Here is a 144,179-nt window from a genome sequence, read left to right on the forward strand (position 1 = left end):
CAGAGTAACTAAATAACAAGAGTTATTGGCCATTGAAGTATGGGTGGGTTTGTAATTTTGGGGTGCAAGACTAAAAGACTATTCCCTAAAAAGTGAGGTGTGTTGTTAATACCTGTGCTTCTACTGAAACAGAAAAAACAAAGACCTTGGTCATTTCAGTGTAATTCTCTCTGTAAGCAAATCAAACCATCTACTGATGATTTTTAACTTTTCCTCATCTCTTGTCAGACACTTGCTTGACCATGAAAATCCCCTCAAATGGGCAATGTGTGAACAGGGTAGGTGAGCTCCATTTCAAGAAAACCCTGATACCACCTTGTGAACTTAACCATTTAATAAGAGAATGCTTATCTATGCTACAAAAGAAAACACATTTGTTTAAAACATGATTTGAGTGTTGAAAAAGATCGGTTTTCATCTTATGACATTTCCAGAAATATTTCTGGTATTTAAAGGAAGGCATGTTGGCATTTCCAGTGAGTTTAGTTTCCTAACCCCAAATCTGGAGAACATCTTCTCATGACCCAAGAACAAATCTCAGAATATAAACATTTTCCTGCCTTGTCTCCAGGTAAGTCCTCCATCTATTATTTACTGTAATTATTTGATAGTCATGCTCATTTTGTCAGTTTATGGGAGAGAGAGAAGAATCAACACTTCTGTGGTAGGAGGGACTGTAGAGTCCCTCCCTGTCATGAAACTAATAAGAAGTCGAGGCTGAGAGCAGGGATGTGCTCACCCAACATGGCAGGAGCTCATTAGAGGCAGAGCTGGGACAGAACCACCCCATCGCCTTCCAGGTTGATACATGTTCCCTGGCACTGTGCATGGCTCCATGAAATGACTGAGTTGGAAGTGGATGCCACCAATCACTGTCTCCTTGATGAGTTCTCTTTAGTGACATGGCTTATTTTGCAGAAGAGGGAAAATCCCCTCCAAGGGAGCTCTTCTGGAGTGAGCTATGGGTATGGAGTCTAAACTATTGTATCCTTGCTAAGCGTTGTGCATCTTGGACCTGAGAGGTTCCTAAATGGTGACTATACATGCATGTCCCTATGCAGGGGAATAACTAGGGTGTAGGCTTGCTTGAAGGGAAAATCACAAAACAGACAGAAAGGGAAGTTGAATGGCCTTCAGCCTGGGGACCGGGACAACCTGCTGAAGGCTGAGTGTTTTGGAAAAGGCAGCCTAGGAGACATCATAGGCCTGGTACTTTGTTATGGTTGATGCTCTTCTGTTTTTCTCCTGGGATAGGTAGTAGATGCGGTTGGCCTCTGGGTAGGTGACTTTGCTGAGTGGAAGCTTGTAGATGGCGGGGTTGTTGGTCGTCAGGAGCAGGAAGGTGAGTGCTGAGAGGCAGAAGGGCCAGGTGCACGGTGGTAGTCCAAACTGGGTGGGGGGCAGGGGAGACACACAAGAGAAGCCTTGGTTATATCAGATGCTTGTGCCTGTTTTGTCAGCCCTTATCAAGCCCCTCCATCCCTGGGTAGACGACAGATCTTTGTGAGCATTGATAGGAATAATACTTAATTCTTGACCAGTATAAATAAAATCATGTCAGTGCTCTCTGTCCACATTGTAGCAGGTGGACACACATTCTTCAAAATGCAGCCATTGGAACCGTATTATAATATGGAATGTGGGTTTATGTAGAAACCATGTTTTGTCTTGGGCTGTCTGGCCAGGCTCTACCTCCAACTCTAGGAACCATGACCATTGCCTGTCTTTTCCCATAGCCCCTGTTGAAGGAGTGGCTTTGGCAGCCATTTTGTAGCTCATGACCTTTTTCTCTTTGGTCACAGCTGATTGAACTAGAACAAGGGACTTGACTCAAATGCAATTTCCACAGGCAGATGGCCTGGGAACTGAATTTTCTTTTGAGGATTTGAACTAAGAGAGGTTGAGGTCTTGGTCTGAAATGACTGGAGAGCCAACCATTGCTGGGTGGCCACTGGGGCACTGTGTGCAGCAGAAGAAACCCACTGCGGAGAGACACGGAGATAGAACAGACATTTGGAGAGAGGCAGAGACGTGATCTCCTAGTCCCAGGGGCTGGTGGTGGAGGGCAGGAACCTCTCTTCTCAAAGGGATCACCCATTCCCAGCTTCCCTTCTCATGGGATTTACCTGTTTTTTTTTATTCCTTAAGATGCCTTGAGCCTTTCTGATGTGCCTCCCCACTTTTCCTTGAGATCATTTGAGTGGAGAGCTTGTTGACAGGGAGCCTGCAGACTCAACTGTGAGGCAGACCAAATCACGTTCCGTCAACCCCCCGCCCCATTTCATTTTAAGCAGTAAAGACCTTGGGTAAATACCATGGATATAACAATGCCAGTAACGTGTGTGCTCAAAGATGGCACTGCTGGATAGGGCCTGAAGAAGAACTATGGCAGCCAGAACTGTGGCTGTAAGAATATCAAGAGTAATGAATTCCATCCCGTGAGTCTGCCTAAAGCCCTGCTCACACAGCACAGTGTGTTTAGGGAAGCACCCCCTGGAGCCCTACAGTGGGAGACTATGTAGGTCTAGAGTCCCACAGGCCCAGATCCACATCTCAGCTCCAATCACCTTGTTAAAGGCATTTCATCTGCCCGAGACTTATTTCCTCAAGAGTAAAGTAGGGATAAGAGTGTCTACTTAGAGAGTTGGTGCCTAGTACATACTGAGGACTCTGTAAATAGCCCTTAGCACGTGGCCATGAGTGTCAAGTAGAGGGTGGCATTGTGGAAGGCACGGAGCAGTGCATACAAGTGCCAGCGAGAAAGCAGAAGGACACAGCTCTTAAGTCCTCTCGTGTGTGGAGGGCTTGGATGGGCTCATAAACATCACTCGACATGTTTATCCCCTGTTCCTCGAGAAGATTGGAAATACCTTTGGAGTGAGTCAATAGCCTGCACTTTTTTGTATCCCTGAGAGTGATCAACACAGCATCTTAAACATCATAGGAACACAGAAAGTACACTTGATTTAAAAAAAAAAGCCTAAATTGGGTGGTATCACCTCTGACGCATCTGCACACAGAAGAAAGGACCAGCCATCCCTGAACAGAAGCCTCTGGTTTGGCTTCTCTTTCAGTACCCTGCCCGAGGAAGGCGCATGACACCTAGTCACGGGCTGGACAATCAGAGGTAAGGGTGGGTACCACCAGCAGGAGGGGAGGGCCTGGAGCACACAGGAGCCACAGAGCCCAGACTCCATGCTCTCCTTACCCGTCCGTGTTTCAAGGGCTGACCATTCAGCCCCAGCTCTTATGTTCCCACGGTGGCAGCTTGTGCCTTTAGACTTTCCCTCACTCCTTCAGCATTTCTTGTGCACCTGTCAGGTACTGCAAAAGGTACTAGAGCTAAAGACTTGACTATGACTGGGCCCCTGTTCTGAAGGAGCACACGGGCTGGAGTTGGAAGAGGTATACTAGGCTCGTCACAATACTGTATACACAATACTGAAGGCCGCGTGTGGGAGCAGAGGTACATGCAAAAGCCACTGGGGCCCAGAGGGGAATCCAGTCCACTGGGGTCAGGGATGGGGTCAGGGAAGGCCAATTCTCTTGCTAAGAAAATTTCTTCCTGAGCTAAGTTCAATCTGCCCAATTTCACTGAGGATGAAGAAGGGATTCACACAGGTGTGCATGGAATGCCTGCCTCCGTTCCCACCTTCAGGACCACTGGGGCTTTTCCTGGAGGCTTTTATAAAATGTGCCCTTGAACCCTTATCCAAAAGAGGGAGGCACTGACTGTGGGCTGAGCCCTAATAGCTCTGCTCTGGGTCGGGGACCCTAACCCAGGGTTTGTGGGGCTGGAACTGGCCATGTGGCTCCTCCTGACTTCAACACCACCTCACACCAGGGCACAACCAGGAGGTTCTTGGCCTGCTGCACATGCCCACAGCCAGCAGCTCTGGCTTCTCTCAGGTATGGCTGGGGCTTGGTTCCCTGTCTTCCCTGAGCTTTCCCTCATGACCGCCTCAACTCCTAGTTGTCAAGGGATGGACAAAGATGTACACTGGCCCATAAGCTTGTTGGGCAGTTGATCTATAAAGATTTTTTTTAAAAAATTAAACTATGAAGATTTAAGGGAAGTTCTAGGGGATGATGCAAGAATTCAATTTACAAGATAATGCTCAAGTTAGCCCTCTGTAAGAAGCTCCATTGGCCCAATGGCAATGGGGTCTGATCTGACTGATGGTTGACGTTTACGCTTTTTAAACCCAGCTCCTCCTGTGTAGCAGGTGCTAAGGTGGACAGTGTGATTGGAGACGAGAGGGATGAACTGGGGAGGGGTTCCCAGAGGAGAGGCTCGCACTGGCTTTGGGGAGCCCCAAAAACAGCTGGAAGGGCACGGTGGCGTGTTCTTAGCGTACACTGACTCACCACGGACAGCACATTAGCCAGAGCAGCACCCAGGTAGGCCGTGAACAGCGCTGCAAAAAGAACCAAGAGACAGTCCAGTGACTAATGGACCCTCAAGCTTAGCCTGCACGTTATCTCCCCAGACATTCTCTGCCACAAATGCTATTTCTCAGATTAAAATTAAAACTTGAGTTATGTTTCTATTACTTGACAGCTTTGAAACATGTTAAATTCCAGGCAGGTGCTGGCACAGCTAAGACAGCAGGTGAACTTTGTTAGAAAGGGCCAGAATGGAGCGGTTACGGTTCTCTTGGGTTCCACCACCTTGCATTCTAGCAAAGGAACATTTAGCAGCATAAACCATACATGAAAATTTTTACTATCACGGCCAAGGTGAGTGGATCCCAGAAGCCCCTGCTGGAATAGTTCATCATGAGTATTGACAGAATATGGGTTTCCAGGGAGGAGCAGCATTCTGTAAGCTTGAGGAAGACCACATGGGCCCACCGCCTTGTCTTCTAGGCTCCCCTTGTAGAGGGCATGGCCGGGCTGGCCACTGGCCAGAGCTGAATGCTGGTATGAGGGGGGCTCTGTGAAAATGAGCCAGTATAATTGGGCTTTGCTTCTGAACCCCCAGTTTCTCAACTGAAGGCTGCCCAGTTGTCCCTAGCATATTAACAAGAGCAAATCTTTATAAGAGAGGCACTGGGTGCCCACAGCCCTTGGCATTCCTGTCACATAAGCATTACTTGAAGGTCCTGTGATCAGTGTTTGGTTGCTTCCATCTATCTGATGTAAATCACCCAATTCTATATATGAAGATGAATTTTGGGGAAGAAGAGTTGTTCTATCAGCTTCTGTCACCAGCCAGGAGAGTAACAATCACAGAGACAGCCCCCCCCTAACAACCCCCGAACAACCATCATCTAGAAATTCTGTCCTCGTGTGGCTGAGCTCTTTGTTCCGTGAAAATAACTTCTACCATGTGAATCATTGAGCAACCGACCATTCCGAACAGTTTTAGATAGAAACCCTTTTAGGACGCAAACAATCCTCCCATTTATTGCTGAACGGCCCGCCAAATTTTCAGGGTGGCTTTCCGCACAGGGACAGCCACACGGGAGGTGTGTGAGGTGCAGAGGGAGCTGGAGGTGGTCCCTACCGCAGGCAACGGCCAGGAGGTGGGTCTGCCAGGTGAGGACGTAGAACATGCCTCCTATCGCGATGCAGGCCAGTGTGCTGTTGAAGCCACACAGGCCGAAGTAGATGGACTCCAAGGGTGTTGCTATAGTGAGGGCTGCGGGAGAAGACAGGCATAGGTGCTGAGTTTAGGGGGATCTCACGGGGGCTCACCTGCTGGCCCTGGAAACCACCACCGTGCTCAAAGCCCAGACTGGCCACTCCCTTAGGCTTTTATAGAAAAAGAACTTTTGATCTTATTCAGTGAAAAAATAACTAAAATAAACTGATATGGCCATAGAACCACATGAGTACTAGCAGTGAAGTGTCAGGGGAAGAAGAGAGCTTTCTAAGTAAGGACTCTACAGCCTTTTTAAACAGTCCAGTCCAGAGAAGTTCCTTCCTCCAGCCAAGAAAGAAGACCTTTCCTTCTTCATTGCTATCTTAACGTTCTCTACTGGAGTATCATCCCTCGGGATAGGATGTAAACTACAAACATGCCTGGAATTAACCTCTCCCCGAATTTAAATTTATACTAAGATGTAAATGGTTAACACTTCAAACGTTCCAGAGGCATGAGGACACTGGCACCTAAAGTGGGGAAAACAGGGTATAATGGAAGGAAAGTTTACAGGAGTCAGTGGGAGGAGGAGGAGAGGGTTATTAAAGACACATGTCACCATTTTCTTTGGAGTCGACTCCAGACACTAACATCCTTATGGCCCATCGGAGAGGAAGAAGTGATGACACTAACCTGCTAACATCCCCATGGTGGAGCCAATCGCAGCGTGCAAGCAAATAAGAGGTGATGATATGAACAGAGCTATGAGGAAGATGCCTCCAGTCCAGGGGTTGTCGCAGCCGTACACCTGGCCGATTCCAACAGGGATGGCTCTCAGAAGCTGTGGGTGCAAAGAGTCGCATGTGGTTATAGAGGGAGACAACACAACTTGAGCCCTGGCTGGAAACAATTTGTGCCAAACCCTCTACGCCCATGTTTTGCAGCAGGTTTCCAAGATGTTTGTATTCAAATAGATTAACTCTAAAAGGAACACAGCTTTTTTGCTTTAATCTTGAGTTCTTAGACCAATACGCATTCAGGATGTTAAGCTTCCTTTATTTAGAGACGTTAGTGTAAGGCACTAAACCCCCAGTGAAGAGAAACTAAAAACTTAAAATGAGGGAATTATCCATTACAAAAGCAAGAGATGTGTGACCAAAGGGTTTGAAAACCCTCTTGTAACATTTAAAAAAACACCCTAGAATTATGACTAGAATTATGAATATTATATGAAAAAATGGTCCTTTGTGTTTCCAAGAATAAGGTGTCTGGGTGATGGTCACGTTAGTCTATGTGAGCAGTTGGACTCATGTCCACAGAAGGGTCCCTGAGGAGGTAGGATCACGGTCTCTGCTCTCTTGTTTGGTACACCAATCAGATGGTGACTGGTGGGTGAACACCCTGCTTGCATCAGGCCTCCAGGGAGCTTGGGGATGGGGGACCCGTCTGCCAAAGTGAAGGGTTTGACAAGGCAGGATCCACTGCCTTATGGGCACTTGCAAAGGTGCTCCGGAGTTCAGGAAAAGGATCCTGAGCATGCAGCCTTCCCCAGTAATGGGGGTTAGCCCCTATGCTTTGGAAGTTGGCCAAAGGTTCTTGAGTTAGTAGAGTGTATAAAGGAGGGGCCTTTGGGCCATGCAGGGTACACTGGGGTTTTCTCACCCCTCGGGTGGTGAGCTGAGAAGGAGCAGATTCCCGGGGCCAGGGTGGCCATGTATTTTGAGGAGCCAGCTCTTGTCTCAGCCCATTGCTTTCTGAGAGGACTTGGCCCCTGGAGGTGTGCAGGGACAGGAAGACACGGCAGGAGCCTGTGGGTTGGCCTGGTGGGCCAGACTCAATCTCCTGGGACCCCCAACAGAGAGAAGAGGGTGGGGGCTCTGGTATTACCATGTGGGCAAAGGCAGGCAGGTGGGGGAGTCTGATGCAGAGGCAGTGGTGCTGGGCAGTGTGGTCCTAGCTGGTGGCCCTGTCCAGGGGGCCGTCCAGTGACCAAAGAGCTGAGGAACTCATGGGGCTTCGACATTGTTGGGAGTGTTAGACTCTCTCTCTGACACTGACTTGGCCCCCCAATGCTGCAGGCTGTCATGAATGGTCAGAAGGACAAAACATAGGGGTCATTGTCGTAATCCATTTGATTGGCAGGAAAGTTACTTCTTAAAAGGCGACCAGCACAAACTGCATTTCTCTTTCCTAGAACTTTGGAGCTCCGAAGTGTCTGTATGAGATTCCCTAATTGTTGTTCCCTTCTACAAAATTCCTAGATATCTTTGCCATTGGAAATGTGGCATAGAGAATGCAAACTTTCTTAATCTTGCCTTTTTTAACACCATCCCCCATAGGCAACAAGTTAGAGCAATTGTGCCTTCGAAACTCATTGAGGGGGGTAAATACCAGGAAAGGGAAGTGTAATGAGTGAATTGCTAACCTTTTCTCACCTCTGGTTCATGAGGGTCCTCACATACACAGACGCAAATCAACATGGATGAAGCTAACACGAGTATTTCTCTTCCTAAATCATATTTCTTACTGCAAACACAGGGCCCTTTCTACCAGGCCATGCTGTTGTATACTATGAAATGCTAAAAGAACGTAGGCCTCATTGTTTCTGAAAGTTCTTCCAACAAAGCCCAAGCGGCTTTGTGGTTAGATGATGGCCTGCCAATAACAAGGTTCCAGAGGGAGCCCTCGACCATGGAGTGTAGTCTAGTGTAATGGAAAACAGGAGAACCTCAGCGAAAACATGTCTTATTAATTATCTGGGCAGACTTCCAGAGGCAGGCGTTCTATGCAAAATCCTCGTAAAACACCATTCAAAGCTCTGATATGTAGACATTTCTTAATGAGACACCTGTGCTTCACCGTGGGACCGTGCCTGAGAGAGCGGATGGAATCAAGTCTGGGGGTCAGAACAGAGACTTCTGTAGCCCACAGGTGGCCTTGTGCTGTGTGTGCCTTTATCAGTGACACGGATAGAAGGGAATACACAGAATAAACTGGAGCAACATTGGAGGAAAGCCTCAGAAAGATTTTTTTCAAAGCAGTCAGGAGGCCGGAGGGCTAATGTTGACTCTGCTCTTCACCGATTAGCTGCATGACCTCAGGCCTCAGTTTCTTTCTCTGTGCTATGTCAGTGTCAGACCACAAATGGTCCTGTTAGTTCTCAGAAGGAGGAAGGAAAAGGATGGTGGCTAACGAGGGGCTGCATGTGGAGCGCCTCACACCGAGTCGTGGTTCAGCCATTACCCGGGGAGGCTTTTGGCATGTGGAATCCGCAAATGCCACTTTGACATGGCTTTTGGACAGATGTTGCCCCCCGCCTTCCACGGTACCTACCAAGGGCACTTGGACCTCTGACCAGGTGATGTTGGGCACGGAGGAGGCGGGCTGCAGCAGCGTCGTGGGGAAGAAGAGGTTGTAGTGGCCAGTGGCCGCCAGGTACAGGGTCACAGCTATGTTGAAGGGCAGTGTGAAGACGGGGAGGTCCCACTTGCTGAAGATGGTGCCCAGGGCACTGGAGAGGATGGGGCTGTGGCAGAAACATAAGAGACTCCATTCAGGAGGCTCCCGCCCTGACACTAGGCTGGGCAGGAGTTGGGGAGGGCTGGTCCCTGTACTTTCCTGAGGATGGGGAGCCTGCTGGGTACGTTCTCTGAGCCTGACTGGCCCTGAGCCTGTGTTCCCTTGGCCTCCTCCCCGGGCCTGGCGTGGTGACAGGGCAAACACCTGGGCTCAACTGCTGAGAGAGGGCTTTCTCGGGGCAAGACCCAAGGCAAGGGGTCACAGAAACTCCTTGAAAAGTCATATAGCTCCACGCTCAGGCTTGAGGAGAGAGGACAAGCTGGGAGAGTGACAGGGAGGGGAGTCAGTCATTCTATGAATAAATTCCTTCATTTATTCATTCAACAAACGTTCGTGGAGCAGCCGAGAGCGCCGAGCCTCCTGGCCAGAGTGCCCTGTGCTGATCTCTGGAGGTGAAGGGGAGCTGAGGCTGGCCCTCGGAGGGCTCTGCCTGGTGGCTGGTCCTTCAGGCTACACTAGGATGTTGTCCCAGGCTGGTCAGGGGTTCCTGAGGATGGGGAAAAGCTGGGGGGGGGGCGGCGGTGGTAGGGGAGTGTGAGAAAGTTTCTAGAAACTGACAGCACGCTGTGGTATGGCTCTTCACCTATATGTGCCCCAGTTCCTTCCTCTGTGCTCTGGCGGAAACCCCTTGACATGTTAAAAAGAGAAAAGTGAGGGATGGCAGGTGATACCATCCCCAGATTCCCGGGCACAGGGCTGTCGCTGTGTGACACGAGGAATTACTGCTGGTGGATGTTTCCCATGTGCCAGCTAAGCCAATGCCCCCTTAAAGTGGAGTGGAGACACGCAGAGAGCTGGGATGAAAGGCTGGGGGGGGGGGGCCCTTGACTGTATGCACAGCATCAGGAGCAAACTTACCAAGACATGGACATAATGATGACAGGGAGCAGGAGCCACCAGTAATAGTTGCCTCTGTCTGAGAACACGGCCATCAGTAGCCCCACCAGCACCCCGTTGTAGCCGTGAAGTCCCGCCGCGATGGCAGACCTGGGGGGATGTAGGAGGCCGGGTGAGGTGGGGTCTTCCCGGGGCCTCGGGAGGGGCACTGGGGGCACTGCCTTCTTGACTCCCCTTGTGACCCAGGTTTTTGTCAGTGGGGGCCTGACTGCACACACCTTCCAGAGGATGGCCCCACTGGGCACAGGAAGGAAAGCCATCAACCCTTCCTGGTCCCCCTGGACAACGTGAAGCTGTTCCCAAATAATGAATGAGTGGCTGTGGTTAGTACTTAATGGAGGGGTTTCTGAGCTTGGAGGCCAGCGGGGAGGCGAGGGGAAGGTGGCCCATGGTCCCCGCAGGAAGCCACCTCTGGCCTTGTGCTTGAGTCTCAGGGCTCCTGGAACTTACCTGTCCTGGCTCAGGATGAGGGCTGTCAAGGTGGACACTACAGTGCCCAAGCATCCCGACACGGCCCACCAGGGGTTCTGGACAAAGAGGCCCAGGACAATGAGGATGCCGCTGAGGGGGTTGTTCACAAACATCACCTGCGACGTGCCCCGGAGAACCCAGTCGAGGAACTGGAACACGGGAGATTTGTCTGAAATGGAAGCAGGGCAGGGAGTCAAAGTTAAGGTGTGCCAGGCCCGCGGGAGACTCCGGTGGGCGTGGGGGGTGGGTGTGGGGAGCTCCACACTGAAGGGGGTTCTCAGGGCACCAGCCCCCACTGCCACCTGCCACAGGGGAAGCTGCATCAAAAACCCATGAGAAAACTCTTTAGACCCCTCATCAGCTCTATGATCTTTACTTTGGTTTTTAGGTTGTGGGGACAAGGTCCCCTGAGCCATCTGTGCCCTTGTGAGGGTGGCAAGAGTTTTCAAGAAGACGTATCCAAGAGGAAAGTTCTCTAGCTGCATAGAAGGTGTCAAAGCCACAGGCTCTGGGAAGATTGCTAGAGAGAACTTACTGGAACACTGAACATAGTTCTCCCAAGTGTCATCTGTAGGGCAGGCATTTTTTTTTTTTTTTTAGAATGCTGATTCTAGGGACGCCTGGGTGGCTCAGCAGTTGAACATCTGTCTTCAGCTCAGGTTGTGACCCCGGGTCCCAGGATTGAGTTCCACATTGGACTCCCCACATGGAGCCTGATTCTCCCTTTGCCTGTGTCTCTGCCTCTCTGTGTGTGTCTCTCATGAATAAATAAATAAAATCTTAAGAAAAAATGCAGATTCTAGAATCTCATGCATAAATGTCCCAGGGGATGTGTGTCAGCTCGGCTGCTATGTTCCAAAATGAGGGCTTGCACACTGACGCCTAGTGCATTCACGTCCCAAGTGTCTGCATGTCTGTTGTAACAGCAAAAGACTTTTATCCCTTCTAGAAGACCCTAGACAGGGCCCTCAGTCTAATCTGTCAAGGCCAGTGGCATTGCACCTGCTGGGACGGGTAGCAGCGACACATTAGGGGCAGGGTGGACTTACCTTTCAGCCCCTCGCCACACTCCTTCATCTCCCCTGTGATGTAACTGAGGGCCCTGCCAACCCTCTTCCCGCTGGCTGCCACGTGGCTCTGAATCCAGGAGGCCTTGGATGTGCTCGCCTCTACCTTTATCTCCGCGCTGTCCTCCATGGTGTCCAGATCCTGTCCAGGGACAAGACAAGGGGCTCCCATATCCTGTGCTTTACATGCTGAGCAGCCACCTTTGTGCTGGCTCGGGGACCATGCTAACGTTTTCATTGGGTATCTAGTGATACTGCTGCTTGGTGGTCTCCATGTTTCTGTGGACAGGAAGACCTTGTCTTGTTTGACGCGTTACTTCATTTAATATGGGCCAGAGCCTTGCAGTACGACGGGCACTGTGTTTGTCCTCATCCTGGGGGTGAGGGCTCAGGCATGGGTGGAGGGTTCTCATTGGCAAAGATCAAGGTCCAACAGTAGAGCTGATATCTAACCACATATCTTTAGGCTCTTTATTTAAACCATTACCACCACAACACCATGCTCTTCCCAGAAGAATTTATTCCCCACCCCCCAGCAGGTCGCGTCTATAAAATTTAACTATCCATTAAAATTAAACATGTGAAGATTCTGTTTCTAAAAAAATTGGTACTGGCTTGTTTCCAAAATGCTTGAATGCCCGATTTAGAGGTAGACACATAGTAACTACGTCAAATAAAAGGAACATGAAGTTTTATAAAGTAGACTACAAAAAACAGACATTTTTTTTTTTTATCTCAGGTAATTTAGTTTCTAGAAATAACGAATTCAAGAAAAGTTGGCCTAAATCAGAGGACATCTTTCCCCAGTGTCTGCTCCCTGATCTGTGGCAGGCTCTGTGGCCCGGGACCCTGCCGCATTTCGGCCACTTGTGACTCACCAGCAGCTCAACCGTGGGCTTCCGGTACTGATAGGGAGAAGGGTCTTTGGTCTGTCTCTCCTGGTGTTCGCTTTTTCCAAACACTGGAGTTAAGGAAAGCACAACATTAATTAGGACACCTCTACCCACCCAAGCAGAGCTCTCCAGGTGGGGCTGAAATACTCAGTATTTCCTATTCCACTTGTGTGAGTACAGAACCATGGCGTCTTGCAGCTGGAAGGCCTCTTTTAATTTTCGGTCAAGAACCCATTTGGACTCTCACATTAGGTGGAAAATATACTTCCCCATGTAAACAGGACACTTTAGGGAGTTCTGAATTTAGGGAGTTCAGAGGCTGGCCTCCAGGGAAGAGGCTCTGAGTTTGTTCAACGTTTCTATTTCTCAGATAAGGACACAGTGCCTTGGCCATGATCTCCAAACTAGGGTTCCTTCTCCTACACTGCATGAACTTTTAAGCGTAGAAGGAAGGAAAACTTGGATGTTATTTCTCCCAGAGGATTAAACTGCCTGAGCCATGCAAAGTGTGGGTTTGAGTTTGACCATGACTCTCTCCATCTGGATGACCTTGGGCTGTCCTGGTCTTGTGTTTTTGGATTTATTTCTGATTTTAGCAGCAACTGCCAGTTGGATTAAGACAAGTGATGTCTACATCAATCCTTGAAACAGATTTGGTCATGTTCTTGTAATTCTAGGAAACCCTTGTGAAGTTGCTGCAAACCTATTTTTTCATGATTACCAGATGGGTTATTTTTTAGGATGACCAAGTGTAGCAGGGTTTTATGCATCCGAAAAGAAGGCCTTGGCAAGCTTCGGCCTCGGTGCTCTGGTTCCCTCTCGTGGTCAAGTGCGAGGATGGCAGGCTGGGGTCTGAGTGCCCTCCCTGTAGGTTCAGACTGAACTGGCCGTTCTGCTGCTTTCAGGAGCCTTTAGGGCACCTGTGTGCTGGAAGGACGCATTGCTGAGCTCCCAGTTCTGAAGGGGCAGGGGCTGCAATTACCTGTGTGGTTGGGAAGTTACACTATGCAGGGCAAACTAATTAATGTTGGAAGCTTTGAGATAAAGAGTAGGAGCAAAGAGTCCTCTAGGAGTTGAGGCCTGTGTGTCTGTGTCTCCTGGTGGACCCACTGCTTGTGTGTGGAACACCCCCATCATCACCTGCCCCGACCCGTGGCTGCTGTTGAGCAATTTCCACTAGCCCACGTCCCAGGCTCCTTGGCACTCTCCCCACTCCCAGTCCCCAGGCCCCGTGAGGGAGGATGTTTGGAGGGGGGTTGTTAACCTTCTGAGGAAGGCCGTACCTCTTCCTTGCCATGCCAGTGGCCCCCACCCCCCGCCCCTGTCAGATACAAACTCCTGGGCTAGAGGGTCCCTGAGAAGTCTCAGTACCCTTTCTACCATGTAGGACATGTTCTCCCTCTGCCCCCGGCCCTGTTTTCTGTGTTGGCCACTCTAGATGGTGAGAAACTAGGAGGCTTAGGTGAAGCAGAGCAAGAATGTCACAAACACGTCTTCTAGAAAGCATGTGAGGCTGTATGAAGGACACTGACTGGTCCTCTCCCGCCTTGTCCTTCACCAGCTGCATGACTGTGGGGGAGTCGGTTCCCCTCCCTGAGGTTTCAGGGGCAGAATTAGATTGCCCCTCTGCCCAGACCCATCACATGGCTACTTTTGCATCTGACTAGCAAGGACTCCGGGCGAGCCCTTCCCTGGCCCCGAGCTCCTCCCTGGCTCATTTTGGCTGCCTCTCTTGGTCTGTGGGAGCCCCCTCCTATCCACGACTCTCCACCTGTTTCCTTGGCCTTGACATCTCGGTGGCCACTGTGGGTGAGAACTTTTTACCTCAAGCCCTGTCGGTATACCTGTGGTTTGTGGCTCAGAAAGAAATTAAACTCTCCTGGGGAGCTTTGGAAGATCTTACGTTGGCTAGGGCTGCTCCCCAGATGAATTAGATTAGTCTCCTGGGATGGGAGGCAGGGGATTCCAATATGCAGTCAAGTTTGAGACCTCCCGAGTCAGCTGCTTATCCCAGCATCAGCATCCCCCCGGCCCCTGACAGGTCTAGACAATGGGGCAGTGCTGTGGTCACAGGCTGGGTGTGAGAAAAACAAGCCTGGCCCTCATGGCTCTGCCTACCGCCCAGTGAAGTAGGCACTGCCATTGTCCCCATTCTAGAGATGAGCAAATCGACCCGAGAGTGAAGGGGCAGCAGCACACACCTTTGCTCCTCCTCCGAATGGATGACCACTCGATGTGGAACACGCTCCTGGGCTTGGGGGGCACGGCCTCCAAGCCCTCATCGGCCTTCGTGCTTGCTGCCGCTGGCTGCTCCTTCCCGCCACCTGGCCAGGGGCAAAACAAGACAGATCAGTGTCTGCCCTGGCCTGTGCCCAGGGAGAGCCAAGCAGGCGGTGTGGGGACAAGTCACATGCAGAAGCTGGAAGGGCAGGAGCGGTCGCTGTGAGGCTGCAGGTAGTAACCACATCTGTGTCTGTGTCAAGCATCCAGTGTCTCTGCTCCCCCTGTAAACACTTCCAATCCCTTTCCCCACAGGGACCGTGTCACAGACACCTACACCTGCCAAGACAGAGATGAGCTGGTCTGCCCTATTTCCCCAGCAGGGAACAGCTCAAGGACCTTCTCAGCTGGGCCTTGCCAGCCTGGCTGGCGTTCAAGTGCCGCAGCTAGTGACCTGGCCTCCCTCTGGAGAGGGGGCTGGGGCGGGCGGTCCTCGATGCTGACCGTGCTTTGGAACCACCGGGCTCTTTACCCGACGCCTGGAGAACCGAGGCTGGGAATGGGTCCTGGAGCTTCCTACCAACGAAAGTTTTTCAATGCTTGTCATATTTAAAAGGTGGCTCTGAGGAGCTTGAGCTGAGAACCACTGACCTGGGTTCTTCCCACCTGAGATGTGGTCCTGGGACCAGCAGCATCAGACTCATCTGGGAGTAGGTTGAAAATACAGACTGTGGGGGGAGCAGAGCGTGCTCATCTCTTGGGACAGAGTTTCCCAAAGCTGGGCCTGGGATTACAGCATCCTGCTGGCTTGCTGAGGTCCATGCACCCATGTCCACCCCACGTGGATCAGTTGGAGTATTTGGTGGTCCCAGAGGTACACAGTTTTAACACTTTCTGCTTGGGATTCCAGGGCACTCCGGCCGCTGTGATCTAGTGGCCACCTGCGGTTTTGGTTGGGAATAATGCCTGGGCATTGTTGTCTGCACAAGCTGGATAACCGAGGTGGGAATGGGTCCTGGAGTTTCCTACCAATGGCCATGTGACTCTCAGCCCCCAGTCCTTTTCTCAGCATTCTTGCTGCTTAGAGTCTGGTTCATGGGCCAGCTCCATGGACATCAAATGCAGACTCTCAGGTCCCATCTCAGACTGGCTGAACTGTAGTCTATTTTTACCAAGCTCCACAGCTGACCTGAGTGCACTCTTACATTGAGAGAACCCATCTGGATCACACCGTTTGCACAAAAATGATTTTAGCAAAGCTCAGAACATAGCAAGACCCACACCCAGAGCATGTATGGGATATGCATGAGCAAGGAAAAGGGTTTTGTCTATACTCCCAGACTGAAAGGGCAAACAGGCAACCATGTCCCTTCCCTCTAGGCAGCAGGACGGGGAAGAAAGTCCCCATTCCAGCGTCCTGTCTGTGTGCCAGCGCCAGGCCCTCACTTCCTCCATAACTCCAGGGAGAAGCCCCCCACCCCGATCCCATGTCAGACACACCTGGAACATCAGCCTGCCCCAGGGCCCCTCTGCAACCTCTGCTGGACGCTTGCTTCCTGTTTCTTGTAGCGCAGTGTCAGCGGCCCTGGCCCCCCCTCACACACCACCCCCCCAACCCCTGGCCTCTGGGCAGAGCGATATTTTGTCCTTAGTACCCTTGCCTGGGCATTGCATGGAGCTACAAGATCACTGTCTACCTCCCACGTCCAGAAAACTGAACTCACCTAAGCCACACAGCTCATTAATTATGGCACAGCCAGGAGTTGTTCCCAGGTCTCCTGACTCCCAATTTGAAGCTCTGTAAATGGCTGCACAAGGTCTGACTCAGCTCTCATGCCCTGGCCCTTCACTTGTAGCCCCTCAGGATTCTGCAAGTGGCTCAGGGCCCAGGAAAGTGGGGCAGGGCCCATATTGCCAGGTGCTCCTTGGGTTGATGTCCCCACCACCAAAAGCCAAAGCAAAAAAGTATCTTTCTTTTCCTTTAGCACCTTTTTTTGGTCTTTATTTGGGGAGGTGACACCAAATACGGTCTGATCCAGGGGTGGTCGTGGGTCTCCCATGGGTTATGATGGAAGGGCTGGGCCTGGAGGCAGCAGCCCTGCTGGATATGCCAGCCAGCACTTGAGAATGAAAAGTGGGAACAGATGCCACCAAGAACACTGGAGGTAAAAATCATGAATTTCCCAAGGCTGTGAATTTACCGCTATCTTTGGGACAGATTCTCAGGACTTTCCTAATGGGAAAAGGTGATTTCAAGAATATCATGGGCACGTCTATCAGATGTTTTAGAGATAAATGCTTATCGATGTGGCGGGGAACAAAGAAAACAACAGTAACTCTGGCAGAGGACCCAAGTCACTCATCTCTGCATGCTGTTTCCAGTGACGTTTCACCCACTTGCAGCCATGGCTCTCAGAAAGAAGTAGGCAGACCCTCTTAGACAGGCCTTGCAAGCTCCATCTATAGAATGATGGCAGATATTTTGGAGGGATACCCTCCGTTTCTTTCTCTTATTGTTTTGAAGAGGAGACGATGCTTGCAAAAGGCTCTGGAAAATAATTTTGCAGTGCTCTTGTGTCAGATACCTTTCCAGAGAGGCCACTTTCCTTGGATGGCACATGTTCCTCCACTTGGGCAGGAGGGCTCCCTGTCCTGGTGCACGCCTGGCACCTTACACCTGCCTGCACTGACTCTTACCTTTGCCAAGTGTCAACTATGTGTTCTCGTCTGTCACCTTCACAGGATGATGAGGTCCTTGGCAGCCCGGATTATACCCATTTATCTAGGCTTTCCCAGCACCCAGCACGAGCCTGGGTTTGGGTAGGCACTCAAGTATTTGCTGAATAAATTAATGAAGGATAATTATACCATGCACTTTAGTTTCTGAATGGTATAATGAATAATCATTGGATATTTTAGGGTATGAACTATTTTTAAGAAGGCCCCTCATTGTAATTGTTAAATGCTTGATAAATATTGAAATAAAGGTGAGCATCTTTCATTGGTTGACAAAAGTAATAGCTGAGTCGTGTAGGGTTTTGCAGGTTATAGGAGAAGAGCTGATTATTTTCAGTGGTACTTGGATAAAAGAAACGAAGTTTACAGATGGTGATACAATGCTCAGCCATCTGTGACCAACCAACCAGGAACCCAGGAATCCTGCAAGGGTGGTTGGACAGAAGACAGACCATCGAAGACAGAGATCTTGCTCAACAGAATATAGGAACTACATATTACACAGGTCTGTTCTGTGTGATCACAAAATGCTAAGCGTTTTGTTCTATAGCCCAAGAGTAATTTTTTGATCATAATAACTTACTTTTTTGAAGTACTTTCAACTTTTCTTCCCCTAATGTCACGGCACACATAGAAAATAGGTGGTACAGTGAATAGATAATGTTTATGGCCAGAGGGCCTACACCCATGGACTCGGGGCCCCCCAGGCCCACCTGGTTCCTTAGAGGCTGGTGGGTGCTCTGCCGGCCCAGCTCTGTGGGCGCTGTGGCACATGATTGGAAAGCTCTGCCCTCGATAGCCCGCGGGTAAACCTTAGTGGCTGAGTAACTCCATGGCCTGCCCACCCGGTGTAGGAGCCAGGCTCTCCTTCTCTGGCAAGCCTTATTAAGAGTCCTAGTGCATGTAGGGGCATGGTCCTTGCCTTCGAGGACTGCCACCATCCTCTTTTTTTATAGGCAGGAGTCCAGCAGCGCTTTCCTCCTGTTGACTCACAAAACAAAAGAACGAAAGAACAGTTATGAGGCACAGTATTTGTTCAGAGGTGCTTTTCCTGGACAGCGGCGCCCTAGAGTACTTCTGCCTCTACTGACATTGAACATACAGAAAATGTCAACTGTTCAAACACCAGAGTTAAAAATTTTTTTGTAGAGGACCCCATCTGTCACATACAATTTTGAAGCTTCCTGCCATTTCTCTGAGAGGAACTAAACAAACCCAGACCACGTATGACATTGTTCAGAAGAGAGAAACTGATCTCGTCCATCTCACTGAAAATCAGTCTTTACCCAGACAGGCCCAGGCCTGAATTCTTTCTGCAAGTTGTCTTTCTCAGATTTTGAACAGATGTTCCTGTCTCCTGCAGGTGGATCGATGCCATCCATGCATCACTTGCAATGTTCAACATATGGAGCATCTGGAACCCACCATTAAGACCATTTGTCACCCCTCCCTAAAATTTGCCCCCTCAAAACCGCACTCCTAACTTGCCTGTGTATCATTACATTTGTGACACTCAATAAAAGGCCAAGGAAAGTTCCAGACCATTGCACACTAGCTTCTCTAGTAGCAATGTTTCCATATTCCATTTCCCCATATCCTCTTTCTCACCCCCTTCCTCTCCATTATCTGTGGCAAGCATAGCGAATTAGTGATAGCATTTTCTCCTGATAAATTTGAAAACAGTCTCAGACTCCTTCTTCACAGAATACTCAGACAACCAATACCAATTAGCTCGAGTTGGCACTTAAGAGTAAATTTATTTTCCCCCCTCTAGCCTTAAATGAAGGTGTAGACACTGTACAAGTTTGAGAAAAGGGTTATATCAAGGCCAGTGTGTTGCTCTCAAGCAGAGGCCTGGCTACAGGCCCTTTCAAGCCTCACAGGATAGCCTTTCCTCAGTAAGTTGACCAGAGCTCACATCCTTTGGTGCCAGTCTTAGAGGAGATCACATACCATGCAAGGTTGTCCATTCTCTGATCATATAACTTCAATATCCTTGAACGTTCCAGAAACATCCACTCTCTGTGGCTACACAGAATATGTCTACAGTAATCTAAGATGGCTGTGTAAGAGAGGAGTGCCAAAGAGATAGGTTATTAAGCTGGGATGTTAAGATGTTTGTGGATCCTGAGATGGTCTAGTTCTATTGGCATGTCTGAGGAGGGGTAGAGGACCTGAGGGGAGAGACCAATATGCCTGGACCAGGTACCCCAGCCCTGGAAGAAGCAGGTAATGACTTGGGAAGAAAGTTTTCAAATTCACTGCATGAGCTTCCCACAGTTCAACTCCACATGATGCTGCCCTGAGAACCATCGTGATGTGACAGCTGTGGGTCACAAGGTTGTAGAAAGGATGACAAACAGTGTGAAGGCGCATGCAGTGGGCAGCTGGGGAGGTAAGGGGGTTTAAGGGCTGACGGATTAACTTGGTTTCATCACCAGGTGAGCAAGAAGAGCTCAGAGCTGTGAGTTACAACCCCTGGACTTCTGCCCAGGCCCTTCTATCACAGGAACAGCTCTTTGGACAAACCTTGGTTTCCTTATCTACAAAGTAAGGCCTTTGAAGTCTATCTGTTTAAAAGCTCTTCCAGCTAGAAGCTTTCAGAATCTAAATTCTCTTTAGAGTTTTTAGTAATCTTCCCGGTTTCAAGACTAGCTTCCCCTGATGCCCTAGCTCAACAGAAGAAAGGAACAGAAAAGCACCAGCCTTTTTTTTCCTCTTCCTTTGAAAAGTTAGATGGTCCTGTTGGCTGGGGTGTGCGTGTGTGTGTGGGTGGTTTATGGTTCAGTTCTCTCCCGCAAGACCTCTTACCTGGGCTCCTGATTTCCCGCACAGGGCTGGAGGAATCTAGACCATTGAGATGTGGGAGGAAGCTTCTTTCCAATTGGGTGGTGTTTCTGGTCCTCAATTCCGGATGCTGGACTTCGCCCTAAACCCAAAGCCCTTCAGTTCCTGGAGACCTCCTGCCCATCCTCTTGCTGACCCTCTGGAAGTTCACTTTGCCTTCCCTGACCCTATGCCTGGCACACGTCTTCCGGTTGAGAAAGGGTATCATGGAGGAGGAGGAGAGAGGAAAGATAAATGTTCTGCAGCTTGGTCTCACTCTGCCCTTCCTGACAACAGATGACTTTCTACACTCCCTGAGGAAAACTGGCCCTGGCTACCATGGTTCCCCCACCTGGTTTAATCAGGCAGGTTTCCTTTAAAGGGACAGAGCCAGGGACTGTGTAGTAGGAGATTCCCTGTCCTCCTTCAGTTACTCCTCTCATTAGAAATTCGCTCCAGTACTTGCCTTTAAAGCAATCATCTAAGTGTTGTCTCCTCAGGGGGCCAATTTGCCTTCCAACCTCAATAAACTCCCTTAATTCCCTGTATAGGCAGGGCACAGTCTAGGGGACAGTACTGCCATCTCGATAGAAATTTCTGCACAGCCCAATACTAGATGCTGTCTTTCTGGTTCTGTGAAAATTTTCAGACCTTTCTTCCTTCTGACTTATGCTGATGGGTGTCCTGGGGACTCACCATGGGACTCTCTCAGAGCAAGAAGGGCTGACCTAACCACTGCCTCCAGAAATGACTTGAGGTCCATATATTAGGAAAGGGGACACTCCCACATCTCATGGGGCTATGGGGCCTGGTGGGCTGGAGTTTGAGGAGGGAGGCCCAATCTAAACATGTTTTGTTTGGCTTCAGGGTATGATAGGTCAAGCATCACTCTCCTTCCCATGCCCCCAGCCTGTCCTAGGTTTGTGAACCCCCACTCCACACACACACTCTCATTGATCCGGTGTGAGGCAGCCTATCCAGGTTTAGAAACAAAACCTCACATTGAGGAAATTAGCTACACCCGAGTAGACAACCTCCCCACTGACGTCAAAGGCCCCCTTCCCAACATGCCAGGTGTTTTAGAACTGCCAAAGAGGGGACCTGATCACGGAGGTCCTTCTGAGGAAGGAAAGCAAACAAAAGCTGGCGGGCCCCACATTCCAGGGGCAGGTGTGGAGCGGACTAGAGATCAGTCCCCTGCACAGGGTCTTTACTTTGGTATTGCTAGTTCAGGGCCCATGGACATCTGCCAATGACACCTTTCCTTGTCCCCCACCTGACGGCTCTTGGCTCAGTTCTGCATGCCCTATCCCTTACCCTCTTGCTCTGGTCTTTCCTGAGGGTTCCTGAACTTCTTGTGGTATGCTCCCTTCAGCCCCCTAATCTGCCCTAAAGGTGGCAGGAAAGATGCCATCTGAGCACAACATGTAACTGGTTTGAAAAGCCTGGAAATAATTCTCCCTGAGGAGCCATTCACAAGTTCATATGCAGCCCATGAGCCACATGAGACATGCAGAGTATCTGTCATATATGCTAAGGGTGGGCAATTAAGGCCCGTTCTGTAAAAGAGAAGATCAAGATTTACTCTTGTTCCGGATGAGTCTTACTGAAGGCTGCAATGCATGTACCAGTGGCTCCCTAAGACATCTGTCTATGCCTACACATGATTTCCTTGAAGGCTCAATCAGAATTCACTTCAGAACTGTTTTCTTCACAGTACTCATGGCTCCCTTCAACTCCACATATCCAATCTTGTAGAAGGAGGAGGGCTGCACTGATCACTAGGGGCTAAACTTGGAAAGGTCAGACTTCTCTAGAGTTCAGGTGGCATAAATGCATGCTGGGCTAGACATTCTCCAAAGAGCTACTTCATTTACTTCATTCTGTTCCCATAGCTTGTTCTGTATGAAGGGGCTGGGGACTCATAGTCATCAATTTACAAAGGGCAACACTTTTCTAGCAATCCTCATTTCCCTCCTTGGGGCCTTGCAATTCTAATTTCACTAGGGACAGAATTGTTCCCTATGGATTCTTCTATCTTCTCTGAATGGCAAGAGGTGGGAAAAGTCAGGCAAGTAAAAAAATCTCACATAAAAACTGAATGCCTTTCAAGTTGCCAAATGAGACCGTGGTTTATTGAGTAGAAATCACACCCACACTTTAACTGCCAACTCTTAACTAATTTAGATTATAGTTGTCCCCAGACCCTTGCAACCTTTATGACCCAAGGAAACAAAGCTCAGACTCATACAAGAAACACAAACAAATTGGGGCACATGGGTTTGATGTAGCCACAAACATAGGCCATGAAGATTTGAATTTCCAAATGGGCAGATCTTAGAAGACAGACCCAAAAGAAGAACTTCCTGAGAGGAGAGAGTGACAGGAGGGCAATTAAAAGACTAGGCACAGTTGAGTGATGTTGGCACCTCAGCTTGCATTCACATAAGCATGTCGAGCATTTTGGTAAACTGACCAAGTGGCTAAAGGTCAAGCTATAGGAAAATCTGTAAGGGCAACAGTGGTATGCTCTTGGTTTATTTGATCTCCATATTATTAACTTTTTGCCACCTCAGTGATGCCTCCTTCTCATTCCTATGTAGGGATTCAGGGCCAGAATATCAAAGAAACTAATGTTAGAGGACAGAGGCTACATGGTCAACTGGTCTACCCCCACCCAAAACAAGCATCCCCAACAGGTGTCTAGCCCTTGTCCCTGCCAGAGCAGGGAACTCAGTGTCTCACGGGATTATTTCTAAGTCAACTTCCATTGTGAAAAAGTGCTCTTCTCCACTGATTCAAAGTCTGATTGCTTTTTAATCCCAGTTAGTTATCCTTTGAAGTAATATTGAGTAAATTGACTTTTTCCACATTCATTACTCCACACTGCAGACAGCCATGACCCTAGCCATTTTTTTTCTCCTCCAAGCTAAATATAACAGTGCCATGATCATTTATGATAAAATAAGAGGGCTTTAGACCTCATTTACCCACCTTAGACTCACCTAGCATGTCCTCAATTGCCAAAGACTCTTTCAAAGTACTCTACCCATTTTTTTTCTTTGTATTCTCTCCTCCTTTTCTATCTCAACTATTCTCAGAAATGACTCCTACAACCTAAGATGCAAATGACTGATCATGCTTACTGTGTTACCTTCCCAGGATTGTTTATATTTTAACAGGTTCAAAGCGTTGAACTGAGAGGATGGGTGGGAATGTTTGGGCATCAGGTAATGGTAAGGTAAAGGACAAGTGACAAGGCACAGAAATCTTTCTGGGACCCCTAACATCAAAAGCTTGATACTTTTCCTGAACAGAAGACCAATCCAACCAGATAATTCATTCAAGATAAGGAAACTGGTGCTGTAAACTAACACAGCCTAGGCAATCTGTTGTGTTACCCTCATCTTCACCTCAGGTGAGACTACTCACCTGGCCAGGCAAATTCCCATAAAATGAATTCCTTGAAGGCAGGAACTGGGCTGATTCTTTCCCGGTTTGTTGTCAAGCACAGTCCTGAGTAACATATTAACAGTTTCTCATACATGTCTTCTGGATGAATAAGTGAATGAGGTCAGACCATAAGGCAGAGTTTCTAGGGGCTTCACTCACGAGAGTTGGCAAGTGGCCTTGGGCACAACAGAAGAATAATATAAACATACATGGAGATTCAAGATTCAAAATCCCAAAGATTTTCTGAAATGAAACACATGGCTTTTGAACTAAAGAATTCAACTTATTTCTTGAATTGAAGAAAAGAAAGGTTACTGTTGGGATCTGAATTGGTGGCCTAGAAGATCAAATGGAAGAAATATCTCAAAGCAAAGCAAAAATACAAATGGTGAAAATTGTGAAGGACATAAGCAACTTGGTGCAGAGCTCAAGGAGACTGAACATGTGAATAATAGGCATTCCAGAGATAGAAGGAAAAGATGGAGAAAGAGCAATAATCAGACAAATGTTAGAAGAAAAGCTGCTGAGCTAAAGAAGGACTTGACATTGTGGATTGAAAGGCAGGACTGATGAGACAAGACACACTCTTAGGCTTGACTTAATAAAATTCCTGAAATCTACTGATAAGGAGAGAATCTTATGATTTTTTAGAAAGAATAGGTTACTTACAGAGGAAAAAGAATGAGATTGACATCAGATTTTTAAATTTGTAACATCTGGAAGCCAGAAAATGGAAGGACAATGGCTATAGACAGCTGAAGAAAAGGCTGTGGCCCAAGGAAGGATCACCAGCCAAAATGCCATTCTTTTGCAAGGGAAAGAAACTTTGTGGATGTGCAGCGTCAAAGAACATGTCATGTTCTAGTATTTGAACAAAATACTCAACTCTCAAGTAAGAGCTCTAAACAAGTAATAAATGAATCAGAGCAGAGATCACAAACCAGGGAAAGGTGAAGAATAGAGGAAACAGTGATAGAAAGTAACATGTTCACTATATATCATAAACTCCAAATGGACAATGATAGAATTACTGGGAATGTGGTACATAGGGGCAAAGTAAGGATTCTTGCACAAATAAGAGGCAAGGGAAATAAATGATCTCAGCAAGATCCAGAGTTGGGTGATACTAGAGAAGTAAAAGTGTTATAAGAATGGGGGCTTCAGGGAGCAGAATAGTGAAAGTGGTATAAGGGTTTTAGTTACTTAGGGTTGGGGAAGGACCATCAGAGAATGGCAACTCTTGTCAGGGTAAACTATCTCGCATCTTGTTTTTATATAATAGAGAAATATACTTTTGATCATGAGTGTTGGGAAAAAAGTAGGAACATCTAGGGAAATGGAAAAGTAGACCTTCCAAATGAACAAAGAAAAAGATAGCAACAGGATCAAACTTGCAAAATGAGGAAAGTAAAAGCAAAGCAGTCATAACCAATAAATAGTAAAAAAAAAAAAAAGTACGGTGGAAGAGGTAAAACATACATATTGATGGTTATACTAAATAGGAAAAGGTTAAACTATCTTATGAAATTACAGATACACTAAGATTAGGTTAAATATAAAACATTGCTAAATGCTAATCTTAAGAAGTTAAAATAAAATGATCAATGTTGAAACAAAGGGATAAGAAAACACTAGGAAGAAAGTAGGTATGGCAACACTAATGCTAGATAAGTTGGAATGAGGTTAAAAGCATGAATGAGGATAAAAATTGGCAGCGTATAAATAGTGAAAGAGAACATTTATGAAAAATTAATGACTCATTTACCATAGGCACCAAACAACGCAGCTGATAAATATATGAGACAAATGTTATAGAAATGCAAAGAGAGTTTCATGAAACTATATAATGTTAATTGAAAATTTTTTCTTTTTCTTTTTTTCTTTTGGTAGGCTTCATACCAGTGTGGAGCCCAATGTGGCACTTGAACTCATGACCCTGAGATCAAGACCTGAACTGAGATTAAGAGACACTTAACCAATTGGGTCACCCAGGTGCCCCACAGTTGAGTTTTAATAAACCCTTTTCAGAATTAAGATCCCATAGACAAAAAATAAATAAGCACATAGAAAAATTAAATGATGCAATTAATAAATCAATTTAATATGTATTTCCTTCAAATAAAAAATTTGCATTTTGCATCTCCAAAATCAACCAAGTACTTGGCTACAAATAAGAATTCATATAATTTTAAAATAGAGGTTTTACAGGCCATCCCCTCTACTCATAATCTAGTAAAACTAGGTATAGAAAGTTAAAAAATATAAAAAGTCCCAAGTGCTAGGAATTAAGAAATCATTCTTAAATAATTTTCAGATCAAAGAGAAATCAAAACTAAAATTACAAACTATTCAAAACTGATCAAAGTAGAATACTTTATTCCCAAAACTACAGTACACAGCTATAGCTATACTCAGAGGAAAATTAATAGCCTAAAAAGTGCCTTTGTTGTAAAGGAGAAAGATCTAAAACGAAGAAATTTCACATTAATTTTAAAACATTAGGAAAAAGGAACATTTACATTTGAAAAAATAGGAAAAAACAGGAAAAAAATCAACAAAATAGAAAACAAACCAGAACTGGAGATAGGGCAAATAAATCTCAGACTGCTTCTTTGAAAAAGTCAATAAAAACCTATCACAATGATGAGGTGAGCACTGGGTGTTATACTTTATGTTGGCAAACTGAATTCAAATAAAATTATTATTATTTTTTTAAACATTTTACTTATTTATTCATGAGAGACACACAGAGAGAGAGGCAGAGACACAACATAGGCAGAGGGAGAAGCAGGCTCCATGCAGGGAGCCTGATGTGGGACTCCATCCCAGGATTCCAGGATTACGCCTTGGGCCGAAGGGAGGCACTAAACACCAGGGATCCCCTGAATTCAAATAAAAAATTTAAAAACCATGAACTTGATTAAGTAAAAGAAAGAGCAAGATTCCGTAAGATTGGAAAGATATAGCCATACATACAGGAGAGATTGAAATCATCGTAAGACAGACTAATGAGTAACAGCATGGCAACAGTGTTGTAAATCTAAAGAAAACAGATTATTCCCTTGCAAACAAACTCTGAAGTTTGACCAAGAGAAAGTAGAAAACTCAACTATGTCGGTTATCAGAGAAATTAAAAGACGAGTCAAGATGGAAGATTTAAAAGGACAAGAATTTCATGGGAGACAGCAGCCCTCGTCTGCTAGGGAAGAAGGCAGATGGAAATGGCAGCAGAGGAGGGGCGAGATGATGAGGTCAGAAGGAGGAGATGAGAAGATCTGGGGAAGGGACAGTGGAGAGAGGGAGAGGGGCGTGTGTTAGGGACAGTTTTGGGCAGCACCTCCTCCACTGCCCCTGCTGCCCAACATACGTTCCTATTCTCTGTAATGACTTTATGTTCAGCCATATTTGTGTTCACTACTATGTGTCTACCTAAAAGCTGCTGTCTGGAGTTTGGGGCGATTGCCCCATTGGGGGCAATCCAATGGATTGGATGTGGCCCCCAAAGCTCTCCTCCCTTCTATCCTGGCGACTCACTCCTGTGCAATCTCTCGTCGGTGGTGTCTCTGTGGTTAAGGCCTCTGCCCCCCCTACTGATCCATCCTACTCATCAGTGGGATGGGAAGGTGCTGGTCAAGGCAGGACAAGGTCACTCCAGAGAGCTCTCCAAACCTCCTATCACTATTTGGGCAACTTCAGAGGACCTCTGGGCATCTCTCCACGGCCATTGGTCAGGGTGACCTGCGAGGGGCAGACTTTTCTTAGAGGAGTGGGGATTTGCATTTCTGCCCCACCCTTCTCCATGCCCAGAAGAGAGATGCAGCATCTGCCTGCCAGACTGGCTTAATAAGATTTGTTCTGCTCCAGGAGGAGCTTATTTGACCACATTTGGGAAATACCATCAATTTTCTGCCTCTTAGCCACAAAAGATTTTTTTTAAAACATTTCATTATTCCTAGACGACATCTCTTGGCAAGTGAATTCAGTGATTAGTAATACTTCATCCAGGCAGTTCTTTCTTATTTCAAATGAGTAGATGTTTTCCTATCTCTACATAAATATCTGGTCATCTGGATCATAGTGTATTACAGAATTTCTAAGGCCCAGTGGTATTTCCAGACTTGCTGGACGTGCTTTTTCCTTCTTCTGAATCACTTAGCTCTTACCCATTTTTCCTCACATGAATTTGGCAGTTGGCAAAGCAGTTTAACATTTAATTTCTATGGGGGTGGAAGCAGGGATGTGGGAGAAAAAAAAGCAACCAAGATAGCTGTGACCTTGTCAGCGACAGAGACGTGGGGCAGAAAAGGAAAGGAGAAGAGAGAATCTGGTCTAAGTGAACTGAATGGATTTTTTTATATCCAAATAGTTTTCCTGTCCTGGAAATCCAATATAAAGCAGGGTTAAAACCCAGCTCCCATCAGATCCCATTCTTGGGGTGGAGCGTCTCATGCGCTTGAAGGAAAGGAAAGCAGATTTCTGGGCACAGTTTGTCCGTAACGAATGAATGAATGGGGTTATCTGGTTCTGTTATCTCTCTTTAGAATATTTGGGGGTCCCCCTCCCTTTTGGGTAATTGAGCCCTGTCTGGAAGCCCAGCAGGGAACTGAAGCCTCTGTCCTCTGTAGAGAGGGATTCATGAATCCCAGAAGGGCAGGACCATCTGGCCTTCAAAGCTCCCCTTCAAGCCTGGGATTCTAGGAGCCTCCCTGCTCTTCCTGCTGGAAACTCCTGCACCAAAGGTTAGTTTTCTCTTCCTCTCATGGTGTGCATCTGCTGGCAGAAGTGAAAACAGAGTGAGGGGACAGAGGAGGGGGCGTTCCCAGACATTACTGTGGAAGGAGGGCCTGGTGTAGCCCATTGTATGCTGGGTCTGTCAAAGAGCCTCAGAGCAGACTTTTCTGATCCTGTCATACTAATCTCACTTTCCTAAAAATCTTCCACTATAACCCAGCAAATAAAGGCTATGTTGGTGTCTGTGGTAAAGAACTTGGTGGCGTCTTTTTGGGCCTGCCCTCTGCTCACGAGCTCCTGATCATTCTCATGGGGAGCATCCACGTCAGGCACTGGCAAACTCAGGCTTGTGGGCCAAATATAGGTTTTGCTTGTTTAATAAAGTCTTCTGGGAACACAACCACGCTCATGTCTAAGGCTGTGTCATGCTCCAATGATGCAGGTGAGTCTTTGCTAAAGACACAGTAAGGCCTCCAGAACTAAAACTATTTACTATTTGACCCTTTCCAGAAAAAGTTTGCTGAGCCCTGATAATACATATAAATAAAGACAATGTAGGCTAATGATGTAATTGGGAAGTCAAATTATGAACTTCATGGATCACAGTTTGTCCTTCTACTCAGGCTAACCATTTGTTTTAAGTATCACAGCCCTCATAAAACTTCCAACACCCACAAGCAAACAGGAAAATGAGATAAATGGCCCCAGCTTTTCACCCTCTGAGCTCAGATACTTTTTTCAACCAGGATCTCTGCTCAAAGTTGCTGGTTTGACTTATGCTGAGAAATGCTTATCCTTCACCACTTTATCCTTTATAGTAAAAATCAGATACAGAATCTAACTTTTATTAATTGCTTCCTGCTAGAAGATATCAGCTTGCCCTTCCTCTGACCACTGAATGTGTGAGACTTCCTATTTAGACACCCCAGTGCCCTGATTGTCCCTGTTTGGACTTTAAAACTCTATCCATGTGAAATTCCTCTCTTTTATGTAAAGCTGGGTGTGCTCATCAGCCATTAGCTCAGTGCACTGATGCACCTTCAATTCTTTGCGTGTGTCTCCTGAATTTCCACCTACTCTGTGTCCACCTGGGAACCACTTAGCAAGTTCAGTTTTACAGCATCTATTATTCAGTTAAACATGCTCAAAGATCATCTTGTAATCATCTTTCCAAAAGACTAAATAGAAATGTTTTTAAGACAATGACATTTAAAGCACATGCCTTACTTCTGAAAACTCTGGCAAGCTCATACCAACTTCCTCTAATGTCATGTATGGATAGTTGTGGCTATTTGGGCAGAGAGAGAAACCGGCATTGGGGAAGGGAGGTACAGGTGTGTCTGGTTCTACACAGGTGCAAGGAGAGGCACAAGAGGTGAGTGCTGCGGCAGATTGACCCAGAGCTGAGACCACAGGGAGCAGACACCAGGTCCAGGCAAAGAGCATTTCTGGCTAGTCACCGCTGGGGGACTTCTCTTCTTCACTGCTCTTCATTTTCAGGTAGTAGATGCGGTTGGCCTCTGGGTAGGTGACTTTGCTGAGTGGGAGCTTGTAGATGGCGGGGTTGTTGGTTGTCAGCAGCAGGAAGATGAGGGTAGAGAGGCAGAAGGCCCAGGTGCCTGGTGGCACACCAACCTGGAAGAAGTAGCACTGGGGTCTGAAAGTGGTCCTAGGCTTTAGGGACCCTGGGGGAGAAGGATGGGGTAGGAGTTGAGGATGGGGATCCTTCCCTAGTGATGACATTGATTTTTGGGTTCATAACATCAGAGTAGCTGATCTAGGCATTTGAGATGTTGGTACCTTTGGACACAATCAGAATCTTTTAATGATGGAGCTGAACTTCAGCCTTGGGATGATTTCCCACCTAGCCACACACAAACACCTCCATCTGCCCATCTAGGTTCTCCACTGCTGGTTGTATCACTCTTTTGCACACACACACACAGAGCCAGGGGAACACAAATACAACTGCCAGTCCTTCTCTGGGCAAACCCTCGATAAACCTTGACAAAGACATTGACTAGCTACCGTAACGCACTCAGGATTCTTCCACAAACTGCAGATGTCCTCAAGCCCTGGCTGGGGAGTGGCATGTTCAGGAGAGTCCAAACTTACCACTGACATTATGTTGGAGAGGGCTGCTCCCATGTATGCACAGAACAGGGCTGTAGAAAAACAAGCACCATGGAGTCAGCTTCCCAGGGTCTGCCTCCACCTCTCCCCAAGGGCAGAGGTCCCATCCTGTCTCTAGCAGCTTCCATGTCTGCACCATACCCTGACATCTGGCATATTTGCTGGACATAACCGCCATGGTGGTTATCTTTGCAGGTAGGTGTAGCCACTCTCCCACCAGATGGTGTTCCCAGGGCAGAGGTTAAAGCCTTCTCTCCCTTCCCCACTTTCATGCACAGAGTCAGGGCTCAGTAAGCATCTTCTGTTTGTCCATACTGACCTTGGGGAGAGTCTGTCTGGGGGGTGAGGGGTCAGACTACATGAGCCCCCAACAAGTCTCCTCCTGTCCAAGGTTCTAAGCAGCCACGGTAGACCCCGCTGGACCTTACTGGTCCATGAGCTTGTCTTTACGAGCCAGGCATCTGAGTTCACCCTCGGATGTGGCCCCCAGGACAGTTAGGGGGGCTCATCCACACCCCTGTGCCTCTGAACAAGCTCCTTCTGCCCCTTTTTCTTTGCTCTTTCTGTTCTGTGTCCAGAAAACCTTCTCCGGCCCCCTCCCAGCCATCCCCACCCTGGAGGTGTTGAGATAAACCCCATGCTCCGCCCGAAGCCTTCCCAGATGGTTCTAGCCGTAAGAATCTGCCACTTCTCTGAAGGCCGAAGGCAGTTACAATCTTAGCCTCAAAATATCTGGCACTTTTGACTCGAAGAATATTTACCAAGTCTACTGTCTCCCTGCTGGCCACTGAGGGGAATGCAAGGGACATGGAAGTCATTTACAGTCTCCGCACATGAGTGGGGAAGAAAAACAACAAAAAAGCTCTTCTGGATGATACTCTGTCCATTACATGTCTCTAATTTTGCTTATTAAAGTCCTGCTGTTTCCAGAGAATGTAAGCAACTCCAGAGCAGGAAGACTGGTGGAAAAGATGGGGATGGGGTTTGAATCTTGCCTCTGCCCTTAATAACTGTGTTCTACACCAAATTCATGAACCCTTCTGGGCTTCATTCCCTCACCTGTAAAATGGGCCGACAATCGATGCCTGCTAGTGGGCTTGGGAGGATTGAGTTCACAGGTGGTGCTGGGCTGCCACTGTAATAAGGCCTGTAGCCCATTTCCCTTGGGATGGCATGCTATCTGCTCCATGGGAATCAAGCTCCCATGGAATGATTTTCTGAGACCTCAGTGCTCCCAGGTACATCATCTCACTGGGTCTTTCCAACAATCTTTTCAGATATCACGGTCTTAACCATCATATGATTATACATTTCCTAATGTGCCAGATGTGGCTTCATGAGGATGTGGTCACCACTGCCTTGCCCATGTGTAGCGTAGGGCCTGGCACTCAGCGGTGCTCTATAAGGTTGTGGGATGAAAAGTTATTACATCAGAACACTGCCACTAGCACATTAGGAAGTGCATATGTGATCTTGTACACCTATAGCACTGCTGTAATAGCAGTAAGTGTGGTTGTGACTCTATTTGACAGAAGAGGCACCTCAAGTACCCCAGTGCTGGGACCCAAGCCACAGGTCCTTGTATCGCTGCTGCTCAGTTCCGATCAGTGGTCCCCCATGGGTTTCACATCAAGTAGGGAGGGAAGGAAAGAATAGCAGAACGACTTGGCTGCCAGCTTTCCCCCAAATACCCACCACAGACGAGGGCCAGCAGGTGGGTCTGCCAGGTGAGGGCGTAGAACATGCCCCCGATTGCGATGCAGGAGAGGACACAGTTGTAGCTCCAGAGGCCCATGTAGATCGTCTCAAAGGGCGTGGCCGCTGTCAGGGCTGTGGGACAAGGGGTGATGTTTCTGGGCAGTTCCAGGTCCCAGCACAAAAGCCGCCCCGTGGCTGGTGCCAGGTCTCAGGGTGGCTTCGCTCCTTCCATCTCCCTCTAGTCCCTCCCCCTCTCCCATCAAAGGAGCCTCTACAAATGGCATATGGTCTTCAGGAGCTGGAAACAGGAAGAGAGCAGTGGTTTCCAAATGGTGTTCTGAAGATTTCACACAGGGGTATGACTACTTCCAGGGTGAGGGGAGGTCAAGGCTTTGGGATTCTTGGCCTTCCCTACTCCTTTGGCCAAAGCAACTGCATTTTTAGCAAGAACGTTTTCACTTAAGAAAGGTCTGCTTCCAATGGTGGAGGAAAAGTATGTATGTGCACATGTAGAAACATGGGGATAGAGAAATAATATAGCAGGAGGGTGGGATGTGAACAGTGGGTGAATCAGGTGAAGAATGTATGGGTGCTTTGTGTCCCATTTTTATTTTTGTAATTTTTTGGTAAGTTCGAAGTTATTTTCAAGTAATCTTTTAAGTTCTGCTTCCAAGATGTTTTTGAAAAATATTGAAATGAGCCAACAGGATCCTAGTCCCACATGCCTAACTCCAATTTCTGGCTCTACTGTCCACATGTACAGACATAAATGCATATACACACATATGCATACATGGAGAAATATTAAGGCATGTTTGTCAAATAGCGACACAAGTTTTGAGATTTTTTTTTTTTTTTAGTTTACTTGAGATTTTGAAGTGCTCGATCGTTTATACCCCGTAGTTTGCTGTTGTCCTTCTCTGAATTACCCTCCCCTTCTTCCCATTGCTCAGCTCCCAGGGGCTCAGTTAGCAGGCCAATCAGGTCTTCAGTCCCTTGTGTCTCTCCATATATCCTGCTGCTGCAGTCTGCTCCCTTCGGAGACTCAAGAAAGGGAAAAATAAGTCCCTATCCTTGACAGTGTTCAAAAACATCAGTGAAGAAAATAGGTCTAGAGTATTTGCCATGTGCAGTGGTGAAATGACCTCAGGAAAATTATCCCAAAGTCCTCCCTGCAGAGAGGGGGACTCTCTCCTACCTGCTAGCATCCCCACGATTGAGCCAATGGCTGCATGCAGGCAGATGAGTGGCGAGGAGATGAACAGAGCCACCAGGAACACACCGCCTGTCCAGGGATTGTCACAGCCGTACACCTGGCCGACCCCGATGGGAATGGCTTGTAGCAGCTGCAAAGTCAACAGAATCCAGGTTACTGGAGCGTGGGCACATAATGCAAAGCCCAGGCCTTGGGGTCAGGACTGAGCCATTCCTGGTGGGGGTAATGGGCTGGAACAGGGGATGCCGGGACCCTCCAGCATGTAAGAGAACTTGGGAGGAAGGACACCAGCTGGAACAAATCACTCCTCACTCCACCACCTAGCAGGCATCTGGCATCCCCCATGCAAAGCAGGGCAAGGCCCCCAACACAAGTGCTTCTGAGGGACACAAGGCTTCTGCTGAGAGAGGAGAAGCTTTGAGGGGACCAGAGGATAACCTCTTCTCTAGACTGCCTCTGGGGCTTTTGGGGCCCTAAGGTATTTCCATTAGACCTTCTAAAATCCTACAAGTATTCCAGGAATATTGGAAATATTTTAGGCCATTCTGATGATTGATTTAATCCAAGGTCACCCAGCTCATTGGTGGCAAAAGCCAGGCTAAAGCCTCAGAATTTGACCCTTCGTCTATAAGTGGTTGCTGTATATTCAGTGTTCCCTAGGGTATTTTGGGGGTCTGGGAAGGAGGAGGCACTTCCCTTGCTCAGGGAGCATTCAGCAGAAAGGTTAATGTGTGCAACAGTGGAACACAGAACAAAGCCAACATCCCTGAGCCTGAGAGCCATTTGGTGGTGGTATAATTGGAGATGGTTGCTTTTGTGGCCAGATGGCCCTTTTCTGCTCAAGCTGAGCCATGCAGCTCTGATAGAGGAGGGGAAGAGGGAAAGGAGGGAGATTGGCGGGCCAGGGAGAGCACTGGCCTGGGAGCTGAGGGCTCCAGATTTCAGGGGGCTCTGCATGAGCTCATGGCTTCATGACGGGTATGTCACTTCCTCATGCTGGGCTCTGGTGTCTGCCTCTGTAACATAAGGAGGCTGCCCTAGCAGATGATCTAGCTTTAAAATCCTGCAGTCTTTACTTCATTCCTAGGTCATGTGACCTCTTTGAGGGCAAGGCTCCTTTTTGTCTGGGTACATATTAGATGCTTAATAAGTATGTCTTGCTTAGCTCAGCGGTTTCCAAACTTTGCTGTTCATTGAAATCACCTGGAGATCCTTAAAAAAATAAAATTGATGCCTGGTTTCTCCTCAGACAATGTGATTTAACTGGTATGCACCTGACCAGGGCCTCAGGAGATTCTAACATGCCATTGACTCTAGGGACCACTTGGTTAGTTATATGTGACCTACTGCAGATGTTGGGGGTTCATTGCACATCTTCCCTTGGGAGAAATTTTGTAATTTTTTAACAAACTGATTTAATTCCGGAGTCAGTGTGATTTCTTTAGAGAATAGTGTTTTGAGGAATTCCACAGAGCTTTTAAGCTTTGCCCATCCTTGTCTCTGGATGAGTGGCCTTTTGATCACCAGGCACTATTTGGGCCTGAGCCTATGGCCTTCTGCCAGGAGTGACAGGGTGGGGTGCCTCTGATTTAAAGGAGCCCTGAGAAGGCTCGGTGTCAGTTCAGGGAACCCAGCTTCCATGTGGGGAACTGGCTAGACAACTACTCAGTAAATACTCCATGACTTCTCCAAGTCTCAGGAATGCAGGATGCTGAGGGGGTTCTTACTTCCCCTTTCCCCTCTGGGAACACAGGTTTGAAGTGCAAGCAGTTAAGAACTAGAGGAATGAGGGGCAAGCAGCCACGGAATGGAGTCTGTGTTCAGAAAGCAGCTTCTTCTGCTGGGATCCATATTTTAGCTTGGTGAACTGTGGCCCTGTGGCCACCTCCCTCCCCGCTACCTCCTTCCCGACACCCTGTGGGGAAGGTGTGAAGGGCAGTAGGGTGTGCATGGAAATTTACTGAGCCCTAGGCCCCTTCCTGCTCTCTATTCCAGACAGTTCTCCAGTAACAGTGACAGGCCTGACAAATAAAAAGGAAGTCACTCCCATGGTTGGCTTAAAGAGGAGATCAGAGGTGTGGGGATCTGCATGGTGAGGACGAGAAGGAGCCGAGTGTCGGAGTAGTGGCATGTCGGGGAGCTCAGACGGTGGGCTTGGGCTCCTGTGGATTTGCGTCCTGCCACTTTCTGTTTGTTTATTTATTTATTTTTAAGATTTTATTTATTTATTAATGAGAGACACACACACACACACAGAGAGAGAGAGAGAGAGAGAGAGAGAGAGAGAGAGAGAGAGAGAGGCAGAGACACAGGCAGAGGGAGAAGCAGTCTCCATGCAGGGAGCCTTATGTGGGAATCCATCCCGGGTCTCCAGGATCAGGCCCTGGGCTGAAGGTGGCGCTAAACTGCTGAGCCACCTGGGCTACCCTGTTTATTTTGAAGATGAACAAGAAGCATCTCTTGCCTGTGGCTATCTCCCTTCTGTATTCCCCTTGGTGCTGGACTGCACAGCCTCATAGTGGGGGTGGGTAGGGTCTCCGTGGGCCCTTCCCTCTGGCAGGGCCACATGCCCCTGCGGCTGTCACTTGGACCCTGCCGTGAGGGGACAGCAGGTCTGGGCCCCTAAGACAATATGCCTAACTGCCAGATGAGGAACCCCCTGGGTCCTAGCAGAGTTAGGGTTTTACCCCTGCTCCCACTGCTGTTTTCCACTTGAGAGGGTGGGCTTTCCCTTCAATGGAGGGCACTGTCTTTTCCATCCTCTTGGATTTAGGCCCTAACCCTGACTCTCTAATCCTACTCCTGCCTGGGGCCCCAGACAAACTTTAAAATGACAAAATCTTCAAAATTTTTGCAGCAGCATCTGCAGTAGGGGCAGGGAAGCCTTTCCTTTTCTGATGGCTTCAGAGCCGAGTGTGGCCAGCCCTGGAGGACCTGTGCTGCCTGCCTCGCCCTGGGAGCGGTGGCCCTGGAGCTCAGCACATGGCAGCAGGGTCATGCTGGGTATTTAAGTATATGTAGACAATGGGCTTCGCTGGGTAGTAAGGGCTCAGGAATCAGACTGCATAAACAGGATTAAGGACATAGGTTATGTCTGCAAGCATTCAAAAGGCAATCCTGGAAACAATATTCTGAATTACTCTAAAAAGGTGAGCTAGAACCAATGGGTGAAAGATGGAGGGGATGGATTTCTGAGGAAGGTAGAGAATACTCCAGCACTTAATAAAGAGACCCAGTGAGGAGGGGTGGACTGCACCGAGAAGCAGAGGGTTTTGCCTCACTGTGGTTGCTCCTGGGAGGTGCCTGTCCTGCCTGGGATGAAGTGGGTAGCATTCACAGCCTGGGCTCTGCATCAGGCTGCTTGGGTTTTATGCTCAGGCACACAAGCTGCAGTTGGACCCTGGTCAGCTAACCCTATCTGTGCCTTAGTTTTGTCATTTGTGAACAGGGATAATGGTAAAAGTTAACAGCATTGGGCTATTATGAGGGTTGGTTAAACGATTTCAGAAGCCAAGGGCTTGGAACAGTGTCTGGTATGTAACAAGCTTGCCTTAGCGTGAGCTCTTGGCGATCTATGTTGCCATTAACAAGGCCAAATGTTGCAATTCTATATATGTAATCTTATGTTAGATTTTTATTATATCGCCTCATCTCTGGTGTCTAGACATCAGTAGAATAAATGAATATGTATGCTTATGATAGTTGGATATAAAGCAGAGTTTCTCAACTCCAGTATTATTGTCATTTGGGGCTGGATAATTCTTGTGACAGGGAGGGCTGTCTTGTGCATAGTAGGATATTTATCGGCATCCCTGGCTTCTACCTACTTGATCCCAGTAGCACCCCTCCCCTCAGTTAAGATGACTAAAAATGTATCTGCAGACATTTGCCCTCTCAGGAGGACAAAATCACCCCTGCCTGAGAGCCACTGATAAGGAAAGTACACGAAAACTCATCCCCATTTTCTACTGATGATATCTTTAAAATTCTAATTTTCTTTCCTTTCCTTTTTTTTTTTTAAGATTTTTTAAAATTTATTCATTGGAGACACAGAGAGAGAGGCAGAGACACAGGCAGAGGGAGAGGCAGGCTCCTCTCTGGAAGCTCGATATGGGACTCAATTCTGGGACTCCAGGATCACGACCTGAGCCAAAGGTAGATGCTCAACCACTGAACCACCCAGGTGCCCCAAAATCCTAATTTTCAACTCTTATTTTAGTGTCTTGCCTCTTCCCCCAACCATCCATCTTATTCAGTATTTCTCCCTGAACCCCACCATTGTGTATTATCAATTTAGCACTTGTCTGTGAGCTTGTTTACTGTATTTCCCTGTGTGCAGTGGACACTTCAAAAGGGCAGACAGCTTGTTGTCCTCTTACTCCCTTATTCCTAGTGTCTGATAAAGTGCCCGGCACATAACAGGTCTTCAATAAGGGTTTAGTAAAAGAACCTATGGAGGCGGCAGCAGCCCTTCCCTGTCCTATCTTCTCCCATGACGAACATCTGGTGGAGATGCACCTAGAGAAACAGGGAACCTAGGTAATCAACAGACTGGTTATCAAGAAGGCATGTGGTGGAAGCAAGGTCACCTGTCATTGGGGCACTTACCAAGGACATCTCCATCTCTGACCAGGTGATGTTGGGCACTGAAGAAATGGGCTGCACGAGCGTCGTGGGGAAGAAGAGGTTGTAGTGGCCTGTGGCTGCCAGGTACAGGGTCACGGCTATGTTGAAGGGAAGTGTGAAGACTGGGAGGTCCCACCTACTGAAGATGGAATTCAAGGCACTGGAAAGAAGTGGGCTGAAGATAAGAGAGACAAACGGTGAATCCATGCTCATCCTTAGGTCTACATTGTCTCTTTAGCTCTGGCCACAGTGCCACCTCCATCTCCTTGGCATGGCCATTCCTGGCTCCTTGGAGACTCTAGTGGCCCATTTATCTAAGGCTGGGAATAAGGTGTTCAATTTAGGGGTGAATCTTTGAGAAACAAGTTTTTTAAAGTATTATAATTTGTTTCAAATAGTAAACTTTATAATTTAGATCTTTCCTTATTTCTTAAACCGAGAAAACGAAACAAAATGTCATCCTTAGAAAATATCATGCATTGCCTTTGAGATGTACGACATCATCAATATCATTGAGATGTACGTATCCTGGGCTATGATAACGTTTTGAAGTCTGGCCTTGTAGGAGGTGGCTGTTATGGCACAAATAGGTAATGCGTGGTCCTGGATTCAGCTGAAGTGCCTTGAGCAACTCTGGAAGTCATCATGTGAAGATGGAGCCTTCAGTTGTTTGTGCCCTCTTTCTTCTTGGCCTCTTCCTTAGGAAGAGCATGCATTTTGGAGACAGATGGAGCTGGGTGCAAATCCTAATGCTCATACTAACAAGCTGAGTGAGCTACATCAGGTAATGACTCTCCTTGAACTTTAGTTTTCTTGAAGGTATCAGCCACCGCAGACACCTGACACCCTGCGTCTTCCACACCCGGTAAACTGCTAGACAAAACATGAAGTCACATGATCTGGCTGACTGGTCTACCTTGTTGACCAGGGATGTCCAATGGGCATTTAAGACTACCTGAAAAACTTACCACACAGCCCTGGCAGACTAACTCTCCAAATTGCTGAGACAACTATTTCACATTTTCACTTTCTCCTCAAACCTTCACTAGCTGCTTCCCTTTAGTTGAGCACCTTGCTCGACTTCATTAAAAAGGATAGAAATGATGAGATGCAAGATGCCTCATTTTTCCCAACCATAAGCTCCACACACTCTAATGGCCCAGCTCCCACAAACTTTCTCTCTGCCTTTGTCACATAATGAAAATGTCCCTCCTTCTTTATTGGGCCAATTCTTTTTCTTGTACTTCAGGATCCAATCTGTCTCTAAGGCTTCACTCCTGCAGCCTCAGTCTCCCCTTTTCCCCTACATCATTCTTGTAAGTCTACAACAAGAACTCTAACTCGATGTTCCCTTCAGCTAGTTTGCTCCATTTTTCTGCTCCCCTTCATAGCAATTACTCCTCAGGAGATGGCTATGCCCAATCTTTCCTACCCCTTTCTTTCCTGAACCTACTCCCATCTGGTGTGTGTTCTCCCCATAGCACGAAGTGGCTCCTGTCCACTTCACCAATGACATTGATCTTGCCAAATCTATGGCCGTTCCCTGCTCCCTTCATTTGACAGCTGGATGCTCCAATGGGACTGACGTACTTTCTGTCTGGGTTATCAGCACACTGCCCTTTCTTAGCTTTTCTTCCCGCTTCTCCAGCCACTCCTTGTCATCTGTTCTTTGTGGTTCTTTCCTTCTTCGGCTAGGCATCTAACTATTGGAAGATCCTATGGCTCTGCCTTGGGTCTTCTCTTTTTTAATCTTCTTTTTCTGAGTTATATCCTTTAGTTAAATGGACAAAATATCTTCCATATGCTTCTACCCTCCAAGTCTTGAATGTATCACAAAGTTTTGGATGTTACTTTGTCAACATATCTCTTTGGAAATTTAAAGCCTAATAATTATGTCTGACAGAACTCTTGATTTGTGCCCTGTCTCCCACCACTAGCCTCTTTTTCTCTTAGTCTTGTGCATCAAACCAGGTGCTCAGGCAAACTACAGGAGTCTACTGGATTTTCTTTTCTCCCCACCCGCCCTGCACACCACAGCCTCCCAGCGAGTCTTGTTGCCTACACCTTCTTTAAAATATATTCCAAGCCCAACCACTTCTCACCACCTTCCTGTGTGTCACCATTGCCCAGACCATTCTCATTTCTCTGTGGGTTCCAGACGATGCTTCCAGCATCCACTCTTGCTCCAGCTAAAATCCATTCTCCACACGGCAAGACAAGTGGTTTGTTTAAATTTAAACCCTATCCTATCACATCTTTGCTTAAAACCCTTTTGCTGCTTCTCATCACAGTTGTAATAAAACCAAAAAGCTTACTGGATCCTCAAAGCAAATGGAATATAGGTCTCACTTACTTTTGCCCTCCTTTCCTGCCAATTCTCTTTGTTCACAGGGGGCAAGCCCCTCTATGGTCTTATTTCCTGAACACAGACACTCCTTTGTTGGGGTCTGCACATGCCACTGCTTCTGCCTGCAGCATCCTGTACCAGATGTCCAGACAGCAGCTGCCCTTTATCATTTAGGTGAAAGCATTAATGTGCCCTCTATGAAGTGGCCTTCCCTGACCACTCATGTCTGGAATCACCCTCTGTCCCCTCACCCTGTTTGCCTTTCCTCACAGTGCTTTTATCAAATCTTGACATGTTCTTTTTATTCAACTAGTTGGGGGGCATTATTTCTATCTTTGTCAAGAATTACATAAACTCCAAGAGGATGGAGGCAATTTCTTGTTCACAAGAATAGTCCTGCACATAGCAGGCACTCAGCTAATATTTGTTTGTTGGATAAACCTGGAAAATGGCATTCCTAATACCTACCTTACGGGTTTTAGGTTCTACATGAATAGATTAGCGAACACACTGAAACAGCAGCACAGAGTTGGGTGCTGGATGGTTTTCTGTCTTTTAACCTGGGGAGTTGGGGTAGGGATGGGGACACTAGAGACACACTGCCACCCATTGCAGCCTGGCCATGCAGCTTCTGGGAGGCTTCATCTGTGTTGTTGTAACCACAGGGATGCAAATGAAGATAAGGTCTGCTACTCCTTACAAGGGGGCAGGTGGGGGGCACTGAGAAAAATCCCCACAGAAATGACTGCTATAGCTTCTGGTCCCAGTGGTTTCATAAAGACAGAAACCCTAAGAAGAAACTTGAATTGCTCAGAATGCTCAACGTAGTAATTCATTTACAAGTACTCCTAAAAAGTAATACAATAATACTTAAACTAAATTAAATTAACGGGTTTTAGAAACTCTAGAAACTGAAGAAAGATATGTTCTAAGGAGAGATGTTAAAAATGAGTCAGCATGTCTCGGAGCTGCAGGGCACGGTCTGGAGGACATGGGACACCTCAGGCTCCTGTCCTTTGGTACTGGGGCACAGGAGTGATAAAAGCCTCAGGCACCACAGACAGGCCACAGATGCAGGGTGAGCTAAGGCCTAGCATGCCCCTGGTCTCCGCCAATATTTGTTTCCAAGACCCTTCCTCCTGACTTTTTTATTCCTTTGCAAAATGAGGTGACTGCACAGCAAGATCTTAACTGATGCTTCTTGTTCAAAGATTCTATGCTTTCACTACCGATAGTCCACTCCAAGAGAGCTCCGATTCTGTCACAAACGAGTTTATAGCTTTATCACCTTGCTGAGGCCACGGTGTAGATGATTCCCACGTAGCCTGGAGTTTTACAGTTGCAGATTCTGGGTTCATCATCAAAAACTTTGTAAAAATACGATCTGGGGTTAAGTTACTTAAGCTCTTCATGACTTGGTCTTCCCTTCTGTAAACTGGGGACAATTATAACCTGACCTGGCTTAGCATTGTGCCAGGCTTGTAGGAAATACTCAATAAATGTTAGCCTTTATTATTAAAACTATCATTCAAGGAAGATTATTAGTACAATAAAAAAACCTGTGCTCATTGCTGCTCTAAAGGGTCTCTCTTATTCCGAAATAAAAAAAGTGATCTGATCTGCTTTGTTGCAACCAAATTCATGGATTTTCACTGTGTCTTGTGGGACAAGCCAGCCTATGAAGCACTGGGCTCCAGGAGGGTTCACGTCCCTGTCAGGTGTAAGACACAACAACTTGGGGCCCTGTGGGTCTGTGAGCAGAAAGAACGAGGTGTCTTACCAGGTCATAGCTGTGAAGGTCACAGGAATCAGAAGCCACCAATAATAGTCCAATTTCTCAGAGAACACAGCCACCAGCAGTCCCACCAGCATCCCGTTGTACCCATGGAGGCCAGAGGCGATGGCGGACCTGGGGGTGGGGGCAGTTACTTTGCATTTGAATTTGGTGGTGCTTATAGGGATTCTCCACCCTCCCCCCCACCCAGTACTCCCAGAAAAAAGTCAGCTTACTCCTGAATGAATGTTGGGCAGTCACATAGCTCCCAGCACCTTCCTAGATACACACCCTCCCCACAGACCTGATTACCCTGCCATTCTAGGATTAAGTCTCTTCACTGCTTCTGAGCTCTCCCCTTGGCTTCTCAGGGTGGGGGGGGGGGTTTCAGATGGCTAAATATAGTGGGAGATCTAATAAAAACCTGAGCTTTGACACTGGGGAAGGTGTGTGTGTGTGTGTGTGTGTGTGTAGGAGACTGGGAGGAGAGAGGAAGAGAAGAGGGAGGAGATCCCGCACTGCATGAGGCTGTAATTGTCACCTGGCCTCTCCTGGAGGACAATGCATCCCTGAGTGGATATGCAGGTGCCTCTCCCCATGGCAGGGCAGGCAGGGCCCTGGAGGTTAGAGAATCCAAGCCTGAGTCTATCCTTTCTTTTCATCTCATCAGGGAAGTCTACATGCACCTAAACTTCCCTCCCTGATGCTGATAAACACTGCCCTTGCCCATAGCTCTGCTGGCTGGGGGAATGGGGAGTGGGGCGAGGGATGGACTGGGCCAGGCCCTGAAGACCCCTGCCTGAGCTTGAGCTCTGTGTGCGGCACTCTGTCCCCCTGTCCCTGACTCGAAGTTGCCTAGGCTGCAGCTCGTCTGTCTGACATCAGTGTGACCACAGGCAACGTCTGTTGTGGAATGCATATGTGCCAATGTTAGAGCTCCTCCCCCACTCACTGTCTGCATCCAGTGGAGGCCATGGCTGAGGTCTGGAACGAGGGGAGCTCTCAGCTCTGGAGGGGCCAGGAGATGGGCTCAGCTAGACTGAGGGGAATGGGGAGTCTCTGGACAGTCACTGAAAAAGCTGAACATGAGACACTTGTGGGAGACACTTGTATGGGCCACTGGACAGTGTGTGGGGGGTGCTGCTCCTGAGGCCAGGATCATATGGGGCAGCTGGAGATAGGCAGGGGGATGGTGGGCAAGACCCTTGGGGTCCAGAACGTCCTCAGGACTAGAAAATCTCTCTGTAAATAAGAAACCCATGTTTGGGAAAACAATTAAGTGTGTTTGCAGTTTAGCTATATTTTCCCATTTCTGGTCAGCATTAGTAGCATTTAGTACTTTTTTGGTTTTAAGACTGGTTGCTTCAGGCAAACTGAGAAAAGCCCACTAGGGGCTGTCCTGTAGCCCTAGGGGCAAGGTGTAGTGGGAACAGTAGGAATTAAACAAGGGAGCACAGGGGAGACAAAATTAGGGCGACATCCATAGCTGCCCCTCCCTGGGGAAGTTCACTCCCAGAACACTTCTCTACTCACCCTTTGGAGGCCTATTGGCTTGGCTGTCAAAATGAAACCCATGACCTTACGTCCCCCTCTGACTAACAAGGATATAAAATTAGGTTTAACCCTGGTGCCAAGAAGGTGTTTGTGAGGACTACATCCCATCAGGACGGTGCAGCAGTAGTGTCGCTGACCTGAAGATCCTCTCTGGGAAGTGGCTTCTGGGCCAGTGGGGGCAAGGTAGCAGGGATAAAGGGAGACATAGGGCTGGTGGAGGAGGCAACGGGGAATAAGACTGGTGGACAGGAAGGAGGGGTGGTCAGGGGGATGGGGGTTGGAGAGTAGGGGTGGTGGGGAGGGATGGTAGAGGTTGTGATGAGAACATGTGGCCGTGTCCATGCTTTGTTGGGGACAGTGGTGACATCAGGATTCCCTGGAAAGATGTGTGCGTGGATGCTGTAGGGCTTTGAAGGTATGGTGTCAGACACGGTCTTGGCCTATCAGCAATGAAGCTGGAATCTTTTCGAATCACTGTAGTAGCATGTGGAGCATTCAGAATGGACTTCCCGTCCCGAACATGCTTAGAACATTGCCCGGGAGAGAAGACTCAGAAAACTATTGGAGAACTGTCCCATAGAGTTATTGAGATATGTTCTGCAGTTGTCCAGTGAGAAAGGAGGGTTCAGAGAGCACTGGGGTAAATCAGGGGTGGCTCCCTGGAGGAGGAGAGATTTGAAACAATGGATTAGATAGAGGCAAAAGTGCTCGATCGGGAAGAGTGCGATGCTGAGTGGGAGATATGTTGGGGCCCATCAGAGAGAGCTTTGGAAGCCAAACAGGCCCATTCTTGTCTTAGCAAAGATGTTTGGGAGGACTTGACAGGCATGGTTTGTGTCTCTGCTGTAATTTTGATGTCCATGAAGCAGCTCTCTGAATGGCCTGGCAAATTTTCCAGTTGATCATAATTGGGAGGAAAGTCAGAGATTCAGACGGTCAGTGCAGGAAGGGACTCTGGCTCCTCAAAGGTGAGCCAGTAAGTCACAAATCTCACAGATGAGGACGATGGGGCTAAGAGGGGCTGCCCATGAGAAGTAGGAATAGGGAAGCTAGTGGTTGAAAGAGAGACACAAAATCCTGGCTGGAGCCTGTTTTTTATGTCACTGCACTCCAAAGAATTCGGTCTCTCAGTCATCCAATTTGGACTGGCCTCCCGGGTTGCTAGACTTGGAGTGGTCCCCCAAGGCCACCTGAGAGATGCATGAAAGGCTTCTCAGGGGAGACAAGCCGACTCACAAATTTGCCTTGGTGGCATCTGGAATGTCAGGTGGGCCTGGAGGAGGTGTGATGTTGGTTACAACACCATTAATTCTGATTACTCCCCATTCCCTGGGTTCACCAGGGTGCCTCTGGCCTTGCTGTTCATGCTGTCTATGTGACACGGAGAGTGTGCCCTAGGAGATGCAGGCCAAGTGTCCCAGCCCGAGCCCTGCTTCCCACTGACTGTGGCACCTTAGGTGAACACCTTGCCCTTCACAGTCTCTTTTCTCTCACTTGGGAAGTGTGGATCCTCCTACCTTCACTGTCTGCCTTGGGAAGTGGCGGTGAGAATCACATGTAACAAGGCATGACAGTGCTTTTCAATCTTTTTCACAGTGACCCATAGAGGGAATATATTTGATAGCATGACCCAGTTCTCTCTTTCTCTCTACATATACACCTCCCCCACATACACAACACATCCCAACATTAATGAAACAAAAATTTCACAGAATATCTACTACATACGGATTACTATTACTCTAATCTGTTTTATTTTATCCTAGTATTTTGATTTAAAAAAATACTGCTGACAATTAATTTGTGATCCACAAATGGATCAGAATCCCCCCCCCCCAAAGAATATAAAAAATAGTGAAAGGGAATAAAGGGGAGAGGAGAAAAAATGAGTGGGATATATTAGAAAGGGAGACAGAACACGAGAGACTCCTAACTCTGGGAAACGAACAAGGGGTGTGGAAAGGGAGGTGGGCAGGGAGTGGGGGTGACTGGGTGATGGGCACTGAGGGGGGCACTTGATGGGATGAGCACTGGGTGTTATGCTATATGTTGGCAAATTGAACTCCAATAAAAAAATAAAAAATAAAAAAATGTGTAAAAAAAAAAGAATCCCCCCAAATTGAAAAACACTAAAAATATGGGCATTCCCAAACTTCTCTGATGATCAGAAGCATCCAGAAGGATCTTGTTAAAAACACCCCCTCCCTGGCCCACTGAATGGGACTGTCGCAGGGAATAGAAGGGGTTGGCCTGAAGAAGACATGTTTCTTAATAGTCAGCCCAGATGATTCTAGCCATCAGGAAAGTTTGAGAACTGTTGGAACAGTGTCGGGCAAAGTCTGTGGAAACGGTCAAGTTACATAAAATACTACTTGTTGTTGTTCCTGGACTCTGCAGCCCCTCCTCTAGCTGCCTCCTGCCTCTGCACCATCCTTCCTCTTGTCCTTTCCTCCTCTCTCCCACATCCCATGTTTCCAGCTTAAAGGCTGCCCCTTCTCATCCCCTTCCACCCTCAGAGATGTCTGTCTTTTCTGAACTTTCTGGTACATACTGTCTCATGTTATTCTGAGATATTTCTTGCCAGTTCCTCATCTTCCCTCAACTAGATGGTAGGCTCCATGAGGGAAGAGCCGCTTAAGTGTTCCTCTGCACCTGCCTCCCAGGGAGGGTTTCTAGAAGGATCTACAGTTCAAAGGAGCCCAGTGCTGTCACTTGCTGTGAGCAAAGGAGTAGTTTAATTCTGTTTGATTCTGTAGAGGCCTCCAGTGACCTATTGAAAGTTGATCTTCGGGAGACTTTGGGCAGGCTGGTAGGATAAGGTTGGCTGACTACTCAAGTAAACACTTCTCTACCTGTCTACCTTAAGACCCCACGACCACCAATGACAGGGACCCACCTGTCCTGGTTCAGGGCGAGGGCAGTTAAGGTTGAGACCACTGCCCCTAGGCCCCCAGCAATTGTCCACCAGGGATTCTGGATCAGGAGGCCTATGAAGATGATGAGTCCACTGAGAGGGTTGTTGACAAACATCACCTGAGCAGTTCCCCTCAGGACCCAGTCTGTGAACTGCATGGCCAGGGGCTTATCTGAAAGAGATAGGCAGAAGTATCAGCAGGGGGGCAGCTGGTACTTCCCAGCTGGACCACTGGTTGGCATGGCAACCAAGGCCAACAGGGATGCAGAAGCCAGGACATTTGTCTCATTTGGCCTGCCCCCCCCCCCGCCCCCAGCCTGAGTTTCTGAGTGGCTAGGCAATCAGTCCACAGTGGGTGTGTTTTTGCCATACAGACTGAGGCACCGTGCTGAGACCAATTTAACACGGTTCCAGCCATCAGCTTGGTTGGCAAGGAAGCCTCAGGAGCATTCCAAAGGAAATTTATTGGTCCAAGGGAAAGGATGAGGAGGGAAGGAAACTCTCTTTTCGTGTTGCACTGTATGACTCAGTTGAAAGTTGGTATCTGAGCAGCAAAGAAAGTAGTCTAGAGAAAAGACGTTGGAAAAGAAATGATATTAGTCCAGCTGTGGAATCAGTATTGAATTAGGACGTGGAGGAAGCCAGGTCTAGAAGAGAGGACATACATTCTGCCTCAGTCTCTGGCTTGGTTTCTAGGACAGCCTACAGGTGTGGGTAGGGAGGGTAGGGGTGTTTGTTGCAGTATTTAATTGAGGGAAACTAGGAGAAGAAGGACATTGAAAGGAGAGAATGAACCCCAGAGCATGAGGGAGGGTGAGGTCGATATTTTCTTGGCACATAATAAGTGGCTGTGGAACCAGGGAAGGAACAGATTGGGAAATGGTTCATACGTTGCTAAAGTGGTCATACTGTACCTACTCCATGTAGGGGCAAAGAGTTAGTTCAAAGAACTAAAATCAGTGAAGTGAATTTAATTCTGAAACCATGGGAATTCCAAGTCATTAGGGTACATTCGATCCACCCACAGCCAACTCAGGGTGAGAGCACTCCAGCTGAGAGTCTTCTCCATGAGTGAGCAAAGGAGCAGCATCTTCCACCCAGGCCCAAGGGGGGTGCTGTCTCCCAGGCCAGCCTGGCTGCTTCTTCCTGGGGCATCTGTTTACCTTTCAGCCAGTTCCTACACTCCTTCATCTCCCCTGTGAGGTAGCCCACTGCTTGGAAGAGGCTGATGCCCCCCATGCCTGCAGAGCCCCGATGGGCTGCCCCGCTCTCTCTCCTTTTACTCCTTTCACTGGGCTTTTCCATTTTCACAATATGGCTGTCTTCATTGGATGACCGGAGATCCTTTTAAGAGAAACCATGACAAACTATCAGATAATACAGCTTTTTGAGGACAGGGGTATTTGGGGATATGGAAGCTTGTCAGGTGTTCTGATAAAGATAAATGATCCTAAGACACCTGTCCACTCTCTATTGCTGTCCAGAGTGCTGCACGCAGGCCAGCTCTTCCAGGACTGTGTACGTTATTTTTTCCAGAATAATGTTGGGAAATGAATAAAATAAATAGAATTGCAAAGAAAACAGTTACTTTATATAGTATATATACTTTCTATACTTTTTAAAAAGTGTGTGTATATATATATATATGATACTGATAAGTATCAGGTAATACTGATAGAGCTGTTGTTTATTTGCTATGTTTATAATTCAAATAAGTGCTTAAGTTCACTGGAAGTTAGTGAAATACAGATAAATTATTCTCCCCATCCAAGCTCAAACCCCCTCAATTCTATTTGCGGACCCCTTGGTCAAGAGTACTTGTTCTAAAACTACACTATCCTATAGCATAGCCAATAGGACATATCACTATTGAGCTCTTAAAATGTGGCTAATCTGAATCAAGATGGTCTCTAAGTGGATTTTGAAGACTTAGTATGAAAAGAGAATGTGTAAAATATCTCAATGATACTTTATACTGATTATATGATAAAATAACAATGTTATATATATCCATATATATTAGGCTAAATAAAATATAGTATTAAATTAATTTTACCTTCTTTTTACTTTAAAAAATGTGGTTAATAGACATTTAAACATACATATGTGGCTCACATTATATTTCTATTATACACTGATGGTCTATAGTCCTCCTTATATTAAGATTTCAGTGTCTGGAGGATACTAGTGGAAGTGATAGAGTAAGGATCTCCACAAGTTCTCCTTCATGAAGGCAATATAAATTCTTTTCTAGTGCACATGGAACCTTCTCCAATACACAGCATATGTTAGGCCATAAGATAAGTAAAATATTTTTACTGGTAAAAAAGTATCAGTAAAGTTAACGGCATTGAAATAATACAAAGTATGTTCTCTCTTGTTTTAAAGATTTTATTTTTAAGTAATCTCTGTGCCCAATGTGAGGCTTGAACCCACAACCTCAAGATCAAGGGTTGTACACTCTACCAACTGAGCCAGCCAGGTGCCTCCAAAGTATGTTCTCTGACCATGATGGTGTGAATTTAGAAATCAAAAGCAAAAGGAAATTTGGGAAATAATGTGGCAATTAAACAACATGCTCCTAAATAATCAATGGATCACAGAGGCATACAGAAGAGAAATTAGAAAAATACTTTGAGATGAATGAAAAAAAAAACCCACAACATACTAAAACTTATGGGATACAGCTAAATCAGTGTTTGAAGGAAATTGTAGGTATGAAGACCTTTGTGAAAAAAAAGAAATATCCTGTGTCAACAAACTAACATTTCACATTAAGAAACTAGAAAAATAACAATGGACTAAACCCAAAGCAAGTAGAAGGAAGGAAATAATAAATATTATCATGAAAATAAATGAAATAGAGAAGAAAAAATATAGAAAATCCATGAAACTAAAAGACCGTTAATTGCAGTTATCAAAATTGACCAACCTTTTGCTAGACTGACCAAGGAAGAAAGAGAAGATGGAAATTACCAGAATCAGAAATGAAAGAGGAGACATTAATATCAACCTTCAAGAAATAAAAAGAGTTATAAGGAAATGGATTCTAAAGAAATGAATAATTGTATGTTAACAGATCAGTTAACCTAGATGAACTGGATACATTCTTAGATAGGCACCGACAATCAAGCCGACTCAAGAAGAAACAGAAAATCTGAACTGACTTATAATCAAGTAAATGACTGAATTAGTAGAACAAAAACAAAAACAACAAATAAAACATTTCCTACAAAGAAAATCCCAAGTTCAGTTGGCTTCACTTGCACATTCTGCCAAATCTTTAAAGAATTAATAGCATTTTTCAAAGCCTAGAAGAGAAGGCAACACTTCCTGACACATTCTATGAGACTAGTATTACCCTAACACCACAGCCAGACAAAGACATCACAAGAAAGAAAATCACAGATCAATCTGCTTTGTAAATATAGGTGCAAAATTTCTTGACAAAATACTACCAAGCCAGATTCAGTAACATATAAAAAGAATTATATGGCCAAGTGGGATTTATTCTCAGAATTCAAGACTGTTTCAACACACAAAAAAATCTATAATTATTAATATTAACCTAATGAAAGAAAAAACCCCACAAGATTATCTCAATAGACACAGAAAAAATCCCTTGAAAAATTCAACAATCTTTCCTGATAAAAACAAACTAGGGACAGACAGGAAATTCCTCAACTTAATAAAGGGTATCTACTAAAAACCCCAGCTACTATGATAGGTAATGGTGAAAGATGGGATGTTTTCCCTTTAAGATCAGGAACTAGACAAGGATGTTGGCTCTCTTGTCACTTCTATTCAACATTGTACTGCAAGTTCTAGCCTGAGCAACTAGGTAAGAAAAACAAACAAACAAAAGGAACCCAGATTGGAAAGAAAGAATTTAAACTATCTCCACTTGCAGATGACACATTCTGTTATATGGAAACTTCTTAAAAAATCTATTTAAAAATTCAAAAAAACCCATTAAAGTTAGTGAAGAAATTCAGCAAGTTTCCTGGGTAGAAGATCAATGTACAAAAATCAATTTTATTTTTATGCCTGGGCAATGAACAATCCAAAAATATAAAGAAGAAAACGATTCTATGACAGTATGAAAAATAATAAAATATTTTGGAATGAATTTAACATAAAAGGCTTTGCGTACTAAAGGTTTTGTACAAGTGTTTTTATACTAGCAACTACAAAACAGCAAAAGGAATTAAAGACCTAAATAAATGGAAATAGATCCTATGTCCATGGATTGGAAGACTTGTTAAAATGGCAATACTCAAGTTCATCTACAGATTTACTACAATCCTTATCAAGATCCCAATTACCTTTTTTTTTTCCTTGCAGAAATTGAAAGTTGGATCCTAAAATTAATATAGAAATTCAAGGGTCTCAGAATAGATAAAACGATCTTAAAAAGGAAGAACAAAGTTGGAAGACTCATACTCTTCATTTCAAAACTTACTACAAAGCTACAGTAATCAAGATGGCATGCTACTAGCATAAGGATAGACATATAAATCAGTTAAATAAATTTGAGAGTCCAGAAATAAACCCATGCACTGTGGTCAATTAATTTTTGATGGGAGTGTCAAAACAGTTCAGTGGAGAAAGAATAGCCTTTTCAATAATAGTGCTGGGACAACTGGATACCTACTTGTAAAAGGTTAAAGTTAGACCCCTACTTGACACCATATATAAAAATTAATTCGAAATGGATGAAAGACTTAAATGTAAGTACTAAAGTTATAAAACTGTTACATAAAAAACATAGAACTAAATCTCTATGACCTTGGATAAGAAAATGGTTTCTTATAGATATGACACTAAATGTGGAAGCAATCTGATAGATAAATCAGACTTAGAATCACAAATTTTTTTTACAAATTTTGTGCTTCTATCTTTGTGACACTTTCAAGACTGTGAAAAGATCTACAGAGTAGGAGACATTGTTTGTGAATCACATAATTGGCAAGGGTCTAATATCCAGAATATAGAAAGAACTGTTACAACCTCACAATAAAAAGGTAAATAATTCAGTTGAAAAATGGGCAAAGAACTTGAGAAGACATTTTTCCAAGGAAGATATACAACTGGCCAGTAGGCATATGAAAAGATGCTCAACATCAATCGGACATTAGGGAAATACTAATCAAAATCACAGTGAGATGTCAGTTCACCTTCACTTGGGCTATAATAAAAAAACAATGACAAGTTTTGACAAGGAGGTGGAGTGGCAGGACATGTACACTGCTGGTGAGAATGTTCACTGATGCAGCTACTTTGGCAGTGCCTGAAAATGTTAAACATTAGGTTTATCATATGGTCCAGGAATTCCACTGCTGGATATATACCCAAGAAAAATAAAAACACATGTCTGCACAACACCTTCTGCACAAATGCTCATAGTAGCATTTTTGTGACAGGCAAAAAGGGGAAACACCCAAGTGTCCATCAACTGATGAATGAGTAAATAAACTGTGGTATACTCATCCCATGAAATATTGTCTGGCCCTAAAAGGTAACAATGTCCCCGTTCATGCTACAATAAGGATGCCCCGAAAACATTATGGAAAATGACAGGAGCACTTCACAAAAGCCCATATATTATATGATTCCATTTCCATGAAACATACAGAACAGGTAAATCCAGAGGGATAATAAATAGATTGGCAGTGGCCAGGTGTGGGGGACGGGGGACCGCGGGGTGACTGCTAATGGGTATTCTGTGTTTCTTTTCGAGGTGATGAAAACATTCTGGAATTCACTGGCGGTGATTTTGGTGAACTCTGTAATTATGCTAAGAACCAGTGAAGTGTATACTTTAAAGGGGTGAATTTTATGATATCTAAGTTATATCTCATTAAAAAAAAAAAAAAACCTTTAGTGGTCCTGGGTTGCTCTCCATTGTATCAGTTCATGGAGTGTTAAAAGCTAGCATTTGAACACAGGTTTTACTTTAGGGAGACAATAAGGGAAGTCGAGGGGGCAGGTCTAAGGGGAAGGATTTGGGGGGACTGGTTGGAAGACTGGTGTGTGAGTGCGTGCGTTCTCTACCTGTCTTTAAAATCGTCTTGCACACAGAACCCCATTTTCCATCTTAAGGCTAAACAGGACCAACCAGGGGTGTGACCTTGTGTTGCCTGGGGGCAGAACCTCCTAGGGCAGTGGCCCTTCCAGGCCATCATGCAACGCATGCCCTGGGAAGCTGGGTCTCCAGTGTCTTTCATCACCCTTCCTCCCCTTCTCTGTACCTGGGAGACCTGCTGGGAGGGAGACTTCTCACCTTTTCTTCAGGCATCTCCAGGAGGGGCAGGGCCGGGTGTGTGTCCTGGGGGCTTGAGGGCCAGCTAGGGTTGGTAAACTCTGACTCATAGAGTTTGTATCTGCTGGAAAGAGGCTCCGGGAGGAGAGGGCTGCGGTGAGTGTGGGACATTTCCCTCAGGGCGTGGTCGCTCATAGGTCCTGCAACCAGAGAGACAAGGGGGACAGGAGTGAGTCAGGACGGGGCCCTGAGGGATGAGGCTGAGGCTGGATGGAGGCCACAGGAGGCACACGGGACCTCCTGTTGCAGTAGCCACACTGCCAGCGAGGCCTGGGGCCATTCCTTCACCCCTGTGGCCTTACCTTTCAAAATCCCCGCATTCTTTCCCCATCCATGGGACAGTCTGTTTTTGCTGTGAAGAGTTCCCTGACCCCTCAGTTACAACAGGTGCCTTTTTTTTTTTTTTCTGATCGTGGAAATATTTTTTCTCTACCTTTCATAATATCCGTTGTGCTGTCTTCCTGTAGTAGTTGTAAGTATGCTTTCTCTTTGGTATGCACGGGTGGATCTGGGTCTTCGAACCCAGTAGGGATCTAAGAGAAACTCATTTTCTTACTTGCTCTGGGGCTTATATTGGTTATGGGCCACCTCAGTGCCTCCCTCTCTTCCCTCTGCCCTCAGTGCCCTTTCCAGCACCTTCCTCTTTTTCCTTCCCCTTGGAGGAACAGCACTGAAACAGCAGCTCTCTATAATCTGCTAGAAGCTGTGTGCACCAGGCTGGCGGTCCCTCCATGCCGGGCTACCAGGACTAGCAGTTACACCATGACTAGCTTCTGGAGCATCCCCTGCCTGCAGGCCTCAGTGTCCTGCTCCACTATGGTGGCCACCCAGTAGTGCTCACTTCTTCCTCTCTGGCCACCTTAGCCCTTCTTCCCTTCTGTGGCCTCCTCGGGCTTAGTTAGATCTTCATTTACTTCACTGTTTCTTTGAAACAGCTCCTACCCAGCTGACCTGCACGGTCCCCTCTCAGTATGATCTAGAGTGTTCTCTATTGTTCCATGCTGCCTCCCTTGAATTGCAAGACAGCATATTTTAGGACGGTGCTTGCAGACCCCTGGCATGGGTGCTAGCCTTCCTCACACTCACCTCTGCAGACACTGCCCAGGGATTGCCGGGCTCTCTTCCAAAGCGGAGGAAGTCCATTAGTGACCTTTCCCTGGCCTATTTCCTACTCCCGATGAAAGGAGTTCTTGTTCTTGACTGTTGCTTTCAGACCCCTGCTCCCCTTGCTGGTGCAGAAAGCCCTCTTCTTTGAGGCTTACACTACTGTCTCACTGCTCACTGCCATGGTACTACTCTCTGGTCACCCACTCATTCAGTGAAGACTTCAGCAGCTCCTACTGGTCACCTTCATCTCCACTCCAATAATTTTCAGCAACTTCAATGCCTGGACATTGACAATGACCTCACTGACATTAACTCATCATTTCCTTCTCTTACCTCGTAGACCCTTGTCTTTCTCATCTCCAGGGACCCTCTCCACCTTTTCTTCTAAGCCACTGATTTCCATGGTCACCACATGGACTTGAGATTACACAAACTATGAAGTCTCAAAAGTCTGGCTTTCTTCTGGTCTTGCAGCTCACCTGCTCAAGTGCACCCACTGACCCAGCACTTTCACATGATGGAGACCTTCAGTCCCTTAGCTCCACTGACCCCGTGTTCTCTCCTGACCTCCTTAACCAACCTAGACTTCACAGACCACCATCTCACCTCTCTCAATGTGCTTGCTCTGCCCTACCCACTCCCTCTCTCATGCTTGTGTGGTGAAATCCTGGCCAGGCTAAACCCAACCATCCATCTCTTCCAGGTTTTCATCAAGCAGCTGAACATTGCCTGAGAAAAACTGCCTAACTGGGTAGGCTGCCATCATTCTAGGATTATGCTTGCCATCCTCTTGGGTGGACTCTTGGCATTGCATTTCTGCCTTTGGCCAGCCCAGGCTAGTTTCTGCTGCTGCTGGCCTTGCTATAAGACCTCCATGTTGGCAAATCCAAAACATGCTTTGGTTTTCATCTCATTAGACTGTTCAGAGCATCCACACAGTTGACCATCCCTCCTTTACATACTCTCCTCTTTTTGGCAATTTACATTGATCCTGTCTCTGGAAGCTCCTTCACACTGTCCTTGGCTGACTCCTCCTGGAAATACAAGCATTCTGCTGAGCTCTGTTCTGGACCATTTTCTCTTCATTGATGCTCTTACCCAGCTGACATCAGCTTTATCCATGGCTTTATCCCCCATCTGTATACCTATGACTCCCAAATCAGGTATTTTCAGCCTAGTTTTGAGCATTGGATTCACAGACTTAATTGTATACTTTACATTTGCACGTGGATGTTCCAGAAATAACATAAAGTTCATGCACTGAAATAGCTCATAATGTTCCCTTCTCAGATGCTGTCCTCCCTGAAAGGTGCCTGTCCCAGGAGGGCATTCCAAGCTACCCCTTAGAATACGCTGTTCTCTCTCTCCCCCAATCTAGTAATCTTACCTCTAAAATACACCTGAATGCCCACTGTCACCATTTGGCTGCCATCATCTCTTGCCTCTGCTCCAATAACTCCCAACTGGACACCCCACTTCTCAAATTTCTCTTCCATGCCATATTCCCTACGGCCATCAGTGCTGTCCTATCAGTACTCCACTCCACTCATGTCTATTCCCTGCTTCAATCCTGTCGCTACCAATGGAAAAATAGGCCTTAAACATGCACATGAGGCTCTGCACCACCATGGTCCTGTGATGCTTCAGGCCACCCTGGGTTTCTCCTGCCTCTCCTCTCTGAGCTCCACTCCCACCTCCTTTCAGTGCCTTGGTGTTGAGTATTTTCCACCTCAGGGCCTCTGCAAATGCTGGTCCATCTGCCCCAAGGACTCTTACTTGCTCTTCACCTGGGAACTCCTTCCCTCAGGCATTGTCTCCATTATCACTCATCAGAGAAGCCTGCTTGGACCACATTCTCTTGTCGCACACTCTTATGGCACCCAGTACCTTTCCTTAACAGCATGTCTTGTTTTTTCTTTTTTTTGTACCATGCAATGACTGATTTATTTGTATACTGTCTATCTTCCCATCAGAACTTAAGATGCATGAGGACAGTAATCTTCTCCTCTGTTCTGTTTATTGTTGTATCCCTAGTTCCTAGCACAGACCCTGGCACGTAACAGATGTTCAATAAATAAGTAGTGAAGCGAGGGAAGGAAGGGAGGAAGGAAGAATTGAGAAAGCTACAGGTAATTGCTAGAGTGGGAAAACTTCCTTGCAGAACTTTATGCATCACTATGGTCTCATAAGTCTTGTCCGGTTTCAGGAGGGCAGGGGGGGGGGCCACCCACCAGCCCTGCATTTTTCAGGCAGAACTCCACCATGTATAATAGTTGTCCTCATCCCCAGAAGCTGCTCATTTAAACCACAGCTGATTTTTAGTGTGGGTTTGCAGACATCATTCAGATCCAATGCCTCTTTCTCACCGCCACTGCACTGGGAGAGGGCCCTCTCCTGGACTTTGACTCTGCAGGTAGAGAGTCTGCAGTGACGTTCAGCCCACCCTGGAGGGCTTCTTGCTGGAAAGGCTGAGGAGAGGGAAAGGCAGCAAGCCTGAGAACCAGTGCACTCTCTCCCTCTGGTGGCCAAGGGTTGATGCAGCATCCTGGTCCCGTGCTTTTGAGATTGGGTCTAAGCCATCCTGCTGGAAAGTGAGGGGCAATCAGGTCTCTAGACACATGAGCTGTGTGACACCACACATCTGGATGAACTAGAAATGTTTTGGAAAGATTTTTGTGGTGACCTTGGTGGCTGTGAATTTCCTTTAAAAGTCCAGTTGAAAAGTAACTTTTTCCCCCGAGTGCATTTCCTTAAGTCTAAGATCTGTACGATGATCATTGTTTAGTGTATCACCAAGAAGAAAACGCTGCCAATCAAAATGGTAAGATGCAGACTGACTTGAAAGATGTTAAAATATGAGAACAATGTATATCACATAGTCAAGTGATGGGGCTCAAGTACACAGGATTTGAGAATGGGTATATTCAGGATTATTTTATAGACATAAGACTTCAAACACATACACATACACACATTTATTCTTTATGATGACAAAATTTATATATGATTCTTTTAAGAACAGGGGCTTGATCCTGTTGATTTCTGTATTTGCATTGCCCAGCAGAGAGCCTGGCACATAACAAGCCCCGAGTATGTGTTTAATGATTCCGGAAAGAATAAATGATTGTACAAGGGTAGTTACTCTCCAGAGACATCTCCTAAAAGGCACTTTCTTCTCTACCTCTGAGACTCTCCTGTATGCAGACAACATTTGCAATTATGGACAGAGAAAGAAATCAATGCCCAGGAAAGTAAAATGAGAGAGTTATTTCTCACATGGATTTAACGCTCTGTACTTTCCAAAGCAAGCTTGCTGCCTCATGATAGCAACAGGAAGCAGAGACCCAGGGAAACCAGCGACTTGCTGCAAAGTCAAGATTAGACCGGCTCTCTGGCCTGAGCTCCCCACCCTTCTGTTCTTCCAACTGCCTTGTAGGGCATGGCCGGGGGTGCCAGGGAGGGTGGCTGCCCCGGAGCCTGGGTCCAGGCCCTCAACCCAGTTCTATTTCATTAGCACACATAGCTTCAGCAGGAACAATGTGATTGCATCTCCTCTGGGGAACACAGTGTTTCTTTGCCATGGGAATGTTTACCCTGTTTAACTGGGGGAATTTTGGCTTTGGGGAAGGATTGAGACATGCGGCAAGAATGGCCTTGTAAAGAGAAGGTTGTTGTGTCTGGAAAGAGCTCAGGCTCAGGAGCTGAGATGCCAGCTCCACTCCTCTGCCGCCAGGGGCTCCATAACCTCTGTGTCTTCCTCTTCAAAGGGCAACATGGGACTCTTGAGGGCAGTGAGATTGCTGACTTGGTTCTTGGCACATAGTAGGCGCTCAGTGATTTCTAGTTTCCTTCCTTCTTATGCTCCCAAACTGAAGGAAAGATGGCCAGAGCGACCAGATGAAGCACAAGCTGGCTGTCCTGAAACAGAACGCCTTTCAAAAGTTTCCATAAGGCGTTGGCCACTTGTTAAAACTGGACGGTGAAATCCTTGCCTGAGCCACGTCCCGTCTGAAGGCGGCAGGCCTCAGAGCCCATTCCCAGATCAGCGCTGAGCCAGTACATTAAACCAGCTTCCAAGAACACATAATTATCTGCTTGGCGTGTCGACGCTCTCCTTGGCTGCCTGCACCTTCTCTTCTCCCTCCGAAATAGGGATGGGAAGGGCTGTTGGATTGGGCTGACCTCATCTCTCTTCAAAAAGCCAGGTCTTGAATGCTCCCACTAGGAGGCTCCCCAAACACTAACTCCTCCGTCCTCTTTGTAAGAATGCTCTTTGTTGAGTACCTCCTGTGTGCTCTTGGATGCCTCATCCTTTTTGTAAGAATGCTCTTTGTTGAGTACCTACTGTGTGCCCTCAGATGCCCCCCAACTCCCCAAGCATCAGCACTGGCCACAGAGCATGCTCACATTCCGGCTTGGGCATTGGAGGGCAGGGACTGGGGAGTGAACAGACTTTCAGTAAGGAGGGAAGGAGACGGCAGAGGGGAAGTGGGGCCAGCTGTAGGACCATAGGGCAGCTCCCGGGCGGGCAGGTGCCAAGAGACTGGGGCTTAGGCTTTCATGTTGGGCGCTTGGCTGAGAAAGAGGGAGGAGAACACTCTAGGCCGAGGAAATGCCTAAGAAAATACATACATGGTTTATGTTGGGAAATCCCAGTTGGAGACCCTGCTGGAATGATGGAGGGGGTCAGAATGCAATAAAGTGATGAGAGTAGGGGGTCAGAAGCCAGACTGGGAAACATTCTCAGTTCCTGTATTTGGACCCCAATTCTTCTTCAACATTTGGAAGCCATGGCTCTGACTCTATTGTCCTAACTTTTAAATTCTTGTCCTGGCTCTGTTGTCTAAAAGACTATCTGTCCCTGGTAGCAATGCCAAAGCATGCCCATGCTCAATGGGGAGAGGCTGTGTCCTCTCTAGCACATTCTTGATGTCAAGGAAGAGCGGGGACTTGTGGTGGGAGGGGTTTCTTGAGTTGTTGGTGTGAATTACTGCAGAGTTAAGGCTCTCCCTCCTGTGGCGGGTGGGGGGTTGGCTATATAAGTGTGCCAGTGAACTTGTCATCCAGGGCTGAGTCTAGAATGGGCTCATTTATGTCATCATCTATCCAGCTGAGTTATGGAGGTCGCAGCAGCTCTACAGAAGAAAAGGTGATTAGCCAGTTTTCCAAAAAACCGATTAATTCATTTGCTGAATTAATTTTGCTAAAGATTTTGTAATTGATACAATTATGGAAAACCATCTCCATATATTTCTACAACTTCATGACCCAAAAGGATATTCTCTGCCTCTCTCCAACAATGAAGGAATCCACTTCATAGTGCTTCTGACAGTTGGTTGGTATCCCTCGGTCCCATGCAGTACGCTGCTCTCATTGTGAACATCTCTGTGTATTAGAAACCCTTAAATCTACGGAGCTGACATCCAGTGCCTGGGAATTTTACCCAGTGCTGGTTCTAGATCCTTCCATCATATCTGCATAGTAGACGGTACACTCTTTCCTACATGAGAGCATTTCAGAGATTGATCATGATCTTCCTTTCTCTGGAGCAGACCTCTTGACTCGTTCAATTTGGCTCATCCAACAAGGCCCCCAGACTCTCTGTCATCTAGAGAGGATCTCAGTGACAACAAGATCAGAGGCAGAGACGTGACTCCAAAAGGACCTTGCTGACTCAGGCTGGGTCCCTGGGCCAGGGCTCTGCTGATCTCTGAACTGACCGGACAGCTGCTGAAAGGGAGAAATCAGCTGTCTGGGGCCAAGTAGATGCTGGAATGGGGGCAGAACAGACCCACCAATGGTTGCTCAGAGAGGCCAGGGAGGGCACGAAGCCAGGAGAGGCCTGGTCCCTCAACAGACGGGGCAGGGAACAGAGGAAGGGAGCAGCCGGCAGCTGGGCTAAGGTGAGAGGTGCCTTTCTCAGAGCTGGCTCATGTAAGGGGTTGGCTGAGTGCTGCTTCTTGATGGAGGCTCTGAGTTTTTCTTGGCAGCTCCAGCCCAGTGAGTCTGATGTGGCTGAGAGGAGCCTGACTCATTGGGCCAGGGGTCAGGTTGGGCGGGAGGGGAGCCGGGAGGCAGCTCAGCCTCCCCTGGGCCATCTGCAGACTGTCAGGGTTAAAGACGGCTGGTGGTGAGCGTGTTGGGAGTTCTATCTGTCTGGGTTCCCCTGCAGGGCCAGGGCTGGTTCCTGTAGCTGGGGACCTGAGCAGGGCCTGCAGTGGAGTAGGCAGAGGAGGCCAGACCTGCTTGGATCTCCTCCTTAGATCTTGGATACCCTTGTGTCTGGAAGCACATTCTGAGGCAGTCACCACACCCTTCTCAGCTGACATTCCTTCAGTGGGATGACTCTTTGATGTGCTGTATATCGAGTCCCTGCCTCACCACAGCCCCAAACTAGCAACCACTAAGCCGTCAAATTTCATTTCAAGGGCCTCTTCTGCATAAGTCTATTCTCTTCCTCCAGGTCAGCTCCTAGCTGGTCTCCCTGACTTCAGCTCCCTGGGTTGTCTCCACCTTGCCACTGGGGATGGATGAATTACCTTAAAACATGATTTGGTCATGCAGCTGCTCAGAAAGCTTCTGGGATGCTCCATGTCTGAGTGGCTTGCTACTGGAACAGGGTGCTTATGGTTTTATGGTTTTGCTTTTGTTCTATTTTTTTAAATTTTATTTTTAAGGCTTGATTGATTGATTTGAGAGAGAGCGAGAGAGAATGTGTGTGTGAGCATGCAATGGTGAGGGAGGAGCAGAGGAGGAGGGGCAGAGGGTGAAGAATGGAGAATCTGAAACAGACTCCAAACTGCGTGCAGAGCAGGACAAGAGGCTCAATCTCATGACCCTGAGATCACAACCTGAGCTGAAAACCAAGGGTTGAATGCTTAACCGACTGAGCCAACCAGGTATCCCTATGTTTTTGTTTTTAAAACAAAAATTTCTAGGAAGACGTTTTGACTCTGCAGGTGGCTGCTTTAGGCAAGTCCCCAGGCCCCTTAAGGGTGACATGTCCAGTCTGTATGCTGGCTGGGGCTACCTGGGGTACAAGGTGAGCAGCACTGAGGGCAGCAGTGTTTGCACTCTCCACGGATCTGCCTTGGGGTTATAGGGCTGCACTCATGTGGGAACCGGTTTCCGGCTTCTCTGCACTGTGTGCCCCTGTTCTGGGCAGGAGCTCTTCTCTGGGCTCAGGGCTGCCTCAGGTTCCCTTGGCTTTCTGTGTGTGTCGTTCTCCATAATGACCCTGGCCACACGCTGCAGCCCTATCACTGCCCAGGTGCTCTCCTGACCCAAGGGCACCCTGACCTCTCTTCTGGCCCGTGCGGTGGTTAGGATGTATTTCCGAGAGCAGTAGCCAGACACACATGCACGCTCTATGAACTCATACATACGTGCATACACACTCATGTATGTGCACACATGCACACGCTCACATACCTGCACTCACACTATGAGCTCTGCAAATTCTGCACTGATCTGACCCTTTGTGTACGTGTTTCATACTCTACAAGGCACTCTCTTGTCAAGAACTGCATTTGAGGGGCGCCTGGGTGGTTCAGCCAGGAAGCATCTGCCTTCCGCTTGGGTTATGACCCTGGAGTCCTGGGATCGAGCCCCTCGTGGGGCTCCCTGCTCAGCGGGGAGCCTGCTTTTCCCTCTGCCCCTCCCCCCAACTCATGGTAGCTCATTCTCAAATACATACATACATACATACATCTTAAACAAAAAACAAGACCCCCAAAACTGAATTTGTTTTCTTGAATGATCCCATGATGAGGAGAGAGGCAGGGTATTTTCATTTCACAGGCCCAGAGAAGGGAGGGTACCCCCACCCCCCTTGAGGGACACAGGAACTGGGAGCATTATTATGCTGCCTCCTAATGCTCAGGTCTGAGCTCGTTCCACAGGAGCATCATTGACTCCTTTGCTATAGGCCGTGGGCTCCACCCTGAGGGTGTCTCTCTAGTCTCAGGCAGAGCCTGGGGCCAGCAGGTCCTCCATTCTCCCCAGGGCCTGGCTTTCTGTTTCAAGTTTGGATTTAATGTGTACAAACACATGCCTCCTTTCAGGATCTGAGTCATGGTGTAAAAGTGGGACTTCGTGTGTGTCACCTGGGGCAGTCTGCAGCCCCGTTCTTCCACTTGGCAGGGACACAGTTCTCCTGGACTTGACCTCTCCGAGGACTTAGCCTGGCATGTCCTTTAGGCCCTGGAGCTACCCCCTTTCCTTTCAACAAAACCTTGATAATGTTTTCCCTGCACAGACGTGTATTTTCTAGAACTGACACTGATAAGAGTGGGGAAGCAGGGCTGTTCCTGGGAAGGCATGGAAATTGGGACAGATCCCATCAGGCACTGTCCCTGGAGCCTCTGGTTCAGGTACAGCTCAGAGTCACGGGACATGGAAGGCCTTCTGGAGACAGGGTGGAGGCATTCTGCAGGAATAAGGGGTGCTGTTGGGTGCGGGTAAAAGGGGAAGTTAAGGGGATGGCGTTGGATCTCTGTTCTTACCCGTAGCCTGAAGGGCCCTGGGGCTGGGTTCTCCTGGTGCAGCAACCCCAGGCCCTGGCCTCTATCCCTATGGATGGCGTTCTCCACATTCTGTAATGTGCCTGGGAGCCAGGGCAAGCACGGCTCCCCCCAGTCACCCTTAGGCCTCAAACCTGGCCTCCTTTTCTGTACGTGATGAACTGGAGCCCCTGTTGCAATCTAGTTGGGTGGAAAAACAACTGGGTGACAGGGGATGATGTTTCCAGAGCACTTTCCCCTTCAAACTTTGGTGAGCGCTCCTTTCTTTAAACCCCTAGAGCAAAGATTCTGGTTCTACCACACACAGCTGGCCTCCTCCTCCAGAGACATATGCGGTCTGGGGTGTAGCCGGCACACTGAGAGCCTCAAAAGCTCTCTACGTGATGCCGATGTGAGGCCTATGTTGAGAAGTATGACCTGGACCTTTGGGGATCTGTCTTTGTGGCACACGGTTACTGCACGCTACTCAAGGTGTGCGAGTTGAGGACCTGCTGCATGTCTAAATGCCCTGTGCCCCTTTCTCAGATAAGGAATCTGCACTTGAACGAGCCCCCCAGGTGGCTCTGAGAAGCCCAGGTGAGGGGGTCTATCAGGCAGCGTTCTTGCTTGGAGGGGGCTCTAGGTGTGGGGAGCTACAAGAAGGGAACTGGGGCATGCTGGGAGAAGGCCTGGGAACAATCTCCATTGTTTTAGAACTTGGGCGGAGTGGTGGGAGCATTCGGTAAACAAGTGAAACCAGATTCGATTTAGCAACAGGAAAACTAAAATGAAACCAAAGCTAGATTTATGACTTTAAGTATCATTTAGGCCGTCTATCTCCAGATGAAAGGTGGTGGCAAATGCCCCAGTCCTTTCCATCATGAGTCTTGGCCTCTCGAAGCTAAATCCCTGCTTCCCACGCAACCTGCATAGGGTCTGAGCCACGGCCTACCTCCAAAGAGGCTGGTTTGTAAGTAGTGCATGAGTTCAGAAATAAAAATGTAGCACGTTGTTGAAAATACCTAAATCAGAGGCTCACCTTTGCCTTATACGCTCCTACAAAACCATAATGAACTTGACAGGATGAGCACTGGGTGTTATGCTATATGTTGGCAAATCGAACTCCAATTAAAAAAAAAAAAAAGACCATAATAGGAGACACAAAGGGGTCATTGCTGTGAATGGCCGCCAAGAGGACAGAAGCACAGGGTCGTGTTGAGGTGAGTGAGGGTCAGGAGGCTTTTGTGCTGACAGCCCCATGCATCCTCGCTGTGAGCTTCAGTGGCAGGCAGGGAGGAAGGACCCCCATAAGGACAGCAGTGATCAAACAGTATGTCTGTGCCACATCCAGGAAGACAAAACAGAGAGAGCCCCACCTGGACTGGAAGGTGGAGGTAGTAAGAAAAGCAGTGTAGCTGGGGTTGGCAGGGAGGAAACCATGGAAGGACTGGGGATTACAGGTAGACCTAAGGGAAGTAGCAGGGGACAGGGAATAAGGAGGAAGGAGGACGAGAGGAGAGAAAAGGCAGAGTCACTGGGCAGGAGGAGAGCTTGAAGTCCTCACTGCAAAGGATGTGCTGAAAAGGGGAGCTGGAGAGGTGATGGGGCTGGGGAGACAGAGGGCTGCTCCCAAACCACTTGTCCTTGCTCTGAAGGGGCCACAGCCTTCAAGCTGCCAGACTTCCTGGCAAGGCTTCTCCCCCTTCCTTCCTCCCTTCTTGCATGAATCCTGAGAAGGATGGAGCAACAATCTTCCTGGAGAAGAGGAAGCAAGGTGATTGGTCGCACTGCCCTGAGTGTGGCTCTTGGCACATCATCTGGGCTTAGAGCTAGCCAGCCCTTGGAACAGCTACTTAAGGAGGAGGGCCAGAGGGAGGCTGGTGTGGAGATGGGGACTTAATTCTAGCTTTATCCCACCCTTTCTCCTCCTTCATGCCTAACCAATTTACCACATGCGCTTTCCTCAGATCCCCAAGAAGCCACTTGGGGTTACATCAGTTGAGTGTTAAAGAACACATGCATGTTGCAAATGGCCAAAGACATTTGCCAAGATGCTTGTCCTCTGACCCCCTGTGGCTTGGCCGAGGCAATGGGAGAGATAAGTTGGCTATATTTAAGCAGCCAAGGCTCTGAAGAGATGGAATGTGTCTAGGCATCACTGGAAAAATAAATGGAGTTTGTTGTGAAATCTCTGAAGACGTGTTTTCTAGAGAGCATCTGAAAGGAGGGTGAGTGGGGATGAGCAAACCCTACCGAGATGGTCACAGTGAGTGGAACCAAAAGAGGATGGCCTGGGGAGTCTGCTCACATTCTAGCTCTGTCACTTACCATGGTGCCACATGGGGCACACAGATGCCTTCTCCTCTGGGAAGCAGGCTGCTGATTACTACCTCATAAGACAAAATGCAGAGGGTCGAAGAGTGCACCACCTGCGTGCTGAAGGTGTCAGCAAGTGTCAGTTTCTGCCTATGGCCTCCTGGCTTTTCTGGAGTTGTTCATAAGCTCTCGAAATCCTCCAACTACCAGGAATTTAATGAGAGTGGAATTGCTGATGTAAATATTTAGAAACGTTAATCTTCCTCAAACGCTAATTTCTCCACAGCAGATTCCATATTGAGTATCGCTCATTCATTCAAATGTGTTTGTTGAGTACCTACTATGTACTACCCACTAGAGATTCAACACTGAGCAAGCAAAATCTCTTCTTCTTTTTTTTTAAATTTTATTTATTTATTTGACAGAGAGAGAGAGAGAGAGAGAGACTGAGCACTAGCAGGGGAAGCAGCAGGCAGAGGGAGAGAGAGAAGCAGGTCCTCCACTGAGCAGGGAGGCCGATGTGGAACATGATCCCAGGATGGGATCATGACCTGAGTCAAAGGCAGACACTTAACTGACTGAGCCACCTAGGGGCCCCAAGCAAAAGTCCTTCTTGCCTTCATGGAAACCAGAAGATACACTTTGAGTGTCCAGGGACAGGATTGCCCTAGTTCCCACTGTGGAGGTGGGTAGGGAATGAAGGTGGAAATAAGGGGAGCATCTTTCAGGTTGTCTCGATGACTGAGGGGTACCACTACTATTTATGGAGTGAAGGCCAGGGAGGCTAACTATGCTGCATTATGCAGGACAAGCCTATATGATAAGGGACTGTCCCCCACAAAATGCTCAGTGAGAAAATCTGGTAGGCCAAGGATGAAAAAAGTCATGAAAACTAAAAACATGCCTGCTAGCAGAAAGATTTTTAATACCATCATTTTCCTAAGATCGACTTTTAAGAGATCTTTGAATTGAGTATGAAGGAGTCCTATGTCCTGTCCTGTTTCTTTCTGTTTTTCAGAGTTTATAGTTACATCCCTCTGCTTCTTGGGCTTGTCCTTCCATATAATGATTGCATTGCCTTTTTGGTGATGCTCCTAATTCCTTCATGCCGAGGGCTGATGCAACTATGAACTAAGACATAGGATTCAACCAGGACTCCAGGACTTGCAGACCTCCTTGATCAGTGCTTTGCCTGTATAAGGGGCCCAGTTCTAGTTAGGGGTGCACATGGGGATCACAGATCAGGGGTGCACATGGCTCATCTGAGGATCCTAACCCATCATCTTGGCTGCACTGATTCTATACCCTAACCCACTAGGACAAGAGGCAGGTAAAATACACCTCTCAAGACTGATGATGTGGGATCCCTGGGTGGCGCAGTGGTTTAGCGCCTGCCTTTGGCCCAGGGTGCGATCCTGGAGATCCGGGATCAAATCCCACGTCGGGCTTCCGGTGCATGGAGCCTGCTTCTCCCTCTGCCTGTGTCTCTGCCTCTCTCTCTCTGTGTGACTATCATAAAAAAAAAAAAAAAGACTGATGATGTATCTATAACATCTTCAAGGGCTTCTGAGGTTCTAAGACATAAACATTTGATGGGATAAATGAGATGACAATATCACCCACCCAATAATCATATTCCTTTTAATTTAAGTCCCTCCTTGTCATATTTATAAAATCATATTTGCCATGAAAATATCATCTACAGGAGCTTACTGGCACTTCCCAAATGCAGAAGTGGCCATTGTAAACACTGGGGAGCTTTCCTTCCAGATACCTCTCTACTCATATTCCTAAGCAGCAAGGGAAAGAGACAAAATTATTTTCTAGAACAAGGATCATGCCTTAAGAGCTATTTGTTTTTGTTTTTTTTTCTTTTGAGCTATTGTTTTTAAATAGAAAGCATCATATTTAATTTTATGTGACTATAACAAAAGAAAAATGAATTAAAGTGAAACCAGAGAAAGTGCTAAACTTCAGATTAATGTTTACTTGTCACAGGAAATATTTTTAGTTTTCATAACCTTTTAAGGCTAAGAAAACAGAAAAATCATTTAAAAATTAAGAAATTAATATCTTGATCAGGAATGGATGCTGTATTTTGTCAAATGCTTTCTCTGCATCTAATGAGAGGATCATATGGTTCTTGGTTTTTCTTTTGCTGATATGATGAATCACATTGATTGTTTTACGAGTGTTGAACCAGCCTTGTGTCCCGGGGATAAATCCTACTTGGTCATGGTGAATAATTTTCTTAATGTGTTGTTGGATCCTATTGGCTAGTATCTTGTTGAGAATTTTTGCATCCATGTTCATCAGGGATATTGGTCTGTAATTCTCCTTTTTGGTGGGGTCTTTGTCTGGTTTTGGAATTAAGGTGATGCTGGCCTCATAAAATGAATTTGGAAGTACTCCATCTCTTTCTATCTTTATTCTGTATGTTGGTAAATTGAACACCAATAACAATTAATTTATTAAAAAAATTAATATCTTTCAAAATGAAAAAAATCCAGGTTTCTGGGGCACCTGGGTGGCTCAGTGGTGGAGCCTTTGGCTCAGATCGTGATCTCGGGGTCCTGGGATGGAGTCCCACATTGGGCTCCTTGCAAGGAATCTACTTCTCCCTCTGCCTGTGTCTCTGCCTCTCTATTTCTCATGAATAGATAAATAAATAAATAAAATAAATAAATAAAATCTTAAAAAAAAATCCAGGTCTCATATTTAGGTGGTACTGATTGCCTCCTTGCTAGAAAAACCAGAAAATTGATTTTCTTATGCTTTTATCAATTTTTACTAATTTTATTATTATTCTTACTTTGTCAGGGTTATACCATTTCATTCTATTCCTTAATTGCAATTCATAGTTATCATACATTTCTATTCCTATCTATTGAAGAAAGCATACCACACACACACACACACACACACACACACACACACACTCCTGAACATAAAAAGGAATTCAGTGATTATTACTAGTTCTTTTATTATAGTTTACACGTTCCCAAATTCTTACTGTGGGTGACATTTTATCACACACACATAGCACCTAATTCACATACATATATATTCACAAGAAGCTCCATAGATGCTTTATCTCTTGAGTTGCTCCATTTTGGGGAATGCCTATATGTTGCTCAAAGGACAAATTTATTCATTATTTACATATTTCCTGATGTCTAATGAGTGCACTCTAGAGCTAAAATCTTGACAAAGATTAAAGTGTTTCTAAGGGTATCTCACAAAGTTGCATTGAAACATTCAAAATCCCACCCAAATCACAATGACAGCAACTGGAAGAGCTCCTCTACAGTATTAGGCCATTATAAGGTGTGGCAGCCAGCCACCACGGTGGCCCTTGGTGACCCTTGCCTCCCAGTACTCACAGAGCTGACCCGTGTAACCAGCAGGACATCATGGGAATGAGGCTCTGTGGCTTCGGAGGCTAGTTTATTAAAGACCTTGCCACTTCGGCCTTGCCCTCTTAGGGCATTTGCTCTGGAGGAGCTGCTGCCATGTCATGATGGCGCTCGAGCAGCCTTGGTAGTTCCTCATGGAGAGGCAGAGACCTCCTGGCAACAACCAGCATCAGCTGGCTAGCTGCACAGCAGACTCTTCTTGAGAGCAGACTCCAGCTCCAGTAAAGCCTTCAGACTACGGCAACCCAGGCTGTCATCTTGACAGCCGTCTCATTAGAGATCCTAAGCCAGAGCCACCAGGTAGGCTGCTGCTGCTCCTGGATTCCTGGCCAAGGACATTTTTATTGTTTTAAGTTGGCTAAGTTTTGGCAATTTGTTATACATCGGTAGACAACTAATACATTAACCATTAATATTGCCTCAAGGATCTAATTAGCCAGTCTCTTAGCAAGAGCCCAGAAAGGCATATTTTTTATGGAAGAAAAAGTTCTTGGGGAGAAGGAAGGAACAGACACTCACTGAACACCTTCTATGTGTTAGGTATTGTTACCTGTGTTTTCTTTTCTTTCTTTCTTTCTTTCTTTCTTTCTTTCTTTCTTTCTTTCTTTCTTTTTTTTTTTTTTAAAGATTTTATCCATTTACTGAGACACAGAGAGAGAGGCAGAGACACAGGCAGAGGGAAGCAGGCTCCATGCAGGGAACCCGATGCGGGACTTGATGCCTGGTCTCCAGGATCACGCCCTGGGCTGCAGGCAGTGCTAAACCACTGCTAAACCAGTGCCCTGTTACCTGTGTTTTCTTACCTAATCCTCATAACAAGCATATAGGGCAGTGTAGAGGGCACTTGCTTACCCGTTCAGAGGTAGCCTGTTGCCACAATGAGATGATAGTTCATAAAAGAAAGATCTGTTGGCTTTAGGGAATCACTTTTCTATTGGTTGAGCCTCATTGGGTAGAAATGTCTCTTGGGGGAAAAAACCCAGCTCTGGCTGGGGATCAGTTGTGAAACACAATCACCCACTAGTTGAGGAATATACATATACACACACCCAGCCCCGTGGCTCACTTGGAGAAGTGCCAACTAGCATTACCTTCAAGGAGGTTTAATGCAGAGACAACATTTAAAGGTAGGAACAGAATCAGAAAGCAAAGTAAGGAAATACTGAAACAGTGAATGCATCTCATCGTTTGATTATTTGCCTGTCCTTAGCAAGGAAGGGCCTCTCATCTTGCAGCCTTAGAGGATGTGAAAGACATGAACCCTGTCCTCTAGGAACGGAGAGGTGGTTAGACACATAAAAAACAATGCAGGATGTATTATCTGGGAGATCCCACGCTGGAACCCGTAGTGTGGCTTGCTCAATCCTTCTAGGGTACCTTACTATACTCAAGAGGCTAGAAAGTTAAAAATCAAATTTCTCAGCTTCCCTTGCAGCTAAAATTTTAGGATAAAATCAGGGGTTGTCAGAGGCATTTAGGCAAAACTTAAAAGGTAGAAGTGAAGCAGAAGTCTTGCTCTTTCAGCTGTGTGTGTGTTTTTTTTGAAAGCAAGGTCATGGACAGATGATGTTTTCTGCCACTGTGCTTAGCCATCAGCTTTGTGGGGTTTGAGGGGTGGGAGCTAGAGTGACTTCATGATTCTGGCTTCCTGATTCCTGGAATATCATGGTAGGTTCTTGAGCTCAGTAGTTTCAGTGGAGGCCTTGGAGGTAGTGGCCCCTATGGGTCAGTTTTGTAGTGTTCCAGGAGTAATTTCTGGCCCTACCTAGAAAGCTCACTCCTACAACTCTGCCCCAAATTTCGTGACCCCACCCCCAGGTTCTTGTATTAAATCCCTTTCTGTTTAAAATATCTGTAGTGGTTTCTGTTTTCTGTACTGAACCCTGAGCAAGAGATGCCATAAGAAAGGATATTAGGGCAGGAGATGGGAAAGAAGGGGGTAACTAGGAAGGAATTTTTGGAGGAGCTAACGTTTTAGCTTAAAGGAAGAAGGATTTTAAACAGTCCAGAAGAGATGAGGGCTCCTGAGTAGGAATGATTACAAGAATCTGTTTATCTTTCCCCCATGTTGGTACTTCCCTAGCACCTTCCACTCTTCAGCAGGACGGGTTATGGTTTTTGTTAAGGCCTGCACTTGAATGGATAGTCACTTGGAGTTTCTGTTTGCCGTCATGGAAAATGTGTTATTTCAGTATGGGATTCAACACCCAGAAAACAGATTCTCATGGAGTCCCCTGATGGATCCTACAAAGACAAATACATCTGGAGAAGGCAGTGCCTTTCCTTTCCTGGTGCCTTCCTTCATCACCCTGCTAGAAACTGCACGGTGCTGTCTGGGCTCAGCTCCTGATCACCTATCTCCCTCGGGGAGGATAAAACGGAGGGACCAGGTGTTCTCTGACATGGCAAATCAGAAGAAAAATCACTGTTTTGGGAGTGAGGAGACCTGGGGTCTAAATTTAGCTCTGCTGCCTACCAGCTGTTTAACCTTGGGCAAGTTTAGTGAATAGCCAAATCTTTACTATCTTGTGAATCTGCCCACTTTTCTCCATCTTTAAAGGCTGCAGCCTTAATTCAGACCATTATCATTTCTCCTGTTATATAACTCCTATTATCTTCACAATCCATTTTCCTTAGGGCATTCAGAATAATCTTGCAAGAATGTAAATTAGGTCACATCATCCCTTCTTTAAAAGACCGTTTAACGCTTCCCAGTGGCCCCAGGATACCCAAACTACTGGGCAGGACATCAAGTCTGACACGGTCTCAGCGGGCCTCCTCTCCTGAAGAGCCTGTATTTTGAGGTGAACTAGAACCAGTGGTTCTCAAAGTGGGACATTCATCCTGAGGGAGATGTAAGACACTCAGGCCACTGGGGTGAGGTCAGAAAATACTAGAACTTATGGGGTGCCTGGGTGGCTTAGTCGATTGAATGGCTGCCTTTGGCTCAGGTCACAATCCCGGAGTCCTGGGATCCAGCGCCACATCAGGCTCCCTGCTCAGTGGGGAGCCTGCTTCTCCTTTTCCCTCTGCAGTGCTCTCTCTCTCTCTCAAATAAACAAACAAACAAGCTTAAAAAAGAAAATATTAGGACTTCTATGTATATTTTTATCTAAAAATTGAGATAAACTTAAGATGTCCTGGTTCAGATCCTTTTTCAAGTTGTCACATGTCATGTATGGACCTTGTATATCATATGTGAAGGTCAGCATGCAAGATCAGGAGGCTGATGGCTGCCGATGCAGCTTCTGGAGTCAATCCTGGATAAGTGCTTTTTATTATCCAGGATTGGATATTATTATTATTATTATTATTATTATTATTATTATTATCATCATTCTGGAATAGAGTGGTTTCCCATGGTACTAAGGGATTTACACAAAATGGACACTTAGGATTAACAAGATTCTTACAAAGACTTCAGCATATAAAGAAAGATTGATAGAAAAGCCCAAATAAATCACAGGAAAGTGCTGGGGCTATTGTTTCCTCAGTTCTGCTTATGTTCTGATTATTCCAGCCACATTAGAAAGTAAAGGCAATGACAACCTAATTAGCCATGACAAGAACTAGGCCCCTCAAATGTCAGGATTATGAAATCTAGTTTAAAAAGGATTTACATTTACTGTCATTAAAGATGACCCTCACCTAACTGCGTATGTGGCTTGACATACTGGCTGATGTACGTACAGAAATATAATTTGTAATTAAACAAATGTATAGGGGGGTGCCTGTTCAAAAATATTTTTCTGGTAGAATTGCACAATAAAAAAATTTGGAGTCCACCGAGCTAAGCCCGAATTTGGGTCTGGATTGTGCAAGGACTTGATCCTAGATCCAATACATATCCTCTGGCCTAATGCAAGAATGTGAACCTCCTGGTTTTTGATGCTTTTAATGCATTTATAGAGCAGGGTTGTTACTGTGCCGTATATTTTCAGTAGATTTTAAAGGGGTAGACTTCAAAATCTGGGAGTTTTTATCTGCAAAATCATTTGATTTAATATTATCTACTATTTACTGAGAATAAAAAAAGGTCAATATTATGCACCGTACGAAATTTTGTCACTGATAGGATGGGTTCTGGCAACCTGCACCCTCGTGATGGTGAATTGCCTCCTGACATTAGGACCAATTGGATCACACACCAGTTCCATCATTAGAAGCCAGCGAGCAATGCCCTTTTTTGCTCCAGTCATTCTTGAAGTAATTTGTTTACCCCAGCCATCAGAACACAGTCAATAAACTGCAGGGATTGACAAAGTGGCACTGTACAGGCAACACGGAAAATTGGAAAAGTGAATTGTAGGTGGTGAGTGACTAGCAATAAATAATCAGCTTATTCCCGTTGCAGAAATGTCTATGACCGGGAGAAAATCTGGCCAGTGAAAAATTTGAATCAGACAAAAGTGGGCCACTTAATTCTGCATGAATACACTTGAGAGTGAATATGCTCTGATTCTCCAAGCAAGATGGCTCTTCACAATACTTGGCTTTGTTAAAACCATGTCTGCTGACACTTGGACTCTCTCCAGTTACCTGGCATCTGAAATTATACCTTTAGTGATTCACTCCTTTGAACTAAACACAGATGTCTTCAGGTATCCTCTTTTGAAGAACAAGCACCCTTGGGAAGATTTAGCACAGTGAGTCAAAGATCTCTTAGCGTGGCTTGGTCTATTAAATGGTCACCCCTGCAAGGGAGAGCTCTGGGACAGTATTAAGGCTCCAGGCATCCTGGGGAGGGGGGGGTGCGAGGTGGCGGGGAACCCGGGAAAGGGTGAGATGATGCTTGAGAGAAGGATAAAGGGTACAGAAGGAGGGTGCCAAAGGCCAGGTCGAATGGTTTCAGTTTAAACAAAGAAATCAATTTTAACTCTTTAGTTTGGGTCTAACACAGACCGTGTCAAGCACTGAATTTATCATAATCCTCTGGACTTGGGAAAGCATCATATCTTTCAGAATTAATTCAGCATAATATAACAGTCAAAGGACTTCAAATAAATACAATCAACTTTTGGTTTTTAGCAAACCTGCCATCAGCTTGTTGGTTTTTGACAGGCAATCAGGGACACAAATCAGTACTCCCGGGGCAATCACACCCATTTTCTTATCAATTATGGACAAACAAGACAGGAAGGTGAATTTCTAGAAAGAATAGAAAAATGCTCTTCCATGCACCAAATTGTTGTGATTAGGGACTACCTGTCATACATCTTGCAGGATCCCATTTCTCATTGTTATTGTGGATGATTGAGCAGCGGCCATTCTGATGGAATCTTTTTGATGATTTCATTTCTGATGTTCACCTCCCTGCTTGTTCAAGCTGCACATCTGGTCAATATCCTCCCCACACTGCACACAACTGATTGATTTAGTAGATTCAGTGGGAAAAAAAAATCAAAGTAGTTTGACAAAAATGTAGTTTTTTTTTTTTGATAGAAGTTATTAGTCTGTCGCTAACTAAATTGATAGGTACTTTTATCTTGTTTTTTTCTTTTGTTTTTGTTTTTGTTTTCAGAAATAACAAGTTTAGCTGACTAAAAAGACCAGGTGTCTAATCGACTTGGCTGGTTGTACTGACAGATATTTGATATGACATCAATTGACTAAACTGACGGGAATTTGAATGAGTACAGTCAAAATGTTTGAATCCATCATCGGGGAGTGTCAACCAATTTTTGCTCTGGAGAAAGCACTCAAGTGTCTGCATTTTACCACGAGGAAGTACAAGCTGTTTGGCCTCAAGAAATAGAAAGTGATCTAAGAGAAGACTCCTTTGAAAGAACCTGAGTGATTTTTTTTGTGTGTGTCTTCTGATCTTTTGCAAGAACCTAAGTGTGTTTGGGAAAGACCAGCTTATGTGCCCATTACAGTTACATGGTCTCCAGGGAAGGCAGACGCAGCAGAAGTGATTCTGGGCAGATATGTTTTTCATATTATACTAGAGACCTTACACTAACCCTGTTCCTGAGGTTTCCAGGGCCAGACCATGCAAAAGCAGAGCAGTAGGTAGAAAGGGTTTTCAGGTTTCCATAATCCATGTTCCTGCCACCCTACCCTGCCTCAGATTCTTTCTTCCACCTTTGTCCTCTCTCATCAGGGTGTTCAACTCTCCTACTGCCCCTCTCTGGGGAAAATAGTCTCTACTCCCCTTAAGGAATAGGTGACAAATCCCACTACTCACTAGGCCTCCCCAAGAGAGAGACGTTGGCCAGGGACTGACATTTTAGTTGAACACTTACTATGTCCCAGGAACTGTGCTGAGTACTTTACACATGTTCCTAACAACTACTAACCATTCCATGGCTCATTTATGGCCTTTTGACAGTTCATGAAATAACTCTCTTGGCTGAAGTTGAGAGCTGAGGTTCTGCAAAATTTCCAGATATGTTTGACTTGCTCTAGGCAGTGAACTGGATCCCAGAGAGGTGGGGTCTTGGGTACCATGCGTAGCCACACATAACCACACACACCCTCGCACACCATCAGCCAGCATCAGTTACTGCAGTGGCCGACGCAGAGGCTCTGATGGCTCAGACCTTTCAACCCGTTTTGCCAAACCAGGAACTTCTCTGATAAGACCAAAAGAAAGCTCCTGAGCTTGTCTGAGGAAGCACATGTCACTCGAGGTCAGCAGAAGAGACCTAAAAGTTGAGGGTTGCCAAGGCTTTTTCTTGTCTTACTATAGATTTGGGTCCTTTAAGTCAAAGCTTACTAATGGGTCAGTCTGATGAGATCATTTGAGGAAAAGACTTTTTTTTTTAAAAAGATTTTTATTTATTTGAGAGAGAGAGCAGAGAGAAAGAGCACGAGTTAGTGCATGAGCAGGGGGGAAGTGCAGAGGAAGAGAGAGAGAAGCAGACTCCCTGCTGAGGAGGGAGCCCCATGCAGGTATCCATCCCAGGACCCCAAGATCATGACCTGAGCCAAAGCCAGGTGCTTAACCGACCGAGCTCCCCAGGCTCCCCAGACCTTTTCTTTTTCTTTCTTTCTTTCTTTCTTTCTTTCTTTCTTTCTTTCTTTCTTTCTTTCTTTCTTCTTTCTTTCTTTTCTTCCTTCCTTCCTTCCTTCCTTCCTTCCTTCCTTCCTTCCTTCCTTTCTTCTTTCTTTCTTTCTTTTTCTTTCTTTTTTAAGATTTATTTATTTTAGACAGAAAGCATGCACAAGCAGGGGCAGACGGAGACAGGAAGCAGGCTCCCCAATGAGTGCCCAAGGTGGGGCCTGATCTCATGACCCTGAGATAATGACATGAGCTGAAACCAAGGGTCCAATGTGCTTAACCGATGGGGTCGCCCAGGAGCCCTGTGGTGCAGACTTTTGATGACTTCATTCAGTCAACATTTAACTCAGTGGCGCAGATGTCAGGTTGGGCAGGGAGAGTGCTGGATCACTAGGGCAGAGAGCTAGCCCCATGGACCGTACACATATAAGAAAAAAGCCCCATTATAATTAAGATGACATCAAAGCAGTTTCCTTTAGAGACCTGAACGGTGAACTGGTTCAGACTTGCTCCTTTCTTACTGTATAGCCACGGGGTAGTTACATTACAAAGTGTGTGCACTGTCCTTCTTGGACATTCAGGGTCAGGGTCAGTTGCACAGAGGGGTGGGAAGAAGCTTGGGAAAGGAGGAGATGGATGAGAGATCCAGTTCTGGTCAAGCTCTACTACTCGTCTTTTATATATTAGGTGACACTGGTGCTTCTCTATAAATGTACCTTTATCACTCCAAATTTCTTTTTCATAGTGCCTCCATACGGCAGGTTAGGCTTAAGCTCAGAGAGGTTAAGTGACTTGCCTAAAGCCACACAGCCAGTCAGCATGAGTCAGTATGATGCTGTAGGTTGGGGCATGCACTTTTTTTTGCCTTTTCTTTTTTTTTTTTTTTTTTAAAGATTTTATTTATTTATTCATGAGAGACACAGAGAGGCAGAGACACAGGCAGAGGGAGAAGCAGGCTCCCTGCGGGGAACCCAATGCAGGACTTGATCCCAGGACCCCAGGATCATGCCTTGAGCTGAAGGCAGACACTCAACCACTGAGCCACCCAGGTGTCCCTCTTTTGCCTTTTCTACACAGTGTAGTACTGTGCTGATCACCCTGAGGGGCAGCAGCCAGGTTTGGAGGAATGAGGGACAGCACAGGGAAGTGGTAAAGAATAAGGCTCTGGAGCCAGGTTACAAAGTTTGAGCCTTAGGCCCCCCCCGCCCCCACCCCTGCCCCCCCTCCTGCCCGCTTTTCAGTATCATGACCTTGGCCTAATTTTAGGGCCTATGTTCTCCCATTTGTGGTACTATCTACCCAAAGCTGGTTCTGTGGGCATGTGACCAGGGCAGTTTTATACAGTCTTATGCTTCAAAGGTTTGGGGTTTGTTGCTCTATAATCAGCATCTTGAAATTCTTAATAATTCAAACATGTTCAATTGTTCAAAATCTTAAATTTGTGTCTTGTAAGTGAAGTTTGACAGACAGTGGGCCATGAATGTGGGAGGCTTGGATCCTTGGCTGACACTCTGGCCTGCCTCCTGCTGCCTCTCCCTTCTGGCCCCTCACCCAGGGATTGCTGCTGCCTTCTGTGCTCAGGTGTGCTCGGGTGTGGGGAGGGGTATAGTTACCTGAGGCACACAGCAGCATCTTGGCCCCTTCCTGGTACCAAGTGAAACCGGGCCAAGAGGTTGCAGTCCCTTGGGGGTCATCCATTCATAGTGGGCTGGAGTCAGGGGCTTGTGGGAAGGTGAGACACCTGGCTCAGCTCCCCTATGCTGCCTGGGATGTGGTGCGGCACTCTGATGGCCGAGGGCAGGGAAGCCCGCAGGTAGTGGGTCTTTTGTGCACATACAAAATTGGTGGGGTGGAGTGGGGGGACATGTGGTGACACCTAGCAAGAGTCCCTGTGCCCCTGGGAGTGCAACATTAAATAGCAGATGAAAACAGCACGACAAGTCAGGAGAGAGAGGGAGGAAAGGAGGGAGAGAGAGGGAGAAAACCACCTGAGGAAGAATGAAAGAAAAAGTTTCACCTTTCAGTACTGTTAACTGCATGTTTCCCCTGCTATTTTTGAACAAAGGCCACCTATTTTCCTTTTGCACTGGACCTCACAAATTCTGCGCAGTGCCCCCTGAATCCTTGTTGGGGGGGGTAGATGAGTGAGCACCTGACAGTACTCGGGACAGGAAGGTGTGTGCGCAGGGCTCAGTTCACTCTTGGCCATTTCCTGGCTGGAGCTGTGAGCCATGGGGAGGTTAGGTCCCCTTTCTTTGGAGAGAGAGGGCCACAGTCATGCTTCAAGGAGCGGGAAGTCCCTCTGCCCATCAAGCCTGTAATTAAGCAGAATTATCTGACCTCTTCCTAACTCCTGATGAGCTTCTTTAAATCGGGCCAGGTATTGAGTGGTAACTACTTTTGCAATAGTCGGAGTGGGCAGGGGCCAAGGCTCTGGCAGGCATCTCGCTGAGCCCAACTGGAAGGAAGCAGGGGGATCGTCATGTGGTCACATCCACTGTGATTCAGCTCATTTCCAGCATGATAATGAATTCAAGAAACGAGCTTCTGAAATGAACTTTCCATCAGGAGGGAGGCAGTAATTGTGCTGGTTATTAGCGATTACTCCTGGATGGGGGTTAGGGGTGTGAGCAATAGAATTAAATGAATTTCCTTTGAAAGTTCTGCTGTGCAAAGTAAGAGATATAAATGCTACATTATGCGTTTAAAATACCTCCTGGGTTTGGTTTATAGACTTGTTTATATTTATATATTTATTTGAATGTTTATGGCTTTCGCTCTGTCATTTCACATTGGTATCTCCATACTCATTATGGTTTTATGGCCGCCTTTTGGAAACCAGTGGCTGCACACAACACCAGAATGTGATTTGATGAGAGAAGGAGATCCAGAAAGGAAAACAAGTTTAATATTGTAGTTTGGGGGGTGGGGTGGGATGGAGGAGAGCCTTCCCTTGGGGTCAGAAAGTTAAAAATGAAGCTCAAGGTCTGCATGCTTTAGTTAGAATCTTGGGGAGTCATTGCTTAGAAGGCCAAGAGATGGTCAAGTTCGGCTCCCCTCACCCCTCACCCCTACCCCCCTTTCCGCCACGGGAAGATGAGGAAGTCGAGGCCTTGAGAGGAAGAGAGACTGATCAGAGATCTCATAGCTTATTGTTCAGGGGTCAAGACAGAGGCCCAGGTGTCCTGCCGTCCATGGCTCCTCCATATCCACCCTCTTCCTGTCTTGCACACAGGGACGCTTCTCCACTGGGCATAGCAGCCACTGTGCTTAAAGCCCATGATACTTTCAAGGGCCCACAACACTGCTTTAATTTCTTTTAAAATCGGAAGGGAAAAAAAACCCCACATATAACCCAGCCTGCATTATATTCATCTCGATACCCATGCAGTCATAAAATACAATTTTTAATATTTTTTTTTTATGGAGAAAGGGACCTATGAAAACCAAGTGCCTAGGGGCCCCACAAGCCATAAGGCAGCCCTGCCAATACCAACTGCCCAAGAGAGCCGTGGGGAAGTACAGGGGGTGGGGAGCAGTCCACTGAATCCCCTCTGCCCCATCCACAGAGATGAGGTTCTGCTCCTGTCCCACCCCCATGCCTTGTAGGCCCCCCACACCTCAGATGCCTTTTTGTCTCTCTGCAGGGAGACTATTTCAAACAGGAAAGAGGAAGCTCTGAGAAATGCCTTATGATGGGTAGAGAGTGACAGATATAACCAATGCGGGTAAACACACACCGAGCAGCAAGCCCCTACTGACTAGGTTTTGATCACAAGGCACCTGATAATGTTCTGAGTTTCAAGGTCTCTACGGTACAGTACGTGTGAGCCACAACTCCTGTGTGAACGTGTGAGTGGCCCATTTAGTAAAAAGGGTTCCATTCAGTGAAAGGTGAGATCTGTTGGGTACCTCTGGTTGGGTATATACTGGTGGGCTTGCACCTCCTCAGGTCTGATCAGCCTGTGAGGCTCCCCGATCTCAGCAAAAGAGATCATCACTCACTGCTATGGACTGAATGACTATGTCCTCCAAATCCACATGTTGAGTGTGATGTATTAAGAAGTGGAGTCTTTGGGAGGTGATTAGGTCATGGGGGTGCAGCCCTCATGGATGGGATGAGTATCCTTGTCAAAGAGACCCCATAGAGAGCCCCACTGCCCATCCCACCGTGTGAGGACATAGCCCAGCAGAGCCGTCTATGAACCAGGAAGTGGGTCCTTACCAGACACTGAATCTGGGGCGCCTTGATCTTGGACTTCCCAGGCTCTGGAACTGTGAGAAATAAATGATTGTTGTTTATGAGCCACCCAGTCAGTGGTTTTTGTTACAGTGGCCGGAATGGTCTAAGACACCCACCTGGATGCTCAGGACTCTCTTCCTCTCACCCCACACCACAACATGCCAACTCCTGTTAGCTCCACCTCCACGTCACATCTGGGACCGGCTTTTTGCATCACCGTCACCTCTGGGGCAGAGCCTAAGGCAGCAGCATCTGTCTCCTGGTCCATGTGTCTCAGCTTCCTCCAGTACCTGCCTCCGTCAGCCTAAGCAGCCAGAGTGGTCCTTTGGATATGCAGCATGAGGCCCTTCCCCACTGAAGGCCCCTCCGGAGACTGCCCAGCTCATGCAAACACAAGCCAAAGTCCTTCTGCCTCCCACCTGGTCTCTACCACCTGACCTCTGGCTACAGCTTTGACACTGTCTCCTGCCCCACCTAGGGCATGTTAAAGCCAGTCCTGCCCTATGACCTTTGCATGTGCCACTCCCTCTGTTTACACCACCTTCCCTGGTGAGCCATGGCTTCTCAGGCATTCTCCAGACACCTCTCCACAGTAGCACACACACCACCCTCCTTCCCACCCCACCAACATTCCTCAGCACATTACCACCACCTGAAGCTCTCAAACCCCCTTTTGTTCCTATCCTTCCCTCCCTCTGGGATGAAGCCCCTTGAGGGTAGGAACCCTAGTCTACTGTCAAATCTCTAGGCTGAAAACAAATCGCATGTTCAAATAACATTTGCTGAATGAATAAAAGTCTGGGGCTGTAGCTGTTTTTTTTTTTTTTTTTTTTTTTTTTAAGTCTCAACATCTGTCCGTATGGGCAGTTTTCCTATTTTCATCTCAGGTTTGGATCTTCAAATTTGGTCATTCCTCTTCTGGCCCCTGCCTACATCTATCCCCTCATATCCTCTGAAGTGCATTCCAGAAATAGCCAGGTGGCTGGTCTCCTGGCCCCTCCTCCTTTGCCCAGGGAGGGTACTCCTGAGACATGTCAGACCATTCCTGGCCTGCTGAGCACCCTTGGGAGGCTACTGGCAGCCTCGGACCAGCATCCATTCCTGCCTCTCACCCTGCCTGTCTTCCCCTCTTGGCTGCATGGTTCTGTGGTTTTTTTTTTTTTTTTCAGTTTCTGAAATGGGCCCCGATACCTCAGGCCATAACTTCTGTATACCATAATTTATCATGACAGTGGTATTACTCAAAACAGTTCTCAAACTGGAAGACAGAGAAGGGAGAGGGAGAAGAAAAAAACCACTCCCTACTCCAATAAATTTCCAACAGAACTACACACAGAGGAAGAATGTGAGCAGCCAAGCTAATGGAGGGGTGCTGGGGAAACCCTGCTGGCACATTTTGTCCACTAGCTCAGCTAGAATTTTCAGGACACACACCAAGAGCCCTATGTATGTTGGACTGGGCACTGGGGCAGAGGTGGGGGTGGGGTGCAGAGGTGCTCCGTTCAAGGTGGGGGCAGATGATAGGCAGGTGGTTCTGTCCCAGAGTGTGGAGCATCTCCATGAAGAAAGGAAGGGGGCCCAGGGTAGGAGCTTCTCTCAGCTGGGGAGCTAGTCTTTGGGGAGGAGGCAAAGATACGAGTGGATGTCAGTGGAGAGTGTAGGCCTTGGCGTGGAGGTGAGCGGTACGGTCAGCTCCAGGAACCACAGAAACACAGAAGACACAGGGAAGGGGAGGGCGACAAGAAGGCAGGCTGGATGCCACTCAGAAGAGTGCACGGTTCTGTAGGAACCCTGTGGGCAGGTGCCAAGAAAGTCTTAGCCGCTGAAGAGTTGGCCCGGGTATAGAGCTTAGAAACACACTCTCCTGGCAAATGAGGATTTGGAGGCTGGGAGAGCAGCTGGGAGGCACTTTCAGGCACCTGCTGGAGAAGTGATGAACAGGGAGAGGCCATGTGGACAGCCCACCCTGGGGATCCATTTGAGGTTTCAATGGGGTTGGCGGGCAGACAACTTAGGGGCCATTCCTGGGTGACTAGGACACTGGAGAACCACTTGAGAGCAGGATGCTTCAGGAGGTGGTGGTGGGGCCTGATGACAGAAGAGGTGGGGGCTGAGTGGTTAGGAGGGCAGAGCAGTTGTGATGGGTGATTTAGTGTGTCATTGCGGCTGGGCCACCATGGTGCTGCTCAAGCACCAACATAGGTGTTGGTACACAGGTACTCTGTGGATGTGATTACAGTCCAGGATGCATTGGCTGGCTTTCTAAGTAATAGAGATGATCCTAGATGATCTGGGTGGATCAATCAGTTGAAAGATCTTATGAACAGAACTGGAGCTTCCCTGAGAAAAGAAGTAATTCTACCTGTGGACAGCAGCTTCACCCTGTGCCTGGGAGTCCCAGCTTGCCCTGTGGGTTCTGGACCTGCCAAACCAGCTCCCACAACCACATAAGCCAGTTTCTTGCAATAAATCTCTTCATATACTATGTATTCTCTCCTACTGGTTCCGTTTTTCTGGTTGACTCCCGACGATACAACAGCTGTGATGGCAGCAAGCCCAGCCCCGTGCCTGCCCCACCTCAGGCCAGGGTGCTTCCTTCCCTGTGCCTCCTGTTTCAGGAGCCTTGTGGAGCTTCAAGAGCAAAGATGAGTCTGTCAAGGGAAGGGTGTTAGGTACCTGCCCATCCTCTGTGTGTACACAAATACACCACCCGTCACTGCAGGATTGGATTCTTGCCTCTCAGAGACATCCAAACCCACCCAGCTCCGTGTGCCTCACTTTAGAAGATCCTCCCTTTCTCTTGTCCAACTCTTGGGCAATTCCCTTTGGGTCTGGCACATCGTAGGAGAATCCCCGCACCGGTGTCTTTCTTTCTCTTTTAATTTTGTCTTCCTGCTCCTCAGTAAGGGTTTGAAATATATCCACAGTGTTTTTAATGAAGATCCTGCTCTACCTGCATATGCCTCCATTAACCAGAGTCAATCTCATCAGGAGTCCTGGGGGTGAGATCAATTCTGCTCCAGATAGCCGTGCCAATTTCCACGGCTTCCAATAGTATTTCAAACCTATCAAGAGCACTTGGCAAGCCAAACATTTCCACATGGTTTACACACATTAATTAATTTAGCCTCATGCCACCATAGCGAGACAGGAGAGGGTAACTGGAGCGCACAGGTATAGTTTACAGGAGGGGGAGAGGTTCCCTGTGAACAGGGGAGAGGGGACCTTTCCCAAGCAGATGCTTTCACCTATCCACAATGGGTGGTTGTCTTTTTCTTGGATGGAATCTGCACTGCTCATCGGGAGAGCCTCCATGAAGCATGAGCAACACAAGCTCTGTGATCCCATTTCTGCAGTGTCTTCATGATTGTAGAGGGGCAAAGCCTCCTTAATGAGTCTGCTCGAGGCAGCCCACTTGATCTAATACTGGCTCCCAAGGACGAAGTCAGGCAAACTGAACAAGGATGCTGCCTGCAAGGCTGCAAGTGTGTGGGATGGGGCCGGGGAGGTGGGCTGGGAGGGGGAGGAGGCCGGAGGGAGAGAAGACGCTGAAAGCTGGCATTACCCAAATACTAGTTTTGTGCCAGGAAATGCATGAGAGTCTTCCTTGGGCCCAATCCTCACAGCAATGGGCTAGGTAGTTATTGCTATTTTCTTCTTACAAAAGGTAAAACTTAGGCTCTGCCTGGCTTTAAAGTCTTTGCTGTTTCCTCTATACATGGAAGGAAGAATTCAGTTGCCAAGCTTGAAAGAGGCAGTGAAGCTCAGTGGAGAGGACTTGGTTTGTAGCCCCCACCCTGTGACTTCAGGTAATTCATGGAATGTGTGTCTCAGTTTAGTTAATGGTTAAATGGACAGACAGTTGTTTTGTGCAGTGGCAAAATGTGGCATCTGAAATAAGACTGCCTTATATTCTAGAATCTTCTATGTCACAGCTTTTTTTTTTAAATAAAAAAAATCTCTAATACCTATCTTATAGGGTTACTGATGAAATGAGATACTGTATATAAAGTGCTTGGCTCAGAGCTGGCCACACTGTTAAATGCAAAATAAATGTTAACTATTATTAATTCCACCTAGAGACACTGTAGATATCATTTTTTTTTCAGGTCATTTTTAATGAGTTCCTGCTTTTTGCATAACCTTATGCTTGGTACTGGAATAGGTATACAAACACACTGAAAGGTTGTAAAGCATGCTATTATTTTCATATGCAAGGAAACAGTTTAGAAACCTAGTTGCACAAGTAGATAAAAACTGTTGAATCAATGAGGTGGTCAGATTTTAAAGATCAATGCAGAAAGGTTTCACCTCCTAAGGTTTTAGAAGATTAAAAGTCTGGGCAGGGTTTGGAAAGAGGAAAGCGCTATGCTTTGGAGAAAGAAGTGTTCTTTTCTGGAGCATGGATAAAGTCTCACAGATGGGGGAGGAAGTGGTGGGTCTGTGTGCACATACACATGTGTGTGTGCATGCTTGTGTGCACATCTAGGTATATGTGCCTGTGTGTGTGCATGTGTAGGTCTCTAGGTGTATCTGGAGACGTGTGCCTATTTGTGGTTGCGTGTGTCTGTACGTGTGTAGCACACGTGTGTATGCATGCATCTGTGTTTTTGTGTGCAAATCTATATGCACATGTGTGCATGTGCATAGGCAGGGGCACCGGGGGACAGATGTTGGGACAGTTGCCTGGATAGAACCTGTTCTGCTGTGGTGTAACTGTTGCCAGGGTGGAGTCCGGGTAGCAGTGCATCATGAGGTCCATGTCTGGGAGTCTTACTTTGGTAGCAAGACTTAGGCTGTAGGGTTCTTGGCTTGTTTCCTAGAGTTCCAGAACTGAGCACCAGAAGACATCTGATTCAGTCTCCAGTCTCTCAGGCTAGTGATATTATCCCAGTTTTCACAAGGCAGAGACTAGTGAGGTGTCAAGAATTATAAGGGCCTGTATGACTGACCCCACTCTCCTAGGTCCTGCCCTCTGTCCCACCACCTTCTGTTAGCAGAGGTAACAACTGATCGGGGAGAGAGAAGAGAGGAGGTGTTAGGGAGGAAGGAAGGGACAATGTCTGTTTTGTTGTGGCAATCCTCACAACAAAAATAAGAACCCAAGGAAGTTTGGGGAGTAAGCCGTGAAGTTAGTAGAGACAACCTCAGTGCTGTTTTCTGACTGGAGGAGGACTGTTCACTCTGCTTTCCCCCATCCACTGCCCCAGTTCCCTTGAACCTTATATGTAATGTCCAATATTCTCTAAAGTGTCTTATTCTTAAAACCCCCATTGCTATAGTACGGTTCCTAGTACTCAGTATCTTTGCGGCCTTCGGCCTAGTATCCTGTACTTGAGTCATCTGAACCACGATGCTACTCAAACCTCTCCTCTCCTAGTAAATAGTCCATCTGTGTGCATTAACCCTTCCCTACACTTGTTAATGCCCTGACTCTGTTCTAATCCTGCACCCTTTCAGCCTATTGCACCAGCAAGCTGTGCACGGGTATTCAAGGTCCTCATCTACATTACATTTTAAGAAAGAAACAGCACTGAACCCTTCATTTGTTGAGCAGCTCCCCCCTCAGGTGCTTTTTTGCACAGACAAATGCCTTCTCCACTGGCCAGTCTTAGTTCCAAAAGTATTTACTGAAGGAGCACAGAGGCAAGTCGTCTGGAAGGGGGTGGTGCTAATGTTGCATGTGCATAGCTAGCTTATTGTTTTTACTTAACTCCAGTACTAAAGATCAATAAAAATAGCAAAGTTTTCCAAAAATCCTTTTATTTTTCCTTCGCCTAAGATTAAAGAAATGCATAGTCACCACATCTAAGAATATTATTCTTAGGATTTCAGTGTTATTAATGCTTATTACTGGGGATGGCTAGGGGGTGGTGCTGAAGATGATGGGAATGTTAAACCCTGCCTTCCCCCAGCCAACTTTTGCTGCCATTGCTGGTTTGGTATCCATTGGTGTCCTCTGCTCTATATCTGTACAATTTGGTAGAGTTGTTGCCAGCCACATGTGGCCACTGAGCACTTGAAATATGGCTAGTCCAAAGTGAAACATGCTGTCAATGTAAAATACACACCAAATTTCCAAGACTCAGTACAAAAAAAGAATGTAAAATGTATCATTAATCATTTTTAATGTTGATTATATGTCAAAATGATCCTACTTTGTATATTAGGTTAAATTAAATAAATTATTAAAATGAATTAAACTTGTTACTTTTTATTTTTAAATGTAATACATTTAATTTCTTAAACTTTTTTTTTTTTTACTAAAAATTTAAAATTACACATATGATACACATTGATGGTTCACATTACATTTCTACTGGGGGGCCCTGGTCTAGAACCCTGAATCTTTAGTTGTTCGACAATACGGGTTCCAAGTGTCCCTTGGACTCGGTCAGATTCTCTGGAGAACAGATCTGGGGAGTGTCTGATTTATCATCAATAGTCACTTTGTCATCCACTTACTCTGTGCCTAGCCCTTGTAAGGAATGGCGCTTACAGCAGCATTAAAGGTCACAGAGCTTGAGGGTCTGAAAGCCACCTCCGGGGAGCTAGGGACTTGAGCCCAGCTCTGTAGGGCTGGGTGTCTATTAGGGCTCCCTGCCCCTCCCCAGGCCACAATGCTTTGATTCACCCTGTCAGGGGGAACCAGACTAGGGAGGTCAGGGGTTGAGTGCTGCCCCTTTCTGCTCTTCCATGTCTTGTTTCTCTAGGCTGTGCAAAGTCTTCTGAGCCAGTAGGAACACAATACGGTATGTGTCGGCTGTGAGGCAGAGCCCTCACACCTTGCAGTCTCAGGGCTGGGGCAGCGTACTTGGCGAAGTGGGGGGAATCAGCCTCCTTCAGCTGCTTCCCGAGATGTAGGTGGGGACCGAGAACAGGGCAGCCAGGTTCCTGTGAGAGCTGTTTTATGGTGCTGCAGCCTCTGCAGAGCCAGGAAACGGGCTCTGTCTGATGCCCTGGTGTATGGTGTTGGCAGCAAGTATATCAGAATATCTGGATGTGCAGACAGCTGGCTGAATTTTTACTCACTGTATAGGCATTTATAGACTCATAGATTGGGATGGGAGGGAGGGAAGATTGAAAGGTGTTGTGCAATCCTTAGACAAATGGAACCAGGAAGGTTAAATGTCTGTCCAAAGTCCCCAGCAAGAATGTGGAAACTGCCATCCGGGGTCACTTCCTCTTGGTCAGCAGCCTTCCCGCCAGGATGAAAGAGAGGCGTCGGGTTGTTCCTGACCCCAGCAATCCCTGTATACTCATTACCGTCCCTGCCAGGGAGGTAATGATGCTGGACTCTCTGGTCCTGTGGCACCTGGCTGGTGCTGGTGGCTGCAGAGATTTCAATCCCAGGGCTTCTAGTGGCCCCAAAGGCCTCCCAGTGAAATCCAGTGGCTCTACTGATAGGTGGCAGGCTAGCCTGGGCCACAGCTGTGGAATTGATGAAATGTCTCTGACCCTTCCACCTGCCTTCTTACGGGCGCCTCTTCTGGTGGAGAAGAGCAATCCGGTAGATACCTACAGCCTTGCCACTCAAGTGTGCTCTGTGGCCCACTGGAGTACCTGCAAGCTTGTTAGAAATGGGGAACATCAGACTCCTTCACAGACCTGCTGAATAATAATCTGCATTCTAGCAAGATTGCTGGGGAATTTATATGCCCCTTACATTTTGAGAAGCCCTGGTTTAGACTATTAGGGATTTAGGTTCACTGACACTCCCGGAGCTATTTACATATCCAAGGGTAAGGAGAAAGTGTGAAACGTTTATTTCAGAAAGTACATCTCCAATGAGGGTGAGAAGGAGGAGAATTAAGACCTCCTCTGATGTTGCTATTTAGGTCTGCGTGTTTAGGGGTGGGGTTGGGGAGGATGGTGGGCAGTGTGAGAGCCTGATGGTTGAGATTCAAATACTGGCTTGGTCACCTGGGTCAGTTATGCGATCTTAGCTGACTGTGAGACTTTGGGCAATTTGCCTCAGATTTCTCACCTGCAAATTGGGGATAGTGGTGTCACTACAACATAGGGTTGTTAGGATGGAATGACTGAACTCATACCAAGTTCTTGGAACAGTGCCTTAGCATACTGTAAGCACTCAATCAAAGTCAGCTTTCATTCTGATCCTTTTCCATGCATGACACTGCTCCTGGCAGCTGGGCTAGAGATGCTGGGACCATATGACATTTCAGGGACCATTGCATGGATGACAGGTGGGCGATGACGTTCTGTGTGCCCTTACATTCCAGGGGTCTGGACTAGGGTGCCAAGACAGACTAGGGTGCCCCTAGGGTGGGGGAAGGAGGGCCCCACTTGACTTCCTGGAAGGCGAACTCAGCACATACATGTGAACTCCTGCAATTGACATGTCCTGTGGAGGTTTCCAGAAAACAAAACCAACGCACCTCCAGGGAGCCCTCACTCTGATCTATTTGAAAATAAACATGCTATAGTTTTATGATGTGAATTATAGTCCAATAGGAAATGAACTTAGGGTGTCCAACTTGTTTAGGGTAGACTGTTTCATAGCTGGGGGAGTCTAGGCCTGTGAGTTCATGCAAAAAACCATGTTGTCAGCAGCTCTGATCTGGGGCCAACAAAGAGAAGGTCTCTGCCTTGTTTTTATCTAGGGAGGTGGTGTGCTTTGGTGGAAAGAACTAAACTGGGATTCAGGAGCTCTGGGTTTTCCTTCCATGTGCTGCACCTTGGGTGAGTCCGTCTCTCTCCTCGCTGCCCTTGGCCTCTCAGCTATGAAACGATGGTTGGAATCCAAACATCCTCTAAGGATTGCTGGAGTGTTCTGTGCTCTGAAACACCCATCCCAGCAGGGAAACTGGTCATGGTCATATGCTCAGCAACTCGACAGGGAGAGGAATCATGGTGGCCACTTTCCTTTCTGGGAAGAGTCGAACCCTGAGAAAGCCTGGTGTTGCCAGGGTCTGAAGGAGCCCTCAGACCCAGACACAGAAATCTGCAACCTCTTCAGAATTCCCAGGCTCCTTTGTGCTTTCCTCAATAGAGCCTCCTGCCTCTCAGCCCTGCCCCAGCCTTGCCACTTCCCCCTTCTTCGGCAAGCTAACCAAATTCTCTCTTCATGGACAGTTCAATGGAAAGTTAGTCTGAAACGACAGTATATCATATTTCATGAATTTAATAGGGTTTTCATGATTTTACAAAGTGCCTCCACCAGACACTCGCAGCTGGAGGCGGCTCAGCAGGAGGCTGAAGCCCTGCATCTGGGTTTTTCAACTCTTGCCAAAATCCATTGAATTTGATCCGGAATGACTATGAATCTTTGGAATGTACAGTCCCTTTTCTCTTGCCTTATCCAAATAAAAAAAAGGGGAGGAGGGGAGAAGGGGGTGCGGGGAAATGTCCTATGAGAATTCCATATGGAAACACTAAACGTGCATTATAAAGGATTTCCTATAAACAAAATCACAGTCAGAGATGTTGGACCCTCACCATGTTGAAAACAAAGGGCCCTTGTGTGTGTGTGCGTGTGTGTCTGTCTGCACTTTAAAACATATACATGTATTCATTCAGGGTACCTGGCAGCCCCTTCCTCTCTCTAGCTAACTCTCCCTTTCCATCTTCCTCGTCCCCCAAAACTAGCCCCAAACTCCTAACAAGAGCAAACTTTAATCGTTCTGCGCAGTAAATCCCCTACAAATAAATATCCAGGGCAACTTCAAACGCGCTAAATTGGAAGCACATGGGAAGAACTGCACAGTCCTGGCTGAGGCTGCAGAGCTGTAATTTACTGTTATGATCTGCCATAAACGTGTGCCATAATGAGCAGAGTTTGGGTTTCCCTTCTGCGTATCAGAAAAGTGCAGGTTTGAGGTTTTTTTTCGCGTTCTTTTTTTTCTTGTGCTTTGCATTTTGTTCGGTCATCAGACTTCACATTTACACCCCTCAACCCTCATCTGAGCGGAATAGGGCAGCCACCCCCTAAACAGACCTTCTCCCTATAACCTCTTCCCATAGCTCCCCTGCTTCAAACCATGCATGACTGTCCTGTCTTTCCCTCTGCTGTAAAAGAATTATGGTTTAGAGTTTATAGGGTTTAAGAAAATGTGTTCTATCACCAGAATGGGAGAAATGAGGCTAAACCACCTCTGGGGCCTCTAATGGTCTTATCACAGAATTATAGCTGGAGTGGGCTGCCGGGAACTTGGAGAGGTCATGAGTTCCATCCCCCTGCCTCCACACTGCTTTATCTGTGGTACCGAGGTACACCGAGGTTCCCTTCTCCTCAGAGATCACCCAGAGAGGAGCTCCTGTAACACCCTCTGGCAAGTGAACCCCACCTCCAACCTCACAATATAGGAAGTCTTTCACAAGTCCTATGGAAGTCACATTACTTTAGACCATTTCTCCTTATTACATCTTGGGGGATGGCAGACTTTTGGATGTCATCCTTTAGGATGACTTTACTGGGGAGAATGCCTCTGGCCCACTGGGTGGGGAGGAACTCTTTCTGGTTTCAAAGGGGAGGAACCCAATGCCAAGTTCCCTGTGCACGGAACTGCTGAATGCCAGGCTTAAAATGGGCCTCAGAGGCCAACCAGTCCAACTGCCCCTGTGAGCTGGGGACCTTTGACTTCCAGCCTGGACCCAGGTCTTTCCAGGAATCAGGAGTCCCCCATCTCCTCAGTCCTTTCCCTTGTGATCAGAAAGCTGCCTCTCCTACAGAGCCCAGATCCACTTTCTATTTCTCCCTTTTGCTGGTCCTCATTCTGTTCTCAGGAGCTACACAGAAGAATTTGAATACCTCTGAATGACAGTCATGTTCATTATCCTATCATATTATTATCATATTTATGTGCTATCATTATCATGTTCATATCATATCACCATATCCATATATCATTATCATATTCATCCCTACTTTTCCCTTTACATGGATTAAAAAACAACCAGGTTTTCAGCACCCTCCCCCCCAACATACATTTCAATATATGGTCTGGACCACTCAGCAGAATCTTGGTCTTTCCTTGTTCTACCTATAAAATGGGGATAATTTTGCCATTTGTTATTACTGTCTAGAATGGCTGCAAAGATTGCAAAGCGGTTCAGTTTTATCTCCTCTGCACCGAAGCAGTACTAGCATTGGCTGGTGGGGGTGGGGGGCCTCCCATGGCTTCTGATCTTTGCTATTGGCCTCTGCCTGTGAGCCCTGGGCCAGCCACTTCACCTCTCTGAGGGTTGCTTTCTTCCTCTGGGATACTGGAGAGCTGGAATAAAGGACTTCCAAGATCCCTTCTAGTTCAACAGGCTCACAAGGGCAAGCGTTCATGCCAACTGGAGCCAAAGGCCTAAAAGCTTCTGTATCTCAGATCCTATTGCCTGCCCTCTGCTCATCTATCAACCGATGCCAGCAGTCCACTAGACTGAGGAAAAGAAGGTATTGTTTTGCCTGCTGGGAGCTACCTTCTTGTTCACGAGACAAGAAATACACAGAGGACAGAGTCAGAGGATGTATAGCCATGTGCCTCAAAGGGTATCCTGGAAAGAGGCTCTCATTCCCAGGGTTGGCACACTGCATATGTGTGCCTAGGAAAGCTAGGCATTATAAGTAGCAGTTAAGGTACTGAGTTTATGAGTGAACAACTAAAAAGATAAAGCAGAATAATGATTTTTTTTCCCTATGACGTTATTCCCATCCATGCACATTCTACTACAGGTTCTTAAGGTGGTAGATATAGGGGCAAAGTTATAGCTGGCACTTTATCTCCCTCCAAATCCCTGCCTGGTCCCCTCCTTCACCTTTGGGCGCCCTACTCAGCTTGCAGGCAGCAGTAACCAAAGGCTGCACACCACTGACCCACTTGACTACACTGGGGACAGAACCTGTGAGCGCCAGTGGAAGATCAGGGCCTCAAACGGTATAGTTTACTGGGGCATGGGGGAGGACCTGGTGGGAGCTCCCATTGAGCGTCACTATTGCCATGGCCTGCCATTCTGCCTCCCCTCTCATTCCCCTACAGAGTATTCTCCACCCAGCAGCCTGAATGAGTGCTTGAAAATGCAAATTAGATCAGGTTGCTTCTTCATTCTGGATCTTTCCATCCTTTTCCATTACCCTAGGAATACAGTCCCAATTTACCAAGGCCTCCACAGTTCATGACAATTGGCTTCTAGCTATCTCTATGACCTTACTTTCCACCTCTTCTCTTTTCATGCTCTACTCCTTAGCCACACTAACATTCTTAGTGTTCCTTGGACAAGCCAGGCACACTCTTGCCTCAGGGCCTTGGCACTGGTTGGTTGCAGGTATGTGGCTCACTCTCTTACTCTGAGGTCATCTCAACACCTAGAGTAGTACTCCCTGCCATTCTCTCCTGTAGCCTTCACTTTTTCATAGTATTTATTACCACTCGACAGTGTATTATATGTTTATTAGCATATTTGTTTATTGCTTGTCTCTGTCATAGGAGGACAGGGAACTGTCTCACTTGCCTCCATACTTCCAACATCACTCAATAAATACGTCTTGAATGAATAAGTGAGTGAATGAATAAAGCCTTGCTTTTTTTCCCAGTGACAGATGTTGTCATAGGGAGAGCCTTGAACCTGCATAAAGTGTGAGATGGGGTATAACTGGTCCCCATTCAAGAGGAGGCAGTCCAGGTACTCACATTCACATGGAGCCATCCCTGCATTGGATGGGCCATCAGAATATTTCCTGAGAATGGCTCATGAGGAGGGAGAAGGGACAGGTGAAGCCTGGGGCATCTCGAGTGGGGTGGGAATGGGGTCAGGACTGGAGGAGGCACTAGGAATGGGAGGCTGATGCTCACCAGTCGGAGAAGAGCACCCTGACGGTTTCACTTCTATTCTCTGGGCTCAGAGCTCCAGGAGGACCAAGCTGCCTGACCTTGAAAGGGGAAAAACATAATTTGCGTATGCCTATGAATAGAAGGCTTCTAGAATCTTGGCTGTTAATCTCTTTGTTTCAAGTATTAATTTTTATTGATAGGAAGTTATAATCTTAGAATGTTAGAGCTGGAATGGTATTCATTCATTCATTCATTCATTCATTCAACCAGTATTTGTTGAATACCTGCTATGTGCTGTTTTAGGCATGGGAAATATATCCGGTTAAGGAAACAGACACAAATCCCTTCTCTTTATAGAGTTTATATTCTAGAGAAGGGAGATAAACATCAAAATACATAAATAAAAATATGCTAGGAGGTGATAATTACTATGAGGGAATCAAAAATATAAACAGGGAGCTCACTGAAAGGTGTCAGTTGAAGGTCAGGGGGCCCATAAGAAGGCATCATGGCTGAAGCCTAGAGCAAGGGGAAAAGGTGGGGGACAATGGTGTCAGAGAGGTGAGGTGGGGGACTTTGGCTCTGGGGGAAGGAGGAAGTCATGGAGTTTGCTAATAGAAGATGACATGATCTCTTCACCCTGGTCATGCAGATGGACCCTTTCATTCTAGTGATAAGGAAAAGGCCCAGAGAGGTAACCTGACTTGTGCACAGCCTATTTCTGACAGATCCAAGAAAAGAACCCAGGTTTTCTGGTTCCTAGTCTTTGCATCTCTCCATAAGGCCTGCTACTTCTGATCTCAATATCCTGGCATTTAACATTTTTCTAGAGCATTTTCATAAAAGTCATTTTGTTCTGTCAGAAACAGAATCTGCTGCCAGATTCTCAATGTCAGATTACAAAAGGATAAAGAGAGCTACAGAGGTGGTGGGATTTTCTGAAGGTCACAGAGCTGTGCTGGAACCCATGACTTCTGATGCTTAGGCCATTGCCTTGGGGTTTGCAGACTCTCTTTTCAAAGATAAAGACCTTACATTCTTCTCCCCAGGCTCTTGTGTGGCAGCTTAGGTCCTCCACTAATCAACAGGAGCATTTCTGACCACTTTCCATTCACATTTAGCTTCTGAAAAGTCCAGCTTCATTATTTGTGCACCCCTACTCCCTAGCAGTCAGTGATGGGAGGAACAGTCTGGGAGGTTGGGGAGGTGATACAATTTCTGATGCCAAATTGGCATGTGGAGCAGAGAGGGTAAAGTGCATCTGGGTGTTCATTGGCTCCCTTCAATCTTATACTCTGAAAGCTGGAAAAACGGTATAGTAATTAATAAGAGCTCAGGATCCTGATGGAGCAGCCATATGGGCCAGAGGGGCAACATATCTGCCTCTTAAATTAACCTAACCCATGGGACTAGCACTGTTTCTGCCTAAAGTTGTAAAAAGGCAACAGTATTTAAAAAAATCATTGACAATATCCTAAAAATGACAGATGTCCAGGTCATTCTCTCTGTGTGTCTCTGACTGTGATTCCAGACTTGTGCTGTCCCATGCTGGTAGCCACTAGCCACATGCAGTTAGTCCCAGGGGAGATGTTGCAGTGTCAAATACACACTGGCATTTCAAAGACTAAATATGAAACCAACAATGTAAAATAGCTTATTAATAATCTTTTGTAATGGGGGTGCCTGGGTGGCTCAGTTGGTTAGGTATCTGACTCTTGATTTTGGCTCAGGTCAGGATCTCAGAGTTATGACATAGGGTCTGGAGTTGGGCTCTATGCTCAGTGAAAAATCTGCTTGAGATTTTCTCTCTCCCTCTCCTTCTGCTCCTCCCTCACCCCTGCTCTCTCTCTCTCAAATAAATAAATCTTTAGAAAAATAATCTTTTGTAAGCATTAGATGTTACAGTAATATTCTGGATATACTGAGCTAAAATACTAAGATTAGTGTTGGCTGTTGCTTTTTACAATTTTAGTGGGACTACTAGAAAATTGAAAATTACATATATGGCTTTCATCCAGTAGTGGGCTGGAACCATAAGGCTCATGGGAACCAATTGTGTACCCTTCTAGCCAACACTCTGTGTCTAGTGAGTTCACAATGGTAGCTTGCAATCAGTCATGGTGGGGGTTTCTACACCAAGGAAATCGGCAAGTACTGCAATTAAGGCTTTTTTTTTTTTTTGAGAGTTGGTTTATCAACATACCACTTCTCACATTATATTTCTCAGTTCCATCCTAGATGTTTCGTTTCCTAAGCTTTATTTTCTGGGTTTGATGGTTGAGTAGGGGAGTTTGTGTACTTTCCCCTGTCTCTTTTCCTTAGTGCCTGTATTATATCATTCATCCACAATCACTGAATAAGTACTATGTATAAAGTGTTGGTTTAGACCACAGAGATTTATGATGAATAAATCACACTCAGGCTCTTGGGGCACTCAGAATCTAGTGGGAGTGGCAGTGGTGATAGAAGTTGGAGCAAATTACCATAGTAGTGGTAAAGGTGGGACCCAGTGCACAGGACAGTCTGCAATGTCTGGATAGGGGTGAGAAGCAGGAAAGGCTTCAGAAAGGAAGGGCTATTTGAATTGGGTCTCTAGGGATGAGTAGGAGTTTGTCAGGAGAGATTCTGGGAAAGATCATTCCAGGTGGGATAGAGTTGGCACAGCATGGAAGACAGGAAAGGGGAGTAATCTTAGATGGGATGGGAAGATGATTTTGGAAAACAAGAGAGGCTTTGTATAACATGCTAAAAAGCCTCACATATATTTTCTCTTCTCCCATTCCCCAATATCTCTTTCTACCAGTGGAGAACTGGAATTGAATGCATTTAACTTTTCAAGCCTCATCTCCTCAGGGGCCAGAGATTCTATGCCCTGGTGGGTGGTAGGAAGTTAAGACTGGAAGCCCCACACTCAAGGGCCAGGAGTAAGGTAGACTCAGACACTCCATGTGTGGAGATTGAGGGGTTCTATTTAGTTTTTTAAACATTCCTACAGGGTTGGATGGCTTCAGAACTTTCAGGGATGTGTGTATTGGAGATTTAGAGAGACGATGAAGTAAAATCTCTGCTCGTTGGTGCCAGTGGCAGAGTGGGAGTGACACAGGGAACAGCAAAGTGTAGTAGTAGAAAGAGCACATGGCTAGCGGCTTGCTTTGTGACCTGGGAAAATCATCCCCTCTCTGGACCTCAGTTTCCTCATCTTTAAAATGAGCAAGTTGGACTCAATTCTGTGTGTTTTAATGTTTATTATATTTGTTGATTACTTCATATTTTCTCTTAATTTTAAACATGTGACTAGAATATTTTCTATTTCTCATAAAATAAAGGCTAAATGAATTTATTTTGCACTGATGTGGCTTTGGTCAGTATCACAAATTGTTAGTTGCACATAATGGAAAATAGAAACCTTTCTTGTGTCTGTACTTTATACCTCTGTGCCGATATGACTGGCAATACCAAGACCAAAAGTGTGGAATTTCTAACCCTGAGCAAAGGGATTTGCACATTTTCCTGGAATCTCTGGTCCTATATAATTTCCTTTTTAATTAGTCAGGGGCTGTCTTAGTTTGTTCTGAGATCAGCAATTGTCCTATTTGGTGCCAGAGGTAGAGACTGGGTTGCCTGGACCAGATGTCCATCATGAACCCTTCCTTTTATTATCTCATGGCCAAGGGGTTCTTGCTGCTTCCAGAATCAGTGGGCCAGGAGCAAAAGTCTTCTGAACTGGATGGCATCTTGCATATTATATTGGACTCCCTTTTTATCTATAGGTCCCCCTTTGGGTCAGTCACTCTGCTCACATCTACCAGAAAGTGCTTCTTTTTTTTTTAAATTTTTTATTTATTTATGATAGTCACAGAGAGAGAGAGAGAGGGAGGCAGAGACACAGGCAGAGGGAGAAGCAGGCTCCATGCACCGGTAGCCCGATGTGGGACTCGATCCCGGGTCTCCAGGATTGCGCCCTGGGCCAAAGGCAGGCGCCAAACCGCTGCGCCACCCAGGGATGCCCCAGAAAGTGCTTCTAAATGATATCTTTTGTCTTGCTTTGTTTCTTCTCTGCCCTAGAGCTACCAGTGGCATCTTGGGGGTGACAGAGCACACACTTCTACTGGCCTCAGCATTGCTTCTCCAGCTTTACTGGAGGCCTATCATCTTCCAGGCTGCTCCTTGAGACTCTGTCTTTTCCTCACCTTGAGGAATCTGATCACCACAGCTCCAGAGATACCTATGGTTTCCTTTCTGCCATCTCAATTTTTTCAGACTCTGGAAGTTCTCTCTTCATCTCCCTTAGTCTCTTTCCTGCACACCCCCAAAGCATCTATAAAACACTTGCTGTGGGTCCTCTCTGTCTCTCCTGTCTGTATGTTGTCTTACAAAACAGGCAGTAAGTCTGAGAGTGCAGGGATCTCACAGGTGGAGGAGCGAGGTAGGACAGCTGCCTGCCCATAAATGGACTGTGCGACACTGGACACAGTATTTTACCTCTTAGGCAACCTCAACTGCTTTGTCTGTAAGATGGAATGATACTGCCTGTCCTCCTTCATTCTTGGAGTTGGATGTCTCATGGGAGAGTCTGACATGTGTATAATAACTAAACAATGAACCGCATGGTGGCAGGGTCCTACAACTCACAGCACTGGGATCACACTTCCTTCCCTCAACCCCTGCCATTTAAGGGAGTCCTGAAGGTTATTCTGACTCCAACACCATGTCTGGAATTTTGGCTGGGAAATGTGGTGCTAACAGAGGGGCAACTGGATTTATTAACGTTCAAATCTAAAGCTTCTGAGTTGTGAGGAAAGGGGAGGGGGCCCATTAGTCCTTAATGATAGGTTGTAGAGACTCTATTATGGGAGGTGTGCTGGTTTTAAAACATGCTCACAAATTCTTTGTTACGCTTCCATCAAAAGCTGGAGTCCAATTCTCTTCTTAGATTATGGGCTGGCCTTAATGACTTGCTTCTTACAAATAGAAAGTGACAAATGATACTGCATGACTTTTGAAGCTAGCTCATAAAAGGCAATGTTAATGTCTACCTGGCTCTGTATGGTTTTCAACACATGCCTTTGGAGCCCTGAGCTACCATGTGCATTAACTATGTTTTTTATTTTCTGTATTTTGATGCTTGACATCTGGAAACTTGCTGACCCTGGGAGGCATTGCCCTCATCAGGATTAGGGAATTCTTAGAGATGGCAAACAACTCACCTGCGAGTGCAAACTAACCAGTCAGGGCCCATACCCCCCAACTGCCTCTTTTTATCAGGCTCTCATAGGGCCACTAGCCACCTGCTGTAATCATTCTAGGGCCAGGTACCAGACAACTGAGGGGCAGCTGCTAGAAATTATTTGAACTGGCCAGTCCTACAGCTGCATACTCTGTCTCACCTGTTCCTTCCCACAGAAATATAATATAGGCTCTTGCCTGCATCCCACCCCTCTCCTACTCCCTGACCAATCCTGGTGCTTCTCTATGTGGGTCTCCATGCATGGTCCCTTCTTTTTAAGATCTGTCAGTATAAAAAACTATCTTTTTAACAGTAATTGTTTCTTAACCCACTGACCTCATCATACTACATAATGATACAACCTTTATTTTGAAACACCATGTAAGAAGTCTGGGTACCATGGGACCATGGTGCTGCAGGAACTGTGTGAAGAAATGATGTAGAGAGGAAGGGATGGCTGAGGAGCCCCAACTGTTAAAGCCTTCCCAGCCCAGATACTGGATATGTGAGGGAGACTTTGAGAAGACTCCTGCTCCAGCCACTTTCTGACTACAAACTCACAGAAGATCCCAAGCAAGAACCACCAGCCAACGACAGAGCTATGAGAGATAATCGTATTAGATGACTATTTTGTAACACAATTTGAATGTTTTGTTAGAGAAATATAGGTAACTGAAATAGAAGGGTGATCAAAGTGAATGGATCTGCTGATTACATTCTTATTCCTTTTGACAGCCGAATCCCTGCTTAAGCCTTTTCAGAATCATTTAATTCCTGAAATTTGAAATTCCTCCAGTTCTAGCAAGATGCCATAGACTGCCCTCACTTCCCGCCCCACAACACACAGAGCACCAGTAATATCCCTCTCATACTGCTCAGTGCAGTGCCTCAAAGAAAACATCTAAAACTATTTAGAAATATTTCTAGGGGCACCAGGATGAAATCTGGAGCTCAGCATGGTCAGTCAGAAAAAAAAAAAAAAAAAAAAGGCGGGGAGGGGGAAGAAAACAAGACAAACTAGGCTTTCAAAGAAAATTGAGGATCTGGAGAGCCTTCAACTATTTTGATTTATAGTTAAACATTTCTTGAGATTGAAGTCTTGATTAGCCCAGTCCTCTCAAGTTCTGCCTTAGCCCTGATTTATGGGAAAGCCAGGCCCGAGCAAAATGAAAGCAAAATGAGGTATTCTTTAAAATTACCTTGGAGCACTTGAAGGAGGGCACAAGTGCTAACGTGGAGATTAAAAGGGAAGTGATGAGATGAGTTTCTGAAGCCCTAGATCTGCAGATGCCTGGCAGTGTGGGGAGGGGAGCCTGTGAAGGATGGGCTACAATCTCTGCAGGTGAGACCCCTGCAGGATGCTTTGTTTGGTTTGGCTTGCCATAGACTGAGCTCTCCATCAAAGGGTGGATCTGAGAGCTCAGGCTGGCATTTTGATTCAGTGACTCTTCCATCACCAGCTGGAAGGGAGAAACTTCTAACATGGAGAGAACAGTAGGGGCATGGAGGGAGGGGGCTGGCTGGCAGTGGGTTTTGATAGTAGAATTCAGACTCACTGTGGCTCAGGGGCTGAATCAGTGTTAGATCAGGTGAGAGGAGCCCCTGATCCAGCTCCCTACTCTGATTGTCTTCCAGCCATGCTTTCCACATGGGCAGGAAAGCCATGGGACCAAGATGTGCTCACCTGGAGCCCACTGTCCTCTTCTAGATTTCATCATTAGTTCCTGGGATCTGTAATGCCCTGACATAATGGCTCCAAGCTTGCTCCTAGGGGCTGCATGGACCTCCTTCTTGGTCCATCCTTCTGAGGACAGACTGCATCCTGAGACTTGAAGGATGGCCAAGTGGTGGCTATTTACAGGATCCTGTGGAGGCGCTTGGACACACTGTCTGGGATGTTCACATGCCTGAGCATAAGGCCTTTAATATGTGGGTGGAGCCAAGGGTGCAAAGAGAAGAGAGGTATATGGCAGAGGCTGGAACCTACACATCCCCAGGGCTCTAGGTTTGGTACAGAAAATGGAGAATTCTGAGAATTTTAAATTGAAACTTGGCTTTCTAGGCTGATATAAAAGTATATCTATCAATGGAGGAGGAGGGAACATATTGTATTTGACAGTTGTTATCTTTATTTATAACCCTTACATATGTAGCCATATGGCACATGTGGGCCTCCATATGTACTCTTGCCCTGGTCCTGTGAATATTAGGAAAGGTCTGTGCAAAGGGCAGAGGCAGAGTGTGCTATTGGTCTGCTGTGTCAGCTGCAGGGAGCTTGGGCTTTCTCCAGCCTTATCCCTGAGGTTGTGATGGTACTGTTTTCAACTTTAACTTCTCTTAGCCCCAACCCCCACCCTCCTCAGCTGGAGGCAACAATGGCTATTATCATTCACAGGAAGAACCCTGAAGACTCATAAAACATTCTGGGCCCAATCTACCTCCTATCACTCCTCTTTCCCTCCATGAATCTTCTGTGTGGTAGCATAAACCTCTTCACTGCTCCTCCCTACTCTCTTCTGCCCTGACCCTGTGCCCCCTTCTCACAAGTAAGCAGGTTCCTCCTTCTCAATTTACTCATGACACTTACTCTGCTTCAAGTACCTTTCCTCCTCTTTTCCACCTATCCAAACTCAACCCATTTTTAAAGATTTAGTTTATGCTGAATTTCTTAAACTGTGTCTATTCATTAATTAATTTGTTCAATGACTAATCAGTGAAACTCTGGCATGTATCAATTCCTGGATTATAGCCATCTGGACACGTTTTTCTACTCTAACTCATCCTGATCTTGATTTTCCTAATTTCTACTTCAAGTAACATCATTACTTCTAGATTTTAACAAAATCTCAATATTGCTTTCTTAAATTTTCTTACAGATTTTATATCTAAACTGGATGACATATTTGTTGTGAGCATGAGCTCTCTGTTGGGCCATTTTCATATCCCACTCATTGGTTAGCAGTGTTTAACAGTATGAAGTGGATATGCAGCAAAGACCCATTGATTGAGTGACAGGCAGATTGATGGAAGACCAACTGATTTGCTGCCAAACCCCCTTCCTTGTAAAGGAATTTGGGTGGTCTGGCTTCCATTGTCTCCTTGCCATTTTTTTTTTATCATTCTGCTAGATTATTTCTAATCCATTTTGCATCTATCATGCCCGAATTTATTTCAATCCCTTTGAACATATTGATATTTTGGCTTGAAGTCTTAATAACAGTGATTTCTTTATTATAAATATGAGTTTCAATTTGTAATTCATACCAAATTACTCTTATAGACAAGCATGTGTTGAAATAAATAGGTTAAGTCATTTATTATTTCTTATTATTTCCATATGATTTGGGTTTGCTTTTATAACATCTCTTCTACTAGGTCTGAAGTCTCTGTTTCTATCTTTTTTCTTTTATGAAATAGCTTGGATTAGAATGGTGGTCCTCAAAAATGTGCTGCCTAAGCCAGTACCATCATCATTTTCGGAAATTGCTAGAAATGCAATTATCAGGACCTGGTCCAGATCTACTACTTGAACAAGACTTCTAGGTGATTCTGATGCATTAGCTAAAGTTTGAGAACCACTCTATTAGTTGAAAGAACACTGAATGGGCAGGGTAGACCTTGAATTTTGGCTCTATTATTAAAAGGCTGTATGACTCATACTGAGTCTTAGTTTCCTCATGCCAGTTCTTCTGCTGTCTTAGTGTCTTTAGGGATAAAAATGAACTATTCTTCTTTTAGTTTTTTTTTTTTAAACTGTTGACATGGTGAAAATAACAACAATATTTACTTCACACGGTTGTTCTAAAGATGAGATAATTTGAGTTATTTTATTAAAAATAATAAAGATCAAATGATTCATTGTATGCACATTCTTATAGGATTCTCTCTCAAATCTTAGAATTCTTAGGGGAACCCAAATTCTCATTATTTTACATTGTATTACACAGCAAGAAATCTTGGTTTCTACCACATGTAAGTGTTAGAGCCCACTGGGAAATGTGCACACACATGCTCATGCACATATTTGAAGTGTCCGAATAAATGGTACTTCCAATAGACAATTAACTCAGGAGAGGAAACAGCTTCTGTAGTGGTCACACAGAGATTTGTGCATATCTAAGATGCTTTTTGAGTTAAGACATACAGATTGGCTACAGAGAGACAGATTGGGGGAAGGGCACTTTGGATCAGCCTGGTAGGCACCAGGATTCGATATGCACACTAAGATGGGGATACAGAGGGGGACACTGAGTACACCAGCTACCAGCAGTTGGGTGTGTGTAGAGAGACATAGTGGAAGAAAATCTGAAGGGTATGCTGAGGCCAGTTGTTGAGGATCTTGATGGTAGGCAAAAGAATCTGGAAAGTCTGAGTGAGAAAACTAGCATAGGTCACTAGTCATGATTTAGATCTCTCCAGGGTCAGTGGGCTATTCACCTGGTGATGTGCTGGAAGCATCTGATCTCATGCTTTCAGGAAACAGCACTGAAGTCTGAGGCCTGAACCCTTGAAACCTATCTTGGGAACTGCCTTGGCTGGCTCAATGGAGCAATTCTGAATGCATATGTATTAATTAACTCCTAATAGCTTTAAAGACTAGGCCAGCCACAGTTTCAGATACCCCTGAGGAAAGGAAGCAAGTTCATCATAGCAGTAGTTCACAATCTTGGCTATATAGGATCACTGGAGAACTTTAAAAAATCCATATCTGGACCCCACCCCAGAGATTTTGATTTAATTGGTCTAGGGTGGGGTCTGTGTACTGTTATGTTTTAAAAGCTCTCCAGGTGATTCTGAAGTGTAGCCAGTGCTCTGAAACATGGGCCCTGGAGAGTCCAGCAGATATAACTGTAGGTCTCAGATAATGTTTGGTCAACCCCAATGATTTGTAACATATTCTGCTCAATGAGGAACTGTTTCTGTTATCTCAGACATCAGTTGTCTCTGATTTTTGGTGGCTCTTCAAATAATGCAGCAGATTGCCATGGTTTTGGCAAGCTGGGGAGTCTGGCAGACATGAATGATCTTGGCTGGTGTATTAAAAAATACGGACCCAGAAAAGAAAACATAAGGTGAGGTGGAGCAGGGGAAAGGACTCTGCGTAGGAAATCTGAAGACTTCTACACAACACCAGTTAGGAGTCAGGAACTACAGATCAAGACTGCAATTGTAAAAACATTGTCTGATTTCCTAGACTTTACAACCATCACATGTTTATTTTTTATACTTCCTTCTGTAGCTCTATAGAAACTACCAGTAAATCTCTGGAATTGAAAAAGGATGGCAGGCTGTTGTCAGGGCCTGAAAGGAAAACTGGAGGGCTTTGTGGCACAGTGTCTTAGAAGAAAGGAACTCTCAGGGCAGCCCTGGGTAGGGACTGTTTTCAAGAGAAAAAGAGAACATGGCTGCCTGGAAGAGAGCGAGAAATCTCTTGTGGCTCCATTGCACTTAGAAGTACAAGTAACCCATCATCCAGCACACAGAATTTATTAAAGAAGTAATTGTCGAACTGACATGTGTTCTAGGCCTGGCCTCCATTCTTTCTGGGTTGTGCGTCCTTCCTTGAGCATCTTCTTTATTCATCTAGTATTCCTCTTCCAAGTGGGGTAAATTGTAACCTAATTTCCAGTCTTCAGGAAGTACCCCAAAGGCATGAACAAATGAACTGATAAACTTGAGGAGTCTAGGATTAGAGGTTAAAGTGACATGGCTTTGATGACATCATTTCTCCAAGTCTCAAGTTTTAGCTGAAACATCCATATATGATGTGCATTCACTCAGTCAGTCATTCGCAGTTTACTGTCTATGACATCCATCGCACTACCCTAGGAACTTGTCATTCAACAAGGAACAACCAAAATAAAGAAGACCCCAGTTTCATGTTGTTTCTTTTCTAGTGGAGGGAGACACAATAAACTCTGTAATTTGTTTGTGTTTAATATAAAAACAAGAAAACATTACTTATAACTTCAAATTCCTTAATACTCGCTCTGCCTTTGCTTCATAATCTTGGTGTCATATGAGGCTTCAGGAGGAGGTGCAGGGCCCAGGGCCCTGACCGTCATGGTATACTACCAAAGGCATGTGATCCCACATGGGAGAACTAAGTAAAAGAATTTTACTTAGTTCCATTAAGTAAAGAGATCGAAGTCACTTGGTTGGGAGACTTCAATACACTGTATAAATATAAAGGATGAATACGATGTTTAAGAATTTTATATTTCGGGATCCCTGGGTGGCGCAGCGGTTAAGCGCCTGCCTTTGGCCCAGGGCGCGATCCTGGAGACCCGGGATCGAATCCCACGTCGGGCTCCCGGCGCATGGAGCCTGCTTCTCCCTCTGCCTGTGTCTCTGCCTCTTTCTCTCTCTCTCTCTCTGTGTGACTATCATAAATAAATAAAAAATTAAAAAAAAAGAATTTTATATTTCAAATTATGAAATGCACTGTGTGCCAGGATATGGTGAGCTATGAATTCTCTCAACTGCTGTCTTATTCTCATGTGACCCACAGACCCCAATATTTGGGTACATGTGGGCATGGGATGACTTTAGAATCAGTTGGTCTGCTTTGGGACACACAAGGAAGGAGCTGTGCCATGGTGTTTTAACATCCACCATTTGGGTTAAGTGCCAACCACCACAATCCATGAAGGGCTTCTTTTCAGGATGAGGATGGGGTGAGGGTTTGGGGAGACTACAGATAGGTCTGCAAGAACATGTAGAATGTCATGGAATTTTAGAGCCAAAGGGTAGCTCAGAGTGGTTAAGTAGCAGGTTCAAGATCACAGAGTTAATAAGGGGGTGTAGCTGGAATGGGACAAGACAGCTAGTCTCCTATACTTCCTCTCTGTAAAGAGATGTTAACTGCATACCGGCCCATATCAACCCCTCGCCAGCTGGTACCCCTCAAAGCCACACACTGGCTAGAAGTTGAAAGACATGTTTTTCCTGCTTATCTGGAACAAATTGATACAGTTCCAGTTCTTCATTCTTGACAACACTATGCTTTAGCACAGAAGACAATGATGAGAAAGAATCAATAATGTTGTAGTTTAAAAGGCTTTTTGTCAAACTCTTTTGACTAGGGGTGGAGGTGGGTGGGCTCCATCCTGCAGCCTAAGAAGGAATGTGACTGGCTCCAGGTCACATGGCTGGGAAGGGCACACTCAGGACTCCTGACTTACATGCAAGGGCTCTGTCTCCCACCGTCTTGGAGAGAGGATATTGGTGTGGATTGGCAGACTTGGCAGATGGATTATTTAATGAGCCAAATTATTTTACCATAATGGCATGAACATTTCATAGTAAATCAGGTTCATTGTCACTACAGCACGGCTAATTACCCACATGTAGTCAGCTAGGATGAACTTTCCTCTGGAAATCACTGTTTCATAGAATATCGATTTCCCAGATACGTTGTGAGATGGCTAACATTGGCCATGATGACATATAAAGTCTGGGTGGAATATACTTTGATGTGCTTTTTTTATAGCCTCTGATCCCTAAATCCTGAATTTTATTTTGTAAGGAGGAAGCTCAGAGTAAATTCTAAGGGAATAAAGAAGTATAGAGTTGGTATATTAATGAATCATTTAGACTAAAGGGGTTGGTTCAAGGTTAAGAGATGATTTTTACTTCAAGTAGGGAGGCACTTGAGAGCATTTATAGGCTGTTGATAAGGAACCAGTGGAGAGGGAGGTACAAATACAAGAGAGGGGAGGTGGATCACTGAGCGGATGAAGTCCCTGAGTCGGTAGGGTGATTGGATTTGGACTCTCAGACTGAAGATAAGGATGAGTGAAGAGGGCAATAAATAGAAGACTGAAGGCATGTCATGAGAGGCAGTTGGGATAAAGGAAGCAGGTCACAAGGGGTGCAGCCGAAGCCTGATGCCCTCCTAACTAAAGAAATGTTGGAAGAGCAATGTAGGCTGAAATAGGTACCCAATGTTCAAGGAGAAACGGAGAGGTGGAGATTTACTCCCACCCCACTCAACCTAACTTCAATCCTACTCAGACTCCTGCATGTGCTCTCAGACCATGCCAGCTTACAGTAAATTCCTCTTCTTTTACCGTATCCTGGGTCTATGACCAAATCTGTAACATTCAGAATACGACTATTCATGGCCCTACATCACGCTCATTTTATACAAGACCTACATATCTTGTGTCTCTGTATCAGTCAGGGTAGGTTAGGTTGTGCTGCAGTAAGAGCTCCCCCCGCCCCACCTCACCCCCAGTCTCTGAGGATTAAAACAGTCAAGGTTTATTTCTTGCACATACTGAATGTCTCACTTGGTGTATGAGGGTTGGGCTCTGCTCAATGCTGTCCTGCAGGGACTCAGGCTGACAACAGAGCAGCCTTCTTGAAGTAGCTGGTCCTCGTGCCAAATATAAAAGAATGCTTTGTGAGGTCTTGCCTCAGCAATCAGATGCTCTGGCTTAGAAGTAACATGACAATTTTGCTCATAGCTCATTGGGCAGAACCATTCTTGTGACACCATCCAGCACAACGAACAGGAAGTATAATCCTACACTGTGCCTTGAATGGGGAATTGTGGCAAATATTCATCCTAGCTGACTACATGTGGGTAATTAGTCGTGCTGTAGTGACAATGAACCTGATTTACTATGAAATGTTCACAGTGCTAATGACTAGTATACTTCAGTCAGTGCACTGTCTGAAGGCAAGGCCGGACTGGGCCTCCTGATTCTCTAGCAGAGGCACCATATTGGGGAGCCACAGCACTGGTCACAAGACGGCAATGTTCTTCCTGCACCCACAGAGCATACTAACTAGTCCAGTCCTGCAACCATAGGTCACAAACCTCATGAGGCAGACCAGGCAGGGAGTAGGGGAGGCAAGGTCCTGTTGGGGGTTGTAGTAGAAGCAAAGATCACAAGGAGGCAGGGAGCAAGTAGTAAGAAACAGAAAGGAGGCTGCCCATAATGATGGAGGCAATGATGCTGCCATCTTGAGTGGTTCAGTCCCTCCAGTGCTGGGCATGTCCATGAGTGTTTGAAAGAAGGGATCAGGAGAGACCCACACTTATGCTGGTTTGACTGCAGTGAATTGAGTGTAAGAACACTAGAAAGAACAGCTTGTGTCAAGCCCTATGATACTGATGGGCAGGCTGGGAGACACCACGGCCGTCCTTCTACATGTCTTCACAGACTTCTCCTGAAGATCCTGAGGGGTGGATCCATTATTCATGAAATGATCTGTACTTGTTTTGTTTTTTTTTTTTTTAATCTTGTTCCTAGGTTTCCTCTTGAGGGAGGTGACCATTTTATCTTTAAACTCAACAACTCCCCAGTGAATTGATCAGCCCAGGTGGAGGCCTAGAGAGGCAGGTCACTTGCTCCAGGCAGGGCAATGAATGACCCAGAGTCTTGCCTCCTTCACACTCATCTGTGTACTGCATGGTCACCTGGCTAACCCCAGACAAAGGTTAGCTTTTTCAGAAACCGAGTAAAAACAACCTCAGGCTTCTGAATTAATGGACATTCAGGCTCCTTCTCAAGTTTGAAGTTTTAAGGTGTTCTAGATATTGAATAAGATAGGGAAGCTTCCCGCTGCTCAAGGACAACGGCTCAAAAGGGCTGTCCGGCCAGCTTGCTCTCTCAGCCCTTTAAGGTCCCTTTAAGATGTGAAAACTTGGAGGTAGGGAGGTCATACACAGGCCAGTGGAAGTTTCCACACTCTGTGTGTCTGGGCCAGCATCTCTATCTATCTCGGCTGGGGAAGGGTGGGTCCTGTTCCCACAGGCCTGAGATTTATGACTTCAGTCTGGGAGGGGAGCGTTGGCCTTTACTTCTCGGCACGAACAATGGTAAACACTTAGGAAGAACATTTGGAATTGGTAGCCTTCAGCCTGTCCTCTCGCTCTTTGCGCACATGCACATGCATGCACACGCGCGTGCACACACACATTTTGTAAACCTTTCACCTTACTCCCAGACCTCTCTGGCACCTCTTTTTGCCTGACCCCTGAGCAAAGCCAAAGCTTCTTGGCTTGCACTGCCTTGCAGTTATCTGCTAGTGGAGATAAGATCTCCTGCTCCCAAGAATCTTCCTTCAATGCACTGAAATATTAAGGGGCAAAAGCTGCATGTATAGAAGGTCTATGTGGAGCTTAAATGGGAATCAAAGATCAGTAGTTGACTGGCTGAGGCCTTAATTGTTGGTGGAGGGACAGGGAAGGAAGTCTGGCCAGACCAGGGAGGCAGTGATGGGTGCATGTGTGCATGTATCAGGGGTGACAGCAGGGAGAGGGCTGCCATCAGCTATTTAGAGGATTTTTAAGTGTTTTCCTGATGAGGGGTTCTGGTGAGGGTTTCATCCTTATGGCAGCATCATCCCACTTTCTTACATGGAAGGCAGTAGATCATAGAGGCTAAGACATACTTCCAAAATCAGACCATCTGAGTCTAAATCCTGGCCCTGCTATTTCTACCTGCATGACGTGGTCAAACTCCTGCACTTCTTCTATGCCTCAGTTTCCTTGTCTATAAAATGGGCACGACTAGAACACTGGCCTTGAAGAGCTGAGTCGGCTGAGTGCCCACCAGACAGCCAGGAATTCCTACTCATTCATGGATATTCTACCTGAATTGACAGTTGAGTTATTTCACATTCTTGTTTCCTGGCCTGTAGCAATGCGGAAACCATTGGGAACTCCTCTTTCTGTGACAGAAATGACCTATAGCTGCTCATTTCCTCAAGGAAGCAGTGCAGAAACCCACCCCTCACTCTGCCGCTGAAGCAAAAGACACCTGCCCTGAACCCATGTCCCTGCCTGGCACCCAGGGCTGGTGGCCTCCCACAGGGCCTGAGCTGGAGTGGAGGCGTCAGGGTAAAGGATGAGGTGACTCTCTTCTCTCCCAAGGCAGGGCTGGATGGGTGTGATGGAGAACAACAGAGTGACCCAGGGAGGAGGCAGGTTTGTCTGCACCCCCCATGCCTCCTGCAGCTGTGCCTGGAAGGGCGCTCTGCCCATGGAGAGGCAGGTCAGGTTGCGATGCTGTAGGGCTGCAGAGGAGGCCGGGGGTGTGGGCAGCGAGGGGGACAACATGGTGCATGTGGTGTCCAGAGGCCTGGGTGTGGCTCTGAGTTCTGCTACTCACTGACTGCAGAGCTGCCCTGCTTTTCTGGGCCTCAGCGTTCCGCTTGCAGGTCAGCCTGATGTCGGTCCTGATGCCAGGCCACTTCTCCTGAATGCTTTGTGCAGGTCCCTTAATTCCCTCCTTAAACACACTCAAACTTGCACATGCACATGTGCACACACGCTCACAGGGAGGCATCTGCTCATACACATAATGTGCCCTAGGTGCAGGTGCCCATGTGTACGCACACAGGTGTGAACACATGTGTGCTCCTCCTCATCCATCTGAATTACACACCCAGTTCTAGTTCTACCCCCTACCACCCCGGGCCTCCCCTTCCACACTGATCCCCTGCTCTTCAGGGCTTCTGGGGCATCCCTGCACAGTCACCCTCTGATTCCTTCGTTGACTTTGGGCTGCTCTACTTTTCCCTTCAGATGCATGGTAAGTCCCCAACAGCCCCAGCTTCTAAGTCCTCTCCCCCACGGCCTCTGCAGTGCACAGAAGTGGCTTTCTTGTGCCACGGATGCCATGTCAGGCCCCGGGCCTTCCTCAGCACAGGGCTCATATTTGCTTACTGCTGGGGAATGCAAGATATTTTATGGTCTATTAATACCACCTTTTCTCTCGCGTCTGATCTGCTGCCTGTCACATCTCTTTGTTTGGTGGCATCTGAGTGGCAGTTTGGAAGTGAGCTAAGGAGCGGCTGAGTTGGGGCTGTTCAGTGTGGGTTGAGTGAGATGTGCTTCACGTGACATTGAGTCCCTTTTGCATGTAAGTCACTCTTCCTAGCAGTCCCTACAGAGCAAAGGCTTCCAGGGCCACCCTGAGGCCTACCATGGTGAGGTATTCTGTCAGTGCCACAAAGGGCCACCAGGAGAGGTAAGGAGACCTGAGGGAATGTGTCCTACAGCGCCTGGCATTGGAAGTGCATGGATGGTGGAAGACCTACAAGATCTAAAACGTACAGAGCCAGAAGCTAGTTGGTGGGGAATTCCTCCAATTGTCAGGCAGCTGACATTGTAAGCAGAAGATTCTGTTCTCATGGGTGCCTGGTCAAAAGGAAAGTTCTCTCTCGTCAGGGATACATTCGATCATGCAAAGTAATACAGTGACAAACACACTATTCATTTTGTTTCTTTTTTGATGAGAATTACTGACACAGAATTTATCAGAACCCCCCATGTTTCAGTGCCTCGCTGATGTGACAGCAAATACTGACAGTGACAGAGATAACAGAAAACTCATTATACACCACCACAATGAGGGCATCGATGACAATCTGGTTATAAGTTTCATAAATTCAGAGAGTATTTTAGATTTGTCACTGTAAATGAGAAGTTGAAACGCCCTGAAATCTCCTTGCTAGTCTATGAAAGATACTTGACAGAGGTTTTCCCAAAGTTGATAACAATCCTGAAAATCCACATGGCATTACCAGTGACAAATTGTGAGACTCAAAGAAACCTTTCCAAACCATGAATAATAAAATGCAAAATTGGATCAACTTGTTAGGGGAGAGATGGGATTATCTTTATATTCTTTCTATAAAGATTATGTTGAAAAATGATAGTCATTTAAAGAGATGATCAAAAAGTTTGCAGCCAAATATATATATTTATAGAAGAAGAGTGTTACGGATATGTGTCAGACAGTAATTCTGATTTTGTGGTGCCTGTGGAATCTGTCAGTGTTTCATAATTTATAATTTGTAATGATTTCTTTTTGTCTATGTAAATACAATTTCATTTTCGAACATAACTTTGTATTTGGAGTTTCGAATTCTTTTTCTTCAACAGGGGCCCCTATGTTGCGAAAGCTAGGTCTGCCCCATGGGATCCTCGGCTCCGGGAGTAGCTTGGCCTGTGGCTGCCAGTGAAGGTTCTGGATGTGCGCCCAGGACGTGGGGGGCACTGACAAGAGCACCCACCCCAAGCCAGTGGGTGATGCGGGCCTGGCTGTCATCACACATCCTTGGAGACCGCCGGACTCTTACTCTAAGAGGGGCAAAACTTCTGTGGCATTGCCTGTGAGGGGTACAGACCTTTCCACCAACAGTCTCGTCAGGGCCTGGCTGGGCCCTGCCAGCCCCCCTGCGTTTCCTTTTAATAAAATTTAATGTTTTCATTTTCAAAGACCTAGAAAATCCAAACACTTTTTAAAAGCCCCAAGGAACTATAAAAATTAATAGCACAGGGATAATTTCTTTTTCAGTGGCGACTCAATTAAACCTGCCAAAGTCAGACAGTGTGATTTAAACACGCCGCTTGCAGAGAGACCCGAGCAAAGCACGCAAACATGGTATGAACAATAATATTTACCAATTACCCTCTTGGATGTTTCCCACCCGGCCCCTTCCCCCCGGGAAACATTTTTTCCTTCCCTCCCTCCTCTCTAGGGGCCAGAGGTCAGCATCCCTAATTGTTTTCTCCTTGAATGGTCACACTGCTATCAACAAGTGACTGAACTTCTTCTCTGCTCCAGGGTAATGGAAAAATACCACCCGGGCTGGCTGCCCAGGGCAACAGGCCACGTGGACATCATCCCCGACTGACCACGGGGCTGAGCTCAGCTTTGAAAATGGGAGAATGGCTCCCGGCTCATCTCAGCTCTGCACTCCAGCCAGACTAGACATCTCACATTCCACACTTAAGTCCTGCCCCAGGGCACTTGCTCCTGCTGTTCCCCCTGCTAGGAATGCCCTCCCTCTCCTGTTTGCTCAATGCTTACCACAGAACACTTAAGTCTTGTATTTTGTTTGAGGCCCCTCATCAAGATCAAGTTGGTTTAAGAAAGCTTTCCTGATAAAATCCACATCCACGCAGATTACCCACTTTTTTAAAAATTTTTTTTTAAAATTTATTTACGATAGTCACACACACACACACACACAGAGAGAGAGAGGCAGAGACACAGGCAGAGGGAGAAGCAGACTCCATGCACCGGGAGCCCGACGTGGGATTCGATCCCAGGTCTCCAGGATCGCACCCTGAGCCAAAGGCAGGCGCCAAACCGCTGTGCCACCCAGGGATCCCCAGATTACCCACTTAATCTTCTTGCCTTCAACTTTTCTCTCCTGAGTCAACTGTACATTATTTCTGAACTCGTATGGGCTGTGTGGGCACTGTCCTGGCTGAGAGCTTTTAATAGGCTTATCCCTACTTGCAATTGAATGGAAGCTCCTCCAAGGCAGGAACCCCTCTGGGTGTATCCTTTGCGTTATTCACTGCATTTGGTTATGTGTTCTGCATGCAGTGGAGGCTTAATAGGTGCCTTTGGACTGGAATGGAGAGTCTGCACATCTCTACAACAGGAGAATGAATTTTGTGCCTCAGGAAAGGGTACAAGGATTTCAAGGTAGCATTGTTTGCACAGGAAAAATAAGAAATAAGAAATAATTATAAATTACAAAAGGTAAAGAAGACCTCAGCTAAATGTCCATCAGTGCAGAATGGATGAAGAGAATACAGAATATAGTGACATGCTCTGGAGCAGTCAAAGGAAATGGAGTCGAATTATCCATGTGTACAGATTCCCCAAAAGAAATGTTGATGGAAGAAGTCGAACTGCAGAACAATATGTTTGTTAAGATATAGTTTATGAAGATTCAATGCCACATAAACCAATACTACATAGCATTTTATGGATCCATGTGAACATGTCCATGTGTGAACACATGGATGAGATAAAAATACACATGGTTCTTGCCAGAGGTTGCTTCTGGAGACAGAGTGGAGGGGATGGGGAAGGGGGCCGGAGACTTTTCATCCTTCCCCCTCCTCCAACCCACCCTACACCTCATTTCCCAGCTTCCTCTGTCAGCCATGTGACCTTGGTCTGGCTGGGGAAGGGGGCAGGTGGGTGGGAGTCATAGGAGAGCATCTCCAGGCCTGGTTGCTGAACACCGGCCTCAGTCAGGGTCAGCAGCCCTGGAAGGAGGCAAGCCGGCCATTAATTTTGCTGTCACCATCCCCTGAGCTTCCCAGGATTAGCTAGAGGGCAGGGAACAGGAAGAGCCAAGTTCCTGGGGACTTTTGCTGCCTGCAGGATGACAGCTGATCCCCCACACCCCCCACAACAGGTACTTTGCCCTTGATTCATGTTAGCCAGCCTCCTCGTTGTCCCCAGACCACACCTTGCCTACTTTTGATCTGCTCCCCACTAGGGATATCCCCATACAGTGCTCTGCTTTTACAGCATACACTCAACCATCAAACTCTTCTGCCTGGCTCAGGCTACTATCCTGGCGATGCTGCATCCTATTCCCAGAATTTTATCTGTACTGCTTATTTTGGCTTTAACTACACACCGCAATGCGCTGTTGCTTGTATCTTCATGACAGGGACAACGCCTTACCTTTGTATCACTCTGTCAGGGAAGGACCTCAAGTGACTTTTTCTGTGCTATGCAGGGTGGGGTGGGGGGAGAATAACAAAGTCTAACCTGGTGCCCTTTGTGAGTCTGATGGGTTTATAACACATTGTTCAGAGTTTCCAGAGTTGAGGTAGAAGAGATCCTGCTTAGAGGGTGAAGGGCAAGCAGGCATGTGCCCCAGTGCCAGGGGAAGAGCACAGCACAGAAGCCCCCTACAAGAAGCTGGGGAGAAGAGGACTCTGAACCCATGCCTGAGTCTCATTCTCATGGCAGAGAAGATAAAGATGAATTCTGGCCGGTGTGTCTTAATATTGATTGTTTCACTTCCGGTGCCTCTGTGGGGACTCCGGGTAAGGTCCCATAGAATGCAGTGGTGTTTCTTTCAGAGGCAGTAGAGAAAGGAGGGAAGCAGCATCCTATTCAAATAGGTTTATGGGTAGAAGGGAGGTGGTGATACAGGAGTTCAGGAGTGATAGAAGATCTTAGAGGCAGAGATGGCATCCTCATCTGTGGTGGGCAGTTCTTTTGGCCTTGAACAAAGGCCACTTTACCTCCCTGTGATCTAGGTTCCTTGTTTTTAGAAAAGGGATGATACAATTTTGCTGGGCTTCTGGGGTCTAAATGAATAAAATACATGAAATAGGGCTTCTCAGCCTTGAGGATGGATATACAAATACACACATCATGGCTATCATATTAGATGCCAGATATATGGAGGTCCATCAGAATGAAGAGGCTAATGAATGCATGAGAGAAGGGATGAAGGATAGGGAGGGGGCATATGCTCACAGGTGGTGGACATGTATATATAGGCAATATCTAGACAAAGACATTGAGTAGGGACTTGGGGCCATACCCAGGTGCATGACCTTGATGTGGTTGATCCCTTATCCCCTCAAGACTAGGGGGCATGGTCAAGCATCTCTTCCACAGGAGAGAGTCAATACCTGGTGCTGGTAGCCAGTGAAGTGCTCCCAGGGCTCCTGTACCACCAACCAGAGGCCCAAGCTGAGTCCACTCTAGGGAGGACATAGAAAACGAAGCAATTCCTCAGATGTTAGTAATCTGGTCAAATGGCTCGCAGAGCACTGTGACTGTGACTGCATGTTTAGAAAATGAAGAGACAATCATAAAGCTAATTAGGGTAGACCCTGTGGTCAGGACAGAAATACTCTGGAGGAAAACATAAGGACCATACATTTTTTATATCGCAGGGTTTTGTCTATCTGAAATGCTTATCTTCCTCCTTCCCTGAGATATATAACCTGAGCATCTCCTTTGGAGACTGGAACTTTCCACAACCTGGCCAGATGGTCTTTGTGGTGTGTTCTTCCCACTATGGCTGCCTTGAATGAACTCTTCCTAGCCCATTCCATCCTATCATCAGGGCCCTGCTCAAAGCTCACCTTCTTCCCAGTGGATTCAGGGCTTCCCCTTGAAGTATATCTTTTGCTTTTCACACTCTCCTGTTTGTACCCTTCAAATGCGTGGTGCCCCTACCCTCCATTGGACTCAGTACTCTCTGCCTAGCATTGCGCCTGTGTGTGTCCCATCTATTCTTCCACACTGTGAGCTCTTGAAGACACTATGTTCAGTTTACAGCTTCTCGTGCCCCTTAATCCACCTGGCACAATGTGGGGCACATAGGGAACCCCCCAAGTATCTGATGACTGATTGGGAAGAGAGCATCCTTAGTGACCAAGTGACACCTTGTCCCTTGTAGCTGGGGTCAAATGGACACTTACAGGGAATCAGAACTTTTCATGCTCTCCAAGGTGCGAGCATTAGCAGGTGACACCTGGCTTTAGCTCTGGCCTCCAAATGCCTCCCTCCCTGCCCCCTACCCCAAGCCCCCCAGTGAGGCTGGCCTATCAGACTCTACATGACATGCAGCACTTACTTGTGTAATCCTGCCCCGGTGATGCTGCATTTTTTTTTTCTTGATTCTGTACATTGATGTCTAACCACTTCCCTTCTGCTCCTGAGAAACTAACTCACAATCCAGGGAGATCTCCCAGAGGATGGGACACTGGGGCTGGGTGGCCTGGCTTGAGCGGGTCCCCCTCTCCCCCCCTTTAAGAAAGATGTTGGCACAGAGGACATCCACACAGGGGCTAGAGGGAACCTGCCCCAAGAACTCTGAGTGAAGGGGGAATAAGGGGCATGGGGAACAGCACCAGAGAACCTTGAGAGAGGGCACAAGATAGCCCTCTTGGCATAGGTTTTAGTGTTTGCCTGAAACCATCAGGGTGAGAGGTTTGGCTCTGTGGGCAGTGTTCCTGCGGGGGCAAGACTGAGGCTCCAAGGACACTGGTGTCCTAACACCTGAGGGCCATTCTGTAAGTGAAGGAACTGCCTGCATTGGGATCCCTCACTCCTTCCTCAGCATGTCCCAACGCAGCAGGAAGCTGGTCACACTCAAGCTCATGGAAACCACATTTGGGGCTGAGTGGAACATGTGCAGAACGCTGTCTTTGATAAGAGTGCTCTGAAGAATTCTCGTGTGCATAAACTTTTTGTACTTAATATTGGCAAATGGAGAAGAGCTGTGTGCTCCTGGGAGTGGGAAAGTGACACACCATCTCCCGCTCTGGGTGCTCCATGTGAGGGAAGGATGCTTAACAGAAACGACGGCCTGCATCATTTTTGGCACACACACCCAATGCATCCTGAATCAGGCTACACACAGATTGCAGATAAGGTCGTATGTAAATACATGAAACTGTATTGCATAAATAGAAATTGAGAATTCCAAGCAGCAGCAGAGAAAGCACAGCAACATGTATTCTCTGTTGCAGTGCTCACAATAATCCCATGGGGCAGGGGCCATTACCTTCATTTTTTATCGAAGAGGAAAGCCAAGGCATAGAAAGATCAAGTAAATTGGACAAGGTCACTTAGCTGATAGGCGGCTAAAGCAGGAATTGAACCCAGGGCTGTCTAATGGTTTTAGTTTCCACGTTCCATCTTGGGGAGGTCAACACAGGAAGAAGGGTGCCCTGTCCGAGACACCACAGGGAATTTCCGTGTCAGGGCTGGGGTGGGTTTCCTTACACTTCTACAGGCCTGTGGTCTGGCCCTTAGGGTTTTCAGGCAAACACTAAAACCTATGCCAACTTGGGCTCCAGCCTCCACACCTCTACGTAATGCCAAGAATGTGGTAGTGGGGAGGCAGAGAGACAAGTGCAAAGGCAAGGCTAGGGAAGTTTGTTCACACCTTCCGACTTCCTGTTCTCCTAGCTATTCCTGCTATCCCTTTAAGGGCACCCAGGTCCCGGGGACCCAGCAGCTGATCCCTCTGAAGGAAGGGATGCTAACCAGCCCAGTGGAGAAGACTTGGGAGTGAGAGGCCTCAAGTCCATCTACTTAGATCCACTGACCCATGACAAAATAAATTCCCCCTCATCCTGCAAAGAACAAGAGATGTTCTCATTTTGAGTGGAATGGAAGGTGCCTAGTGTGAGTTCTAAGGTCAGTTTATGAATCTTCACCAGCTGGGAAGATTCTGTTGAGCATTTCTTTTTGTAGATTTTATTAGGAAAGTCTCTCATGTTAGAAGCAGACATTTTGGTTTTCTAGGTATAACACTGTATATTATACTGCTGAATATTCTTTCTCAAACCATGATTGCTGCCTTCTCCCTCCCCATGGAGTGTGATGTACCTCCTCAGAAAGACAAGTCACCTCTTCCGCTGCCCTACACAACTGGGAATCACTGGTCTTGTGTAATGGTTAGAGCTAAGAAGCCAGAGATAGGAAATAGTTTGGTCATAGTCAACATAGTTCAGTGGTAGTCAACAAATATTTATTGAGCAACTACTCTGTGCCTTAGATCTTAAAGGCAGAAGGTGCACCTGCATTCTCAAATCTACCTCAGAAGAAGGGACTCCTTGACCAAAGGACTGAAAATGTTTACTGGTAGAATTTAGGTGCTAGTACATTCCTTTGGGATTCCCTTTAAGGGAATCTTTCAGATACCCTTAAAACTTCATACTGTGGATGAATCTGCTCATTTGTACAAACAGGGCCAGTCCTGAGTGGGTACCCAGCTCTGAAGATGGCAAAGAAGAGGATTAGCTCTCTCCCTAAAGTAGCAGCATCTTCCTGCTGCCCCTCTCTTGTCAACACCCTCTTTTCCTTGGATTTGGTCTCATACTCTGCCTGCTGTGTTCTTTGTTGTCCCCACCAAGTTGGGCAGAAGGGCACCTCCCCCTTTATTTCCTCCCAACCCCCCACCCCCAAATCTGTTTTTTTCCCAGCACAAGGTTCCATTCTTCATTAATGCTGTTTTAAAGCCAGCATGGAGCTGTTTTCCAGATGTGGCCATGCGCAGACAGTAATTGTGCTCTGTGATCCCTTCCAGCTGCTCCCCTAGCTTGCCAGCAGCCCCCTCCCACCCCCACCTTGCAGCCTCAGGAGTCCAAGTTTTGGGGCTGCAAATTAGGGCAAGCATTGTAAAATGATCGTGTGCTACACACGGCCTTCCCCGCAAGAATTATGGACTTTATAACTGAGCTAATTGGCATTAGGTCTTGCCTGAAAGGTCAACAGAGTGGCAGAGAAACAGGATCTTTGTAAATTGATCGGCTGGCTCCCCCTGTGTCCCCTCAACTCTCTCCCCTGTTTTGAAATATGGCCTACCTGCCTTGCAGAATTGCTGACTCCTGTAAATTACTGCTTTGACTGTGCGGGGGTGGGTGGGGGGGGACAGGACTGTGACACATTGTTTCACATCACGTGGAAGGTGGTGGGGATGTTGGAGGGTGCATAATTACACCCTGCAAATTCTCCTAGCAGGCCACAAGCTTCAGCCTTTATGCATCTCGGTGAGGTAAGTGGGGCATTGTAATGTTCTTGACCTTCAAATCAAGCATCAGGCATGATTTATTTGAAGGTAGCATGCAGGCTTGGGATTATTTATTTATTTGTTGCCCCAAATACATGAGTTCCTTCAGGATGATCTTGCCTTTCTTAAATGGGAACACTTGTAGAGTGCTCTTTTTTTTTTTTTTTTTTTTCCATTCCACACATTCTTATTGAGCTTAATAGTGTTCAGGTTCAAGACTGACTAGGAGTAGAAAAAAAAGTCTTCCTGGAATCTGAGATGTTATGTTTTTATCTATACTTGGTGTAGTCTTTCCGCTCGGGGTGAATTAAAGCCTTATGGTTTCAAAATGTCTATCCTCCCCATCTGGTGCTCACTGTTGAGGGTTAAGCTTTGGAAGTCCCTGTGAAAACATGTATGGTATCTGAGAGGGATAGTGCATCAAATTCGTGGTTCTTACCCCTTGCCTGCTTCTTTTTCTTCATCAGGGACCCTTGGGAATCTAATGAAAGGTGACCCCGTATTGTACACACTCATATATATTTTGCCTACAATTTAGGGCTGTTCTTGGATCTTTCAAATCGCAGCTATGGATCAACTCCAAGTTATGAATCCCCACTCAGTTATCATTGCCCACTGACACTGTAGCTCACATGGGCTTATTAGACCCCTTCCAGCAGAGAGACCTAAGGGAACAGGTCCTATGCTGGCCAAGGTAATGGGAAAAATGAAAGAGGCAAAGCTTTAGTGGTCTACTTTTGGGCCACAATGCAAGAAGGGGTCTGAAAAATCATTCCCTTGTTAAATATGCAGCCTGCAGACCTAAAAAATAATGCATCTTGCACACATCCACATGCAACTCTTTCCCAAATGTATGTAAATACCGTGGAGATGTGAACACTGTGGATTCATTTAGGAATGTGGCTATGAAGTGTTTGTTTAATCAACATATAAAAATGGTAATGGTTGTCATGCCAGGAGGCTATTTAATGCAAAAAAAGAGATCTGAGCTGGGAAGTCTGGGAGCCCTTGGACTACTCTATCGATGATCCAGGTCCCCATCTCCTCTCACCCTGACTACTGCTGCAGCCTGAGCAAGTTTCTCCCTCATTTCCTGTTCCCAACATTGTGGCCAGGGTGGTCCCTCCCGGATGTCAGGTCTCCTAAACTTACACCCTCACATGGCTGCCATCCCACTCTGAGTCTAAGCCGTGGCCTCTTGCTCTGGCCTCATCTGCTATTACCCTCTCTCTCACTCCCACCATCCCAGTCCTGGATATTCCTCAAACATGCTGGTTGAGCTACTGCCTCACATCTTTTGTGCTTGCTGTTGCTCTCTGCCCACAATGCTCAGGCCCAGATCCCCCTTCCAGGTCACTGCTCATATTTCACCTTGCTCCCCACCTCGTCTAACACAGCTACCACCTGCCCTAGCACTGCTGATCCTTCTTCCCTGCTGTATGTTTCCCTACAGCCTCCAACACCACCTGACTTCATATTTACTTTTGTCTGTGCCTCCCCACCAGGATATCAGCTCCTTAAGAATAGAACCTTTGTTTGAGGTGTCCACTGCTGAATCCAACAGCTATAGATACTTTGCTATTGGTGACTTCCAGGCCCTCAGACCCCATCTGCCACAGCTCTGTGCTTTGAGCATTGCACTGCAGCTTTTCCTTGAGAGGTTTTCACAAGTTCAGAGCAGTCCTGGGTATTGGGGAGTTGAAATTATTTTTACCCATGTGCAGCTGAAATAGCCATCTGCCATCACACCGCCCAATTCCCCACTGTGTTTAAAATCCATCTGGAGTTCTTTCTTTCTTTCTTCTTTTTTTTTTTTTTAATTATCCATATTAAAAAAAAAAATCAGTGTCTCGGTACAAAGGAAGGTGCCATGTTTTCATGTCTTTTCTGCCTGTGGCAGAACCTGTCCTAAGAGAAGGATAGATTTAGGGTGACTCATTGCTTGTTTCAAGCTCTATGGATTAATTATTGCTTCTAGGGTTACGATTGTTCCTTGTTCTAGGGATGTTTATCTTCCTGTACCTAAATTTAATTCAAAGCCCAGCTCATGTCACCTCTTCCATGAAGCCTTCCTGATTACTCTAGCCCTCTCTTCTCTGACATCACTGTGGTCAAAATAGGCAGCTCCTTCAAACAGAGTCCTTACTTTTCTTCTGTTTTCTTCAGCTGTGTTGGCCTTGTACCTCTCAGTTCTGTGACAACTGAGAGTGTATTTTTATTTATTTATTTTTTAATTTATTTATTTTTTAATTTTTATTTATTTATGATAGTCAGAGAGAGAGAGAGGCAGAGACATAGGCAGAGGGAGAAGCAGGCTCCATGCACCGGGAGCCCGACGTGGGACTCGATCCCGGGTCTCCAGGATCGCACCCTGGGCCAAAGGCAGGCGCTAAACCGCTGCGCCACCCAGGGATCCCCTGAGAGTGTATTTTATGTTGATCTTGCAACTACCTTCAACCCAGTCTGGGGGGGGGGGCCCTTAATAAACTCTTGGAATGCCTTCTAGCTGCCTTTTTTTTCCTTCAAGCCTCCTCAGATTCTTTTTGAACAGCTCAGATTTTCACCACACCTGGACTCCTATAGTGTCAATCGAATCACCCGAATTCAATATAGTGCACATGCTCCTCCTGTTTTGCCAAAGCTCTCTGTGCGCTCTGGATTGTGGGGATGGTATCTCACATCCCATTGCCTACATAATGACCAGCCCAAGGAGATGCTGAGTGAATAATTTTGATTTAAATTAAGATGGCAATGATGATGGAAACATTCAATTAATACACATCTTTCATGGTGTTAATAAGTGCAGGCCCTTTGGCAGGTGCTAGGGATTGAATCATCATTCCTACCTTCAAAGAGCTCACAGTCTAGTGGAGGAGATAGATGGTGGAGATTTCCATTTCATCTCAAGAGGAGAGAGCTACAAACTCTTTTTGGGATTTTAAAAAGTTTGACATTTGAACCTGAAGTTTCAGGAAGAAGAAGCACAAAGACAGAAATGGGAAGAGTCTGATGGATTCAGGGAGCAGCTGTGGTTCTGACTGGCTGGGGCGCAGGAGGTGTGGGGGCTGCTGAGATTCAGTCTGGGGAGGTAGGAGGGCCAGGGCAGGGAAGGGAGCCCCATCCTGCTCTGCTAGACATGCCCAACCTTAGTTTCCAAGGCCATTCATTCCAGTTGCATTGCATGCTTTTATCTAGACTGTTTGATAATGGGGTCTATGGGTTTGTTGTCCTCTGTGAAGTGGGACTTCCTTTGACTCATCTTAAATTGTGGGTTGGGGTTCTGTGGGGTTGATATCTCTCAAGCTCCCCCAACTGCCCTCAGTCCAGTGACGTGTCCTTTATAAGAAACAAGGCACATACAGATGAGCATTGGAAACTAGGTGTCTGGAGATCCATCTATTACTTCCATGAGTTTGACAATTTCTTTAACTGCTCTCAGCCTCAGTCTTCACTTGAAAAACAGAAAATTTTTGTTTTGGGCCCACCTACTTCATCGGGTGGTTATGAAGTTCAACTATAATATAACAATTGATATTAAAGCGTTTCAAAACACGCAAAACTCTGCACAAATGCAAGGACTTGTTACCCCAACGGAAGGAAATAGCCACTCCTTCCCTCCCGAGAAGACACCCTTGCCAGGTGGTACAAACATCAGTGGGGTCCCTCCGTCTCCCATGGCAACTCGCTTCATCATCCCACTGGCGGGTCTGCCTCCATAGAAGGCAGCACTTGCTCATTAGGCATAACAAATTACCCACGCTCCATTGGGGTATAGATGGAAAGCTGTGAGGCAGAATAGATTTCTTCCCTCTGCTTCACTCCCTCTCCCTTTTCATGTTCACAAGTGTCTCCGGAACAAGCTGTCTCCTGTCTGGGGAAGGCAGAGCCCAGGCCGCACAGAGGTGGTATGCAAGATTTGAAAAGGCAACTGCTCAGGCCTTCTTCCCCCAGTGCTTCCTACAGCTTGGCTGGCCCTGGTCCCGCCATGCTTGCAGCAGATCTGAACATTCACATATATTGGTAGCTCAATTTATGAGCCCTTTGTTGGAAGCACCTGAGGTTACCGGCTCCACATACCTACTAGGGGCAGAGCACTGAGGAACCAGAAGCCTTATTCCTATTTCTTTAGCTGCTCCCATCTAGAGAGTGGTGAAGGAGTCCTTTATGGTCACATTTCCAGCCCTGGTCCATTATACTTCCATTCAAGCAGCAGCACAGATCCCAAATCCTGAATGGGAAGCAGGGGGAACAGGTAGTACAGGGAGGCAGAAGAGACAAGCAGTATTGTGGCAGAGATCAAGAGCACTACTCTTCACTCTCTGGGGTCCCTTCTCACCTACTTGTAGGCCCTTGGGCCTTTGCAATACCTCTGCAGATGCTCCAGCACCCTATGCCTGGGTTCCAACTAGGTAACCATCAAGTTGCCGCCAGATGGCCAAGTAATGAGGCTGGAGATCTGTCTTCCCCTTCCGTTTGAGTGATACCGCCCACCTCAGCCTCCACTCATGTGCAATGAGGCCACTGAACTGGGAGTGAACTCTGATCCCATCATGCTCCAAAGTGGGTGATTCTCCCACCTGCTTCCTATCTACTGCTTGTCTTCCCTGATCAAAAATCATGTTTCCTGTGGTTCATTCCCTCTGGGTGTCACTCCTCATGGAAGGAAATGTTCACATGCTCTTGGGAAAAGCTCACTGGCACAAGGGGTCTTCCTGACAAGCTTAGGCCCCACCCTCCCAGCCCCATCCTCAGCCCTGAGGCCAGGATGCTTTCTCCTTTTGGAGAGTTCCCATTGGACACCTGGCCCTGCATTCACTACTCTTGGATCATTGTCTGGTTGTTCTGACTTGGGCAATCTTACCTCCTACAGATTACAGAATGCCCTGACACCTGAAATTAAGTGGGCACCATGCTGACCCCTTGGATGACTCTCAATAACAATAATTTTGAATAACTGATTAGTTAGAAAAGACTCCAGTTTCTGGGTTACAAAGTCTTATTTGCATCCGATACCCTACCCTGCTGTGTGCCTTTCAGTTCTATCCTCCTCAATCCACCCCAGGCCTACCTTCTCCTCCCATCTCATTGAGGACCCTTTGGCCCTCATAACCTTTCTCATTATCCACCTGGTATGCAGCCCTCTGTTCTCCAAAGTCCCACTTCTCCAGGAAGTCTTTCTGAGCTAGATCAATACACAGTGGGCTTCTGCTTCTTTCCTTAATTAAAATCGCTCACACACGCATTTTACAAGACGCATTCACAGAGGTTGTCTTATTTTATTAACTCAGAGACAATAGACATTATCAGCCCCATTTGGAAGGAGAGGCAACGGAAGGTCAAGGAGACTAACTGAGCCCAAGATTACTAGGCTGTCACTAGAAGGTCCATGAGGGGTAGGCTAGAGACTCAAACAGCAGCTCCTGTATCCCAAGCCCAAGCACAGGCTGTGGGGCTCCAGTACCTGCCAGGGCTGGTGGGCATTCCTATCGTCTGGCTTTCATTTATTCCAGAGCTGCCTGCTTCCCATTCCACAGCTCTATCTTGGCTGAAAACACCCAAGGAGTCAGGGGAGGGATTACTGCAGGATGAGGTAGGGTAGGAGGGGATCAGAGGCAAGGTACATTCCAGGGACAGAGTCAAGCTTTCAACGTCCTGAGATGAATCTCCCAGAATGGGATCTGGCCCTCTACTATTTAAAGCGATGAGTCTCAAAACATGATGAAGATCAGAAACAAACTCTTCATACTTCTTAAGTCAAAATCAATACTATTTTTTTTTCTTTTTTCTTTTGCTTCACTCAGATGGCAATCTTCTTGGCTCTCTAAATATAAGAACTGGGTGCTCTGATAGCTGTCTCTACCCAGGACAAGAAGGAGCCCTGGGTCCCCTGGCCTGTATTCTAATCAGAAAGGGGTTAGAACGCACCTCTTGCTCAGGGAGGTTCAAAGGGATCCAGGGACCATGATGGGAAATGTATTAGTTTCTGGGGTAAGAAGGCTGGGCATGGATGGTTCCTTATGCTTCCCACCATTAGCAATAGCAGCTAGCCTGCAGGAAGGAATGAAAACCCAGGTGGATCTTGCTCTGAGAACATCTAGAAACATCTAGGAGAACAAATACAATTAATGGCTATCATGGAGAGCTTACTATGTGCCAGGCACTGTGCAAAGTGTTTATGTAGATTATCTCAGTTTGATCTTTATCACAATCTCCTGAAGTAACTTCTATTATGATTCCCATTATAGAGATGAGGAGCTAAGGCACAGCAGTTAAGTAAATGTGCCTAAAGCCAACCACTAGCCAGCGGTGGGCTTGAAATCGGTCTGGATTTAGTCAGGCTTAACCGTTAAACTCTTTGGCCTTCGGGGCTCAGAAAAGCTCCTTTTGTAAAAGAACCCATCCACGGGCTCCATTATCCATGGCTAAGAGCTCTTTCATTCCAGGGATGTCGACTGCTGCTTCTGGAGCTTGGGTCAGAGGTGGAGGCAACGTCAGGCAAAGAAAAGTAAAAGCATCGCCCAGTGCTTTCAGAGATTCAATTTGATATGGTTCGCTTCGATATGATTCGACCCGATTCAACCCCATTTCCGCATCTGTGGCACTATTTGTGTGTCAGGCGGTTTTCTCTGTCTTGGAGATTCTCAAGTGAAGCCGAGGCAATCCAGAAATAATTTCAAAAGTCTTCAATGTTTGGCTAATCTGACTCGGCAATTCTATTGCTGGGAGTTCATTCTAAGAAGATAATCTTGAATATATGGGAATGTACGCTATGAAGATCTCCTCTTTGTTTGTTAAATAGTAAGAAACAACATAAATGTCTCAGGGACAGGAGATAGGCAACAGATGTATCTACTGCAGCCCCTATAAGCTCTAGTGACAGAGTCCTGGGCGTTGGAACTAGTCAGGCGGTAGGGAAACCAGTTAGTGCCACAACTTTAGATGCACAAGGCAGGTGCGTAAGGTTCCCAAACTTTGTCTCAGTATTATTTTTTCAGTGCCTCTAAGCCAAAACAGATGACATGTACTTCGGTTTTTTAAATATGTAGGTCCAAGAAAACTGATAAGTATTTATTTTCTAACAACTTAGTAACTGAAAAAAATTTCACACAAAAACTGAAAGAAAAAAATATTTACAATTCATTCTGAATCATAATTGCTTACTAATGGAATATGTACACCTATTGGCTATTGTACGATTAGTCAAACCTTGGAATCAGATAGGATACAACTACCCTCATTTCCTGTTCCATACTGATTTTTGTGCGGTCCTTTCTTTTTAATATATCAACCAGTGAAAATCCAGTTTTGCAAAGATATGATATCATATATGTGTAGCATGATAAAATGCTGAATTTCTGAATTCCCTCAGTTTGGTAGTTTGAGTAGTATCTGACAGTTCTGAGTCTAATGGTGTGTTCTTTGATAATTAAAAATACCTTGAGCTACCCTTGGTGGGTTCACTGTGGCACAGTGGAGTTGCTTGGCACACAGTTTGGGAACTGTGGAAATATGTTCACTTCCCATTTCGTTGAAACAAACTGTCTTCTTTATTTTCCCTTTTGGTTTAGCTTTTGATAGACATATGAATACAAGAAATATTTCACTTTTCTCTTGACTGCAGAAAAGAAAATCAGCCCAAGCGTCTGATAAATACCAACTGATGTTTAGTTTCAGGGAGGCCATAGGGCATGGGGGGGACTGAGGCAAAGAGAAAACAAAAGCTTTGTCTAAAGAAATCAGCTTCCACTCAGCTCCCCACCATGTGGCCTGATGGGCATGTGATATTACTATTTTTTTTTTAAGAAAAGCAGAAATTATGGACCTTCATGCAAAGTCTCCCAATATTCAGGTACTGGCAACTAATTCTAACATATTCTTTATAAATGTAGGGTAGGTCAATATTATGCTACATGGAAAAGGCATGTCTTTGGGTGATGGTGTTTCACTTGAGAGTCACTGAGTATGTGACACATAATAAGTTATTATGTCACCATTAAAAATGACATTGCTGATAAACATGTAATCACACTGATGATGTTCATGATAAGTAGAAAATGGTAACAAAAATCATGATATCATTTTTACAAAGGCTATTTATGGATAGTAAGAAGACTAAAAGGATATATAACCAAGTAGATTAACTGGTTTCTCTGGGAAGGGAATCATGGAAGGTTAAAATGTTTTTTCTTTCTGTTCTTCTGTATTTTCTAAGTTATTTTTACGATAACCATATACTGCATCCCAAATTTTGTTTTGTTTGTGTTCGTTTTAAAAAAGAAACTTAGAGCAATTACCATGAATAAGACACTATTAGGCACAAACACAAATACAAATCAAAGTTGTATGAGTCACACAGAAGCTTATTAATGAATGAGAGAGAGACATCATGTTTACTCATGATAGATTAATTGATAAAACAAGTGGGAGAGTTCCATGATTATATTTTAGTTGCTGAAAGGGCTCAGGATAAGAAGAAAATTGGAGGGTGGCATGGCCATGAAGGGCAGCTCTATGTAGGGTCCCTGAGACCATCCCCAGGTCAGGTTCAGGACTCAGCATATGGTTGCATTCACAACTAAGATTCACTAAAGTGAAAAGGATATGAAGCATAAGCAGCCAAGGGAAAAGGCACATGGCGTGAAGTCCAGAGGAAACCGGGCACAATTTTCCAAGAGTCTTTTCCCCATGGAATCACATAGGACAAGCTTCATTTCTCCAGCATCGAATGGTGACAATACATGGGAAGTGCTATCTACCAGGGATGCTCATTAGAGATGCAGTGCTCAAGGTTTTTACTGGGGCTGGTCACACAGACACCCTCTACCTTGCATGTACCCAAATTTTAGACTCCCAGAGGGAAGCAGGTTTCAGTGTAAACCATATTGTTTGTATAGTGTAGGTACAATGAGCCATGCTTGTCAATTAGGGAATGGTTAGGATTTTCCTAAAATCCAAGTTCTCAATACCAGCCAAAGACCGCCCTTGGAGGCAGGCCTTTCTGAGGATAGCAATCTCAGGCCTGCTGTGTTATTGCTCTTTTGTACAGATGCCTTCATGGGGGAGATGAGATTTGTGCAGGGCCATGAATTAGGGAGGTAGAAAAAAGGAAAGCATTCCAGGTGTGGCCCATACTCACAAAACTAAACCTCTTTTCAGAAATCAGAGAATCCTAAAACTGAAAGGGGTCATAAAAGTCACCTAGTCTAGTACTTCCAAAGGGCAAGCATACACCAATAATATTAAGACAATTTTAGGCCATACATGGATGAATTTTAAATTGTTTTAATGTATATATATGCATTAACGTTTATGTAACATTTATATATTTATTTTCATGTGCAGTTATAGGCATACCTCATTGTATTGTGATGCTCAGATACTGAGTTTTTTTAACAAATTGGAGCTTTGTGGCAACCCCGTGCTAAGCAAGTCTATTGGTGCCAGTTTTCCAAACCCATTTGCTCATTTTGTGTTTCTGTGTCACATTTTGGTAATTCTCTCAGTATTTCAAGTTATTATTATATTATTCATTATTATACTTGTTATGGTGTAATCACATGGACACATGTTCATGATCTATTAAATAAAAACAGGTAACTAACAAAAACCATGATCTCATTTTTATAAAAGCTGTCTACAGATAATAAGAGGACTAAAAGGATATGTTATTATATTTGTCATGGTGATCTGTGATCAGTGATTGCAGCTTTCTGAAAGCTCAGATGATGGTTAGCATTTCTTTAGCCATAAAGTTATTTTTAAACTAAAGCATGTACATTTTTTATACATAATACTATTGTACACTTAATAAACCACACTATAGTGTCAACATAGCTTTTATATCCACTGGGAAAACAAAACATTTATTTGACTTACTGTATTGCGATATTTGCTTTATTGCAATGGTCAGGAATGAAACCCACAATATCTCTGAGGTATGCTTGTGTATATATAATGTAAAATTAATAAGAATATTTTATAATATATTACAGACATTATATAAGGATGTGTATTTCTATGTATTTGTCTTTCATCTTTATAAAAATCTGATACTATAAGTATTATGTAGGATAATACTAATTTTTTTAGACTAATACTAAATAACATTAAATATAGTACAATTAAATATTAAATACATCTTAGATAATATTAAATATTAAGTAAACAACAGTCCAGGGGCTGAGGCCACATCCGCCCCCCGAGGGCAGTACAGTGAGCAAATGGCCGATGCTGATCAGCCAGCCTCCCTCCTGCTGCACAAACCCCCTATCACATTTTTACGTTGTTGCGGAACCCTGCAGTGTCATATGCTACCTCTGTACAAAGAAAGAGCTTTGAGTTAAACCTCTAGGGTACCTTCCAGATCTACTAGACAATACCTCCCTGATTCTATGGGACCTAGTAATGTAAGTCAGTGGGAAAATGGAATTCAATTTTTACTTACTATTTCAAGAATTCTTTTTTTTTCTTGTATAACACAAGACACATCTTTATGGGTACTATTATTGTTTATCTGCCTCAGGAAGTTCATGGAAAAAAGAAAATACACAAATTGCCCAGAAGCTTCCTCTTGCACATTACTTCCTGCATCTTAAAACCAACTCTCTCATTGCTCCGTTCTTTCAACAAATTCCACTCTTAATACCCTGTGCACTTGAGACATTGGCATTGCTGAGTTGGCCTGATTCTCTATTTCCCTTGCCCATCCTTTAGGAGAGGCAGTCCTTGGTGACAATATTTTGGCCCTGACCATCCACTCTGGGTTCCAGAGGGACTTCCAAAGCTACTCACGGCAGTTCTCAGCCATGCCCTCTGAGATTTCTGAGCCCACAGAGACTAGGAAGTTATTATTAAGCAGAGAAATACACCTTTGTGGTAGTCCTGGAGGCTATTTCAGGCAAGTGTGCTGAAAACCTAAGTGAGGCTTTCTGATTGTTGATGCCTGGGGGACCCCAAAGCAAAAGCCCCTTTTCTCTTTTATCTAACAAGCCTCTAGGATAGATGCACCTTGTAATGCCTGTCAAAGAAGTGAGCCTGCTGTCAGGAAGAGGGCTCTGCCTTTCAGTATTATTAATTCACTTAAAAAAAAAAAACATATTCTGCGTAAGATTCTGTACTGAGCACTGGGGACACAGCAGGAAGTGTGGTGTCCTTGCTCCCTGTCCATATGGAGATTATGCTTCAAGAAGCCTTGGCCATAGGCGAGTGGACAACCTGATGACCTCATCCAGTCCCATCTGCCTCTGTGCCCACTACCAATTCTCTACCCTTCTTTCAGGTTTGAAAATCTCAATCTTATTTTATCCATAAGGCGTGGATGTCTAACGTCTAATAGACAGTGTTAGACCAAGCTCTTAAATCAATCACTCTCTCAGGTGTAGAATGACCTCTATTTCCTTACATATGAACCAACATTTAAGGCTCAAATTAAGTCAAATCTCCTCGGCGAACCATTGTGTATCAGAAGCTCTGACAAAACCTGTCCTCCTCCCGGGCTCCCTCACAGGCACAGGTCTGCTCCACTACCTTCCCTGAGCAGCGAAGCTGGTGCCTGGAAGCCTGTCTCTCAGAGATGAGCGACTACACTAGGGCACCTGACTAGGCAGCCTCTCTCTGGCCAGGTGCCTCCAAGCAGGGCTTGGTTTGAGAGATTTGCTTAAAGGGGCAGTGGGACTTTAGTGGGCCCATCTGATCTTTCAACTGGGCTTATAGGGCTGTTGATAGTGGCAGCAGGTAAGAGATAGGGACACACACACATACGGCTGCATCATGGGAGAAGAAGAACTCTGGCAAGAAGACCACAGATTCCTGCTGTCAAGGGGCACAAAATATCCCTACTGCCAGAATGGCCTTGGATCTTAATCATCTTTGATTCCCATTTGTACTTGAGGTATTCTAAGCTCCTGTTCCTTCTAAACCAAAGGGCTGAGATGAGATTTTTTTCCTTCTCTCTGGCCCCATTCTTCCCCTCTTGTCATCTTCCCTCACATGCTTTCTCTTGCCTCTCTGGACTAGAACCCAACAGAATTCCTGATTCTTAGCTTCCTGATTCCAATAGCTTGTGAAGTTTGGGCCAAGGGCTCAGTGCTATGCCAGGTGCTGAAAGGGAAAAGAAAGGAAGACATCCAGCCCCAGTATGCAGAAAGCCTCCTTGCTGGCAGGACAGATAAAGCCTGTGAGCACCACGAGGCTTGGTAACTCAGTGAGCCAGCATCTGACTACTCCTGAATGTGGTGTATTTGGGGTGTCTATGAAGTCAGAGGAGGCTTCTGGGCACTGGGAGAGGTCAGAAAATGTGGCTGGATGGAGAGGTTTAGGGAAATCATCCCAGTTACGGAGCCCAGCATGAGGAGATGTCTGAGGAAGGGAACAGAGCTTGTCAAGGGGGCCAGGAGAGTCCAAATGGGGAGCAGGGGCTGGAGACCACTTCACCCTACAGGCCTCACCTTGCCATTAAATTTGGGGAGGCCAAATGGGTGTGCCAGCCAACCTGCCCTCTCCCTCACGTCATCAGGCATGAATTACCCAGGATTAAAGAAGAAGAAAGAAGAAGAAGGAAGAAGAAGAAGGAAGAAGGAGGAAGAAGGAAGAAGGAAGAAGAAGAAGAAGAAGAAGAAGAAGAAGAAGAAGAAGAAAAGGCCTCATTATGTGGTTGGAAATCTTCATACCAGAGATAAACTTTTATGAGTTGCCTATTGCTCAGCACCCCATATTTTTGACATTCCCTGTTTCACATACAGTATTTTAAATACATGAGACACAGACATTACTGTTTTTTTATTTTTTTACCCTTTCATTTTTTTTTTCTTTCTGTCATGGCTTAGTGGGTAGCTCTGAAGTTTTTAATACTGAAGGGCCCATTTCATGTTATTTATTACCCTGCTTGTGTGAAAGCTGAGGCCTATAAATCGTCAACACAGGCCGTCTAATTCCAGCAACGGCAGGGCTTCGTCACATGTAATTAAAAGATCCCAAAGCCATTGGAATGTAATGGATTTGGAAATGACACCATGGGGGCGTGGGGAGCAGGCCCAGGAAGAGGCAGCCGTATTTCAAAGGCTCTCCTACATGGTCTGGGATCGATGGGGCTGCCTGGCTGGCTTCCCAGTGCTGGCTGCCTACGGATAGAGGCGGGGTCTGGATTTGATCTCACCCTCAGCTTGGAGACTACTCCAGTTCCCACCTGCATGGAGATGCACCCAGCTCTTGGCATCATAGACTCCTTCAGCCTGGCCTGCCCAGGGGCCACCTCCGATGGCAGAGAGCATCCAGATCTCCTGGAGAAGGGTTTCTAGAAGCAGGAGAGTAACTTTGCTTCATAGACAGGGTGCCAGCCCAGGACAGAGGGATGGTCTTGGATGCACCTTCCCCACAAGTACAACTGTCCTCTCATTCTTGGTCTCCAACAGTCTCCCTGAAGCTGTTTCCAACTGTTCTAGACAGGGTCACACATCAATGGCTCCAAGTTCTGCAGTGAGATTTCCTTGAGTGTGCACATCTGCCTAGAGTCCCCTGCCTCTTCTTGTGAGTCCCCTGGGTACCCTGTTTGCCCCACTGTGGACACCACAGGGCAGGGAGCAGGTGTTTGTTTGCCTGACTGCCTCATCATCCCTGCCAGCTCCTTAGGAACCTGTGCTGCAATTAGGTTGTCTCTGATGCCAATGGTTTTACACAAGCCTGCTGTGTGGGAGGCCATCGTTCAATGGGGCAGGACGGAAGACAGGGAGGGGAAAAGAGGACAAAAGGGAAGTAGGGGAAAAAAGGAAGGAAGTTGAGAGAAGTCTTTGGTAATCTGTCTCATGACTTTAAATAATAAGGTCATCAGACTCCTAGATGACCCCAATGCTCTCCCTCTCCTGCTCGCCACATCTTTATCCCTCCCCTGCTCCAAGGCACCAGGGTTCGTGTTTGTGACTAATGGCATGCAGCAGAAGTGTGGTATGTCTCCTTGGAGATTAGGTTATAAAAAAGACTGCAGGCTCTTCTTTTTCCCTCTTCTCCTCTCTCGAATTTCTTGCTCTGGCGCAGCAGGCTGCCATGTTGTGTGAGCAGCTCCACAGGCAGGCCCATGCGTCAGGAAACTGAAGCTTCTGGCTGACAGTCTGACTGCAATCCCACTAAGCTGCCCTCAGATTCTTGACCTCAGAAGTCTTGGGACTAAATGAAGGTGCCTTTAGGTTGCTAAGTTTTGGAATGATACATCATACAGTGATAGATAACTATATGCAAACACCATTTATTTGTTGATGACACCAGATTTTTGTTTCCTACTCAGACTCCTCTGCTGAACTTCAGAGTTGTATATCCAACTGCCTCCTTGACCTCTCTGCCTATATTCCAAACCAAACTCCTGATTAACCTCTTAACCTGTTTCCTCCTCAGTTTTCCCACATCAGTTGGTGGCACCTCTTCCCTGGAGGCTAGCTACAGCCTTCTCTCTGCTTCCTGCCTCCTTCCCTGGCCAGCGCAGTCTGCTCTCTATCCGGCAGCCAGTGACCCCAATCAAATTTAAGTCAGATCATGACACTCTGAACCAAAATATGCCACCCGAACCCCTGAACTCCCAGGCCTCATTACTCTGCTTTCCCCACCATCACCTTTTTGTAAAACACTTGAAGCCTTCAGGAATAGTATCTGATTAATTTATGATGCTTACTGCTTATTGCCCATCTCTGCTAGAATGTAAGCTCCATGAGATCAGAGATTTTGTTGCTGTTTTCTCTTTTGTTTATTGTGGTATCTCCAGTACCTAGAACAGAGAGCCTAGAACTATGTGCCTGGGGTGTAGTGGTAGGCAGTAAATATCTATTGAAGGATGGAAGACAGGGGGGAGTTGGTGGCAGGAGGTCAAGATGGTGAAGGGAGGGCAGAAGGATAGCTCTATAAGAACTCTTGTGTTGTGATCTGAATTATTCCTCACCTTGTAAGACCTCGACTGTAAGATGTTTGAAGGCATGAGAGGCTGTCCCATCCCCAACATCTGGAGACCAGAGGTCCAGGAATGTGTATGAACAATCTGCTTTGGCAGCCCAGGGATCCCTCAGTTTTGCTGCCCTCCCAATCCAACAAACCTGGATATTTTCAGTTCTTTGGTCTTTTGCTGTTTTTCACATCCAGCCTCTCTGCTTTTCTCACTTTGTCATGAGTTTAATTGCACCCCTTGAAGAGATTTGTTGGTCTCAACCCCTCAGTACCTTAGAATGTGACCTTATCTGGAGATAGGTCACATTCTCGTGGTAGAATTGTGGTAGAGTAATAAACTAAGTTAAGATGTGGTCATACTGGAAAAGTATGATCTGAGTCTAATATGACTAATTGTCTTAATAAGAAGGGACACACAGGGAAAAATCACATGTGAGGACACAGGCAGAAACTGCAGTGATGCATATACAAGCTCAAGAGTGCCAAGAATTGCTGGCCATCACCAGAATCTAGGAGAGAGGCAGGGAATGGATTCTCTCTCAGAAGGAACTGACTGTGCCAACACCTTGATTTCAGAGGCTCAGCTTCTAAAACTGAGAGAACAATTTTCTGCTGTTTTAACCTACCTAGTTTGTATTTCTTTGTTATGGTAGCTCTAGAATACTAATATATACTCCATGCCTTCTTCTAGACCATCCCAGTCCTTCTTGCCTTTTATCAGCATTAACAGACAATTAGAACATACCACCTTTGATTTGCCACAGAGTGTGTTGTCTTTCACATACAATACAATGAATCTCATGTCTTCCAAGAAGCTCTCTTGGACAGCTTATGACCTAGGAGGCCAATGCTCTTAGCATTCCAGTATTTAAAAGTTAAACTATAGGGGTAGTGCCTGGGTGGCTCAGTCAGTTAAGTGTCTGCCTTTGGCTCAGGTCATGGTCTCAAGGTCCTGAGATTGAGTCTCGCATCAGGCTCCCTGGAGCCTGCTTCTCCCTCTGTCCTTCCCCCTGCTCATACTTGCTCTCTCTCAAATAAATAAACAAAATCTTAAAAAAGGGTTAAACTGTAGAATATATGGTTTCTTTAGTCACATTTATTCTATTGGTTTGAGATGACATAGACTATCCATTTTATCCATTTTTTTGACTTGCTCATTCACTGCCATGATATCATCACTGATTAAATATCATCAAATGATAAGAAACATATGTCTCCTTCATCACCTGTAGTTATAAGTCCAACTATGGAAAAGAAAAGGCATTCATTCTGGTTGATAGAGATTGTTTAGTAAGTGGGGTCTGGTTTACTCAATCCTTTTCTATTTTACAGATGAGGAAACTGAGGCCCAGGAAGGAAAAGTGACCCTTGAAAGATGAAGAACTACCAAATTTTTCCATTTTGCTTCCATAGAGGATTGGCTAATACTGAGGCTTTTGCTCAAAGTCAAGCATTAGAGAGACATGCCCTTGCACAGTCATTGCTAACCGTAGATGAATAGCTAGGTTTAAATCCCAGCCCCACTGTTCTTTGTTTGTACAATCTTGGGCAAGTTACTGAACCTCCCCAAGGCTCAGAGTCCTCATCTGAAAAATGAGGGTGGAAATATCAACCTCATAGGGTGGTAAGGAGGATTCAATGAGAATGTCACAAAGGAATTGAGCCTGTGTACTGTGTCAGTTCAACAAACCTTCATTTCTTAACTTTTACTCCCATCACATAAACTCCAGACTAGAAAAAGGTAGAAAAAAATTACATTTTCAACAAATTCTTGGTCTATTTGTCACATTCAGCTTAAGTTGGAAAAATTGTCAGAAATAATGGAAGTGCGTAAAATAATCTATCCCAGCCTTGTCACTAATAGCAAGTGTTATATAGTGCTAGCAAGATCCTTCATCAGCAAACAAAGGCCTGGTGATGTTCACTAAACTTGACTGAGTATAAGAAGAAAATGGGAACCTGACATTTTGGAAATATTTCCAAAAACCAGAGCAGAAACAGGAAGAGCTTTCTGGTTGCCTCTTGGTGAAGGATCAGATATCATAGCAGATGGGAAAGTACAAAAGGATTACAGATATGGAACACACTTTGGGTCTCATTAACCAGCTAATTCACTTAACCAGAATGCCTCATTTCCTAAGAATGCCAGTGAGCTGAGATTTTATGATAATGTTTGGAGGATATATTTTTTCTTCCCATCAATGGCTGCAAAGATGTCTTGGTAGTGCTGGACATATAGAGCTTAAAATAATGATGCCAGGATATAGGAACCAGCTCCAGCATAAATTGACCATGAACTAGCCAGTTTGCCAGTCTAATTTCAGGGTCATCCTTCAGCTAATGCAAGGTAGGAGTAATGATCTCTGAGGTCCCTAAATTGATAATTTTAATTATTTCTGCTTCATGTTCAACACTTTTTCCAGGTCACACATACTCCATTAAGGCACAATTCATCCCCTGCTCGACTTTGAAGATATCTATAAAAGGGGAGTTGGACCAGATAAACTCTAAAGTTCCTTTGACATTTGAAATGCTATTGTTTGTAGCAGCATGATATCTTAAGGAACTTTAGAGTTCATCCGGTCCAACTTTCACATTTTACAGTGTAAGTATCTGTAAAGAACTAAAGATACTTACAGTGTAAGTATCTGTAGTGATCTCCTTTACTATTATTAATTATTAACTAAAGGATTAAATTTATAAGGTCTTTATCTCAAGTATTTGTGATGAAATAAAATGAAGAGGTTCACTGAGCTGTATTACAAGGTGTTAGAGACTGAATGTTTGTGTCTCCTCGCAAATTCCTGTTAAATCCTAACCCCTAATGTGATGGTATTAGGAGGTGTGGCCTTTGGGAGGTAATTAGGTCCTGAGGGTAGAGTCCTTATGAAAGGGCTGAGTGCCTTTATAAGAAGAGACACAACAGAGATAATCTTTCTGCCACAATGAGAAGATAGCCATCTGTAAACTAGGAAGAGGGCTTTCATCAAGAACCCAAATGTGCTAGCACTCTCATGTTGGACTTCTGGCCTCCAGAACTATGAGAAATAAATGTTGGTTAAGCCACCCAGTCTATGGTATTCTATAACAGCAGCCTGAATTGTCTAAGACACAAGTGTGATGAAAAAACCACTGGGCATGAGTTTGAGTTCTGACCACCCTGCTTTGCTATCCTGAGTAAGTCAACACACCTCTCTGCCTGAACTAGTTATATTTTGGGCCTATTTCTGAGATTTGCCACTAAGCTGTAGAGTTATCCCTCCAACTCCAGCAATGTTTCATAAGGGGATAGTTTGCAGTGAGGAGGAGTAGAGAGTGGAATTCATAGAAGGTATACACAGAAAGTGAACTCTTATATCTCTTCCAGCTCTGAAATTACAGCTTTACTTTCTCAGACTCAAAGTACCTCCTTGAGCAGAGATACAATTTCACTACACTTGGATGGATGTGAAGCCCAAAAGCCCATGACTCCTCAAGACCCTAAACAAAGGTGTTTCTTCCTTTTCTACCTTCTTCCTGATTTGGGTTCTTGAGTCTGGTATGTTTTGCTTTATAACTGAGCCAGAACTAGTCATTAAAAAAAGTAGGGCTCAAATGCAAACTCCTGGGTGAGATCAGCCTACCACTCTAGCTTGCAACTTGGCATCATTTGACCTCTCCTGAAACCAGTCTTTCCCCAGGGCCTCTGGACTCTAAACAAAAGGAAGGTGATTTCTAATGAGCCTTTCCCCACCAGAAGCGATGCTATAGTCAAACGTATTAATTCACATAGACTTTGAAATTGATCACATAAAGTGAACGGAGCCACCACTTTTCAAAGGACACATATGGACCTGAAATGATTCCAGGTTTGTAGAAACTTATGTGTAGCAGAATACTTCAAGTTCCTCTGGCTGCTGTTACCCTGAATGCTTTATCTTATCAAAAATAATGCCTTAATGCTTTTCTAGCACCACACTTAGTCAGAGGCCAGGCTAGTAGCAGTTTGGACTTTGGATTCCATGTTCAAGAACAAAACTCTTCTGAACGACTGAAAGAATTTCTGCAGTAAGTAAAGTCACTGTACCTTTCTCTCTCCTTATGCTGTCATGCAGCACTTTGTTGACTCCTTTCAATATACAATTTCAACACACTTAGTCATAGATTGCTGCCAAAGCTTACAGAAGATATAGAGAATCACAACTAAAAGTGGGTTATGAGAGGCACTGGCATTAGGGAGAAATAAGACTGACAGTGTAGGATGAAAAAGAAAACCTTTTTAAACTCAACACGAAAACACAGCAATAGAGCGACATTTTTATATCAGGGCAGGTAGCCTCCCATAACTCAGCAACATATGAGACTTTTGCACTGTTTAATCATGGGTTATGGAGAAGAAGCTACATTCAATTTTAGCATTTCCTTTATATAAAAGTAGGGAGGAAATAATGTTTGTCAGGAAAATGGCAACAAAAATTGTCCTCTCCACCAAATGATTATTACTGATGAGATTCATCTGAGCTCAGGAACTCTGATTTGTATCTCTATGTCCCCAGTACCTGTCATACTCCCTAGTGCACAGCAGGTGCTCAATAAACACTTGAATGAAATAGAGGCATGTTTTGAAGGTTTAATTTCTGGAAAATTCGCTTGTGTACAATATCATGCTTTCCAGTGATTCGCTGAACAAAACTCTTTGTGGAAAACGTACCAACTGGGGATGCAGGGTCTTCCTTATTAGAGAATGGCACTGGATCAATGACAGCTCCTTCTAACAGTGAGTGTGAACCATCTTGATGCCTGGCTCTAAAGGTTGGTCAAAACTTGGGACCCTGGGAGTTTTGTGCCTATTTGGAGAAATTAAAGGCCGTATAGAAGTCCATTCCAAAAACTGTTATTTTAAACCCTCAGACACAAGACAGCCCCCTGCCAAAGAGCTCCAGAGGACTGATGTGCTGAAGAGTACACATAAAGTGGTTATTTCACACTACCCTACTACACCTTGGGCTCTTTTGTTAAATCAAAGCTACTTTTCTCTTGCTGGCTGATTAACTCCAGTTCATTCGATCTTAAGTCCTGGGCCTCAATATGACAAGGCTAAAGATTTCAGAAAGAGAGGGTTATAAGGTAGGGACTGACATATGTGTTGAACTTTAGGAAATCAATCCATTCATATTTACCAGTGACAAATTATGTGCCCAGAACACTAAGTAAAAGTCTTTACTAGAAAGGGGCCAAAGGAATAGAAGACCTAGACTTTTCCTTATAGAAGACCATCCAAGGGCTAAGACAGTACCAGTTTGGGTAGTAGGAGGTACAACTTGTGCCTTTTGGATTGACCCCCCCTCCCGCCATGATTCCTCATACAGAGTCTTATACTTAATACCCGTGTGGATATACGGCCAAATAACCAATGATAAGTGGGTCATGGTGAAATATTTGTGTTTAATTAATTAATTAATTTGAGAGAGAGCATGCAGGCATGAACGAGGGAGGGCCAGAGGGAGAAGAAGACTCTCCACTGAGCAGGGAGCCAGACATGGGACTCGATCCCAGGATTCCAGGATCATAACCTGAGCCAAAGGCAGACCCTTGACTGACTGAGCCAGTCAGGCACCTGAGGTATTTGTTTTTTAAAGAAATCTTTTACTGAAGAAGGCTAAATAGGTGTTTTGACTATGTTTATCTTGCCAATGCTGATTTTATTTCAGTTATATATTGCTGCCTAATAACACAAAACAAAAATTTATTATTTCTCATGATTCTGTGAGTCAAAAATTTAAGCAGGGCTTACCTGTGTATCTCTTTTGTTCCCTGATGTCAGCTGGAGTCACTCAGCTGTTAGATAGGAAGGTGAAGGAGGCCTCACTCTCATGTCTGGTGCTTTAGTTTTCCTGCATGTGGCCTCTTTCTCTCCATGTAAGAAAGAGTAACAAGTGAGTTACTCTTGTAACTTCACTGGTGAGTAACTTTTTTCAGAAGTCTAGCCTAGGTTTCTTCACAGCATGGTGGCTAGCTTTCCCAGAAAGAAAAGTGTAAGCTGCTAATCTAGGCCTGGCATTGACACAGGGACATGTTCACCTCAGTTTATTGGTCAAAGAAAGTCACTAGGACAGCCCAAGAGGAGGTAAAATAGTCTTCCCTCCTATCTAGCAAATATTTGAGTCTTTGTTTTCCAGGATTTAATCTTTTTCGTATCTCCAATATTTTTCATTGTTCTGGTTTGGAATGAATCAATTAGGTTTGATGGAACCAAATGGTGTGTGTGTGTGTGTGTGTGTGTGTGTGTGTGTGTGTGTGTGTTTTAACTGGGAGTAGAGGAATGGAGTTCCTATTGGCTAGATAATTAATTCATTATTGACAAGACCTGAAATAGAACACAATTGTATGTGATTATGACCTGTGTGGTAAACACTCCTGGCCAGTGTGGATACTACAGCTTCTCAGTCCAGGTAAGGAAATTGGTATGGTTCTAAGATGTCAGGATGTCAGTGGGCCTTTTTCAACAACATGGATTTTGAAGTCCAACTGGGAACTATAGAGATGATATTGAAAGCTTAATGGCAGCTTCCAATGGTTAGCTCTCTGCTTAAATCTAGAACAATCTTGTTCCTTTCGGATTCTTTTTGGGAGGAATTTCTGATGGTTTTGAAATCATAATGCTTGTTAGACATAGACTGAGGAAGTTTATTTGCGTACACACACACACAAACACACACACAGGGTTTCCTGCCTTAATTACAGGACAGTGTTCCCCTGGAGGTAGTGTCAAGACGCAACCTCAGTAAGTAAGCTTCTTTTCTTGGAAAGAGCTGTTAATTTGGTTTTAAGAGTAGCTTTCTAGGAGATAAGTTGTGGGTGGTAGAGAAGAGTCACGAACTGTAATCACTCATATTTGTGCATCAATTTGCACATTTTCAAAGCACTTTCCAATATATTATTGTACTTAATCCTCACAATCCTATGATACAGCTATTATTACCTCCATTTTATTTGAAAAAACAGAGAGCACAAGTGATTTGCTCAAGAGGACACAGCTGCTAAGTGTGTCTTTGTTGGAACTGAACCTGGAGCTTTGCCATGTCCTTTCCTTATTATAGGTCTGTAGAAATGACTTAGATTTATATTTTTTTCTCTAAATGTTGCTTTTTTTCTTGTACAACATTTGAATAGGTTAAAATACAAATTGGGCAATTTTTGTGATTCTATTGCTATGGCTAATTTTAGGGGCAACCTTGGCTTGCTTTTCTTGTAAGCTATTTCCTACCACATCACCAAACATCTGTATTGAATACATCAAATCTACATTTGATTTCACCTACATAAGCTACAACAAATGTGACATCTAAGGGGGTGTGCTGTTAAGATTTCTGAGACGTAAAACGGGATTGTGAAGGTGACCTCACTTTTAATCATCTCACATCTTGGATCTGCCAGCATTGTCTCATTAGTGGAGAGGTGCCATCTAAGGACTCAGATCCTACAGCTCAACAGAACCTCGAGAAATCTGCCACTCTAGGACAGAAAGCCAAGTTTTTTTCTTCTTGGAAACAGATACTGGGAGATCTCAGCTCTGTCATTCACCAGCTGTGTGAATTAGGCAAGACATGTCCCTCTCTGGGCCTTAGCTTTCTGACTTGTGAAGTGAAGGCTTTGGTAGATTATCTCTGAGATCCTTATGACTCTTCTATTTTCTGATTATAACTTTCCACTCTTATCTACTCAGCATCTATTATTCTGATTTTGAAGAATCTTCCTCCTGTTCCATTCCTTTTTCCTTAATTACATTTCCTCTACTTGTGCTCTATGTGAGGCCATGGTAAATTTCACGGCAGCTCCCTCTTGGCCTATAAAGTCCCAGCTCCAGATTAGCATAAAAGATTGAGAAAATTAAAATCTACCCCCCTTAGCCTGGCTGATAAGGCCTTTGTAATCTTCCTCCACTCTGCCTGTCCACAATGTAGTGCCCTTTCCTCTTTTGTAGGGATTTCCAGTTGCAACTAAATTACAGATGCTACCCACCTCCCCTTCTTAATGGCTCAGTTGGCTAATATTACACACCCTGTGACTCTTTGCTACCATCACATTCACTCCAATATTGCTGGGGTACTGGTTCTCTGTGCTTCTCTGAAGCACTGGTTTGGATCTACTGCTTTCCCTTTACTGGATTCTCTGGTTGGTTGGTCATTCATTCATTCATTCATTCATTTAATCTTTCCAAGTAAATTACAAGCTACTTGACTCAGATACTGAGTGATGCTTCCTTCTGCATCCCCACAGCGCCAAGCACAGTGAATCTGAGTCTATCAATAGGTGGGGATGTCAATGGGTTAGAAGAGCTTGTCTCCCAGTTAGGCAATGGGATTAGGAATGAACATCTCATGGCAGTGTCAAAGCATCCTGAGGATGACTCCTGGTCATGTCACACATGGTTCTCTCAGATTACACCAGCAAAGAGGATTTTTTTTTTAATTCCCTTCAGCTGGACAGGGAATCCCAGTGACTACAGACCATGAGGGGTCACTGTTGGGAAGAGAATGCAAGTGAGGCTAAGCTACAGCAAAGACCCTCCCTGCACAACCCAAATATTTATAGCCACAGCATTAGTTCATTCTCTCTGAAGCTATCTTTCATGTGAAAAAGAATGTCTCTATGCCTTCCACCTTTTTTCTTTATTTAACCAAGTGAAATGATGCTTTTATTGAACATTTAGAATTTTTAATTACTTTTTGCTTATAATATCCTTAGAGCCAGTGAACTGATTTTGATAGGACTTGTTGTGATGTTAGAGGGGCCCAAGATGCATCCTGAATTCCACGGAGTCTCAGAGGACAGTGAGAAACAAAGTGGTCACCATCAGCTGCATTAAGAATGGCACACCTGTCACTAATTTAAATTTGCACAATTGGAAATTTGGAATTGCTGTTGCACTGGGTGTGCAATGGGCAAGAGTTCATCTAGAACACTATCAGAGGATATATTCCTAGTCTTATGAGTCTCATGTAAAATGTGAAAATAATTCCTGAGCAGATTTACAAAATGCTAATTGGAATGCACAGCAAATAGGTCAGTTAAGTTCGTGAGCATTTTGAAATTATCATGGGTGATATAAGCATATTTTTATTCCTAGTGTTTAATAAAAGCCATTTCTGTGTTTGGGCCAAGGGCTTTGGCACATGCTCAGTGCAAGTCAAAGGATTAATAACCAGTAATAAAAGGAAATTGAGCCAAGGAATATCTAAACTGCATATCTCTAGGGAGCTTGGAAGTGGTAGAAGGGACATTCCTCAAGACATGCAGGGTGGACTGCACCAGTGTCACTATAATCAATCATTCACTGCAAGCCCAATCTACGAGACCTTTCCCGGGAGAAAAGGCTAGGGCTGATCCCATGAAATCCTTGCTTCATTTGCTTATTTCTATGATTAACTGCAAGTAATTCTGTTTGCTTCATTACCAATAGAAACCACACTTAAAGAATTCCCAGGTAGGTGAAAGGGAGAATTTTAAAGGATGGGCAGAGGCAGAAGGGAGGATACTTTATGGCATTTCACCTGATAATAAAGGAGTTCCTCCTTCTATTTCTGTCTCTGACTCTCTCTCTCTCTCTCTCTCTCTCTCTCTCACACACACACACACACACACACACACACAGTCATCTGCACTGGGATGTCCAAATAATTTCATTCTTGGTGACCACGTGTGGTCAGAAGATGGGTGGGAGGTCTCCTGATTTAATTCTACCAGAAATCTCTCTGAATTTTGAAGAAAGCATTCCTTTATGTACGGCGTCTGGAAAGAGGCACGAGGCCTCTTATCTCAAGGTTGAGCTGGGACAAAGCAAAATGTGGGGAAAAGCCTTTCAGCTTTAATCTGAGGAGAAATGACATTAGCCATACTACCCAGAACCCTAGTATTTTATATGATTTAAAGCATTTTAATGGAGGATGGGGCAAAACAAGGGGTGGGCAAAATGGGGAAAGGGGATTAAAAGGTACAAACTTCCAGTTTGGGGGATGCAATATACAGCAAGGGGAAAATAATTAATAACATGTAACAACTTTGTGTGGTGACAGATGGTAGCTAGATTTATTATGGTGATCACTTTGTAATGTATATAAATGTTGAATCATTATGTTGTATACCTGAAACTAATATAATATTCTATGTCTACACATCAATTAAAAAATTTTTTTACATATATTCTAATTGAATCATTGAAAATATCCTCTATGCTAAGACTGGATTCGTTGCTCTTCATTTGAAAACAGAAAATTCTGAAATTCAGATGAATAAATCAAGTTGTTTGCCCAAATACACTTTGTGGGTGGCAGCCCTTGTACCAGAAACTGCTTCTTTGATGCCATGCATCGCTCTAAGCCAGACAGCATGACCCTGTGGCAGGTGCTGCAGCTCTGGGAGTTTCTGGGAAACCAGATGGGGTAAACAGACAAAATCAGAGACCAGGTTCTTTTCCTGGTTCTGTCACATATTTAGACAAGACGCTCACTGGCTTTCTCAGCTCAGGATTCACCATCTGTTCATTGGTAATGGTGATGGGGTGGGAACAATCCTGCCTACTCTACGACTCTCAGGGAAGGTATAGGGATCTGTGGGCACCCATTTCTGGGATTGGCACTTTCCCCATTTGATCCTGATAATAGCACTCTGAAGTAAGTATTATCTCTAGATTATATACAAAATCCTAAAACTTAAAGAGGTTAAGTAACTTGCTCAAGTTAGGTGGTTTTGTTAGGTGGCAGAAGGTAGGATTCCAACCCAAGTCTCATGCTATTTTTACTGTGCAAACACCCTCAAATGGGATAGCGGCTGTGGTAGCTCTTGAGATGTATAAAAAGTCATCCTAACACAAGAGGAATTGGTTGGTGTTTTGATAAGTATCTGAAGTCTGAAGTAAGCTGGGAGGGGACCACGGTGAGAGAGAGGGGATCCAGAGCTGATTATTATGGCAAAGCTGGACACAAGCCCCTGACCTCCTCAGTCACCTGTTGCATCTATTTTGAATATTCTAGATTCATTCACTCATTTATTTATTAAACAAGTATCCACTGACTGAGCCCCAACAATGACTAGGCACTATGCTTAAAACGGGGGTGGCAGTGGGGAGACAGGGGTTGAGCAGGCCATCACAGTAGATGCGATAGGGAGACTCAGAGAAGAAAATCAGAACTGGGAGATTTTAGTATCTAGAAGCAGCACAGAGGGTAAGGTAGTCGAGGAGCAGGGAGCTGCAAGGCTAGTGAGGCAGGAAGAGACTGAAGAAATGTTGAAGAGCAGGGAAAATGGCCAAAGCAAG

The 144,179-nt window shown here is 45.8% G+C and overlaps 1 protein-coding gene and 1 long non-coding RNA gene across 2 annotated transcripts; one reads left to right on the plus strand and one right to left on the minus strand.

Annotated features, from left to right (window-relative positions):
• Positions 1-529: 529 nt before the first annotated feature.
• Positions 530-80,031, minus strand: SLC14A2 (solute carrier family 14 member 2). Its single transcript, XM_055323504.1, has 21 exons — positions 79,747-80,031; positions 79,613-79,662; positions 53,006-53,184; positions 47,886-48,066; positions 46,705-46,894; positions 42,261-42,389; positions 38,116-38,308; positions 33,490-33,637; positions 32,289-32,423; positions 30,576-30,625; positions 29,921-30,095; positions 14,696-14,818; positions 12,480-12,562; positions 11,584-11,743; positions 10,514-10,703; positions 10,025-10,153; positions 8,921-9,113; positions 6,281-6,428; positions 5,510-5,644; positions 4,369-4,418; positions 530-1,389 (listed from the first exon to the last, which is right to left on the minus strand). The coding sequence occupies exons 3-21, from the start codon at positions 53,177-53,179 to the stop codon at positions 1,189-1,191; spliced, it is 2,787 nt and encodes a 928-aa protein (XP_055179479.1). The 5' UTR covers positions 53,180-53,184; positions 79,613-79,662; positions 79,747-80,031; the 3' UTR covers positions 530-1,188.
• LOC129508594 (uncharacterized) lies at positions 72,749-74,018 on the plus strand. The gene is made up of 2 exons (XR_008664216.1): positions 72,749-73,030; positions 73,906-74,018. It is a non-coding gene; the product is annotated as an uncharacterized LOC129508594 (long non-coding RNA).
• Positions 80,032-144,179: the final 64,148 nt, after the last annotated feature.

The sequence above is a fragment of the Nyctereutes procyonoides genome, unplaced genomic scaffold (genome assembly GCF_905146905.1).
Source record: "Nyctereutes procyonoides isolate TBG_1078 unplaced genomic scaffold, NYPRO_anot_genome, whole genome shotgun sequence".
In the NCBI taxonomy this organism is placed as follows: domain Eukaryota; kingdom Metazoa; phylum Chordata; class Mammalia; order Carnivora; family Canidae; genus Nyctereutes; species Nyctereutes procyonoides.

Excerpts from the sequence above, each read along its gene's own strand:
- SLC14A2 (XM_055323504.1), bottom strand. The coding sequence starts at position 53,179 with ATGAGCGACCACGCCCTGAGGGAAATGTCCCACACTCACCGCAGCCCT. Across the intron at positions 33,638-38,115 it reads CAGAGATGGAGATGTCCTTG|CTGCTACAAGCCATTCCCAT; the intron begins GTAAGTGCCCCA and ends TTGACTTTGCAG. Across the intron at positions 9,114-10,024 it reads ATCATTATGTCCATGTCTTG|CCCCATCCTCTCCAGTGCCC; the intron begins GTAAGTTTGCTC and ends TTTCTGCCACAG.